Here is a 144,179-nt window from a genome sequence, read left to right as displayed (position 1 = left end):
GTCAGGCAGATGGACTGGATGATCAGCCAACTGAGATAGTGTATTTTATTCCCATATGCGCATGAAAGACGCAAATAAGAAACTGGAACATGATCAGATTTCACTGTGGAATCCTCTGTATCCTTCCCCCTCAGGGAAGTCCCCAGGGCATTGCCTTGGAAGAATTTACCATAGTTTCCCCCAGTTAGTCGGATAGAAAATACTTCCTCGTGGAGTCTTGCACAAGACCATGAAACACTCCAGTTCCTTTTCCCATATGTTCCAAATTCTAGTGGTTTTTCCTTTCCCTGTTTCCTCCTTGGTTGTGGTATCCCTGGTGGCCGGCCCCCTCTTCCCTGTAGGCCAATGGCCTTTGTCCTGATTCCCCTTCAGTGTGCCACAATAAACCTTTGCTGGAACAGGATTATACAAATGGCCCTTCTGCCTCTCTTCACTGAGCTAGCTGTGGTGAGTGTGGTATATGGACTTGACTGCTTTGCCTGAATGCTTACCCAAGCAGCTTTTCCACAGCAGATGCTTATTGGGGAATAAGTATAGGTAGCAGCATCCACCACCTAAATGCCATGCTGCTGCATTTCACCTTAGCAGGATTAAATATTGTCTTCTTGTTCCTCATAAAAATTGTGGCTAGAAGTGTTTTGATGCCCTCACCGTTCATTTTTGTACACATTTTTGTTGAAGTGACATTTTCTCATTCAGAGCATTTCCCATCATGATGTGAAGAATTTTCCCCTTCACTTTGCTACAGAAATGAGAACTGAAAGATACAAGATCTTTCAGTTCTCATTTGAGTTTCACTATAAGCAATGATCCAAGATGAACTTCACTTCCACCTGTTGATGAGCCTAAAATATAGCATGTAGCTGGTTACTGAGTTGCTGTATATTTTAGGAGTTAGTGTTGTTTTAATACAACAACTATTGTGCTCACAATCCAGTAAGTTGTTATATTTTTCTTAGCCTAACTAACCAATAAAAAAACAGTCAACCCTTCCTTCCACGCCGATCCCCCCAGACCCTAAATCCTAGTGAAACATCCAGTCTATCTTGTAAAGTACTTTGCCACCAATGTACTGTTAAAATGGGCTAAACCCTGTTTGCCACAGGTAAATGATACAGATGCTATTTGCCACTGAAAACTCGAGTTTCTTTACAGTGAAGCCATCAGTACTGCGGAGCCTCTTGGACTTCTCTGAAGAGTTGGCCTTCAGTGGTTGGTTGTGGTTTTTTTAAGGCTTCAAGACCTGGAATCAAGTTAGTGGCTTCCTTTTTTTCCTTATTCAAAAGACAGGTCATAGCTTTCCAATTTTCAGTGAAAAGCCTCAGTATTTGAATCTTGATAATAATTTATAAATGCTGCACATGCCATGAAACTGTGAATTTCAAAAAACTATTTAGGAAAAACAATATCTGCTGCTACATATTCTTTCCAAGTCTAATTGTTACAGGCACAGAAAAATGAGGTCTTTATTAAGATATGAGATTATATCAAAGTCTGGATATGTATTATGATGAAATGTGTCATGCATAGCTGTGTATCTTAATGTTTAAAAACAGAAAACAAATCTTGGAATACTTATACGTTTTGGATAGTTTGGATGAATACAATATCTGAGTCACTCTGGGATCTACGTGTGACAATGTGTGTTTCTGAGATCATCTGGGGACTGTTGGCTCTGGCCTTGGACATTTGTTAGCATTTACTTTTGAATTCTAGCAGTCATGTTTGCTATTTAGGCAAAGACCCTGCAAGGACTAGAGGAGGCAGCAAAGGTGAGGGGAAGCTGGACAGGCGTCTCTCAACAGCAAGAATCATGCAAACACTTGACCAATGCAGGCATACTGCATGCTGGGCAACCACAGAGTGGGTAGCAGTCCCCAAAGCATAACCTTGCATCATAAGCACTTCAGTCCTTTTTTGAAGGCAAAGATATCCAGGAAGACAGGAGAGTAAAAAAAAATAAGGCAACTGCAGAGTTGAGGAATACTCCTGGTGCAAGGCAGCTCAATGAGCAGCTGCAGTGCAAACTGTGGCTTGTACCATTGGTGGGGGGAAATGGACCCTGGCCACCAGCTCTAACCTGGCAGTGGCTGTTTGCCTCACAAAGGGCATGGAGACCTGTGGCACTAGGCAGAGGAGAGGTGTATGGTGTTTGTGGTGGTCACTAAGGGACTCTGTAGAACCCAAACAAACAAAAAGGGAACTCCAGATCAATTATTATGGCCAAGAGGCACATGTAAGGGGCATGAAGTGTGTGTGAGGAACATGTCCACAGACCATATGGATACAGATGCCCAAAGATCCCTTTGTTTGGGGTCCCTCCCCAGAGCCATCAGCTTGAGCTGTTGTGTTGCTGCTGCACCTCAACTAAATGCCTTAAAGGAACCAGACTTCTGGGACTCTACTCCAGGCAACCTAGGGCTTAAGTGGTGAGGGAAACCTGTCTGACTGTGTGAGAGAGGTGTGTATAGGGAGTCAAGTAGAACACCTTTTGACTTGCTGAAACCATCTGCTGCAAAGGAGCTTCAGTCCCAGTAGTTAAAATCTGGGGTGGTGCAAGTGTGACTGCTAGAGTGACATCAGATTGGTCAGACATGAATGTCTCAACTTATCCAATTCCCTGCAAAAAAAAAAGGAAAGAGAGTAAATGAAGGAATTAATGTATGGTTTTCATTTTTTCCCCCCATCCTAAGAAGCTTGCATTAGCTTGTTATGGCACTCAGGAGGCTATGTGAACCGGGAAAAAGATTACTTTTGAATGATATGCAGTTTAGAAAAACATAAAAATTAAGAAGCGGTTCACAAAACTGTATGGTTCTTGTTTGTGTCTGGAGATTTGCTGCATAATGTGAACTCTGGTCCTGAAGCTAGATCCTGTAGGATTTCTGTAGTTGTGGATGAGATGGTGGTGCTTTAGGCATCAGTAGGCTGGCACAGACACATGGCTAATTTTTTCTTCCTGTGTTTTTCTTATTCACGTCTAAGAAGGGAGTAAACCAGAACAACCTTCCCAGGGATGTGGTAGAGAGTTTTAAGATGGATTGAACAGGATTCTAGATAATCTCATCATAGCTCTTTCCCATGAAAAAAGTTGGGCCAGATGACCTTCCAGCCTGGTCTGTTCTAAGATTCCATATTTTAAAACTCTAAAGCCCACTTGTGTCTTCCTTGCAGGGCTGAATTGGCCTAAGCAAAGGTGTGATCTTAAATACTTCCGTAGGTTTGTAGTAATCTCTGTGATGCTTTTATTGTGGAGCAAGAAAGCTGACACACATATATATACAAACCAGGAAATAGAATGTAGAATGCTTTTAATTGCTATTATTAAATCTGATTATGTCTACTTGTCTGATTGCCAGCTATTTGAAGGCATGATGCAGTCATCTTTGGTGCCATCCTCAGTATCTGTTCTTGCCAATTCAATGTTCCCTGCATGAGGCATGCACATAACCCTAAAAGGAGCATTTGTGCAGTAAGATATGACTGTTGGCTTAACTGATGACTTGCTTGAATATATCAGGGAAAGTTATCTGAACAGCTTTAATACACATGCAGATACATGTCTTATTTATATGTACATGTGTATGTATGTATGTATATTTGTATATATATTTTATATAAATTTCACTATGCCAAATATAACTCATTTTAATATATTATTTTGCTGCCATATCAATATACATGCATATATTATTATGTAATTTATATACATATGTCTGTATGTGTACCTTTTCAGTTTACTGGACTGTGTATGTGACACATATTTCTGCTGTGGGCATAGATTACAATATCTCATTAAAAACTACGCTCAAAACTTAAAGACCTCTTTGCTGTAATTAGCAGCTGATTATACTTTAGACACTCCATCAGCGTCATGCTCATCAATACTTAATGATGTGACACTGACAACACAACTATTGTGTGACAGCTGTAAGTTGCCTAGAGGAATGGAGAATTTTTTTTCCAGCTTGGACAGTTTGTTTGTAGAAAAAAGGTGAGAACAGAGAGGGGCTACTGTATCAGGGACTTGTGATGTAGACAGAAAACTTTTTTGTAAAGAAGAGGTGTTAGACAACATGATTAACTTGTTCTCCTGCATTCTCACAGACAAGAAGAACACATCTGTATTTGATAATCCAGCTCAGTTTATGAAGTTTTACATACTCTTTCTTTTTCTTAGAATTGATCATAAGGGGGATCTCTGAGAAGGATATCTGCTCTTACAGAAATCATACTAACTCACAGGAACTCTGAATTTCAGAAGTAGTGCATTTTAAAGCAAGCAAAATATGGATTTAAGTGCTGGATGCTGGTCTGGTCAGTGGTAGTCTGGGTAAAGTGTCAACAGCCAGGTGGTTCAGGAGAATAGAAAGACAATGGGTGCTCTTACCTCCTGCTGGTTTCTTAATGACTGACATGATGAGTTCTAAACATGGGTAAAATCTTGGCAGCATTTAATTAGATCTGTGAGGAGAGTGGAAGTAATTTTCCCTAGCTTTTATACAGAATTAAATTTTCCTTATGTAACCAAAATACTAACCAAAGATTTCCAGAATCAAAGCTATCATGAATGGGTTTACTGTGTTATGTTTTTATATACTCATATATGTGTACTGTATAGGCTGAAATGGAGGACAGTGAAAGCCTGGAAAATTTAAGAAGTCTGGCAATGCAAGGTGATGACAGAAGCAAAAGCAAAGTTAATTTCAGAACTCTTGACAGTCCCAATTGCCATAATATTACCACTGTGCTCAAGTTTATTTTGGCTCATTTCCTTGGGAGCATCTGCCTTTATTATTGTTTAGAGAACAGAGTTGGGAGAGTGGTTGGGATTGAAATTGAGCTCTTTCTTGGGATTTTTTTTTTTTAATTTAATTTACTATTTATGCTCGACAGTGCTTGGAATTGTGCTTAATAGTTTTAAAGACATTGCTTCTTGCTTAAAGGCCTTTGGAATTGAACCGCCATGAAGAAATTCTCCATGGTGGAGTCAGGCTGATTAACTGGTATTCCCTTACCTCCCAGCCCTTTCAACTCTTTTTAAGCAGTGGTAGTTGAATGTTTCCCAAAATGCCCAGGTTCCTCTGATGTTTTTGCTGATAGCTGAAAATTTCTGCCCAGCAGATGGCGCATTTGTACAGTGCCTGAGACCTGCTTGAGCATATAAAACTAATTCTCTGATTTTGAACATTCCTTCATGCTGTTAAGATTACACAGAGTGCTTGCACAGTGATATGTACACTTTTTGCTCCTCAGAAAAGAAGGACCATATTGTGTCCGTCAGTATCCTTGGAGAAGACGGTTCTTTTGAACAGTGTAAATTGTAGGTTGTTCATCTTTGTTTTCTTCTAAAGTTGAAGCCATTCTGTTTAAACTGAATGGTGCTACTTTGTTTCTAAAATGCAGGAAATTATAGAGGTAATTTTGGTGAATGTGGGCAATGAAGAGTATCTGAACAGGGTGTAGAAACCTACCAGGGAGAATGCTGACCTCTTGGTGCTCCTCTCTTGGGAATTGTACCACCACATCCCTACCACGGCCCCAGTGATAGCTCACTATACCTCTTTCCTGCTACTCAGCATTAAACTTAGAAGTCTCCAGAGGGAAACATGAAGAATTGTGAGTGAGACAGTATATCACCCTTTCCTGCTGTATCACTAATCTCTATCCTGTACTAATCAGCATACCCTGACACAGACATTTCTTTCCTTTAAAACATCAGTATAGCTCATTCATGAATAAATTTTACAGTTATCTAAAATAACACATTGTTAATGAATTGCTAGCAAAATTTATACATAATGTCATTGTAAAATGATTGTATTCTTTTGTGCAATTAGAAACCAATGATGAACTTGCATATTCCTTGCCTAGTTAGCGTTGCAAAAGCATGATGTGGTTCTAGTGTCTTAAGGCTTAGATGAAATCAACTCAAATCTCCTGCTAATGGGTGTTCCCTAGACAAGCTTTTTTGCTTTGTCTGGTAAGGATTTTGTGGTGCACTTGTTTGGGTTACTTTGCATGTTTTGTGGGTTGGGATGTTTGGGTGGGTTTAAGTGTTTGTGGTTTTTTTTTTTTTTTTGGCTGGGTGTTGTGGTTTTTTGTTTTGTTTTGTTTTGTTTTGTTTGTTTGTTTTTTCCTATGAGAATATCCAGAAATGATAATGGATTTGGATTATAAAGAGAAATCTTCATAAGTATCTTAGTACAGTGATGCTGAAATGAAGAAATTCAACACCTGCTCCCAATTGTACCTTTATAACCACATCTTTGAATTCTCATGTAGTAAGAACAGTCTCTTCTTAAACTTGAGATTGGGAAGTTTGAATATCCTTACATAAGGCTTGTTTTTTTTTATAATTTACATTTCTAATGACTTTACAGTAATGGTATCTAAATGACAATTATGGAAATCTGCGGGAAAATTGAAATGCTGATATTTAGTCAAAGGTTTTTTAGGTTGGATTGCTCCCTACTAATGTTTATATTTGCCATCTATACGGTTCAGAGTAAATATTTTGATTTGACTTTGCAAATATTTTGAGGTGCTTTGTATTAAGTATGTCATTACAAATATAAAAAATTGCTCATGGTTAGCATAGATATTTTTCTTCCTTACCTGTGCCCTATTGGTTCTCTTGAAAGGAATAGAGAAATAGTGAGCTTTCTAAACAGTGAACTGAAATAATTGAAATTACTGTTCACTGACTCCTCTCATCCGTGAAGATAGATACAGGGTGTAAATGCAGATGCATGAGTGGAACTTTTCCAGCTTTCTCACATCTAAAAAACTGTAGCGGAGAACTGTAATCTGAGCTACATCCCTACAATTTCTATGGCTCTCTCACAGAAGATGTCTGTAATCTGTGGTTAAATTAAGAAGAAAAATGGTGCAGTTACTACATAATGTTTCTTACTGAGCCTTTCAAGGAGTGCTTGCGCTGATGCTGCAAGTCCATGATGAAGCCCAGAAGATAATCGGATTTCATAGTCAGAATGATTAGTAACACTGAAAAAATGATCAAATATCCTGGTTACAGGCACGTCTTTAATTTTGTCTGTACTCATACGCTGTGGACCAGTGTGTGTTAGATGCATAGTCATTATTCCACTTCACCCAAACAGCAATAGTAGAGAGTTGCCTCAGGGGAGAATTTACTCTGCTTAGTGAAAATATAACTGCACTGTGCACATCAAAAAATTACCCTTGCTTGCAGCTGTCTAACAGTGCATCATAAGCTGGCTTCATTTATATACATCTACATTGCCATACACATGTTTTACGTTAATGTAGCTCAGCATCTATTAATCTTTGTAGTGGACACCAAGGCTGCCTAATCTTGTTCTCCTTTGTGGTAGATAGGGAAAAGGAGCCCGAGGAAAAGGCAGAGCAGCCCGGAAGCATCTAGTTACTCGACTTCCGGCTCAGCCTCGGACTCAAGCTCTGAGCCCGAGACAGGGTCGGAGGATTCCGACTCAGATTCTAGCTTTAACAGAGAGAGAGCAGCGGCACGTAAGGTCACTAGCCACAGTGCTCCCGCATGGGTGAAGGGGTTACCAGAGAAAAACCGAACCCCGCTTACAAACTGGTGGAAAATAAAAATGGCTTGCGCGGAATGGGCTCCGTCTGCCACTCTGGTGTTCCTGGTTCGTGTGGGGGGGGCAGGCAGAAACCAAAGGACTTATTCACCAGTCAATCCGAAAGGTGTGCAGGCAATTGTTAAAGCGATTGCGGATAAGGGAATTAATTCTGCCATGGTTTGCACACTCATTGACGGCCTTTTTGATGGGGACGATATGCTTCCCTTTGATATTAAGCAGACGTGTAGAATGATATTTGATGGTGCAGGGATGATCGTTTTTAAAGAATGGGAGGATAATTGCATCAAACAGCTAGCCTTGGTAACAGGGGCAGACCATCCACTGCACGGCTCCAGCATACAGAGGCTAGCTAATGGGCACAGACCCCACTATGATCACCCCCCAGCAACAGGCTGAGGGCTTGCGTGCCCATGAGGTTATGACAACAACTCGTGCTGCCCGAGAAGCCATCCGTGACGCTTCTAAAGTGGTAGCCAAACCATCTCCATGGTCTTCCATAAAACAGGGTGAGAGCGAGAGCTTCACTCAGTTTGTGGACAAACTTCAGGCCGCATTAGATTCCTCTGCGTTACCCTCAGAGGCGAAGGGTCCCGTGCTGGCAGAGTGCCTACGCCAGCAATGCAACTCAGCCACCAAGGACATTTTAAGGTCACTGCCACAGGGGTCTAATATAGCTGCCATGATCAGACACGTTGCAATGGAGGAACAATCTAGCTCCCATTCAAGCAGCAGTTCACACTGCAATAACCAGTGTGATGGCATGCTTCAAGTGTGGCCAGGCGAGCCACTTGGCAGTAAACTGCCCCCAGCCAAGGCGCCTATCAGCAGCTGCTCCACCACGCCAAGGGGGAGGTAGGGGGCCGTGCTGGGCGTGTGGAAGGAAGGGGCATTTAGCTAAGGAATGCAGATCCAGGCCCCAGGGAAACGGGAGAGGGAGGGGGCACCTGGGCCGCAGCCAGCCCCCTCCCACCTGGAATATGCAGCGGCCCAGCTACAGCAACCCCCAGTGGGGCAGGGGACCCTCATACCCTATGCCCCCACAGGGAGCAGTCACCTTTGCATCCCCCCCAGCAATACAATGGCAGAGTTGTGCAGCACCCTCAATACCTTCGCACCCCCCACCGCCACAAGCCGCGCTGGAGTCACAGGAACAGCAGGGGACGCCCCAGAGTGGGATCCCTGGGTGGCCTTGGTCATGAAAATAGGGAAGGAGCCCCTGATGGTATGGGGGACATGCCGCCTTTACGGCAGCCAGGATCCCCACGTCACAGGGTTTCAGTTTTGGGCGGACACGGGATCAGACTGCACGATTTTTCCCCAAGCACATTGGCCCGGACATTGGCAATTCAAAGAAGTCCCTCCAGTGAACGAAGTGGGGGGGCAGTCCCGGGCATGGAAAAGCACCCAGCTGGTGGCTATAATACTTCACACGAAAATGGGACCAGAACAGACAGTAGCAATCTACCCCTACATTTTGCAAAATTCTCTACCCCTGTTAGGAAGGGACGTCCTTTCCATGCTCGGATTTTGGATTACAAATTTATCCTGAGGGCCACTGCCGTACACCCTCCGCTGCCAATCAAATTGACTTGGAAGTCATCAGACCCTGTGTGGGTTGAGCAGTGGCCCCTGACAGAGCCTCGAATGGCAGCCTTGCTGGAACTGGTCGACCGCGAACTGCAAAAGGGTCACATAGAACCCTCCACCAGCCCATGGAACACCCCTGTATTCGTGATCCCCAAAAGGTCCGGACAAGGCTATCGTCTCGTCCACGACCTGAGAGAAGTGAACAAGACGATCCGACCCATGGGTCCAGTCCAGACACTGCTACCCGCGGACTCAGCCATCCCCGCAGGGCAGTGCTGGACATCAAGGACTGTTTCTTTTCAATACCCCTGCACCCTGAGGACAGAGAATGATTCGCCTTTTCCGTGGCGTTTTGGAACGGCGAGCGGCCCAACCTTCGCTTCCAATGGAGAGTGCTTCCACGAGGCCTGGTCGACAGCCTGACCATATGCCAAATCACCGTGGACAAAGCACTGATGCCAGTCCGACACTCCAATCCCACCACAACCATCATCCAGTACATGGACGACATCCTGGTCGCAGCACCATCAGCAAGCCAAGTAGATCACCTGGTGTCCACAATCACAGAGACCCTTCAGGCCAACGGCTTCGAGATCGCGAGCGCAAAGATCAAGAGAGGACCCTGTGTGACCTTCCTGGGAGTAGGAATTACAAGCTCCTACGTGACACCCCCCGAAATGAAGGTCAACCGAGACGTCAAGACGCTCCACGACGTGCAATGCCTGGTGGGATCGCTGCAGTGGCTTCGCAACATCGTCCTGATTCCTCCCGAGGTCATGGACCCTCTGTACGACCTCCTGAAAGGAAAGAACCCCTGGGAACTCAAGGAGCTGACGCCGCAAGCAACGAGCTCCCTCAACTTCATCGAAAACCAGATGTCCACTGGCACGCTTGCCAGGTGGAACCCAGCCATGCCACTGGACTTGTACGTCCACTTTACACCGAAGGGGGGAGTGGGAGCACTGGCCCAAGGACCTGCTGAAAAGGCCCGACTGATCCAATGGGTGGTCCTCGGAAGACCCGCTAGTGCATTTTCCCCAGGAATCGAATGCATCGCCAGCCTCATCATGAAAGGCAGGAGACTCGCCTTGAAACACCTAGGGACCAAGCCGACAAGCATCCACCTTCCGTTTCGCAAGCAGCCGACCTCGGAGTCAGCCACAATATCGGAGTACCTGGCCCTTGCTCTCTCCGGCTTTGGAGGAGAAGTCTCCTACTCCTCCAAGCCACCCTGGACGAAGCTGCTGACCGTAGTCGACATGGACATGCCACCGAAGGTCAAGGACAGACCGCAGCCGGGACCAATGGTCTTCACAGACGCTTCCTCCAAGACTTCAACCGCAGCAGCAGTGTGACAGGCAGGAGAGCAATGGCACTGCATCAAAGCGTGTGACCCCACACTGTCAGTGCAACAACTGGAGGCAGCAGCAGTGGTTTTGGCGTGCGGACTCTTCCAAGACGAACACCTCAACATCGTAACGGACTCCATATTCGTGGCAAGGCTCTGCCTAGCCATGGCAGGACCAGGAGTGTCAACATCAGCAGCAGCCCTAATGCTGGAAGAAGCACTCTCCTCGCGACAGGGCACCGTGTCAGTCATCCCCATCAACAGCCATGACCCAGTCAAAGGTTACTTTCAGATCGGCAACGACAAAGCGGACGCCGCAGCAAAAGGCGTTTGGACCTTGCAAAGAGCTCATCAACTGCACGAGTCGCTCCACATCGGAGTCAAAGCACTGGCGAAGAGATGCGGAATCCGGACGGCGGACGTGAAACATGTGGTAGCCACCTGCCCTTATTGCCAGAAGTCACCCCTTTGGACCTACGGGGTCAACCCGAGAGGTCTCAAGCCCTCAGAAATCTGGCAGTCGGACTTCACCTGGTGCGAACTGCTGAAGCCCCAAGCATGGCTTACAGTGACAGTGGACACTTATAGCGGAACGCTCATAGCCACACAGCACCCCAAAACTAACTCCAAAACCACAATTCAGCACTGGCTGACAGCCATGGCTTGACTTGGTATCCCCAAGCAGATCAAAACGGACAATGGCTCCAATTTCACCTCCAAACCAGTACAGGAATTCGCCTCGAAATGGGGCATCACGTTAGTGCAAGGCATCCCATATAACAGTACCGGACAGGCCATAGTTGAGAGAGCGAACCAGACCCTGAAAACCAAGATAGAAGTGTTGGCAAAAGCAGAGGGCTTTGCCAATGCCATTCCCCCAGGAGATCAGGCACGTATGCTGGCAACCGCTTTGCTGGCACTGAATCAATTCCCTAAGGGAGATGAAACAAACAGTCCCATCCAAAAACACTGGGCCACTCAAACGCTAGAAGAGGGCCCACAGGTGGTAATTAGAAACGAGCCAGGCGAACGGGGTTGGAGGCTGATGCTCACGGGGCGAGGGTACACAGCTGTCAAAAAGGACGGCAAAATCAGGTGGTGTCCACTTAAGTCGATTAAACCGGACCTTCATAGCGAGCAGAATGAGACTGACGAGAATTGCGAGTCTTTGTTTACAGGACCTGCTCGTGGGACGTCCTCGTGACGCGTACATCCCGGTTCCAGATGAAAGTGACAGACCACCAAGCCGTCAGGCAGCACCCGAGAGACCCGCACGGGTGAGACCCAAGCACCAAGGGTGTTTCTGTGTGATTTTGCTGTTGGGGCTTGTCGCCAGAGGGCAAGCCAGCCCAGATCACTACCCCCATTGGCCATTCAGGTGGGTCATGCGACACCTTAGTAGTGGCAAAGTACTCAGAGAAATCACCACACCAAACACCCCATCCTTTGTGCTCCGCATCACCGACCTGTTTCCAGGACAGCCAAGGGTAAATCCCTATTCTCCACACACCACACACTTGTACCTATCCTACTGGTGCCCAGCTTCAAACCCTGGGAAAAGCTACTGCAATCACCCAGGGTGGGGATATTGTGGGCACTGGGGCTGCGAAACCATAGTTACAGATGCCAGACCGTTGGGGCCTGGGTGGGATCCACAAGAGCCAGACAAATTCTTACAGTTCACCTGGGCACCCATCAGCTGCAAAACACCCTTCTTCTCTCATGGAAACTTCCATCGAAATCAACATAAAATCCCTAGATTTCGGGCATGCACTGATTACAACATGACGGTCTTGCAGCCACATCACCCTAGCTGGGCCACAGGCAAGACGTGGACAGTGGTCCTTCAAGGGTCAAAAGAGAGGGTGAACGTGCAAATTATCAGGCTCCAACCGTCGGCACCCTGAGCGGTCGGACCCAACAAAGCAATTAAAAGCATGCTGAAAGGGAGAAACGTAACCTACCCCAAAACCTTACCCACAGGGGTCAGCAATGTCCTGACCGGTCAAGCGGAAACCTTTCAGATGAGCCGCTTAACCGAGTCAGACTCAGACCCAATCCTTCGTATGTTAGAAGCTACCTTTGTATCCCTGAACAAATCCAACCCTAATCTAACTGAATCCTGCTGGCTTTGTTACGATGTCAAACCCCCCTTTTACGAAGGAGTCGCTTTAAACACTCCCTTCAGTTATTCCTCAGCTGATGCCCCTCACCAGTGCAGATGGGATACCCCTCGCAAAGGAATCACCCTGAGTCAAGTCACAGGCCGAGGCAGATGCTTTGGCAATGCCACCCTAGCTAGGCAGAAAGGCAATGTCTGCACCAAAATTGTCAAGCCTAACAGGAAAAACAATAAGTGGGCAGTCCCATCCGCATCTGGGATGTGGGTTTGCCAGAGATCCGGAGTGAGTCCTTGTGTGTTCCTTCCCAAATTCAATGACTCTAACGACTTCTGTGTCCAAGTTCTGATTGTTCCTAGGGTCCTGTACCACTCAGACAAAGAGATGTACCATCTTCTTGAGGGACCCAGCTGGATCCACAAAAGAGAAATAATGACAGGTATAACTATTGCAATGCTGCTCGGCCTGGGAGCAGCCGGAACGGCCACGGGTGTCTCAGCCCTAGTGACCCAGCACCAAGGACTGTCACAGCTGCAGGCAACGATTGACGAGGACCTGCAAAGGATTGAGAAATCCATCTCCTTTCTAGAGAAGTCAGTCTCCTCACTCTCAGAAGTGGTCTTGCAGAACAGGCGAGGCCTGGACCTCCTGTTCATGCAGCAAGGGGGCCTGTGTGCCGCCTTGAAAGAGGAGTGTTGTTTCTATGCAGACCACACGGGGGTCGTGAGAGACTCCATGGCAGAACTCCGGAACTGACTGGCTCAGAGACAGAAAGACAGGGAAGCCCAACAGGGCTGGTACGAGTCCTGGTTCAATCAATCACCTTGGCTAACCACTCTGATTTCTGCCCTGATAGGTCCATTGGCGATGCTGTTTCTAACAGTTACCTTCGGACCACGCCTGGTCTCGTTCGTTCAGAGCCGCCTGGAACGGACCAACATCCTGTTTGTAGGCCGACGACAATTGCTGTGAATTCAACCAGGGAACACTGCCAGTCACAAGATTTTCTGAACTTGTCTGGCAAAAGCTTACTCAGGTTTCCCAAAACCCCTTTCCCTTGTCAAGTTACAACCTTATACCTCATTTTAGTACCTATGTATATGACTACCTCATTCATTTGTGAAAAGGGTGGGGGAGATGTGGTAGATAGGGAAAAGGCGCTGCGGAAGATCACGCGATGTCACGGAAAGCCAGGACCCTTTGTTCCTCTAAGATAAGAGATTACCCTAGGAATGTGGCCCCACTAACAGTAGGAATGTTGCCCCACTAACAGTAATGCCAGTAACTTTCCATTCCTTACCCAGTACTTTTCCATACCTTACTAACCATAGATAAGAAGGACAAACCCCCTTTTGACGTAGAGACCCCTTAGACTATAAGACCCCATGAGAAGAAGTAATAAACGCCTTTTGACCGTCCACCATATTGGTGTCTGTGTGTGTCATTGGCCCGAACGGCCCTGGAGAGTGGGCCGTCGTGCTGTACCTCAGAACCAGGTCGCCTGCCTTGCTCCAGAAGGCAACACTCCTTTTCTGTTAAATCCATGGCAATGTCTTTGGTAGATATTTTCCTAATCCTCTCCTGGACTTTAAGTTCGTTTTCTTTGTACTGTATTGAGTTCCAAATTGGAGGAGAATTACGGTTGTTTGCTTGATGAGTTACTCATCTGCCAGGAATCTCCATGAAGTCAGATCACTTTCTCCTATAGTTGCATCATTCAGCCATGCACAGAAGCCGAGTCATGACATCAACATCTACAAAGAATTAGAATAGTATTTTGTAAAACTTTTAGAATACTTTAATAAATAATTTTCAAAACTGGACGAGCCAAATTACTATTAGTAGAAGTCTATGCCAAGAAAGCTTTATTTAAAAACCACAGAGCTATAGATGGTCATCCAGTTGTTCAGATGAGATATTATAGCTGGTGTTCCTACGAGGTAACTTTGACTGACTTGGATTTGTTCTAAAATGGAGATCAGTAGAGCTTAAAACCCAATAGGTGTCGTCTTCTGGTCTGCAGCTACTCAACTGATTGGTGGAAGTCTGCTGATGCTATGCTTTCAACCTCTTGCTTGAAATGCTTTTCCTCTGCAGTTCAGCCTTACAGACCAGGAAAGGATATTTACCTACCAATGGACAATTTTGCAGATATTTATACTCTTGAGGATCAAATGCACAATTCTAATGTTTGCTCTAGATAGTGAATTGAAGCGTCTTTGTATTCCACGCAGGTCCACCTCTAAATGCCTTGCTTTTTCTTCCAGAGGAAACACAGGAACAAGTGTTAGTCAAAACACCTTACCTTAAAAAGGTAATTTGGCAAGCTGCCAGCTTAGAGATTTTTATCCCTTCTCATCTAGCTATGTCTGCAGAAGTACTCTTAATTGAATAGCACTCTTGTTTCTGTCCCTATAAACTTGCCTGGTAGTGGTAAAATTAGTGGATGTTTCTTTGGCAACCAGGCTGCAAGCTACTGCTCCTGGGACTCTTTCAGGTTTTTCCATTGAGTGTGGCTGCAGGTGCTTTTCCCAATCTGCCTTGCAGTTATAAGTGCAGAGGAAGTATTTCCACTCTCTCCATAAAAGAATGAATGAGACCTTAATGAATAATGAAAAGGCTACAGCAAAAGATCTTTTTTTCATTTGCATTTGCATGAAAGTTTCAATATGAAAGGTTTCTAACATTGTTACTGAGATTTACTCTTCTCTCAGGTGCATTGAGCAAATTCTTTTATGTGGCTTGCTTCTCTATAAGGTAGTGGTGTGACACCTGTCTATCTAATGTGCCACCTTTTGGGACATGTATATTTACAGTCTCTTTTGAAGATGAAGAAAACTATGCACTAAGTTAGACATAATAGTTCTTTTTCTTGATAACTAAGGAAATAAGTTTTTAAAAAATATGTCTTTAAAGTTATTAAACAACTGTTTTTCCAGAAATATGGGGATTTCTTTGTGAAGACTTGACATAAAAATTACAAGCTGCATCAAGCAGCCTGAACTGGTCCTTACAGGTAATAGAATGATTTTCTTTCTATTCTGCCTAAAATTCAAAATTTAATAATCTCAAAACAAACTGTTTATTTCAGCTTAAAAGAGATATCAATTTGTGAGTATAATTTTATTAAACTCTTTATCTTAAAAGGGAAGACAAACATATTGAAAGTCACATGAAAATGTATTACTTCATTTGTACAAAAAATTTGGAAAATATTAAGGATTTAGGTAAATACTCTTCATTTGGTAAAATTAGTTAAAACCCACCAGCAAAGAAAATCGCTGAAAATTATCATATTTACTTTTCATATATGTCTAATGGAAGAATGGTGCTATAGCCATTAGACTACAGTATTTTGTCCAGTCATACTTTAAATTCAGTGAAGTTGTTATAACCTCCAGAGGAAGGTTTCAACTCTCCACTTTTGGATAGCTGTAAATGTTATCTGACTGCTCTCCATTGTGGGATGCTGTAGGTAGGTTAGTGGAAAGGGCTGGTCAATGTGCAAGAGCAATCAGAAATGACAGTTTGCAGAGAAGTGCAATGAATGAAGGAATTATAGATCCCTTATGGAATTAGAGAGTTGGCTATTCCATCCTAAATGCAGAACTGGACATTTTATTTTCAAAGGGATATAGCAGAAGCGAAGGAATTTCAATAAAAAAGCAGTGAGATGACAATGGGCATCAAAATCTTGCCCTTGCTTTTATTTTCCAAAGAAATGACTGAGGTGTAAGAGAAGAAAAGCTCTAAACAAGAGGACAGCTAGTGTAATTCAAAATGATACTTTGATAATAAGTGGGTTTATATTATAAAATATTGCACAAGTGATACTTTATAATTTTTTGCTTTTATGCTTAAATATCCCCTTTTATATAAAGGAAAGAACTCTATGAAAAAGTGCAGCATCTAAAGGACAAAAAATTTACTGTGAGAAGATTCTTCAGTTATACAATAGTGAGTAGAATGCAATTGTGGGGGATAGCAGCATTAAGCTTTAAGTATAAATTGGGTCAGGGTTGTCTATGGCAATTATTATTGCAAAATGCTTCTTTATTGTAAGTAGCAGTTGGTCTCGCTGTTTACTTGTAAACAGAAGATATCATGCCTACTGACTTCTTAAAATTAATTCACTCACATCCTTTCTTTCCCCCAGAATAACTGTTTTACTACAAGTGATAGTTCTGTGCAAATGTGCTTTGCATTGGGATAAGAACACTGAATATGGTATTAATCAAACATTTAACTGGGTCAAATCCTCAGCTGAATATAAACTGACTAAGGTCCACTGAAGATCTGCCAGCATGCAGGTTTGACCCAGAGCATTTGGTGAAGCTAAAGGAATGCCAAATGTGTTCTTCAAAGAGTGCCCTTCCCCAGGATTGCATATTCGATGGAATTCATTAGAGATTAGAACAAATGAACTGATTACCATAAAAGCAAAGTACAAACAAGAAAACAATGACCCCAAATCAAATCACATCACATGTTTTCCCTATTATAATCCTTTTCAATGCCAATCCTCTCCACCGCTCTACTACTCTTGAGGCTGATTAAGTAGGCCATAATAAAATTTCATTATAATATTTTTTTTAAAGATGAATGTTGTTTTTGCAAGAATAATGTGCCCCAGATGCTATATGTATAGTGACAATAGGACTCTCCACCTCCTTCCAAGTTCATTTGAAAGCAACTGTAAGAACAGGGACTCTAATATATAAGTACCCCATTAGAAACAAATACAGTTCAGCTAGGGTGGAGACCAGCCCAAGACTACTGGTTTTACCACAGGGAAGTCAATAAAAGGAATTTAATTAAGTTGCCCTTATCTGACAAACTTTTAAAATGTATTCCCTGCCCCACCACCACCTTTCTTTCCAACACAGTCCAGGAGCAGGAATGTGGAGGAGTGAGTGCAGTTTCTGAAAACAAACTCCAAACTTCTTCTCTCCCCTCCCTTCACTCTCAGAACCAGTCTTAAAGGTGCAAAACTTATTATCCAGCATAAACAGAACAGATGATTGGGGATACAGCGTCATATAGCAAACCCAAGACATTTTTCCTATTTACAAGGTAACCGCTTCATCTTTTTGGAAGTACTATTCTCAGAATTCATTATTGTGATTAATTCTTTATCCATCTTCTTATTTGCATAAAGAATTGGACAGTATACATCAGCACAGGGATAGCATGTTGTAATTAAAGAAGAACTTGCATGTCATTGTAATAAATTAATTAGGCTTGCTAGGGAAAAAATGTCACTTTCATTGTTTCTTCTTCAATGGCCTGTGAAAGATAAAATTTATTCTTAGCTGTATGTTGAAAAATATTTGGTTTTAGCAGGGCCTGTTTGAATGACTATTTTAGAGATATATATTAAAGCAAGACAATAAAGCCAACAGTTTCTGAAACCTGTGTTCAAACTGCACAGTAAATATCAAGAAGGAGGTGAAGTAATTTATGGAGAGTTGACGTGAAAATCAGTTGAGATACCAGATCCAAATGACTGTGGTCTCATACAGGTCCTTCTGCTGATTCAGGATGTGTCATGCGCAAGTCTGGGATATGGATCACTTCCAAAAGGTAATGATTTTGGTTGAAAAATAGTCACCAGTTCCTCAGAGTTGGCTGCAGTCCTGGTGGAATTGATGTATTTACTTTTATATCAAAGGCTGAACAAGACCTCTCTTGTGATAAACCGATATGTGGTTGGGGCTGTGCCTTTGATTTCTACAAGAGCTTTAATTTCTGAAGCTTTGCTTCAATTTAGTGAGCCAAACTATATTTTATTTTTATGCATTGTTTTCTTAATATCAGCTTTTGTCCTCCATGCATGCCTCTAGCTTTCACCATTGTATTTACCACCCATTGCTACTGTATAATGGGAGAGATTTTCAGTTGCAGTGCTGAAGGTGAATCAAATCTTAGAGCCCTACAATTTCAATAGAAATAGAAATTTTCCTATTTGAGAGACCCATGTAGTCATGGACTTTTAAAAATCTCAGCCTTGTTAGTCTTTTTATGCTTTACGTATAAAAACTAAAGACCCACTAGTGTTTCTTGAGATAGGTAGTCCAGCTGAAACAAAATGGCATGAACTTCTTCTTCAACTTCTTCAAGTTTACATATACCCACATCTGATATGTGCTGAAAGTTGAACTGATGCGATAACAACAGTGAGTCTCCTTCCTAGTTGGCCTTGTTACTCCATGAGTAGAATGATATATATTTCTCTTTTGTGATGGAGAATGCTGGCTCCATTGTTAATGAAAATGCCTTCAGCCTAATCCCACCTGCCTATCCTTTCCTTGCCTCAGCTGACTGTGTCTTAGGGTAACTTTATGATGCTTGTATCAATTGTCGGTTCTGTTTACCCCAAAAATAAGTTCTGCACCTTTAAAATTAGATCTGAGAGTGAAGGGAGGGGGAAGTGGTGGCAGGCAGTTTGTGTGTGCAGAAGCTTCATTTTCACTCCCCTGGCATTCCTTTTCTCTTGGTGCATGTTGTCTGCAGCATGGACAGGGAATGAAAGAACTCTCTTTTGCTTTTAGTGGTTTTTTTTTGGTTTGTTTTTTTTTTTTTTTTTAATCTAGCTGAGGCAGAGGAGTTCTCCAGACTGTGGCTTTTCTTTTTCCTGGAACTGATTAGCCCTGCTTTGGACTAAAACCCATTAATAGCCTTCTTTCAGCTGTCAAGCACGTTCCTCTTTGATGTAGTTGATGTAGTTATGATCGCAGCCAGCAGTGTTGCTGGTGACTCCTGGCTGGGCAGAGCAGGTGTGATGATTCACCCGCGACTGCCACGAGCACTGTGGTGCGAGCTCAGCTGCGTCTCCACTGGTTAATGGCAGCTCAGCTAGTGGGAGAGATAGAAAGGGGCTTCGTTCGTGAACTCACAGGAAACAACCAGTCTCAGTGCTCCTCCAGATTGTGAAATGGGTTGTAGAATGCTGGAACAGCAGTAGTGAGCACATCTGGAATCGAAAAAAGTGCAGCAAAAACTCTGAAGCTGTGCCAGGAGCTGTGACGGGACATTGGATGTTGGGTTAAATTATAGCAAAAAAGCCTGAAGCAGTGGCTGAAAACAGCAAGGCAGGGCAGTGGTGGCCCAGCTCCCACAGGCAGACAAGAGACTTTCCCTCTGGAGGGGGTCAGGGGTCAGGGACCTGGGTTTTGCCATGAGGCACCTGAGTAGATGGTGAGGGTCCTTTCCAGTGAGATCGGGTTTTGAACAGGTCCCAGTTCAATGGCCACTCTTAGGAGCAAGGGCTCACCCATGGTACAGAGGGCTCGAGAGCTCTGTGCAGGACAAAAACTCCACATTGGCAGCAAATTCTCTGGGCAGCACCAAAATCCTCTGGTCCAGCACCAAAACCCCACCTGCCCAGTCCCATCCCAAGAGCAAGAGAGCAAGTGAGGGTCAAGCCCAGCCCCTCACCCTGCAGCTAAAATCTTGTGGTATCTTTGCACTTCCCAAGAGAAAGCTGCCTAGTTAAGACATGGTAGCAAACAGCACCCTTCCTCCCTTCCCCTCCGTCTCCTCGCTGCCACATCTTGTCTCTTAAGTGTTGCAGTTTTCATCTCTTTCATGGGAGAAAATGCCCTGAGGAAAGGAAAAAAAAGAAAAAATCCTGACCTCCAACACACAGAGAAGAGATCTTTCCCAGACATTACAAATGGATCAGATAATGAAAAGTAGCACTGACTACTTTCCCAGAAGTTAAAAAGTGAACTAAACTAGGGAAAAAAATTAAAGTTTTAATGAAGGTATTTTTTTCCATGAAACATATTTTGGCCAGCTGAACTCCTCCCATTCCACCTCCACATTTTTGGCAGTCAGCAGTCTGAAGCACTTAGAAAGCAGCAGAAATTTTTTTTTACAAGCAATTTCCTAGCAAGTTACCATTATAAAAATATTTTGAAGTCAACAAAGAACATTGTAAATTAACCCAAGCAAGCAACCCTCTTCCCACAACCCCATGCCTTTCTTAATACCTGCTTCCATGAATTTGATACCATCAGAATTTGTGATTAAAAGAACAGCTAATCAAAGCCATGGTGGTAGATGAAAGACAGGAGAGCTTTTGAGTCCTGAAGAATTCTTGCACCTGAGCAATTGTCTGTCATGTTATTCCTATGACAGCCTTTGTGTGGAATTTGATCACAAGGGAAAGGCAGTTTTGAAATGAGGACTTTTACTTGTATTATCAGAAAACTTTCTCATAGTTCACTTCTTCTTTCCAAATTTATTCATATAACGTGGGGGCAAGGTCCCAGTTTCAGAGAGAGAAGTAACATTTTTTATTCCTTGGGTGTCATTTATCATCATTTATAGAAATATTCTTAAAGTGATGAAAAGTAGAAAACTCCAGGTATTTGTCAGTTAGGTTCTCTCAATCTACCATATGGCAATGCATAGTTTTGACTCCCACGTGATCTTGTTCACTGTTCTTGGTGCAGATTGCTACACAGCTGTGCTTTACTTGTATAAATTTCAGTCCTGAATCACTTGTCCTTTTTGTCTTATTTTCTTTAGTAAATACTACTCCATTCTTTTTCTTTTTTTTTTCTTTTTTTTTTTTCTTTTTTTTTTTGCCTATTCAAACCTCAGGTAGCTGTAAAGAACTGGATGCTGCTACTTTAAATTAGTGTTTGAAAAATGCTCTACCACAGGAATTATCTACAACTGTGTGTGAATAAATGAGCAAGACAGGAAAAGAACCATGTCAATTTTTTAAAAATAAATCTCTAATTGCACAATTTTGCATCAGAGCAAAAGTGTATCTGATGGGTACACATAACCTTTTGCTTCTTCAAAAATGTGAGGGGAGGAGTTTATTTGCCAAAGCCAATTAGAGTAGATGTAGTCAGAAACATGGTCATTTATGCTTAAGAATTCCTTAATTTGATTTAGTCTGAAGGAAACATTTTGTCCCTGTTTGTGTGGTCACGGCAGCATGGAGGAAGTGGGGGTAGAGCTGTGGCTGGGCTCAAACTCAACTATTATAAATGCTAAGTATGTTAATAGACTAAATTTTTGACTATAAATGGGAAGTTGAAATGATGTCTGTGATGTTCAGGCTCAATACAGTGGCTTGGCAGAAAACTGGGTTTAAGCTTTTAAGTCTACCATAAAGTTCCTGAATGAAACAGTGTTTCCTTTGGGTTTCTTTCCCCTTACCTTGTATGTAAGAAATAATCAGATTTTGTTTCTTTTAAAAGAGTATTATGAAAAGAAGACCACTGCTTTATTCAAAGGACTTTGTTATTAGATACAGTAACATCAGACACCACATAACTTTGAAATGGTAGTCACAAAGCTCAGCCTAAGTGAGATAAAATTGATCCCATATTATTTAGCTCTTGAAAAAACCTACACATATCATACAGATGTTACCAGAATATAAGGCATAGTTGGGAGGAGCAAGGTTTACAAACTAGAAAGAATTGATTCTAGCTGCCCTCATCTTTGGGATTGGATTAATTTTGAATTAATCCATTAAGTATTTGACACTGTTGCATGGTAACACTGTTGATTTATGAGTTAATTGTTTTTCAGACACGGATTTTGTGACACTAAGCATGTGCTTTATGTTTTGTCTATTTCTGTCTTTTTTTTAATCACTGAACCACCATTCTTTTCTTCCCATAGAAATTTGGTTAAATGCCTTAAACTTTTGTTAGCAGTACTGGTTGGCATAATGGATGTCACAGAAAGCAAACTGCTTATAGGTCTGGTTAATTTCAGACATGAAACAAATGTAGGACACTGGCTTTTCAAGGAGTAGTTATGCCAGACACAAAACAGAAAATATTACTCAGTAAGTGAATAAACTGGCTGGATCTAATAATGCACAGCTTGAGGTACTGTGATCCATGCTGCAAACATATGTGAACAAACACAGCATCCAGTGGCCATTGCTTCAGAATGGTGTACACCAGGAATACTATTCCTGGAATAAGTGACTAAAGTTCTTAGAAATCTGTGGTTCTGGACATATTTTGCCTTGTGTTACACATGATGTGATATCCAACATCTGGTAGCAGACAGGTTGCTACTTGAGTTTTGTGTCCCAAAACACATAGATCTGGGAAAGAAGAGATAATGACTGCTTCAGAAACCTCTGTGGGAAAACACACTTCCAGAAAAACATAAACAAAATGAAAACAAAGTTTACAGACATCTAAGAAACATTTGGTACATAAAAAGGAAAAACAAACAAACAAATCATCATCAGCTGATAAATGAGTCAGAAGTCCATGACCTCCCATTGCAAAAATAAGGGTCAGACTAGGCCAGCACCGGCTTGTTTTTGATTCACGAGTCTGAGACTTGGCCTTGCATTGAAGGGTGAGTAGCTGCACATATACAGGCTAATGTTCTCTGTGATTGAACCCTTGCAACCTCATTTATATGGTGATTAAAACAGCAAGTGCTGACACATCATTGAGAGTGATCAGAAAAACTGAAGAAATTTCTGCCGTTTTTCAAAGCAGGGGGAAAACTTTAAACTATGAAGAAAGTAATGTGTTTTCCATCTTTAATTTGTTGTACAATTACTTACAGTAAAATAGTAAACTAAAAATCACTAGTAGAAGAGAAAAAATATATAATTAGTGGACATAATTTCCACTCTAAATAAGTGAAAATATGCAATACAGTTAGTATAAATTGCTATATGACTTCACATCTATCCTGTTGCCAGTGAAGAATGATGTTTTTAAATAGTATATGAAATGTCTTGCTGTAAATCTCAAGCAAGGGAATGTTTATTGTTTCCTTCCCAAACACTAGGAAGTGAAAGAGTTTTAGCTATTGAGTTTTACTCTCCCTTTCCAATTGTTCCACAAATTACATTTTTAGATGAAATATACGAGACACTCTGCTGTCTTGTTCTATGACCTGAAGTAGAGTGGGCATCCCCAAAATGGAGACTTTCTTTATTGCAAGGGCTTCACATCTTCTCTACCAAATACATCTAACACACCTGCTTTTATGCCAAACACTTGTTTTATGCCAAACACTTGTTTTACCCTTGTTTTCCCAAATTGCCTTTCTTTGTTTAAGGCAATTGCAAACTTTCTGAGTCTGGGATTTGTGCGTCTCTACTGATCTGCATAATGCCTAGGACGGTCCATTTGCCACTTTTGACCAGACACTTATGCACAGCAGCTTCATTTAAGAATATAATAGTTAATTCTTCATCCTGTTTGTTACAGAAAAAGAGCTATAAGGATGTCTAGCAGCTAATTGTATAATGTACTTCTTTCTACACATTGGGAGCTTTCTTGTCTTTCCTTCAATTAATTTATGGTGTGTTCGATACTTAGTAGTTAGAGCCATGCCAATCTGAATTTGTTATGCAAGTTACACAGTGTAAGCTTGCCTCAGATACTTAATTTTAAGAGAAAATCAGCCATTCTTTGATATATTACCTTTTTTCTCTAATCTTACAGATCTATACTTGCTGATCATTGTTCTTGAAGTATGGACCTAGTAACTGTGTTGTCAGAAACCTGGAAGACATTAGCATCACATGAGACATTCTTCTTTTGTTCTGACTAAGCATGAATATAATTGCATACGTGGCTCTGCAGAGCATGAGTACAAAATAATGGCTTTCCTCTCCAGTATCAATTCTCCAGTTAGGCTTATGGTTTGATAATTGTTGACGTCAGTCCTCCTCTTAATTTAAAATCTGGTAGAGTGTTTCCCTTTCCTTTTACTTCAATACTTTCATCCTTTTCCTATTCTTTGAGTATTGAATTTTCTTTTCCCCCTAAATTAAAAACAAAATTGTTATTTTAGCAACCCTGGCAAATACCTGTTGATCTGTGTCTATGTGTACATGTATTGTAGCACTGGCTTTTTTATAAAGAATCATTTTGTTAGATAATCAAGCCTTCCAACAGATATGTTTTTTTTGCCTGGCGGCCAAATCCTCACCCAGCTATTCTTTTTTGTGCATCTTCTTCAACTGGACAGGGGGTCAAAATGACAAAAAAAATATTGCAGGTCAAGGCAAAGATAAGAAGGTCACATTCTAATTACCATCACAGGCAAAACAGACTTGACTTGGGGAAATTTAATTCAACCTGTGTCTTCCTTCTTCCCTCACTACCCCCCTGCCCCCCCGCTGGGGCAGTGCTCTGCCCATTCTCAGTTGTGCTTCTCCTGTGGAGCTCAAGGCTAGAGAGCTGAGAGGCATTGGGGCTGCTGGAGCTATCTGGAACCAGTTGTGTTTGGCCTGGGGTAGCCTCTCCTCTTCCAGTCAGCATGCCTGGGCACTTGCACATGGTAAATACCACCAGCAGATTTGTGTGTCTGTTTCCTCTTAAACAGTACAAAGTGGAACTGAGTATATATTTGTAATGTAAATGACAGCTTAGCATGGATATTATCTGACTTAGCTCAATCCGGGCTAACTCTAAATGTTAAGAAAAGCCTGACTGTGGAAAATTAACTTATATGTGATGTGAGTTAGCACTGATAGTCATGCTAACTTCTCTAAAGTGAGGTGAATTAGCATTGGTATTCATGATGACTTCTCTAAAGTTGCACTGGTTACTTCATATTGTCCTCAGTACAGACCTATTTTTGACTCACGGAGACAGTGAGTACAGAATCACATAATAAGTATTGTGTCTGATTATTTTCTTTCTTACTGTGAAATCTTGACAGGATGCTAAAATAAGAGACATGCAGTAATAGTATAGACAAAGATGTTAAAGGAAGCTGGGCCTTAGAGCTCCATCTTGACTTGAAGAGGAGCTAGACATCAGGCTGCATTTGAAGGCCAGGTTAAGTAGATTGAAGTACTTATTCCTTCATGAAGCCACAGATTAATGAAGTACATGTTTCTTGCTTGCTATTGAAAAGATTTTCTATGTTATTTTTAGTTTCCTTTTACCCATGGATAAATATCTGTTTTATAATAAACAGACTCATAGCACATGGCTTCAGTAATGCCAAAGAACTACTTAAGTTCCTACTTACAGTAGATAGATATCCACTGTGTTTCCCTGGGGCATGCTGATGACTCTGACTGCAAAAACTATGGATGTCTGGAGAAAAAAGAATATTTCCCCATGATTGCAGCTTTATAGACACAACAATGTCACATATTTAAAACTTGTTCTGCAGCAACACACTCTTCACTGCAAAGTTATGAAAGCCCAGCTCTACCTGACAGAAGAAAGCAACATTGTCATTAACAGGCTTTGAAGGTCAGGGAAAATGCTGAAATGTAGATTAATATCGTTGTTAGATTTAGTCTGCAATTCTTTTATTTTTTCTGTAAGTCTCTGTGAAATGTTGTACACTTTGTGCCCTGGAGTTCAAGTGCAATACTAAGCATGACTAGAGGCACTTATGGAACCTGGAGATACTTCCATCTTTTGCTGGTAATCTGATGAGGAGCAGGCAGTGGGGAGTTTGCAAAGCAAGGTAACTATGGCTGAAAAAGAAAAACATTTTGGTCACATCAGAAGAGAGTTGGCATGTAGCCATTGAGATAAATCTAGTACATGAGAATCTCATTCAAGCTATCAGGTCCTGTCTCTTGCATTTCAAATCTTAGTTGAAACCTATATTGGAATGTACAAAATAAAATTAGAAAGCCAAGGTGGAAAAAAGAAAAAAGTTTCCTAAAACTGCATGGTCATTTTGCAGGTGCTTGCTTCAACAGATGTTCTACTACAAAGCAACTATTATTATAGTGGTAATGATCAATTAATCTTATAGTATCGTGGAAGTTAATAATTGCATACTAGCGTAAGGCATTCAGAAAAATAAGTTTTGGACCTCTGTTTCTGTTCTGTGTGTATTCCTCTGTTCTGTGCATATGTATTCCTTTCTTCAAAGAAGCAACACTATTCAGTAGAATTGCAAGTCATGAGGCAGATAGTGGAACATTAATCCTGCTGAAAGGAGATGGAAAAATTCACCCATCATTTCTATACAGGTCTGGATTGACTTTCTAGCCAATGAAAAAATCTCTGTGCCTCCATTGCTTTTCTTCTGCTCTTCTTCACAAGTTGGTTACTTTTACACAGCCACTAGTGGACTTCCAACAAAAATCTATTTTCACATAGTTATTTTATTGACATTGGCACAATTTTGCTTGGCACAAGATGTTTTTCATATTTAAAATGAGACATGATGAGGTCCAGGATTATGACCTTTGATGTGACTCAAATTCTTGGACTGGGTCAAGATTCTGAGAGATATACAATCAAGAAATATTAGACTAAAATGAATGATTTTTCAGAACACTGGAAAAAATATTTATGTTTTCCAGTGAGTACATGTTGATATAAAGTTGTTTTTATTATTATGAGCTACTAGAAATGCTATTAGATCTCAAGACTTAATCTTTTATCAAATCCCACCTCATGACAATTAGTATAGTTTTTAAAGGGTTCAGTGCAGGTTACAGTGTGGATAGGAGTCTGATTTTTATTTCTGGCAACGTTGTTGATCTTTTTTATAACTTCAGTCATTTGACTTCTCATTCTTTACTGTCCTTATATATTCAAATAATAAATCCACCAAATTGTCTATCATTTTTTACCTTGTCTATCCTAATGGCACGTGCATAATGGATTGGAGGCTTTGGGTATTCATATACCTTATAATAGTATTTCTACAAGAATAACATTTAGAACTTGTGTTCCAGTTTAAATTGAGTCTTTTATTTTAGGTACTTTTGCAGCTGTATGTTCTGTAAGCCTGTTTATGTAAAGAGATACACAGAGGTATCAATAACACTACTAGTTGAGATAAAGATGGGCCTGAGTAAACGCTTCCCAGTTAGCACTTGATTGTACTCACATAGTCAAACTCTGACATTAAGATTCAACATGATTAAGCAATCAAAATGTGTTGAAGACATGAAGAGCTGCCATTTATATTCTATAGTTATTATAAACACTTACTAGCCAGGAGACCAGATTTTACATAATCTGAAAAAATTGTCATAAAATTAAGTATTTTGTAAGAAATGAGAATATTGATGCACAGTAAGACCAGGAAATATTATTTTCTTTGTGTTGGGGTAGTGAAAAAAAGGACAGAAAGACATTTCCTGGGAATAACTGTGAGAAAGCTATGCCTAGTGTTGCCATCTGTACTTGGCAACAGTTAAAATGAAGCAGCAAAGAAATCACTGTGTGTTGGGAGCAATTTACTCATGATTGTTAAATAATTGTTTTATATGTTTCCAGTCTTTCTGGCTTATGCATATTTATATAATTCCTTTGGCTTATTCTCTTTGTGGACTGTACTACAAGAATTAATACTAGACCAGGTGACTTTTGATAGCAACCTTCCCACTTGTTAAAATTTGAAGTCTAGAACTGGAAAGTTTTTGTACTCCATAAGAATTAAAATTGGTACCGGTTTAGCAAATCATGCTTAGATGTAACAGACTTTTAGGGAGCCATGTGAAAAGTAAAACAAACAGAAGTATTTTTTCCCTCAGTGAATACCTCTTTTTAAGCCAGTGTTAGAGCTAAAAGGACAGAAGTCTACAATTTTGCTGAGGCCACTATTGGTGAAATGAGGATTAATCTAGTTAAATTTGTAATTAAAAACCTGTAACAAAAATCTAACCCTCAGAGCTACTACAAGTAACCACAGAAAATATTCATCCCTACCCCCCACAGAAAAATTAAAAATCTCTTTATAATTAAGGCATCATTCCTATCTCTTGGCTTTGGTTTATTTTTGCTTTGACCTCCCATGTTTCAAGAAGGCTGTAGCCTTACCCTGTTTGTAACATTTCTGAGAAGACCAAGACCACAGGTTTATTCAGGCATTCACAGAAGGAGTGAAAAATAACTTTAATATATACCAAGACTTTGTGCAAAGAGAAGGAAATTTTAACACCCTGGTGAATTGGAACTACCTCTAAAAGAATATAATTACAGTAAGGAAGATTCAATTAAGTATCTGGGAAAACTTGAAAATGGAAATGACAGTTGAGCAGTAAACTGCACTAAGATTTATAATGTAACATAAAATTCCATTATTTCTTTTCTCAAAATATCTGCAAGAAGCTCAGGTTGAAAAATTTGCTCTTGATATGCCTTTCCATTACTGCTGAAGCACAATTGCTAGGTATTCTCCTCTGTCTTCTAAGTGGGGATAACCACCAGTCTTTATTGCCTTACGGTTTCCTTTCTATTTTTAGTTCTCTATTCATTTCCCTCCTTTCTATTTTTAGCTTTTTTTTATTTGCCAATAAATAAAGGGAAAAGTACCTTTAGAATAAGACATCTCTACTTTCTTCTACAGTACATCCTCCCTATTCCATGTCTCTTCCGCTGTAAGAACACCAGAAATATTTATAAACTTATGGAAATAATTTCTGAAATATAGTCAAATCCCATCCTCTACACATGCATATTTTTCAAATAGAAGGACAGGTAATCTAATTTTAAAGAACTGGGAATAATATATATGTAATTGCTTTAAGTAATTTTCCTTTTCAAGCACTTGCCTCTTCAGACTCCCTTGCACTTTTTGTCAACTAAAGAGCAATTGCACTTTTTTTCTGAATGGTTTTTCCCTCCAGGTCCTGACACCTGTATAATTTCCCTGTCTCCAGACTTATACAGACATTATATAAGATATAATTCTTATATAAAAGAATTATACCTCTCTCTTTCTTCCTCACCAATTTCCTTATAATCTTATATTTTTCCTCTACTTGTGCTTCTGCTGCAGCAGGAACACATCTGGCAGGAACAACCTGCTACAGGACCTAATGGCAGAGCCAGTCTGTGGATTGTACCTTGGATTTCTGTAATAGCAACAGCCTAGTTTTGAAAAAGATTGAAGTTATAGCATTTTTGCAGGAGCTTGTTCTGCCTATGTCCATGGAAGTTGTAGTTTTATCTTTCCTTCCACTGTCTCTGGAAATCTTGCCCATCTTTAACCCATACAGCCTTTATCTACAGCTATGTGTTACATTTCTGTGATTGGTATGATAGTGAAGGTGCCAAAACCCCTGATATGTCTGGTACAGTGCACAGTGCAAGGAAAAGATAGCAACTTGACTTAAGTAGCTAAATAAACATGTCAACATGATATATTATTGGGCTTATTAGCCTTGATTTTAATGATGAACTTAATTGTCATTAACTTGGAAATTCCAGAATGGTGTAATGTTCTCTCCTACATTTTTTAAGACTTAATATCTTTGCAGCTGTGTTGCTACAGAGAAGAGACGTTGTACAATAGCAAGGAATTGGGATATTTTGCTGCACTTAAAAATACTTTATCATAATGGGTATTATTTGTCAAATCATTTTGTATGATAAGAGGCTACTGGGAATGCCATGCATCAGAACAGACTCTAGGCAAGGGGTTGAATCACCATCCCTGGGGATATTTATAAGATGAGTAGATATGACACTTAGGGAATAGTTTAGTGATGTATTTGGCAGTGGTAGGTTAAAGATGGACTTGATGATTTTATGGGTCTTTTCTGACCTAAATATTTCTAAGAGTCTATATATGACTGCACAATTTTTGAGAAGCATGCCACTTTCTGCAGAGGAAAGAGGACCGAGAATTTTGGTTACTTCAAGCTTAATTTTTTTTCTATTTCTGAGAGCAAATATGTCTACATAGTGTAACAGTATCTTCAAAAGAGAATAATCTCCAATTGAATAATTTTTTCCTCTATCTCCTCTGGCTCATTTATTAGTTGATGGAAGTGTTTACAAAAGTCTTGGCATCAAATTACAGTATCACAAATGGGGCCAAATGACTGGGTCAAATCAAAGGTCATGGAATGAGATTTACATGTCTACAATTAAATGTTTTCACAAATAATTGTAAAATTGTGAAGGCAGTATCACACAAGTGTGAGAATCCTATTTATCTAGGAAGTGGAAAAAGTTGCTATCATTGTACAAAACTACACAGCAGCAGAGACGATGTCTTTGCACTGTAAAAATACAGTCACCATGGGACACAATAACTATCATAATTTGTAAGTATACTTGTATTCTTTCTCATACATATTTTCAGGTTGTTTGGATACAGAAGAAGGAAGAAAACCATGGTTACTTTACCTTAGTTAATGATGTGTCACATTAGATGCCTATTAAAAATGTCTGCAAATATACTGAAAAATCAAATCCCACTGAACATTGATGGTATTAAAAGCAATAATCCAGGTGAGTTTCCACCCTTCAAGGTTGATCCTGACTGGATACTAGGCATCCATCAAAGCTGCACTATCACTTCCCTCCACAACTAGACAGGCGAGAGAAAATAGTGCAGAAGGTTCATGTGTTGAGATAAGGACAGGGAGAGATCACTCACCAAGTACCATGGGCAAAAGAGACAATGTGAGAATACTGATTGAATTTATTCCCAACAAAATCAGAGCAGATAATGAGAAGTAAAATAAATCTTAAAACTACCTTTCCCCTATCCCTCCCTCCTTAACAGACTCTCCCTCCTCCTCCTGCCTCCTCCTCCTTGGTGGCATAGGAAGATGGAAAATTGAGATTATTCTCATCTCATCACAGTTGTTTCTGCTGCTACTCAGGGAAAAGAGCATGCTCTAGCATGGGATCCCTTTCACAGGAGACAGTTCTCCTTGAACTTCTCCAATGTGAATCCATCGCATGGGCAGCAGTGCTTCACGAACTGCTCCAGCATGGGTCACTTTTCCATGAGGTCCTTCAGGCACAGCCTGCTCTAGCATGAGGCCCCCACAGGGTCACAGGTTTTACCAGGAAACCTGCTCTAGTGTGAGCTGTAGTGTGAGCTCCTCTCTCCACAGGTCTGCAGGTCCCTGCCAGGAGCCTGCTCTAGCACAGGACTCCCATGGGTTCACACCCTCTTTTGATCATCTACCTGCTCCAGCATGGGTCTCCTCCATGGGCTGCAGGTGGATCCCTGCACTCCCATTGATCTCCATGGGCTGCAGAGCACAGCTGCTTCACCATGGTCTTTACCATGGGCTGCAGAGGAATCTCAATTCCAGCACTTGAAGCACTTCCTCCCCCTCCTTCTCCAAGGACCTGGGTGTCTCTAGAGTTGTCCCTCATATATTCTCACTCTTCTCTTATCTGTCTTCAATTATACCCCCACAATAATTTTTTTCTTCTTCCTTATTGTTATGTTTGCCCAAATATCTCATCATCAAAAAAAACCAACAAAACAATATTTAAGGTAGCAGTAATTTTAATTGAATAGTTTAGAAAATATATAAATAAGGGATAATTTGGTTCAAATAATAGCTCATAAGCAAGAGATACCGCGGGGTACGGAGTGCAGAGTTCAATGACCCTTGCCACTGCACGTACAAGCTTGCCAAGTGAAAATCATCCCTTATATGCCATGTCTCAATGCCATCTCCTCCTATTTTTGGTTCGTCACATTTCTGTCTCCACCTTCATTACCACCCTTATCACGCATGCGCCACCACTCACTTTGGTGGTCGCACAAGTCTTTGGGGGTCGTCACTGATGAAGGCCCTGTAGTCTTCTTCCTTGTCCTTTAATTCACCTTTGGGTTACACATGCGCATCAAGCCAGTACAATGTAAGCCAAGACTAACATGTCACTGCATCTACATACCAAAGCAATAAATCCCTTATTATTAGCATTTTCTTGGGACCCAACCGGGTTCTGGCTCATGTTTAGCAACTGTATCTTCAGCTTCTTTCCTGTGGTCCTTGAGAACATCTGCTGAGAAGGGGGGAGGGGGGGTGGGGGGTTGGAGCCCGTCCTCTCCCTCTCCTCCTTGGCAGTACAACTTTTAACTATTAACTATTTTATTATTCTCAAATATTAATTACTGTATCAATATTGATTACTGTTTCAATTTTTATCAGCATGAATCATACCTATTTATCACACTTATTATGCTACAACAGAGGCATTGCTACCATTTCTGATTGGCCCAGCTTTGGCCCCTGGTGGGTGTGTTTTGCAGCCAGCTGGCATTGGATGTGCTGGACATGGAGGAAACTTCTAGCAACTTCTCACAGCAGCCACCTCTGGAGCCCCACCCCTGCTACTAAAACATGGCCATGCAACCCCTATCCTTAGTGTCGGGCCCAGAATTCTTGCAATGTGTATATTAATAGCTTTTTTCTCACTCCCAGGGAGATATTAAAATGATTTATCCAGAACCAGTGCTGGAGCTATAGCCAAGCAGTTATCCCATTTATATTCTGGGCATTTCTTTTTTCCCAGCATCAAGTAGTATCTTCTGAAATAAACATTTCTCTTTGTAAATAACATTCAGGGTGCCTGTTAGTATTTCAGTTGCTACCTGCTGACTGACTGTTGAAAGACTTCATCTAGTTGAAAAGCCCCTGCATTGTGGCAAGTCAATAATATTTCTACGCTTGCTAATTGTGTTCTCATTTTTGTGTCTAGAACTACATGGGCTTTTTCCCTGCTTTCTTTTCTTCTGTTATCTAAACTTTTTTTCACGGCTTTTAATTTTCCTTACCACAAGTAAAATAGGTCCATATTATTCTACATTTTAAATTAAACCAAAGGCTGTGCACACATCTCATAAAGAGTCAAGATAGACTAAATACCTGTTTGTTTGTGTCTTGGGATGATTTTATGATGATACTCCATCCCCTAATCTTCTGCTTTATGCCCAGAAATGGTTGCTGTAGTTTTGAGGTGGGTCCTGGAGAGGTGTGGGAGCCTTGGGTGCTCTTGCCCAGGCTTTGTTCCAAGCCTCACTCTCGGACATGCTTGGTGCCATTTGGACTGGCATTACTTTGTTGCTTAGGTAGCTTGGTTTTTGTTAGCTTAAGCAAGAAGTTTCTTCCCCTTTTTCCTGGCCTTGGAGACTACAATGCTTTGTCAGCTTTTGTTTTTTTCTTGAACTGTTTGGCTTGATTTTAGTCCAAGATCAGAGAGGTGATCAGCCAGGGATCTGCGGAGAGCTGTGAGGAGCTGCTCTGTCCTAGCCCCAGACCTCGGAAAAAGCCAATGCAGCAAAAAGAAAGGACCCTGAATCCACTAACTTTGTCTTCTGAGAGGAGGAGACCAACACTGGAGATTCAGCAGGTTCCCATCTTTCTTTTCTTTTTTATGGAGCTGCTGCATGAACTTTCCTGCTGGTGCCATTTTGTTCCTTCCTGCTAGGTGGCCAGCCAGTTTTTCTTCCCCTGGCATTTTGGTTCTTTTTTTAGGTTGTTTCTCTGTGTGTGTTGGGGGAATAAGGTTATGACATTTAATATCTAGCATTTATTCTTCTTTTTTGTGCGCCATTATTGTTTATCAATAAACAATTGTGGGTATTTTCACTTTCACACACTAATACTCATTTCTTATCAGCAGAAGGGATTGCCGAAACTCTTTTCTTTAGAGTAAACACTAATTCCAGAGTGTTTTCTCCAAAACTTATCTCTAAACCAAGACAGTTTGCTTAGTTCCTAAATAGTTACTGTTTTCCCTAAAATATTTTCTGTATGAGTATTTGCATTTCACAGATAAATCTATTTCTCTGAATTTTAAATACAGTTCTTACCAACTGACCAATACAGGAAAATTCTAGTTGTTTATAAATATAAGGAAACAACTGTTCCTTTTTTTTTTAACCAGAAAACATTCACCGTGTAAGGAGTAGGATTTCTTTGTTATAGTTATGTTAAATATAGGAAAACAATTGTATACATTTTGTTACAACATGAGAGGTCTAAGACAAAGATAAGAAACACAATTACTGCCTTGAATACTTCATTGTGAAACAAACATCATTTGGGAATCTCTGACATGGATTTTACTCAGTTCCTAAATGGGGTTTTTATAATTGTGTTCCCTGCAATACCTGACTATAAAATGTTCTTTCTTATGAAATAAGACACAGAAGCCTGCAATGGCATTCTGATATTTCAGTTGTCTAGCCATTTGGATCATGAAGCATGGTAAAATGTAGTTCTGTGAACTGTACATCTGTACATTCTCTTTCCTTGGCTTTTTTTTTTTTTTTTTTTGGACTGTACTACTGTGGAAGAAAGAGGTTAGGTGGACCTTCCTGGAGGAAAAGGTTGATCATTAATCTGCCTTGGGAGAATGTACTGTAAGAGGAATGTGAAAGGAAGCTCACAAACCTGCACAATATAGGGTGCTTAAGGTTTACAGGAGCACAAAACCCCCTTACATATGCAGAAGCATGGGCAGTGTGCTGGGAAGCACAGAGAATGAAAAGTCAGGACTTGTACCTAGAAGTACCTTTCTAGGGGTCAGATTGTACTGTGCTTAGGAAGCTATGTTTAAAACTTTCATACATCTTATTATTGTAACCACTGTGTTTTTCTTCTTCCTCATTTGGACCAAAAGAATATATTTGATATCCAAATGATGTATAAATTTCTTGGTATTTTACAGTGTCTTTTTTTATTATTATTATTTTTTAAGCCTGGGCAGAATTGCCTTGAAGGTCTAGCTGATTTGGAGGTCTATCACATGTTACTGGTGTCATTAATAAGGTAGTCATTGCGCAGATGAGCGCTGTATCTCTGGCTTTTTTTCTCTTTTTAGTAAGGAGAAGAGCAAATCTCAAAACTTCTATATGCCGTGCTTGCCTAGTACATTATACAATAATATCTGTTAGCGTCTATCCCCTATGTGGAAGAATGGAAAGGAGGATCCCTGTGGGGTATCACAGAGAAGTGATGAATATTGGGGTATGGAGTGCTATATGAATGTCAAGATTGCCAGGAGTTTTGTGGAGAGCAAGCTTCTTTTTGAGTTCTGAAACTGAAATTCAAGCTGAATTTGAGCTACCTTGTGCTACTATGTAGCTATAATTCACATTCATGCTGTTTAAAAATGTATGAAGAAACTTGATGTAGTAACTTTGTCAAACCGTAATGCTTGGCCAAAATTATTCCTTAGTAAAAGCATTTAAAAGATTTTTAGACAAGCAAACACAAATCTGTTTCCCTCTTATTCAAACATGTGTATCTAATGGACTGAGCTAATGTTGCAGTAGAGATGGACATGACACAACAAGGTTCAAGTAGCAATAATGATCTATATTGTTCACAGCTCATATTTATATGGTTTTCAAAAACGGCATGCTCAATCCCCATTGGCTAGTAACTTGTTGCCACCCAATTCATGGACCAATAGTTGCCTGCGTGCATGCTTGCCAAAGATTGGCCAGAATCTGTTCCTTGCAGTTAAGTCCTTCTGCTTTTCAGTGCTTTCATCCTTAAAGATGTTTATTCCTTTTCTCATGGGTACAGGCTGATCAAGTCAAGGTCAAGATTACTTGTGTCTGTGACGTCTTCAGGCCAGCTGTTAGCCATCACAGTTCTCGCTTTTTGTTTTCTGACTACAAAGGCAATTTTTATCATCCTCGCAGGACCCTTTGCAGACAGGATAACAAACACAATAAGTGAAATAATTATGATAATACAAAAAATTATAAACCCAGTTTGAACAAGATGCTTCATCCAGATTGAGTTAACTTCTGCAAGGAAATTAACTCCAGAAGCAAAAGCCACACTCGAAACAATAGAGTGGGCCGTAGCAAACAGACAAATTTACTGACTATGCCCCTACTTTGTGGGGTTTCACCAGACATTCCCCATTTTGTTTTTCTAGGATGAGCTTCAAAGTGCCATGGGCGTGCTCAACAGTGGCTTGGCCTATAGGGGAATGAGGAACGGAAAGAATTAGGGGTGTGAGATGTGACACACCCCATAATTGCAAGAATTGATGAGTTTTCTGTGACATATAGGCAAGGCCATTATCAGATTTAATGGTGTGGAGAATGCCTAGGACAACAAAGGTTAGCTGCTAATGTGCAATATCATCATGGCTTTTTTTTCCAGCATCAACTGAAGCCCATATAGTGGATGAAGAGATGCCTACTGAAACATGTGCATACTTCAGCTGCACAAAATCAGAAATATGTGCAGTCTCGCTTACGCGGCCACTGGAGCTGGCGGGTCCAGCTAGCCATTCCCGGAGTGACCAATGGAGACTACGAATTCCGCCACTCCCAGGTTCTCAGTGAGAACCCCTGAGTAGTGGCTCTGTCTGCTGTGTGGTGATGCAGGCGAGAGCAGGACTGCGAAGTGCCGAGGCAAAGGAAGGAAGGAGTGGACACGTGTTTGGATGCCAAGGCGCTTTATTTGACCCAGGCCGGGCCAGTGACGGTGTCAGGTAAAAACTGTTAGGGAGGCACTGATAAAGGGGAAAGGTGTAACGGACAGGGACACGAGGGACCAATGAACAAAACCTGGGGGAGGGGGGGGATGAGGGACGCACTGAACCAATTGGAAGGGCCCAGGGGAGGGAAAAGGCTCAGGGGACAAATCATATGTTAGGTAAGGGAAGACTGACACAGAAATTTCTCTAAATGAAAGGGGGGCAGTTACAATGTTTGACAGGTAACTGGTTGGAGGAACAAACCATTAAGAGGGAGAACATGGGGGGAACGGAGGGTCAAACCAAATTCTTAACTTATAAAATTAACCAACTTTACAATAAACCCATATATAAAACATACAATGCTACAAATATGTGTAACATCTGTCTGCGAAATTTGTAAGTCTCACAAACTACAGGGGTGTGCACTGATGCAGTGTGGCCTTGATGATCAGCACAGGTATTAACAACATTGCGGGCCTCGATATTTGTTAACAAAAACTGTTTTTGTAAGGCCTAACACCTTGGTGAAAAAAGGCATGTGATGCTCTCGCTTGTTTCAGCATGTCTGTCTGTGGTGCTGTCCAGGCAGGGCTGACTAACCAATCAGCTTGTACATTACCTTCTACTATAAAGCCAGGAAAATTTGTATGATTCCAAACATGCAACACATAACAGGAACAAGTTCTGCCTTGCATTGCATGCCACAAAGTTTTTAACAATTCAAATAATGCAGCATTATCAATTTCTTTTAACAGTGATCAGTTCAATCATTGTGTGATGTCTGCAACATAAACAGAATCAGTTACAAAGTTTAAGGGAACATGAGGGAAACATAGAAAAGCCATGGCTACAGCACATAATTGTAGAGGAATTCCTCATTGATCAGGGATATGGGTTGTCCGTAGAGGCATTGGACAACCCAGCCTTAACCTAACAAGGGAGTGATGTCCTTGGGGTCACCTTGAAGGCCCAGAGAGAGGAAATGTTGTGATGTTGCAAGAGCTAAGATGGATGTTAGACCAGATGCTTTAACCACAAAAATGGCCGTACCAAATCATCTGATGCCTTGACGCTTACCAATGAAATAGAGTAGAAATGATTGAGGTTGTGCTACCAATCGTAGATAGTTGGCTGCTGCATGCACAAGGGAAATGTGTATAAAAAGAGCATTGTTCAGGCAATAAAGGGAGAACGATATGTAACTGTATCAGTGTAATTGTTACTTGGCTGGCTCTCTGCCGGACCCTCTTCACATAATTCCACTAACTGAGGTGATTTGCTATCGTGATCCTCTACTGTTTGCCATTCATTGTCATCTTTCCTGGTCACAATGGCTTTTCCTGTTTTCCCACACTTATCAGTAAAAACAGTGAGACCCTTCAAGGGTGTGCAATTGTTTATCAGTTTCAAAGACAACACAGTGTTTTCTGGTACCGCTCAGTTGCAATGGTTTGTGACTGGATAGGTGTTGCGATCCGTCCCAGTGAACGGGTGACACGGTGATTTTAAGGTGCAAAATAACCAACAAAGGCACAGGAGATTTGCAGTAACAAATCAACAAATGCAGTTTTATTGAAATAACCACAACAGAAATGCATTGGTGAGGGGAATTGGGGAAAAAAATGAGAAGATAAGGAAAAGGGGAAGGAGAAGAGGGGGGATGGATATAGCTACCGAAACGTGATGCTGCTTTTATCCTTCAAGGTCCAGCCATTGAAAGCTCACCAGGCCATGTCTGGGGACATCTCAAAATCTCTAGCTAACTCAGAGGTTTTTATTATTGAAAATTGTGAGGGAGGTGGGGGTGGTGGGACAGATACAATAGGGAATAGATGTAACAGGTAGTCTATGTTCTCAGCAGTAAACGAGAGCCATTGTTTTCATGGTTCAGTGGTCACAACTGCAGGCAAACATCTCGCTTTGGTCAGCTTGCCTCCCCCACACACCTCCCCCAGCTTGGAAGTTTCAGTCCCAGTCCTTGGAAGGAGGTGAGGGGCCTTTTCACATCATGTCTCAGTCCTTGATGGAGAGGCTTCTTACATCTCAGTCTGTCTGTCATGGTGGTTGTAAAACAGGTGAGGGTCTTCTGTGGGAGACCACCTGAAACTCAGGAGAAGTCCAGCCAGGCCGAGAGGTGGGCCAGCTTCCAAAAGCCATTGTTGCAAAAAGGGCCCAGTGCCCCTTCTTCTTCTCAGTGTAGCATACAGCAAACACACCTGTGGAAACAAATAACACTGTGCTTTCAGGTCTCAGGACCTGTGGCGTGTGACTTTCTCCTTCAGAGCCAGAGATTCTAGACAGGGGGGGTCTTCTCTTCAGTGGTCCCCCAATGACAATCGTGAGGCAGATGAGGGAAAATTTGGAAAGACTCTCACAGTAGGTGATAGGTAATTAAAAGACCCATTTCCAAAATGTGTAGTGGGTAAGACCACTGAGTGTCCCATTGACTAATAATACCTGTAGCATGTAAAACAGTAATAACAATGACTATTGTAATAGAAACCTCAGGGCATAGTCAGTAAACTTGTCTGTTTGCTATGGCCCAGTCTATTGTTTCGAGTGTGGTTTTTGCTTCTGGAGTTAATTTTCTTGCAGAAGTTAACTCAGGGTAGCCTTAAGAATATTAAACAAGAGTGATAATTATGGGGTAATCAAACCAAAATGGGGTCGTACCCAGTTGATGACACCCAAAATTTTTTGTGCATCATTTAATGTTTGTGTCTTGGCTGAAAATTGAATTGTTTGTGGTTGTATTGTTTGGTCTGATATTTTAACTCCTAAGTATTTAAATTGGAGTTGTTGTTGCACCTTTTCTGGTGCAATTTGCAACCCTAACTCTTGCAGTGCTTGCATCAATTTTGGCTGAATCTGTAAAAGGCCTTCTTTGGTTGAAGTTGCTATTAAAATGTCATCCATGTAATGATAACAATAAGCTCCCAGGACTTGTACTCTTACTGTCAATAATGCCTGTGCAACATACTACTGGCCAATTGTTGGACTATTTTTCATACCATATGCAGCACTTTTCACTTTATCGTTTGTGTGGTGCTGCATGATTGATAGAGGGCACTGTAAATGCAAACATTGGGATGTCATCAGGATTTAAAAGAGTAGTAAAGAAACAGCCTTTTAAATCGACAATCAAAATGTCCCAAGTAGCAGGTATCATAGCTGGGGATAGCATCACAGGCTGTAAAGCACCCATACTTTCCATAACTGCATTAATTTTTCTAAAGTCATGGAGTAAACACCATTTACCTGATTTCTTTTTAATCACAAACACAGGAGTGTTCCATGGACTCATGGATGTCTCAATATGCCCTTGATTTAATTATTCTAGAACTAACAATTTAAGGGTGTTTAGTTCTTCTTTTTCAAGAGGCACATAAGTCATTAAGTAAGCCACTTTAAGGCTAATGTAGGATGCTTTGCGCCCTTCAGCACAGTGGCCCCTGTTAAAAATCTGTTCCCAGCCGAATCCCCTATGCTGACAAGACATTTCTTCCCCGTAGGCTGAGTGGTGCAACAGTAACATAGGGATGGATTATGGCTGTCTGTCCTACTGGATTTTTAACTGACACAGGCTTACTACTCAAGTAACTTTGTGGTACCTCCAAGGCCAGCAACAACAGATCCTACAGCTGTGGTGGGCCATGATTGAGGCCATGTGTTAGCAGATATGATACTAACATCTGCTCCAGTATCTATCAACCCACTAACCTTGATGTGGGATGGATTTGTAAGAATACAAACAATGTTTAGTCTTTGATCTGATACAACCTGAGTCCAGTATAATTGAGGTTCCCCCGTCAACCTGAAGCCTCAGTTTCCTCGCAGCTTTGAGTCTGTTGTAGGAACAAAAGATTTGAAAGGTACAGGTTGAGCAATATGACTTTTAGCTGGAATATTTACAGGAGGAGTAGGTATTGATACTACAGCACATATTTGTCCAGTATAGTCTGCAGCTGTAACTCCAGAGTGGACAAAAATGTCCTGTAACATTGCACTTGATAGTCCTGATAGTAATGTACTTTATCCTTTCCCAGTAGGCCCATGGACCTCAAGGAGGATTTTATGTACCTTTAATGAGTCTATAGTTATTGTGTGAGCAGTAGAAACATGCATGCCAGCTGATCCTCTTGTTTTCCCTGTGAACCAGTTGCCTAGGCCTGCACAAAGGGGATGGGAAGGTGCTTGTTTCTGTGTGCAATTCCCTTCGCGCTCTTGTTCTCGTTTCTCTGTCCACTAAGAGATTGTCTGTTAGCATGACTTGCATTGCTTGGCAAAATGCATTGGGTTTTCTGCATTGGTAACAGTTTCCCACTATAGGCACAGCTCTCTGTTTCCAATGTGTCCCCAGTGAGTTGGACTTATGGGGACAATTTGCTTTCATATTGCCTTGTTGCCTGCATCCATAGCATTGGCATGACAATCTCACAGCAGCTGCAAAGGAATTAGCTAACAAAGCCAAAGTTATAGGATTCAGTTCCAAATTTAGCACATGCATAATTCATTTAATCTAAGAATGGATTTTCTCTTGGTAATAGGTCCATAGTTTTCTTGCAGTCTTCATTTGCATTGTCTCGTGCCAATTGCAATATCAGCTGATTTTTTGCATTGTTATTTGCTATTTGCATCTTGTTATCATTCTGTGAATTGCATATAAGGCTCTTTGGGGCCCTGCCTAATTGTTGCATATCTCTGAGTTGGTGTTGCCATGTTTGTAGCTTTCATCAGGGCTTGCATTCCTAAGTCTCTTGCCTGTGCCAATATCAAGGGATTTAGGCATGCTTGCAACTGGGTTATCTATGGGAGGCAATCCCAGAAGTTGAGGTACCCCTATTTAAACACGTGGATTTTGCTGTGACACCTCTAAATTATGCAGCCCTTGCTATTCCGCAAATTGCTGTCAGGTGGACTCAAACATCATGTATTGAATCAGGGTACAGAGCAACTTGGCTATTTGCTTGATATCAAAGGGTGTAATTTCATTGGTCACTAGAACTTGTAACATGTTTGCTACAGCTGGAGACCCTAGTCCATATTTGGCGGCTATCTGGCATAACTTGGAGAGAATTTGCCATTTAAACAGGACATGTATATCGTGTGCAGTCCTGTTGTTTTGCAGCACTGGAAATTCCCCAGTCATCCCACTTGCAGGCTCTTGGCCACCCAGGGACAGTGGGGGCATAGGTACAGAAATTCCTTCAGTGCCTTCAAGATCTCCACTAGCAACTGCCATTAATTTCATATGTTTCCAAAAGCTAACCTCATTGTATGCTGAGACAGTAATTGATACCAATTGCATGGTAAAAACATCCTCTTGAGGGCCAGCACGGGGGCGACAACTTGGGCCCCTCTGTTAGGATCCCATAAATCTGTTAATAGAGGTGATTTCCTTGTGGGATTCACATTCTCTGAACCTGAGATAAGCAGTGAGAGAAGCAGAGAAATGAATGATCAAAACAATTCTTCTCTCATTTACTGCTCCTGTGTTGTTCACAAGAGGAACGCATTGTGGAAGGTTGTTTACCTGAAGGAAATTGGTAATTGGATTCTGGTGAGAGTGTTTTGATTCACTGATCAATTGAATCCATGTGTGTGTGTTGGGACTGTCGGCTGATAGTTATGAGATTCTGTGCAGTTGAGTTGAGTTGGATGCTTGTGCAGATTCAATTTAGATATAGTGTAATATAGTATAGAATAATATATTATAACAAAGTAATTAATTAGCCTTCTGATTCCATGGAGTCCTCCTCATCATTTCTCCCTGCCACAGGGGTCACGTTGAATCCTGTATTTCCTTGCACCTCTCAGGCTTTGGCTGTGGATGTGGTGGGATGTGGTGCATTGCGATCCCAGGTGCTCGCAGCTCCACACCAGAACCCTCAGCACTGAATGCTGCTTGGCTCCTGGCTTCCATTTCCGTGCCGAGGCTGTGAATAGGCATATCAAGCAGTGATGGGGCTGTTGGCATGAGTTTGCCATCAGTCATCTGCAGACAGAGGAGGATAGAATGGGTTTGTGGAAACTGAGGGTATAGGACAAGGTGTGGTGCAAGTGGTGTTGCAGGGATAGGAGATAGGAGGGATAGGAGACTTGGATAAATGCAACTCTCCTTCTAGTTTCACATCCATCCTTTTCACCTATGAACTTGATGTGGCACCTACTCCCCCAACCACTCCCTCTTGTGCTCCATTGTCACTGGGTGTTCTGGTGGGTCATGCCTGTGGTGCCTTAGCTGCTTTTGCATTTTGCCCACCTATTGTTGAGCAGTACTTGCATAGCATCGAGGCCTTTCTTTTGGATTTGATCATCCAACCAATTCCTCATTCACTAGAGTCCACCCATTAAGTCCATCTCTCAGCAATTTAGAAAGAAAAATGTTGTAGAGAACCATATCAAAGGCCTTAAAGAAGGCTATTATTTAAGTATCTCCTTTGCTTTTTATAAAATCAGAGTATTGGACGCTCTCTCATTATAAGTTAAAACCACTATTTTCTTCTATAAGAAAAAGAAACAAACACTGTAACTGATAGCATTTCTAAATGTCTGTATAAGCTGGCTTAAGGTACGAATAAGACTGAGTTGATCCTCTTTAGAAGAAAACTGTTCCATGATTGTACATGAATATAGTTCCAGCACAGCTTTCTACTGAGAAATGCAAAGTACTGAGAAAGAAAACCTTATATAGCTTTACATTTTAAATTAATAAGAGAATAATTTTCTTTTTTTTTAGAATTACAATCAGCATCTTCAATATAATTTGCTGTTTGTCTCTTAATGAGAACTGCATCCCTGTACAGTACTTTGCTAGATATGCTCCCAGCTGTAAAGGTAAAGCTAGTAGTTAGATTACTGCCACATTATATATAATTTCAGGAACAGACTTCCCAAGTGCACCAATATGGGAGATGGATCAATCAAAATAGATGCTGCCACTTAGTAGCAAAGTTTTTCCAGATGTTCCCCTTTTGTATCTTAGTTATTTACTTTGGACCTGAATACAAAAATATTGCAAGTTTGTTTCTTTCTCTCTCTGCATTGTATGATGAATATATTCTCACTCATAGCGTAGATGGTCTTGAAAGGGCATGTTGGCTTATGCCTCATAAGTTCTTGCCTTCATGTAATATGTGGTGCGTGAGGGGTTTACTTGCTTGGATTTTTGACGGAATTCAGTCCAGTTGGTTGGCAAAGAAATACTCATGGCTATAGACCAGTACATCTAGGAAAGGGTTTGTTGTCTGTTATATGAACAATTGCTTTGTGACTGGGCTTGTGGTTTTTAACTGTTGCACTGCATTTAACTGCAGTGATAGGAAATAAACACAACTTCTCATTACAGGTTTGTCTTTTCACATGTATTGACACATATGGGTGTTGGGCAGTGACATACTCTATTCCCAGAATCTTTAACAAAATGCTAGTTAAAGATTTTCTGAAGAATGATTGAAATATATTTTTTGTCTTATTTAAGGAGGTCTAAGTTCACTAAAGAAGCTAGGACAGCAAAACATGCTTTATAAGAACAGCAATTGTGTCACTATGATGATATAAAATGAACAAGGGTCAGGTGACGCCATAAAAGCGGGAGTCGGGGATATTATAAATGATAAATCGTGAGCCAAATTACCAAAAATTTCAAAAAGATCTATTAATCTTTCTGCGCGACCAAATTTCGGTCTCTGAAACCACCGCAGCCAAAGAGGCAGCGTCAAGCCCGGGATCGGCGCTGGGTGAACCTGGACCCGACCCCTAGAGTGCCAGAGTCTCCCTGTTCACGAATGCTGCTTCTTGCAGTGAGGTTTTATACAGTTTATTGTGCCCGAGGCAAAGGTGTCCCAATTTCTTTTGTAATTCTTCACATTCATCGTTGTTCTCTTCAATGTGCAGAGCTGGACAAAGATCGGCTCTAGGTGTGTAGTCAGCGCTGATGGGCTCTGGGGAACCCATGTATTCAGATGTATAAGTTTGGCGTCGTCGCTGACTGTCTTGATGGATGCAATCGGCAAGGCGATGATCGCTCTTAGGCAGTTTTCCACAACTCGAGATACAGGTTATCATCGCCCTGGAAGCATCTACTCTTAGGCTAAAGCATCGATCATTATCTTAGCTGTGTCTGGGAATTCGTTTTAATCTGAATAGACATCTGCTCTCGGGCTGGGGTGGTCAGAGACATGTGTTTGAATTTTTACAATCTTTTATAACATACATTGTTTATTAGCATGAATTATTCCTACCATATATTACAAGAAGGATTCTTTTGATAGATTTCTTGGATGAAAATAAAGCGCAAACGCAGAAATACTTTATCTGAGAACCGTTTATTAATAAAACAAAAGGGTAAGTGTTCCTATCAAAGAGGGATAGGAAAAGGAGCAGAGAGAGTGGGGGAAAGAAATAGAAGACAGAACTGCATTACCACAAGAACCTCAGCTCTTTGTCGGCTTAGCAGGCAGAGCGTGTGTGCTGTGAACCACAGTGCATTTGCGTAACTCCCATGGCAGGGTGCGATTTCCAAACAGTAGCAGGCTGCATGTTCCTTCCGTTGGCGGGGAACAGGCTGCCGTGGCTGCAGGCGCAGTCCTGGAGCAGCTGCAGGATCCTATGGTTGAGGCGCGGCGACTGCAGGCACGATCGAGTACAGGTGGCGGCGTCAGGCTGCTCGCTGTGGGCTATTGCTACAGTAGGTTGGTGCGGCGGGCAGCGCACTAAACACAGCAATGGCAGCAGCAGTTGCATTGTGGGTGGCAAGTGGACCTGGCTGCGTGCAGGCTGGCAGTGGCAGCTGTGCCTGGGAAGTACTGCGGGGGCAGGGGGCTGCAGTGACACCCGCTCCATCGGGGAGGCAGCGAAGCATGAGGTTGTCACGATGATAAGTTGGTTTACAGGAAGGATGAAGCAGGACCACAGGGAGGAAAATGCAAGGTGAGGGTGGTGGGGAGGCCAAGCAGACCCTACAAGCGAGCCCCCTTCGCTCAAAGACACCCAAAGCAAAACCACTTCCGTTGTGTCGTATTTAGCTGCTTTTATGTGCTAATGTTCTCCACAGCTTGGTTTCCCAGGCATCCCATCATTCTTTGCAGGCATCCAGGTATTTGCCCCATCGTGGAGGCTTTCTCTGCCCTGATTGGTTGCCAGGTGAAGCCTCTCCAGGGACAGGGATACTGGCACAGTCTTACAAGAATCTTTCACCGTTATGTGTCATATATGTTGAGGCATAAATAAGAAACAGCTCAGTTCATCTCAATAAGGATACTACTTATGTGTAGTCGAGGCAGGTAAGACAGATTTCAGTTTGTTCAATAAAGGAGGCTGCAAAATCTTTTGTCTAGGATGGAATAACCCTATGCACTACTACAGGCCAGACTGCTGGAAAGAGGCTTTGCAGAATCGGGAGTACTGATGGAACACATACTGAACATAAGTCAGTAATGTGTTCTTGATTGAGGGAAGTGGTTTTGCCTCTCTGTGATATTTGTGAGATTGTATGTGGAGTGCTGTGCACAAAAACAGGTCAAACGACAGGGAAAAACTGGAGCAAATGGAAGTGGATGCCTGCCAGCATATGGTAAAGGGGTCCAAGATGAGAGCTCAAGATATCAGAATCCCTTCAGCCTTAGGAAGAGAAGGCTAAAGACATGTCTTATTGGTGTTTATCGTGTCTATACCTACCTGCAAAAAAGATAAAAAGGCTGATTATTCTTAGGGTGTTGATAGTACAAGAAGCAGTAGATGCATGTTGCAACATGGAAAATTCCAGTTAGAGAGAAAAAAAATCGCCATGATGGTTGTCAAACACCACAGTAGTTTGCTCAGTTAGGTTGTAGTAATCATAAATCATTAGAACAGGGCCCTGAGCAACCTGCTTTGAGCAGGACGTGAATTTGACTAGATGACCTCCAGATATGCCTTCCAACCTTGTGTAAGAGCCTGGAAAGATCGATGTCTTGGGACATTTTGGCATTCATATGTGTGGAGGGGAAGGGGCAGGTCAGGCCTTGCACTCATGAGGCAGCTATCTGCCCTCTACACCCCCACCCCTAGAGCCTATATCCCAGCCTGGCAGTGGCTGCCAATCATAGAACACCAGAGACTATGGCCCACACTCTCCTAACCCAGTTTCTAAGTGGCTAAATGACCAGAATTCCCACCTGGGGGAAGGGCCCAGGAAGGCGAAGGGGTATTTAAGGCCAAACATGAGACCATCACTTTGTCTAGACCCTATCTCATTTTGGAGTTTCTATCATTATGGGAAAACAGGAGGTGGTAGCTATATGTGTGCTTTTCTGTATATTTTCTGTCCTCTCTTTCTTTTTCTTCTTCTTCAATTCCCTCTTTTTGGAATTCTTGATTAAATTGTAATTGAACAGGCTTAAATTTGCTAGCTTAAATGGGCTAAATTAACACTTTGAGAGGTCTTTTAAATAGATTGAATATTGCACTAAACCTTTTGTCAAAGTTTCCTTGATTTTCTAAAGTTGCTGATAAAGTTCTTTTTTGTTGCTTTGAACTCGTGAGAATATCTTGTCAGTATTTCTACCAGGCATCTAACACAGAGTGCATGAATAACTGTAAGCCCTGTTAAAAATCTTGTCAACTAAGTTTTACAACTTGATGAGGCTTTACAACCCCATACCAACATGAACCCTGGAGATGAAGCTCCTTTCTGTTTCAGAGAGAGCTTTGAATACAGTAAATCTAAAAACGAAATTAAATTGTATTTGAATACTTTGAACACCTCCATGAAAAGTAATTCCTGTCTTTGCTCAATTCTCTGTTGACTACTTCAGACAGGAAAATGAGATTAATTTTCTGATAGCTTACTTGTTTCCAGTACAAACTTCTCTTTGATTAAACTGAGGACTTAGAAGGCAAAAACAATGTCTCACTTGCCTTTTTTCCCCGCCCTTCTTTTAAACAAAGCTGTGGTTGATTTATGTTCAGTTTTCTGGAGTATAAAGGTTATGGAACTCCAGAGAAATGTGAATTTTTTTATGGTGTATTTTGTCCAGTAGGTGTCCCTCATTCATAAAGAATCTTAAAAGGATTTTTCCACTGCCAGACTGTAGATAAATGAAGAGAAAAGCTTCAAAACCAGTTACCTGCCTTATAATTTGCCCATTTAAAATAAGGTACAAATTACAATACTGTATATTACTGGACTTTGAAATTAAGGAATTTTTGCAAGAAGCAGCTCCTATTCTGACTCTAGTTCAGTCTGAACAAAAACAGTGGGAAGCATTGTAGCAAGAAAAGGCAGGGGAACTGGCGTGGTGATTCACAGCTGTTAGGTAATTCTGATGCAGTTTGAGCAAAGCTTCTCTGATGAGTGATCACCTGGCAACAGCTTTAGAAGTAAGTTTTTACATGAGCAACTGTAAGCCCTGTTTTTCAAACAAAGCCTTATTTCTCAGTGTCTTATTGAAGGACTATTATTTCTTTTTTACCTCAGCCAGCTTTAACATTTCCAAGTAGTGCTGGAGAAATTAGGCAAAGGCTTGATGGTGTAAGAAACAGAGGCACTATATCTTTGGCTCACTATTGGCAGCTGTGTTTCTGGCAAAATCTAATGTTTTTAGGATGGAAGAAGTAATTGCGCTTGCTAAAGGGAACCCAGCTGCCTTCACAACTGTTTTTTTCCTTTATAAAATTAAAACTTAAAAGCTATGCATTTTAACTATAAGTGCAGGGATCAGGAAAAAGAACTGCAACAGCATGAATGAACTGTAAATGCCATGATTACTGGATTGAGCTAGGAAGGGTCTAGGATATGTGGGAAGCTATGGTTTGTAGGAATACTTTTAGAAGAATAGGAATGTTTGAATAATATATTTTAATTGTAGTTAAAGAATATTAATTGTCTTGAGCTACATCTGCTTGATTCAAATAACCTCAAATCAATAACAGGTCTTAATTAACCACATGGACAACAAACTGCAATGATACTTCAGCATTTGCTTCTGGGTATCTAGATGTAGCTAACTTGTTATGGACAGGGAACCCTATTAGAAAGTAATCAAGAGATCTGCTCAGGTTTTACTTTAATCCATGCATTGGGGAAAAGAATATGTGGCAAAAATGGAATAAATAGTGACAGTGTTCTGGAGGCTGACACACAAGTCTGTATTTCTAACACAGAAAGTGAAGAAGGAGGTCTTTTTGCTCTGGTCTGGAAACTGCACCATGTGCACCTCCTTTCCCCATTCAGTAATAACCAGGAAATTAGGAAAAGTGACTGTACTTCATATATTGGCAAGCCACACTACAGCAGCTAGGCACAACAGAAAAAACAATCAGTGAGTTTGGACACCAAAGAAAATGGTCTTTGAGAAGTTCTGTCTCTTGTAGCCTTATTGAGCAGCTCATTACAAAGGCCTCATAAAACCATTGGGGTAACCATCTGTTCTCCCTTTAGCTATTTTTATAGCACAGCAATCCAAGTCAATGTCTTAGTGATCTGGGGAAGGCAAAATAACTAGAACAACAGAAAACACCTGAAATTCCTTATCTAGCATTGAAAAATGTCCTCAAAAAATTGCTGTTCTGAATGGCAGATCACAGTTGTGTACTATATGCTTCAGATTTTACTTTTCTACTACCCCTTTTATTGGAAAAGAAGCCATCAATATTTTAGTTACATTTTCCTCATAATTTCAGGAAGCCATCCTGAATCATGGCCTAAATGCTTATTTTGTTGTTATTTTTTTGACTCTGCCATTCTTTTCATGCTTTTAGTTAGTTTTAAAGGTTTAAGAGTTGCTTTGTGGCTTCATATTTTAATTCCACAGGTAGCTGTCCTGTCCTTTCTTCTCTCCTTCTCCTCCTCCTTCTCATTCTTGTTGATGTTGTTCTTTCACTGTTCTTATCTCAACCCATGAAGTTTACATTTCTTTTCCCTTGGATTCTCTTTCCAAGGGGGAGTGTGAGCAGCTGCATGGTGCACAGTTTCTAGCTGGGATTAAACCACAACAGCAATATAAACCCTCAATTCTTCAGTGATCTTTATATTCTAGGTAATAGTGCATGAGTGCTTAGAGAGATGAGTGTTCATGGCTGACACCTTGGTTGAACTGCTGGGAACTGTGACTGCTGGAGCAAAAAGTGCTGGGAACTGGGATTGCAAGGATCATGTTTACCTCACTGCTGTAAGACAAGGCATAGAGGGTTTGTAAAGAACTCATTAGAATCAGGTCCTAACACTTTCCAAGTGTACCCTTACCTAACCAAACATCAAGGAGCATTGCCAACAGTAATAGCTTGTTGTTCAGAGGGTTGAGTCACACATTTGTATGAGTCATTTTGGAGGACAAAATGTAGGTGTGGTACCACCACCACTGTCTTACTGAATTTGTAGTTGCCATCGCCATCTTGTTTTCTAGTCAAAGGCCAGAGGAGGAAAAAAAAGAAAGGATCACAGTTCCCCTACCCTCATCTTTTCTTTTCTACTACTAGTTCCTAAAGAAGGTGTTAGAATATTTTTCTTAGTGTTTTCCCAACATGATGATATTTTTATCTTGTATTTATGTCTCACAGTTGCCAAGTTAGCTGACCCAGGAACACATCTGGTCTACTCCCTGGACAGATCACACTGCTATCTCTGCCAGTCAGGAAGTGGTGAATGCACATGAGGATTAGGGTAGGACCACTAGTAAACATTAATAGCATTTTTGTTAATCAACAGGAAATTGCCAGTATGATATATAGCTGGAATGAAATATGGCCTATCTGGGTTTTGAGCTCTGAGAGGTTAAGAAAACACAACAAGTAATATGAAAAGGACATTGATTTTCTGCCATGACTTCTAACAGAGACCTACCTAGTCACAGCAAAAAAGAGTCCTTGTACAGCTAATCCCTAGGAATGTACCCTGAAGCCTCAGACTCTGGAGGGGGGCCAGCTATAAAGCTCTCCTCAAGTTAAGACTTGAGTCCATTCACTTGGACACAGAGCCATTTACAGATGCTAAATATTGCTTGGTGGCGATGCTGCAAAAGCCAAAAATAAACCAATTTGTTTTTTCAACTTCATAAATGTAGTTCACATTTGTTTAAATCTATGGTTTCTAGGCCTGCCAGTGATTCCAAGGTAAGATATTTTTGAAAATAGAATAATTACCTTAGCAGGCTTTTGTGTAACATATCTGTTGACATACAAATGATGGATACTATAGTATATGTTGGTGTACAATGACTATACTAATCTTCTGTGACCAATGAAGTGGTAACCTTTTAAGAAAGAAGAAATAGCCATGGTCCTAAGTGTCTACTTTGAGTTCAGAATGTCCATTATTTCATCTTGCTGCACAATATAAGTATTTATTTGTTCTTTGCCTGAAAGACTGTGGTTAGTTGGAAAATATTTGATGAAATCAGTAGTACCAGGTTATAGGAGGAATAAGCCATCCAGAAACTTATATGTCTGTTAAGGTATAAAACAATTATTTAAATAATCGGCATTATATTGTAGTAATTTCTTCAATTTCCTATTGTAGAAAAATAGTTCTTTTTTGACATCATGTCATATACCTATTTCATTAGGAAGCTTGGGATGAGGGATCCAATCTACCAACTATACTGGGCTTTGTGACTTTAAGCATCAAATATTAGATGGCATACAGAATAAAAGGGAAAGGATTTTTTACCATGCCTTATCTGACATACTTAATAAAGTAAACTTTGGTGAAATTGCATATGAAGAAATAGAAATGAAACAACATTCTTATTTTGCTACAGATATTTTTTTCTTGAAATTCTTTTCTTTTTCTTGGAATAACTAACACACATAGTAGTGTTTAAGGCTGAATCAAAAATGCACTTTATCTCCCAACTGCTACCACATAAAATATTTTGGTTCGTATCCTGAAACAGTCTTGGAGTGCAGGAACTATTTCTTTCTCTTTCCTCCCTCCCTCCTGCTCCATCCCCCTGCCCCCTCAAGCTATATCAGAAGATGTGCTCCAAAAGTACACCTAATGCACTTTAATCACTAACAGGTGCTCAGTCTAGGTGGTCAGAATAAAGCTACTCCAAAACAGAGCCCCAACTGCATGTGTTGTGAACATTAAGTCCTCAGCGCTAGGTGCTGTACAAAGCTGTGTTTATTGTGCTGTACTTCTTCCTAAATGCAAAGACTGTGATGCCATGAAAAGAATTAAGAACAAAAAAGAGTAGAATTGCAGAGTGTATTTGGGTAAAATAATTTTAGAAGTTTTACACATCTTAGTGGGGAAGGTATTAGATTTTAAGCTGATGAACTGAGAGGAGGAAAAACATCTTTCTGTGGTTTTAGCTAGCAGTTCTTATGTCTAAGATTGTGACCCATTGTATCTGCATAGAGTTGAGGACTATACCCAGTGCAAGCAGCTCAGTGAACAGCTGCAGTGAAAGTTGCAGGTTGTACCCTAGATGGAGGTAAATGGCTGGAGCCCCAGCAATGAGCCATGTCCTGTCACCAACCCTTTGCGCAGCTGAAGGTATGGGAACTTTGGAGGCAGGCTGGTCTGTCATTCAGGGACTCTGTGGCAACAAATGAAAAACAAGAAGACTCCAGACCCAAAATCACCACTGGAACAGGTACACAGACTGTAAGGAAACAAAAGCCCAGGGATTTCTTTGTTTGGGGTCCCTCCTGGGCAGCACCAGCACAAGCTGTTGTTGTGCTGCTGCACCACGATAAAAGGCTTGATCATAACTTATGGGAACCAGACATCTGTGACTGCTACATGGAACCTGAGGCTGAGCCAGTAAAGGAAACCTGTCTGTATGTGCGAGTGGAATGTGTAGGGAATGTGCAAGAGCACCCATTGACTCAGTGGAGCCATGTGTTGCGATGGGGCTTTGGTCCCAGTGGTAACAGTCTTAGGTGATGTAAGTGTGACTGCCAGAGTGACTCCTGGATGGTCAGACAAAAAAGTTTCTTCAACATTAGCATCATCCAGTGCATACAAAGGAACCTCAAGTTCAGGCTGGGTAGAATGTGATATTGTTGAAAATCAGGAAATAAACTCTCTAACTAGTTTGTTAGGGTAGAAAGTCAATTTTATTCAGTGTTGAGCTATATGGGGATCCCTCCACAAATTACGTACATCAGTTACCAAAGCTTTTAACTATTTATAGATTTTAGCAAACAAAGGAATTAGTGTTCATTGGCGAACAAGTTATGTGATGTGAGAAATGGACTTGTAAGGAATTCTCAGAACCTATCAGAAAGTTCACATAGTCTTGTACGCCTGTACGCAAACACTGCAATAAGGTGTGCTGACTTAGGAAGACCATGGAATAGAGATGACATTGTTGAGGGAGAGATTGAACTAGAAACAAGTTTCAGCAAGTTTCAAAATATGGCCGTGCAAAAAGACCAGATATTTTAGAGAATTAGAACTGTGAAAAATGCATTGTAGCAGGACCACGTGGGGTGAAAATACAGGTGATTTGTGTTTTTCCTATTTCCCATCCCAGGTCTGAGAGCACCGAAGCATGACAGACCCTAAACATTTTTTCTAACACATGGATATCACCCAGAGTTTTCTTGTTAACTGCTATCTGTTTCATGGAATTAATCACCCTTCTTTGTTTAATTCCAAACATTTTTCCCAGGGGCCCTTTTTATAGAAATATGAATTTTTGGTAACAGTATGTTTATTTATTTAGTTATTATATTTCAGAGGAGTGACTATAGTGATAACAAGGACTGAAGTTTTAATCTACAGAGTAGCCCAGTATGATTTCCTCTTATTAAGAGCAGAAAAAATATTTTGCAAACATCTAAGTGAAGCAAAACATTCTTATGACTTCATATTGTGGCTTAGCCTCAGCTAATGGGCAAAATTCTAGCCAGCTGTTTGCTGATCCCCTGTCTCTTCCCCAGGATGGGGCAGAAAATAAAAAAAGCAGATATAAGAAAACTTGAGGGCATGTATAAAGACAGAGAGATTGCTTACCAGTCAGTTATGTGGGCAAAAAAGACTTATTGTGAGTAAAATAACTTAATGAATTGCCAATTAAAATAAAAACATAATCACTAGTTGGAGTAATGGGAAATAAGGACAAACTTTAAAATAACACCTTTTCTTACCCCCCTTCTTCACTCTAGTTTTATGCTAGACCACTTGCCCCTCTTCAAGTGGTGCAGGCAGATGAGAAATGGTGTGCTGCAGTCTTACTCCTTCCTCCTTACACTTTACCCCTGCAACACTGAGAGGGTTCCTTTAGGCTGCAGTTCCTGTCAAGAAAATATGCTGTGATATGAGTTCTGTGCTGGCTGTAGTTCCTGCAGTAATATCCATTTGCTCCAGCAGGATGTTGTCCATGGATGGCAGTGACTATCTGCACCAGTGCAGGTCTTCATGCCATGGACTGTAGGGAATAGTTACTCTGTTGCCTGAAGCATCTCTTCCACCCTCTCCTCTTTCTCTGACCCTGATATTCTCTCTTGTTTCTCTTTTTTTTTTTTTGTTTTTGGGTCCCCTCTTCCTCTTTCTCTCCCTCTGATGTTTTCTGTCTTTTCTTACATACATTTTCACAAATGCATCTCAAATGTTACGGGTAGAATCTTCGCTGGTCTGTGATGGGTCTCACTGAAGCTTGCTGTAACTTGCCCAAGCCAGCACAGTACCTCTCCGCCGTTGCAGTTCTCCTGTAACCAACATCTTGCACCTACTCCAAAGACAGTTTTGTCTATTTGAAAGCCTGTAGAGTGACTGACAAGGCAAAATTGACAAAATTGATAAATCTTGACTGACTTGTTTATTCTGACCCACAGAATAGGAGTGTGGTGCCTATCAGCCAGTAGGTAGGAAGGAAGCATAAAAAGATTATTGTATTGAATTACTGTATACAGATTTCTTTAAAAATTATAAAGATAGAATAGAATAAAAAAAAATTATGCAGTATCTTTACTGAACTCTGTTTCTGCTTTGCCTGCCTTTGGATATTTCACTTATATTAGGATGAGGTGAGAAGTTATGTTAATGGCATGTGACCATAAGAACCTTAGACAATATGAAATTTCTTAGAAAGTGAGCAGGAAATTTTGACCAGGAAACAAGAATGCTTCTTTATGCTGAACCATTATTGGAGTCTAAATTTGAGATTAAAATACCATTATATTATATTATATTATATTATATTATATTATATTATATTATATTATATTATATTATATTATATTATATTATATTATATTATATTATATTATATTATATTATATTATATTATATTATATTATATTTTTATACAATTCTATATATTAGGACTTGTTTTACAGCACAAAATGCACAAAAATGAAATGCACTAAAATGATGCCTTAAGTCATACATGGAAAGGCTTGGTCTGTGTTGTAATTTTACAGAATGTCATCACTGCCAAGGGACTTCTCACACAGACCATGTATACTGTATATTTGGGAGGGGAATAATTTACTGTGAGACTATTTAAATTTGAGGTATCTGGTAGGAAGTATGACTTAGCATTCCTGCAGAATAACTAACAGAAGGAGAAGAAAGAGTTTATCCTTATCTTTTTAACTTACAGTTATTCTCTTTGGTAGTTTGTCATTAATGTTTATGTACTGGTTCCACACAGTATTCTCTGCTTTGAATATTTGAGAAGAATAGAAACAAAGAAAGATGATCTATTCACAGTTTTATTTTTAGGGAGGTCAGTGACCATGAAAGCTGATTTATAGCTGATTATAGCTGTAAAAATAAAAATCTGTCTCTACTACCATACAGTAAAAGAAATAGTATAAATTTTAAACTATTTTTCCCCAGCATACCTCAGTTGAGCCTTTTTTGACATCATTGACAGCTCATGATTCTCCAGGCCCAGATCCAAACCTTTCAAATGAGGGTTAAGCCTGAAAATAAAGCATCAAGATGTGTTATGCACGTGAGACTGAACAAATCTACATCTTCATGATTTTATTTCTTCTCATAAAGCACATTTAGATTTATGGAAGGTAGTGTAGTCCAAAGTAGAGACAATGTAAATTGTTTAAGGACTGCAACATACATTTATCTAGGAGCACCACATTGCTAGCCCAGCTGTTATGGGTTAACTCTGACACACAGTTGAGCCCCATACAGACACTCACTCACTCCCCCACAGTGAGAGTATAAAAGTAGGAAAGCTCATGGCTTGATATTGGATGTTTTAATAGGTAAAGCAAAAGCTGTGTGCTAAAGCAGAACAAAAAATTTAGTTCCGTGCTTCCCATCAACAGACATACATTTAGCCTTTGCTTGCAAATTAAGACTTCATCACGCATAGCAGTTACTTGGGAAGACAAAGTCCATAACTCCCAGTATCTTCCATCCTTTTTTCCCCCTCCAGCTTTGAATGCAGAGCGTGACTGGATATCTGGTTACTCTTCCAATCTGTTGCCCTTTTGCCTTCTTAGCTCATTGAGGAACGCTTTGTTAGTGATACATAACATAAGAAAATTACAGGAATTAAAGAAATGTATGCTAAGTGCTATAAATAGGCAATACTATCAGCCCTGTGAGAAACAAAGCTCACTCTTTAGAATTTTTAAGTTTAACAAAGGATAAAAGAAACAGTATCCAGCACTGTGGTGCCTGGCAAACTGCCAGAAGCATACCATTAACTACAACAACTCTTCATATATGCTTTCTTATTGCATGGGTCAAATGTGTATTAATGAAGATTATACATATTCAGACATTCCTTTGAGTTTACATGTTCTGAGAATTTTTATCTTCATTAGACCCCCCTGACTTCATCTTAGAATATGTGCCACAATGCAGATGTGATTCTGAGAGTCTTGTATTTTATTTCCTCACAAGGGCCCCTGGTCTGTGGTTTGACAGTTATTGATAGCCGAAGGGTCAGTAGTAGATTCTTTCTTGTGCTTTCAATGTTATTTCTCTGGTTCTTTTCAATGTTATCTTATCATACAGATGTTCTAGCCATTTTTACAAGTACTTTCAATCAACATTAGCTATTTCACTATTGTCAGATGGTTACAAAAATAAAGGCATTAGTTATTATTCCACAACTGCCATTACTTCTGTAAAAGTCAATGTTATAGTAGACAGTACACATCCTCTATTTTAATATTTTGTGAAAGCCTAAACTATAATATATATTTATGACACTAAGATATACAATCTACACAGGGATTAGGGTATTAACCATAAGAGGCTGACAAATGATACTATATCAAAAGAGATTACAAACTGTACTACATCAAAATAATTTACCAAAGCAAAAGACAATCGTATGGATTTTATTAAATATGGTAGAGAGAGTGAGAGAGAAAGAAAGAGAAAATAGGTGTGGGGGGGGGTAGACAGAAAGAGAGTAACAGGGACAGAATAAGGACAATGGATCTACTCCATGGATCCCAATGATGTTCCATTGATCCTCTCCAGCTGATCTTCTTGGTGGTGAAGGTCACCTTGAAAAGCATAGAATCTGATGGGTTAATATATGCTCAGGTCAGGTAGGAAAATCCAGGCACCTCTGCTTCTATCTTTACCTATAATAAAAAATTCTTGTACTTTCATGATATTCCAGTAACTCCTGTGGGAATTACCACATAACTTTCATTCATAAAGCATGGTAATTTGAGGAAGCAGCTGATGATTGTTTCTTACAACAGATTCTGGGTTAGTTGCATCATGTGCAGTCCTGTGGTGCAAGGTTTTAGGAATGACTCTGGGGAGCACTTTGGGGCACCTTTGATGGATTAAGGCACCCACTCAGCTGCCTCTCACCTGAATGTCATGTGGATGTGGCCTTCCTGGTATTGGGGGTCCCACAGCCAGTTATTTTAGGGAGGGATGGCTTCACAGGTTACAATGCTGCAAAATTTCCTCCCCCCACCTCAGCTGGGGGAGAAATCTGCAAACTTGCTCCCAGCAAATGGGTCTGTGACCTATGGCCCCCCCCACACCAAAGCGAGCTAAATATTCTTAGCAGGGCTGCTGGGTTTGGCCCATGCTTTTCCTTATTTACTTGTTTGTTTCAGGTGACTGAATAATGGGTTTTCCCTTTATCTAATTTGACTTGCAGTCCAAAGTTCCAGTCAGGCATCTTCAGGGACTCTTCTGTAGTTGTAGCTTCTTTATAGAGTTTTTGTTATAATGAGCAAAACTTTATATCAGTGCTTGAGGCATGAACTATTTCAGTCTCTGACATGTGCCCCCCACCTCCCTCCCTCCCTCCCTTTGCCTCTTTTGCTATGAAATACATCAATTTTTTGGCACCAACATCTAACCTCGTTTGGTTTGAATCTCATTTTTGGGTATATTTTGAACCTTCAAAGTTCTTACCATTTTATACACAGAGACTTAATTTTCTTTACTCTTCTGGGCTTAAACCAGATCATGACACCTTGGTAAATATTTAAAGAAAGAGGAAACAGCACATTAGTTTGAAGACTTCCCAAAGTTTGTTATTGGGAATAAGACAGAATGCTAACTTCTGAAATCTTTGTATTAAAAAAAAAAAGTATCTGTGTGACGGCAATGTCCAACAATGATGTGTGGGAAGTTAATTACCTGGTAATGAGAATATGAAGTTTACCTTGTGAACTCTGGTTTATTTGAATTGTCTGGAGGTTTGTGGATGCCTTTAGAGTTAGGTTATTCATTCCAAGTTATAGCAAACTCAATAGAATTTCGTTGATATGGAAATTGGGTAAGAAATTTATCAAGAAAAAGGTATGTCATGAGCTTGTCAGTATCCCCTAGATTTGATTGAGTTGGGAACTTACACAAGGATAGCCTTTTTTGTAGTATTAAGGCATTGTTTTCTGTCTGAAATAGAAAATCTAAAATATGCTATTTGAAATTAAAAAAAATAAAACCAAACCGAATCAAACAACAACAACAACAAAAAAACCTACAAAACTCTAAGAAATTTTGAAACTCTGAACTGAAAAAGTTTTTTGTAGGGTAACTCCAGTTTCATTGTCCTCAGCTTCTAGTTGATTTTTTTAATGATTTGGGAGAAAGGGGAAGGTTCAAGACTATTCCATTTGATCTCAAAAGAAAATTCAAGAGACATCATGTGAACTTCCCAATACTTCATATGGTATCTGTGACAGAAGCCTGGAATTCCTGAGATTTAAGTCAATGCTTTAAGAACATGGCTGTTTTTTATATCTAATGCCCATCTGCTGCCTCCCCAAGTAATATCTTGTGATTTTGAGCCACTTTCAACCTATGGCAATGTCTGCTCTCACTTGTCTAAGTATAGACATACGCAAAGGTGTAAATTACCAGTTGAATATATCTTGATTAGAAAATTGGCCAAATTTGTGGTGGTGATTAACTTCTACATTCACCTATAATCAGGTATTCGTAATAAGAGAAATCAAGTTAAAATAATAAGAAAGAAAAAATAGCATTTAGCACCAATAAGTGAATGGAAAGCTTGAAAAGACTGGTGGATTTAGTCTGCATTTACATTTGCTGCTGAAGACAGACACACCTTAAAAATACGTAATTTTTAACTTGCTGAAAGCTTGCATCAAGTGACATGAAAATTATGATAGCAGCTTCTGTAGGTGGTAGACATCTCATCCCATAGTACTGTTTCTTACAGAAGAATTACTAGTACTTATTTTTTTCTTGTGTGTGTGTCATTCATATATCTACTGTGATGGAAAAGTGATATGTTTAAAAATAAATTTATGTGGAAGGCACTCACAGCTGTTCTCTGAGTCAGAAAGAGTTAGTGAAAGAGAGGAGCTGATAAGAGTCACCTTTGCTCCTGAAAGGAGCTTTACCAAGGCTGTCAGCATGGAAATGAAGGAGAGAGAGATAAACAAGGGGCAAGCCACCTTGCTCCAATGAATACTATGCTGATTTACTCTGACCAATGAATAATTATAAACTTTATGAAAGAGTATAAAAAGACAATATGCTGTAAAATAAATATAAAGAAGCCTTCTCAAATACAGTTTGTTCTTCAGTTTGTTATGACTGTCTTGACAGCGATAAATTTATATACCTATATATTAAAGAAAACTCTTTAAAGTGATGGAATAAAGTAAAAGCTTTGGCATTCATTTGTATTAGAATGTCTGCCACTAATTGCAGTGTTGTGGTGTGCTGTAATGTCCCATTTTGGCCTTCCAGGTCATTCCCCCAGGTGTGCCTATGCCTCTCTCCCTTCCCCCTTGCCCCCATGCTGAGTGAGTCCTGTCAATCAGGCTTAACATTCCAGCAAGGCGTCGTGTGGTTGGTCAAGTTCAAAGGATGCCCCTATGCCCAGAGGTCATTGGCCTTTCTGGGTGTCATCTTCCCCTGAGACCCTGCCCCTCTCACCTGGTTGGTGGCTCACCTGTACCTCCCCTCCCCCTGTCCCTGAGCTTAAAAAGGTGATCAGAGCATGCGGCTTTGTTCTGTTGGAGCAGTTGCTCACGTTCAGACCTCTGTAACCATGGAATAAACCTCTGGACATTAAACCCTCCAGCAGAATCCTCTCCTTTTTCTCTTCACCATCGCCTGAAGTTCTCCTCCTGAGGTAAACGGGGTTCCTAACAAGCCTGGACTTGTTCAGTGCCCAGCTGCAACTACCAGCAAGCCAAGGTATCTCTGGGGTGATACACCGCAGTTGCTGCCTTTGGCCCAGCAGCAAGGGTCAGCCTGGCCCAGGCACAATCTAACTGGTAATATTGGAACCAGTATTCCAATATTTGGCGTCCCTGGGTGGGCCAAGCGACTCTGCAGCCTGAGACGGACCTGCAGTACCTCGGAGAAGCTTCTGGCAGCCGTGCATCCAGCTGAAAAGGGCTTTGGTTGCATCGCCCTCGGCTAGAGACTTTGGGAATATTCCCAGAAGAAGTTTCGTGGACTGTTCGGCAACTGTGGAAAGCCCAGCTCCTTTCTGGTGAGCATATTTTCCAGAGGGAGGACAGGGGAGCCTCTCTTGCCCACAGAGAGGTCCTGTTCTGGTGAAGAGACCTGCCTGTACCCAGCCAGCTACAGCTTCCATTTCGGGTGAGTATCTCTGCTCTCGGTAGAGCAGGAGCTCAAAAACAGACTCTGCCATGAGTTCTGGTCCTTTTTGCCTTTGCATTTTTGGCTGCGCAGCCCCACAGATGGGAATTCATTGCGTTCTAGCTTTTAGCTTTCTGCTGCGTGTGTTACTGTCTTTTGGAATTCGCGCGGGAGCTCTCTGCCCTTCCCCCTGGCTCTGCAGCGCAGCTTGCTCGGGTCTCTCCACGTGGTCGGGAGATCCTTCTCTCTCTCTCTCTCTGTGTGGGGAGGCTCTCGGCTCTCTTGCCGCGGGGGGCTCTCTTTCTCAGCTCTCTGTGGGGGAGGGGGGTTCTCTGCACACGCGGCGCGGGAGGGCCCCGGTTTCGGCTTGCCACGTGGCGTGGCTGCTCTCTCTGCTCCGCGGGGGGGGCTGCATTCCATGGCGGGGGAGGCTTTGTTTCTGCCTCAGCTGGGCAGGGCGTGCCCTGCTGCTGCTGCCTGGAATTTTAAAAGCAGTATATACAGCTGCATTGTGAAGCTTTTGTCCGCTCGTTATCACTTTCCTGTCTGTGTTTTTTTTTTTAGAAATCGGTAGCTGATTTTAGCTTTGTTTTTGGTCAGGTGGGATCTAGTACTTTGCTTTTTACATCTAACATGGGTTTGAAACTCAGCATTGTACAAAAAGGAGTGTGTTATAATATTGTTAGCATTTTAGACAGTGGTAATGTGAAGTTCTTAAAGGGAAAATTGAAACAGTTTATAAGATGGCTTTTCCTCCACTTCCCACAAATCTCCCCTGAAGAAATCCACAATATTCAATTCTGGGATAAAGTTGGGAATGAATTGATAACCTTAGGACAATCTGGCAATGCACCCTCAGCTAAATCTCTGTTTTGGAGTTTACAAATTCAAACAGCATTGCTCAAACAAAAGGAAATGGAGAAAAAGCCAAATTTAAAGCCATGTACCTCTGCTCTCCCTGTTTCTCGCTCTCCTAGCTCTAAAACCCCTAAACCTCTTTCCCCAAAACTTGGTATTTTAAACAGCACAAACTCATTGGGAAGTCGACTCCCAGAGTCTGCTAAAATGCCTGAGTTGCCCTGTCCACAAGGCCCTGGCCAGGCTGCGTGGAACCTTTCCCAATCCCCTGTGTCCCATCCTCTGAGACCTACAGCACGTGTCAGCTTTCCAGAGAGCAGTGATGCCCAAAATGGCCCCCAGTCCCTAGGGGGTCCACAAGATGGTGGATGCCACGTGGCATCTTCCCAAACCTGGTCTTCTTCTTCCCAAAATCCTCTTAAGCATCCCGAAACTCCAGCCCCATCCCCCTCTCCTCCTGTTCCTCGTGATACCTTTCCCCCTCCCCCTCCCTTTCCTGCAATACCCTCAGCTCCACCCCTCTACTCCTCCCAGGGGGCATCTGCTGACGTGATGTCACCAGGCATCCCCGCCCCTTGTTCACACGGTGTCCCCGCCCCCTGCTTGCCCCCCGACCCCGCCCCCTGTTCCCACGGTTTCCCCGCCCCTTGCCGGCCCCCTGTCCCCACCCTCTGTACCCGTTGCGTCCCCGCCCCCTCCCCGGGTTCCCACGGCGGGGACACACCCACAGTCTGTCCTCAAACCTGTATCTGTGATCCCAGTGCTTCCAATTCAAGGGATACAGAGCAGGGAACAGCAGATTCAATGCATAGTCCCATGTTGTCACTGGCTCCTGTTACCTTTCAGCCCGCAGCTCAGGGGGGAGCAGCCCCAACTGCTAATTGGAGTTCTTTTGGACGACAATTGATTAAAGAGATCTGTAAATCTCATAAAGAATATGGTCCACACAGTCCATATTTCCGTGGCCTTTTAAATTCTGAACTGAGTAGGACTGTGGTGATTCCACATGATTTAAAACAGCTTTTTTCCTGTCTCATGACCTCCACGGAATTCAAATTATGGGAAATAGCATGGAAACAAATGCTAAAAGATGCTCTCCCAGGCTTGCATGCTGATCCAAACACAGCCAAAGACAACAGTGGTAACCCTATCACCATTGAGCACCTCTGTGGTGAGGGCCAATGGTCTTCTCCCTCAATCCAAGCTACTGCAATTCCTGCAGAAACACTCAAGAAAGTAAAAGAAGCAGCTGAAAAGGCGTTCTTTTCCCTACAAGCTGAGGGGCCTTTTGAACCCTATAGTAAAATTAAACAGCTATCATCAGAGCCTTTCTTGAAATTTGTAGAAAGGTTAACTAGAGCCATTGAAATACAAGTTAAAAAAGAGAATGCTAGGGAAGCAATTTTAGAGGAAATGGCATTTACAAATGCAAATGAACAGTGTCAAGCGGCAATCCTCAGCCTTCCTATAGAACCTTCTCCAACCATAAAAGACATGCTTCCAGTCTGTAACAGGAAAGTGCCTCTGATGAGTGTGGCTGAAGACACCAGACCAAGGCTGCTGCCAAGACCACCTCAGCGTGTCGCCGTTGCCAGCCCTGCGCCTTTCCCCTCAGCACATCAGTACTCTGGGCAGCAGCGGAGACCAGCAATGGCTGAGCCCACAAAGCCATGCCTGCTTTGTAACAACCTAGGGCACTGGAGTAACCAGTGCCCCCTGAAAAGGGAATTTGATGAATTTAGAAATGGCAGGGGAGGAGAACTACAAGCCCTCCCTGGGGGTCAACAACAACAAAAAAACTGAAAAGGGAGCGCCGGCCTGCCAGGCGTGCAGACACAAAAAGAGCAGGCCAAGGGAATAAAGGTAGCAAAACAAATCAAGCGCGCGATAATATTAATATTTATGTAAGTGAAGCAGGTGCTTCAAAGACTGTGTTTGATTTAAGTGATCCTGTGTTAACCATGTCTTCTGTCAATGAGCCTTACAGGTTGCAGCTGACTGAGTCACTCCATCTGGAGGACACTGATTGGCATTTTGTGTCTGTAAATCCTGAACAGAAAGGTACTTGGAACCGGATTCGTTGTAAGTACATCGTCATTGGGGACACCAAACACACACCACAAGAGATCGAAATTGCTCCAGGAATGACAACATCAGATCCTGAGCAATTTGTTCTCGGCCTGCATTGTTTCCACCCACCCCTGTTTCTTCTCAAGGGACAAATTGTTGCACAAGCTATCCCTGTGCCATCATTACCTGAAAGTACTGAAAAACAAGGGCCCACAGTCGCCCGGGTCCAAGTTATTGGGAAAGACAAACCCAAATTATGGTGTAATGTCAGTGGGGGTGGGGAGTCTAAACGCATTGAGATGCTTGTAGACACAGGTACAGACTGCACAGTGATTCCAGTACAAGACTGGCCATCACATTGGCCTTTGCAAGATGTTGCCGGTCACCTTCAAGGTGTAGGAGGTCTGCAATTGGCAAGACAATCCAAAAGCATTATTCAATTTGAGGGACCAAATGGACAATTGGCAAATATCCATCCATTCATGTTGGATTATTCAGAACCTTTGTTAGGGAGAGATTTGATGGCCCAGTGGGGTGTCACAATTGATATTCCAGACTCTCCACAGCATATTTGTACAGCAGTCATTGAACAACAGCGCCCCACCCAAAAACTGAAGTGGATAACAGACAAACCAGTTCAGGTGAAACAGTGGCCGCTCAGTAAACAAAAAATAAAGGTGCTTGAAGAACCAGTAGAAGAGCAACTAAAAAAGGGTCACATTGTGGAGACCATGTCCCCATGGAACTCTCCAGTGTTTGTCATCCAAAAAGCTGACAAAAAGAGATGGCGGCTCCTCTGCGACCTCCGACAAATTAATAATGTAATTGAAGATATGGGTTCTCCCCAACCTGGTATGCCATCCCCAACAATGCTTCCCCAAGATTAGAAATTAGCTGTTATTGATATTAAAGATTGTTTTTTCTAAATCCCCTTGCACCCTGATGATGCACCGCGTTTTGCATTCTCAGTTCCTTCTATTAATATGGAATCCCCTATGAAAAGGTACCATTGGACCGTTCTTCCTCAGGGATTAAAGGTATCTCCAGCTATCTGCCAGTGGTATGTCTCTTCCCTGCTTTCCCCAGTACGTGCAGCCGCAGAGAAGGCCATCATCTATCATTATATGGATGATATCCTTGTGTGTGCCCCCAATGATGATTTACTCACGCATGCGCTTGACCTAACGATCGATGCATTGATTGTTGCAGGGTTTGAGCTCCAGGAAAAGAAAATTCAAAAGATGCCACCTTTGAAGTATTTGGGCTTAGAAATTGGAAATAGGACCATTGTTCCTCAAAAATTAGAAATCAATCCAAGGATCAAGACCCTTGTGGATGTCCACAAGTTGTGTGGGTCTTTGAATTGGGTAAGACCATGGCTCGGTCTGACTAACGAAGACCTTGCCCCTCTTTTCAATTTATTGAAAGGGGGAGAGGACCCAGGTGCTCCTAGGTCTATTACCCCAGAGGCACGGAAAGCTCTAGAAAAGGTTCAGATTGCAATGTCCACAAGACAGGCCAATCGATGCCGGCCTGACCTGCTATTCAAATTTATCATCCTAGGTAAGTTGCCACACCTCCATGGAATTATTTTCCAGTGGGAGGAAAAACAAACACCTAAGGCAAAGAACACACCAAAAAAGGACCGGGACCAGAGGGACCCTCTCTTGATCATAGAATGGGTTTTCCTCAGTCACTAAAGGTCCAAGAGACTGACAAAGCCTCAGGAGCTGGTAGCAGAACTGATCCGAAAAGCAAGGACCCGGATCAGGGAGTTAGCAGGATGTGATTTTAAGTGCATTCACGTTGCAGTTGAGTTAAAATCAGGTCAAAATACTATGAAACTGGTAAAGTTAATCACTCACCGAGAGCAACCATTTTATGTGATGCATGTCAGGTCACACACTGACTTGCCAGGGTTTATTGCTGAAGGCAACAGAAGGGCAGATGCTCTTGCTGCACCTGCAGTGATGGCCACTCTCCCAAATGTTTTTGAACAGGCAAAAATCAGCCACCAGATTTTCCACCAAAATGCACCTGGCCTGGTTTGTCAGTTTAACATCACTCGAGAACAGGCCAAAGCGATTGTGGCCACATGCCCAAATTGCCAACAACATGCACTCCCTACAGTGAGTACGGGAGTAAACCCAAGGGGACTGAACAGTTGTGAACTGTGGCAAACAGATGTAACACATACAGTCTTTTGGACGGCAGAAATGTGTTCATGTTAGTGTAGATACCTTTTTGGAGCGGTCTATGCTTCTGCCCACACAGGAGAATCATCTATTGATGCTATTAAGCACCTCTTACATGCTTTTTCTTTCATGGGCATCCCCAAGGAGCTGAAAACTGATAATGGGCCTGCTTACAAATCCAAGGAATTCGGGAGCTTCCTGCAGCAATGGGGAGTAGAGCACAAAACTGGCATCCCCTACTCCCCTACAGGTCAAGCCATTGTAGAAAGAACTCACCGTGATATTAAAAGGGTCCTGGACCAGCAACAACAGGTTCTGAAGGTGGAACCTCCCCACATCCGGTTATCCAGGGCGCTATTCACAATCAATTTTCTGAATTGTTCTTTTGACAGCCTGAACCCACCCATCCTACACCACTTTGGGGGGAGCAATCATAGGTTAATGAAAAAAAAACCTCCAGTTTTAGTAAAGGACCCTGAGACTTGGAAAATGGTGGGACCCTACAAATTGGTTACTTGGGGATGTGGATATGCCTGTGTGTCCACCCCCTCTGGTTTAAGGTGGGTTCCTTCCAAATGGGTAAAGCCCTATGTTCCCAAGGTCTCAGAGAAATCTACAGAAGCACCCCAGGTTGCTCATGCTGCCTGGAGAAGAAAACGCCGCACGCGTTCTCTGGAGGAATTTCCACTTAAACCTCCTATCTGGAATAGTTTATAATATATGTTTGTTTCAAGTTTTTGTACCAGTTTAGATCCCACTGTTCGTGTGTAGCCTCAAGACGCCATGAGACCGAGCCTGCTTCTCGTCCTACTCGTGATCATCCCACCTGTGACCTCCTGCATAGTGCCGCAGCCCAAACCACATATGGACTACCTTGGCAAAAGCTCTTGGACATCAACAGAGAAACTGACAACTGGCTGAATGGACTGTTCAAAGGCTGGGGACTCTCGGGCTGGTTGGGATCTATTTTGAAAACTGTGTTTTTAGTGCTGTTTATTTTAGTTATTGTAGTTTTTAGCATTGTTTTTGGACTAATCAAATGCATGGTGCTCAAGTTAATTTCAAGCTCATCTCCCCCTCCTGAAGTCTACCATTTAGAAGCCCTTAGTGCTCCAATGGATGACCTGGAAGCCTCAGTGGAAAACACTGACCCTCCTGTAGAGGAAGAACTGATTTACCAACCATGGTTTGGCAATCATTCTGCACCACAAACACAGTCCTCTTCTTTTTAAACAAAACTAGGGGGAGATGTTGTGGTGTGCCATTTTGGCCTTCCAGGTCATTCCCCCAGGTGTGCCTATGCCTCTCTCCCTTCCCCCTTGCCCCCATGCTGAGTGAGTCCTGTCAATCAGGCTTAACATTCCAGCAAGGCGTCGTGTGGTTAGTCAAGTTCAAAGGATGCCCCTATGCCCAGAGGTCACTGGCCTTTCTGGGTGTCATCTTCCCCTGAGACCCTGCCCCTCTCACCTGGTTGGTGGCTCACCTGTACCTCCCCTCCCCCTGTCCCTGAGCTTAAAAAGGTGATCAGAGCATGCGGCTTTGTTCTGTTGGAGCAGTTGCTCACGTTCAGACCTCTGTAACCATGGAATAAACCTCTGGACATTAAACCCTCCAGCAGAATCCTCTCCTTTTTCTCTTCACCATCGCCTGAAGCTATTCCTCCTGAGGAAAACGGGGTTCCCAACAAGCCTGGACTTGTTCAGTGCCCAGCTGCAACCACCAGCAAGCCAAGGTATCTCTGGGGTGATACACCGCAGTTGCTGCCTTTGGCCCAGAAGCAAGGGTCAGCCTGGCCCAGGCACAATCTAACTGGTAATATTGAGAGCCATATTCCAATATTGCAGTACATCAGATGTAAATTCATTTTAGCTTTGGTGGAAAGATAGTTTTGGCTTTGTTAGAGGTACTAAGGGAAGGGAGGACAGAAGAAACAAGAGTATGGTGACTTGTAGGTATGGATTTCAAAAGCATCTAAGGGATTTCAGTAAATAACTTTCAAGTGTCAAAATCAATTGAAATTGTTCTGGCACATTTTTTAAAAAACGATGCCTTACTTTACTGAAGATCTAGCAAAGCAAAGATGGTTTATTAAAGTTAAGTGTTTATAGTATTGATTTTTGGTCCTAATACTACTACTACTACTACTACTTCCCTTTCCTCAAGGAAATTTCACTTACTGAAGACTTATATTTATTATCTTCATATTTTTTGACTAGTGTTTGTGTGTGTGATTTCTTTAGACACTGAGAATTTTCCTATCCAGTATTCACTGTGAAATCAGAAATGTATGTGACTTTGCAGTCCTGTTGAATATCTTCCAGTCCTGTTCAATATTGATGATCTATTGAACAGATCAATAGATTCCCCCCCCACCCCCAACAATAAGGGGACTGAGTAAATTTGCAGATGACACCAAACTGGATGAGAGTGTTGATCTGCTGTAGGAAGGTTCTGCAGAGGCATCTGGACAGGCTGGATTAAAGGGCTGAGACCAATGATGTGAAGTTTAACAAGACAAGTGCTAGGTCCTACACTTTATCCACAACAACTTCATGAGTGTTACCGGCTTAGGGAAGATTAGCTGGAAAGATGTCTATCATAAAAGGATATGGGGGTTCTGGTTGGCAGCCAGCTGAATGTGAGCCAGTGTGTGCCCAGGTGGCTGAGAATATTGATGACATCCTGACCTGTGTCAGCAAGTCCAAAGAAGTGATTCTTCTGTATTCAGACTGGTTAGGCAGCACCTTGAGTACTCTGTCCAGTTTTGGGTGCATATTGCAAAAAGCACACTGAGGTGCTGGAGTGTTTCCAGAGAAGGGCAGTGGAGCTGATAGCTGGTCTAGAATGTAAAGCCTATGAAGAAAAGCTAAAACCTTTCCTCACCCCCTCCTTTGGTGTAGGGGTCTGTTCAAGTCTGGCAGCTGATAGCCCTGGGGCTGTGTTCTCCACCTTGAGGGTGCCAAGCTTGATCCCTCTTTCCCCATCCCAGACCTGAGTCACTTTATCTTAATCAATGAACAGTGTAAGGCCCTACTCAGGGATTAGTGGTATTCAGCTTCTGTTATACAGTTTTGCTATAATAGGCAAAAGTCCTTCATGAAGATATTTAAGTCATAAATCACAACATTTCAATCTCCAACCCTGCATGCCAATCAGGCTAGATCAAGAAAAGGCCAAGTGGAAAAAGTATATCCCTTATTTGCTGGTATTTGTCTGATTCCAGAGGCCACACTTACCTGTTTTGATTGAAAATAAAGCTTTATATTTTTGAATGTGTTTGGACTATGAACCAACCAGAAATTTACAGAAACTAAATCTACACAAGATATTATAGAAAATTCTCACAAAAATATTTTTAAAAATTTGTGGGATGCTTAGATTCATGTCACGAGGTGGCTTTGGTTTTTTTTCTTCCTAGCATGAGAAGGCAGATGTAGTATGTGCTTTTTGAAGTTTATTTAATTTCCCTTAGCAAACTTCAGAATTATATTTTAATTACTAATCGGCAAGAAAAAACCCAGCTAGATTATTATACAATGTGTACAGATAGTAAGGACACTCTTAATTTTATAGTTCAGAGTGCCTCTGAGCGATTTAGAATACCACCTTCTGTAATGGGGGGTCTTACTTCATGTTTGCCCTGTGGGTCATGCTGACCCATGTAAAGTAGGAAAGGAAAGGGCTGCAGCCATTTTCTTAGTGTATTGGAGACAATATGATGCTAGACCATCCTGAGATTTGTGATATATTTTAATTGCTGAACAGCATTAAATGTAGTACATATTCTAATTAATATTGCTAAAAATATTAAAAATATTCCTACTCTTTCAGAGAAAGTCAAAGTAAATAATTTTTAGACATTAAAACTTTCTTTGTTTGATAGAACCACTGCAACTTCTAATTTCAAGAAAAACTGATCTATACTTCAAAACTGCTAAATTAAAACTGCAAATCTGAAAGTAAATCCATTTAAGGTTCTCTGGAATCTGTAAGAATTATAGCTTCTAAAGCAATGACTTAAAATATGGATTAAATACCATTCTAACTCCTTCCTTACCCCTAGTAAAGGATTAGGTTCCTTTTAGCCTTTAACCCCAATAAGAAGGCAAAGGAGGATACAGAACTTTTAAGTTCTACTCTACCATTTTCTTAACACAGTTCCTATTTGTGAGAAATTTGCTGTCTGACTATAAGTTATTTTTAGGTGACTTACTCTCCCCCCTCCAATGACTGAATGGCCTAAACACCGAAATGGCCTATTGGGCATTTGTGCATTTTTGCTCAACAGCTGCTTAGATTTTGGCTAAACTAGCTCTTGCCCAGTGGATACCAGGAACAGTGCCACTAGGTCAAAGTAGGAGCAGGACAGATGGCCAGAAAGAGTTACAAGGCTGTTATGCAGCAATTGTCTCCTGCAAGATTGTTGTCTCCTCTGGAATTTATGTTTTCCCTGAGAGTGTCATCACAATCCACTAACTTATGGAAATGGTAGATACCAGTCCTCTAAACTGGAAGGTGTAAAATGCCAGCTAGCCCAGAAAGCTTTTGAAATGGATCTAACAGCAGCTAGACTACTAAGGCTTTTGTGCTTCCTGGTGTCATCCAGAGGACATCTGCATTGTGATGAGGATGGAAGGATGAACATTCTCACCCTTCTCTCATGAACACCCTTCATGTTCAGATACATGAACATTTTCACAGCTAGGTAAATCATGCCTTTTTTTTTTTTCCACATGATCTTAAGGGTTATGGGTTATAAGTTATGAAACCCTATGACTTGAAATGGTGAATAAGTGAATTCATGTGATATACTGCTCTGAGAAAAGGAAATTGAGCCACTGTTTATCATGTTTAGTTCCTGTGTTTCTTAAAGACTTCATGAAATACAGTTTAAATCACAGAGTACACATATGCACAGAGTATAAATTGGAGAGGTCCAAATGGACCATGACTGCACTTTCAAACAAAACATTAACATCATAACCTTAAAAGAAGCCACTTCCCATAAGATATGTTCATATCTACTCACTGTTCAATAAACAGTCCATGAATAAGAATAATTACTCTGGTACTAATTGAAATTGAATTTGGGGTAAATTTAACACAATTTGAGATTTGAGTAATAATTAGCTTAATGGCCCTGAAAAAATAGTAAAGAAGTGCTTAGTCTTAATTGCATATCTTTCCAAACCAAATACTGATTAAAAGAATTTAAAAGTAGAATTTCAGAGTGTTTCTTTTGCATAACAAGAAAATTAAAGCTAATGAGAAAGCCAGTATAAAATATTTTTCCTATCTGTTGAGGAAGATGAAAGTTTGATAAGAAAGTTTCACAGATATGTATGCTTGGCAGAAAGCTCTCTGAATATAAAACCTGAGAATGAAATAGAGATGGAAGCAAGTTTGGATATTGAAGAATAATAGATGTGCAAATTGAGGATTTCTGAACCAGTCTTACTGGACAACTAAGAAAGCAAAGGTTATGTTGAGTTGGAAAGAGATTTTATGACCTTAGAGCAAAGGATAAGCTTACCAAAAAAAAAAAAGGATGTTTTTACCAAGCAGAAAGATACCACAGGGAATCAAGACATGTTGATGTGGCAAGTAGAAAAAAGGTTTTAAGAATTTTCCACTGCAACAAAACTGAACAACTTTAAGCATAAAGTGTAACATACTAACTCATGTGATTGGATAGTATTGACCATAATATGGTAACAATAATAGTTTATGATAGGCTGTAGGTAATAGTAAAGGTATTGATTGCCTGATTATGTATTAAGATGCTCAGCAAAGAAAAATATACAATGCACTGTAACCAAAATTAAAGGGTCTTCAGGCTTGTCTACAGCTAGAGCTGGCAGCTGTAGGTGTGGCTCTGTCACCCAGGACCCTGGACTGCTGTAACATCTTGGATACAATAAGCTGCATTTTGAAGAGCTGCCTGGAGTCCCACATCTCTCGTCTCAGGCTCTTACTGCTATCATTCAAGGAAAAATGTTTGAACAGTTTTCTCCTGGAAAAAAAATTGCATGTACCCTAAAAAAAGACATGTGAAGTAAGTACCATAATCATTGCAAAGGTGCCAGAAATTCGTTAAGTAAGCTTTTCTTCTTGTGCATTCTTCCAATTTGAAGCTGGAAATGTAGAATACTAAAGACACTTGGATTTGTTGTACTTTTTTGAAGCAAAGGCTAAGTAGAGGATTAATTAAGTAGGTGTTGACTTAACGAGTCAAAGGGGTATTCAAACTATTCTCCATGCTCATATTTTTGAAAGTGGTATGCACTAGATAATCAAGTATGGGATTCAGAAATACCAAACAAGGTTAGGAATTCAATTCACTTAATTTCAGTGGAAATGATATACATAATCTGTTGAAGGACATTTGAAAATATCTTATAGAAGCATGTGCATTTTTATATTATTAACTCAGTTTAGATTTCTTGCCCAAGGTAATTTGCAAGCACAAATCTATTAAGTAATAGCAGATTAGTTTCTATGTTGTTTTAGTTTCCTGTTACTCCACTCTGTACCTTCAGTTATATTCACTGCATTCTTGTGTTTACTACTGGAAATAACTGCATCTTTTAATTTCAACAGAATGTTTGCTAGTGGTAGAGGTTTAGAAGGGTCCTCCCTGTCACAAAGACTAAAATTTCAAATTGCATATGCCAGAAAGAGAAGAATTTAAGGGCAACAGGAAAACATTTGTAACTTTTCCTGCTCCTGAGGCTCTGTATACAAGATGTGGTTGGTTGAAGCTCCTCAACTAGGCAACAAACTACAGCCAAGATAGTGCATGAGGAGACTCAAGGTATCACAATGGAGATGCAGCAGTAGCTGCTGAAGTGACTGAAAGGCAGAACTCAGATACATGAATTGATCTTCTTTGGGAATACTTGACAAAGTTCCATTACAATTGAATTTAGGACTCTTCTGTGCTTAGTTCATTGTAAATTATCAGAAAAACTCCTGATGTATATTCTGCTTGCTAACAGGTAGATAGTGCATGTCCTACTGCAAAAGTAGTCACATACAAGCTCTCATGCTACCTGACTATGAATGATAGAATTATTTCTTGACATTTTTTCCCCATATGAAGTCTAGGAGCTTTATGAGGACATGTTACTATTTGAGCTCATAGATACCTTTGGGGATAAAAACCTGCATTTTATTCAGGAAACTATTGCGAGTAAATTGTGTAGCCTTGCTACTTTTCAGTAGGAATACTTTATTTCTTAGTTGCAATTAAATTAATATAAAATAGTTCTTACAAAATGTAAGGATGCTACATTTGAGTTAATTTTTCTTTATTCTAAGTAAATCTTATTAAATTATGAAATAATGTATTTTCCTAAATTATTTGGTAGTCCTTATACATCTTTGCCTTATGTGGGGCAATCTCTGTCTTTCCTTAGATGTACATTGAAATAAATAGAAAATTATTGGAGAATCTCCCAGGGTATCAGTAATTTTTCACTGAAACCTGCGAAAACTTAGTTATGTAAAAAAGTACCAGGTGTGACTGTGTTTATTTCAAGTTGAAATGACAAATAATTTTTTGTGAAATACTATTTCTATTGCTTTATGTATTTGTATTTTAAAATGATGTGTGCACATGCAAGTTGATCATCAGGACTGAATAGTTCTTATTCTTTGTTTTAAGAGGATATTTTTACACGTTGGGGTTAAATCATAGTATATTCCAACACTAAAAGAAAGGAAGTTTTTTTTTAAGACTTGAGGAGGTAACTGCAAATTCAATTGACATTTTTGACCTGTTCAATAACCCAAATTTACTCATTGATTCACTCTGTGAGAATCATAGGTGCCTGTGAGACCAGAGTCTTACAAATGTAAATATTCGTGACATTAATGATAAAATGACAATGTCTTCATTTGGATAATGTATAAATTGTGCATATGTGGAATTAAATGGATTATTTATTTCCTCTATTAGTTACAGTTCCCTGAAGAAACCCCAAGAGGTGAATTTTATGATTGAGATAGTGAAGTTCTGCCCTGCTCCTTGCTTCTTCGTGAAGAAAAATGATTGGGATTTTTTTATCTTACTGCAAATACCGATTCATATTGAGCCAATAAAACATTTCTAGCAAAATAAACTTTAATCAAAGAATGATATTTTGTCATAACAAAAACACTTTGATACATTTAAGAGATACATTTATCTCTTGTGAAAGTACACTAAAGTTTCTTTTTTTCTGCTTTAGTAGAGAAGACAATTCAAAACTCTTTTTCTGAAAAAAAAAAAAAAAAAAAAAAGAATCAGCTCTGCTCAGCAGCCTCTGCTGTTGTGCTGCTTTTCTGTTTGTCATTTTTCTTAGAACATTTACTGCCCATTTTGGGTTGAGGAGGGATGAAGAGAATATGGGGCTTTTTCTACCAACATATAAAAATTGTCTGGTGCCTTCCTAGCACTTAATCTTCAGGCATTGACATTTCATTGCAGAATTACTGCTTTCAGAGGAATAATAATCATGATTTTTTTTCTTTTTAAGACTGATTTAGTAAAATCAGAAGGAGAAATCAGCTGCCTTGAGTTCAATTGGCTGGAAGAACGTCTTAAAATTTTGATATTCTTCCTGGATTTAAAAAAGCTGTTTGATGGAAACTTTGTGTAGGGCAGAGTGGGGTTCATGTCTGTTTCTGGAAGAAAAGTTTGAGAGGAGTCATATGGAGAATTTACTAGTTAGGCTATTGGAAATCATGATATAGTCTGTATTATGAATACTGTCTGTAGTGGAAACTTAGAATGACATATCGAATAATAAAATATATAGTAGAACCCACATGTCTGTATAAAGTTTCCTTCCAAGCTTTGTCTTTTCAATAGAAAATAATTTATTTGCATTTTGAGCCTTAAATTTAACCATTTGGTCTTGCTGAATGTCTTAAAATCTCAATCAGCTAACCTTCCTATTTCGTTCAGCTGTTTTGAACTTTTGTCTGCCCCTTGTGGCTGCTTGCAAGAACTTTCTGACCTCAAACTTTTTCTGGCTCTTAGTGGTTGAAAATCATCTGGAGTTGCTGTGATAGTGATTTAGGATGTTTTAGTTAATCTGAAAAGTGGTTTCATATTAAGTCACAGTTTTCTGGATAAAAGTAGTCTCAAATCCTTGGATGCAAATTAGAAAATGTGAAATTTGGGTGCAAATTTGTTGTGGTTTAACTTAGTTTGGTTTTTAGATAGGGAAAAAAAACCCCACCAGCTCTGGAAGTGATTCCACATAAGGTTCCTTCGGACCTGACAGAACCAATCAGCTGACTAGTTTTGAATATTGACACCCTGTTAAACCAGTTAGGAGAGGTGAATATGCCTCTGTGAAATCACATTTTAAGACAAACAAGCCCTGGGAAAGCTCTCTTGCTTCTGTCTTTTGGATAGGTACCTGCATGCTGGCTGGGCCAGGCCCCACTCCGCTGCCTGGCTGGATGGGCTGGGCCCCACTCTGCTGCAGTGCTGGCCGGACTGGCCCCCCACTCTGCCCCGTGGCCAGGCTGGGCTCCACTCCTCTACATGGCCACACCAAGCCCCACTCTGCTGCGTGGCCAGGTCAGCCTGCAGTGCAGCTCAGATGAGATTCTGCCACTGCCAACTTCCAACCATGGCTGGCGGGCCAGGCCAGTTCTGCTTGGCTTTGGGTGTAGCCCAGCTGGGCCCCACTCTGGCCATGGGCTGCCGAGCCATCCTGCTGGGGGAAAAACATGAGGCTAAAAACAGACGCGGCCCTGCAGCCCCATGCAGAAAGCAGCCCTGCTACTGGAATTGACTGTAGCAGTGGCCAGAAAACAGCCATGCAGCCAGACTGGCCACTGCCCGGCAGAGATCACATGACCATCTGCAGGCCTGGGCGAGATATTAACTTTCAGTGCACAGATGAAATTTGCAGGCATCAATCTTCTCTTGAGTAAGAGAAAAGCGAAGGGCACATAAAGACACTTAAAGAAGAAAAACATGGAGACACCAAGGTCAGTGAAGAAGGAGTAAAACCCTTGGATGGGAGATGGGAGAAGAATGAGGAGATGCCTTGGTCTTGGGCTGAAATTCTCTTGTAAGGCTATGGTGAAGATATAATTGATACATCAGACTCTTTTTCCCCGTAATTCATGGAATGCACTGGGAGGATGTTCTATCCACAGCCATGAGCAACACCCATGTTGAAGCAAGGTAATGTTGAAATAGCTGTGATCCAATGAGAAGCTTGAACAGAGAGAGATGAGAAAGATGAGAAACCTTACCCCAGGATGGAAGAAGAAAACCACTATTCACAGAAATAGAAGAACTTTTGTTTCTATACGAGAACAACTTGTCCCTAAAATTGCATCCCAATAAGCTGAAATGACCCACAGTAGTAGTTGTGGGAAAACTACCAAACCGTGGGAGAGACTTGATGATTGCAGATTTCTGGGCAGCTGCTATTCGTGAAAATTAAAACCACGAGAGGACTGTTTCTTGTGGAAAGGTCTCCATGGCATGACAGGAGAGACTCCTCTCCTGAAGTAAACTGGCATGACAGGAGAGACTCCTCTCCTGAAGTAAACTGAAGAAAGATTAATTTAGAAGTGGTAAATGGACTGAAAATACCAAATTTTGTCTCTTTACGTTGTCAGTGGGAAAAGAGAAAGGAGTTGGGGGAAGGAGAAGTGTTCTGACTTTTATTATTTTTCTTTTAGTTCTGTTATTAATGTTTTCTTTGTACTTTTTAAAGTTTTAAGCCTGCTTTCTCTCCTCCTCATCCTTATCTCACAGCAGAAAATGAGTAAATAATTCTAGTGCACTGGCATTTGGCCAGCACTACACCCATTACAAAATTCTATTATTTGGACTTGTACTTTTACAATATACAGGACTGAGCTGAAAGCTAAGTTGTATATAGTGTATGTAGTGTATAGTATATGAAGAAAGGTGTGACCTATGTATAAGAAAATATCCAGATCCTGAGCTTGGGTCACAACAAGACCTGTGCTTGGACACTACAGACTGGCAGGAAAACTGCATGTCAGAAAATGACTTGGGGGGCACTGGTTGACAGCAGCTGAACATGCAACAGAATATGCCCAGGTATCAAAGAAGGCCAATGGCAGCCTGGCCTATGTCAACAATTATGTGGCCAGCAGGACCAAGGCAGTGATTGTACCCCTGTACTTGAGGATGCACCTCGAATCTGGTGTTCATTTCTGGATCTACCACTACAAGAAATGGAGCTGGTGAAAGGTTTGGAGCACAAGTGTTATTAGGACTGGCTGAGGGAGCTTGGGGTTGTTAAGCCTGGAGAGGAGGAGTTTCAGGGCAGACTTTATTTCTCTCTACATCTGGCTGAAAGGAAGTTGTAGACAGGTGGTAGTCTGTGTCTTCTCCCAGGTATCAAGTGACAGGACAAAAGGAAATGACTTCAAGTTGCTCCAGGGGAATTTTAGAATATATATTATGAAAAATTTCTTCATATAACAGGTTATCAATCATTGGAACAAGTTGCTCAGGGAAGTGGTTGAGTCACCATTCCGAGAGGTAATAAAGAAAAGGGTAGATATGGTACTTAGGGACATGGTTTTGTGTTGACTTGGCAGTATTAAGTTAATGGTTGGTACTTGAGGTTTTTATATGTCTTATTCAAACCAAATGATTCTATGATTCTGTATAACCTCCCAAAGACACCTTTTTTATGTACGCTCCCTGTTCCTCTTCTAAAAGGCTTTTTAAATGAAAAGAAGTAAGTTGTGTTATATTAAGCAGACAATGCTGCAGAGCTGCTCACCAAGTGCTTTTTTTCTGTATTAGCATGACCATGGAGATGGGCATTTGCTACAGAGAAGCCTAACCTGGATACTAATTGTGTACAAGACAAAAATAAAATTGCCCTTCAATCCAGATTGGGTTGTTCAGTCATCAACATTTCAGAAACATTTGCCGGCTTCATAGGCTGTAAGGCCCTGAAAAACTCACTTGATGAGACTTTTAAAAGCACTTACAGTTCATGTACTCTGAGTTAGACCCACGAAAGAAACACAAGATATTCTCAAAAAGTCAAAACAACAAGAAAAACTTTAGCAGTAACTACAGAAAATCAAGGAAACTTTGGTAAAAGGTTTAGTGCAACATTCAACCACCATAAAACGCTTCTCAAAGTGTTAACTTTGCCCATTCCACATAGCAAATGCAAAGTCTGATTGGTTTTAAATTACTCAAAAATTCCAGGAAGAGGCAATTAAAAGAAGAAGGAAGACAAAAAGACAGAAAAATATAAAAACCCCCAAATACAGCTACTTATGGTTCCAGTGGTGTTCTGCCAATAGAAATTCTGAGAGGACATAGGGTCAAGATGTGCTAACCACATGTTCAGCCTTAAATACCCCTTGGCCTTCTTGGCCCCTTCCTCCAGGTGGGAATTCTGGTCATTTGGCCACTTAGAAGCTGGGTCAGGGGCACCACAGTCAGGTATGGACCCCTGGCACACCCTCCAGTGTGCCAGGGACTGGCAGCCACTGCCAGGCTGGGATATAAGGCTCTGGGGGTGGGGATGTAGGGGGCAGATAGCTGCCTCACAAGGGCAAGGCCTGACCTGCCCCTTCCCCCCCACACATGCATCTCAAAATGTTGTAAGTAAGAATATGCCTTAAGTAAGAAAGAAACTGTATTAAGATGGTGAAAGGTTTATAATGCAGGGGGGTAATTGTATAGAGTTAGCTGAAATTTTAGATGTTATGATACAAGGATACATGTGTACGTAGGATAGTAGCCCATTGGATAAAAATATCTGCATTGCAGCAGAAGTAAGTAAAGGTGATAGGTTAGAAAAGCAAAATAAATTTTATGGCAACTGTCCATTGGATTAGAAAGTTATATATTGTCTTGTAATGAAGAACTTGTCACCACTTTGAGCTATGGCCAACTGCTTGCTCTCGTAAATCTCATGGCCTTTGAGACTGATGTTTATTTGAGCAATAAATCATTTTTAGCCCCACTGTGGTCCCATCCCTTCAATTAAAGCAGTGATAATAATAGGCTCAGTACATTTATGGGACATTTAGATTTTCTAGTCTATATTTGTTCAGATTATTTTTTGGGGAGTGGAATGAGGACAGAAGAAAGGGAAGCCGGCATTTTTATTGATGCTTGGATTGGAAAAGACTCCTATGAGTGAAATGTATTCAGCCTGTTACTTTAATTGCCAGCCAGTTATGCTATGCTTGCTTGTGAGGCAATTGTTTTTGCAATACTTAGAAGGTACTGTTTTATCCTGTTGTAAACTATGTTTTGCATAAGTGAGGCAAAGAATTCAATAGATTAAGTCTATATGAAAGCCATGTCAGGACAAAGCACTCTACAGTAACAAACTGGAGCTGTGCTGCCACTAATTTGAAAAAGAAAGAATGAAACATGCAGGCTTTGAAAGGTTTTAGCAAATATCACTACTCTGGTAGGATGAAAGGTGACAGAGGAAGATTTGGGTCACTACTGTAATTTACTAGATAGTGTAAAATCAATATTGCTTGACCAGTGAGAGGCAGCATCTTTTGACATAAGTCTAAGAGACACAATAGTACCAGTTCACATTCTTCAGTTTTATAGATTTTCAAGACTTAATTCAAGTCTTAATTTCATTCCTCAATTCCTCTCTAATCATGCTAAACATGAAAGACTTTTTGCATTTCCTCTCCACACTTTTACTCTATTTTCTTCCTGTAGATTACAGATAACAGGTTACAGTGCAGTTTGTTCTTTAGCATTTTGATTTTAATTTAATTTGTAAATGAAAATGCTGCTGTGCATGACTGAGAAACCTCATAAACTCTAAATTTAATTGCTTTTCTATCACTAGAAAGTTGTTATGAATGAGTATTCTAAAATTTTGAAGTTTTTTTTGGAAAGCGTTATCAAAACTTAATGCTGTTTTTTGCATCCTGGCATACAATTAAAGCTTTCAGGCTTAATGAATTTCTTAATGCATGCTGTCAGCTGTGGCAACAGCACAGAATGGAAACTGTGTTTTTATTTCAGACATGATGTCTGCCTTGTCCAATTCTTCTGTAATTCTATCATGAATATGTCTTTTTGAGGGTGAGTAGGTGAGGCATACTCTTTTTGCAACTAAAACAAGTAATTGAATTGCTTTCTTACATGCAAAGTAGAGAAGTCTTTTCCTTCAATTGGGCCAATGCCTTTGTCATGAATGTTACATTCAGCAACCTTTGGTGGTGACTCTGCTGCATAGTCTTCACACTGATAATAAGACTTCAGGATTGTATTTGTTTCCAATTCTGTTCCCAGGGTTTTATCTAGAGGAACAATTGTGTGCAGGAGGGACATAGTATTTGCATGTTAATGTGAATTTAATGGAAAATTTCTCACAAGCATAAAAGGAAGCAGATGCCTTAGGTTTTAACTTTCATATGTCTCAGATTCTCCCTGGGTGTGCAGCTCTGAGCTTCATATTGAATGTCAGTAAGCTCTCTTCATGGGATAGTTAGACAAAACAATCCTTTTCCAGTTTGAGACCAAGGACAACCATTATGAGCTTCAGATCTAAAAGCATAAACAAGGAAGAACTGAGGGGAGCAAACAAGAAGGATGGGACTTCATAACCCAAATCTGTAATTGGACAATTAACTCCAATATGCAAATAGACCAAAACTTGCAAAAGTGTGAAACCTTGTGACTGGTGGTGCATTTTGTGACCATTTTGGGTCCATCTTTGATGTGGCCCTGGCTAGGCTCTTGTACTGCCCAAGGTGTGTCCTTTTAAGGCCTTTTAATAAGTACCTACTTTATTCTCTTAGCTCTGTCTAGTCTCTGTTTCAGGTTCTATCTCAAGGCATCAATACCACTAAATGCAGGACAAGGAAATGGAAATTTTGATATTACTCTTGGGGAGGATGATTATCCTTGGGGAAGATGGTGAGCAGTTTTAGAATTTATGGATTAGGATTAACTGGCAGACTAGCAAGGATGTCACTGTTGTGAGGCTGAGATACTGAACAGTTTCTTTGATTCAGTCTTCACTGCCAGGGCCAGCCCTTAAGAAACCCTGACCCAAAAGACTAGGGAGAAGGTCTAGAGGAAGGCAGACTTTCCCTTGGTTGAAGTCAATTGGGTTAGAAACCATTTACTCAAACTTGACATCCATAAGTCAATGGTCCTTGATGGCATACACCCACCAGTGTTGAGTGAACTTGTGGACATCATTGCTAGGCCACTCTCAATCAGCTTTGAAATGCCATGACAGTCTGAAGAGGTACCTGAGGACTTGAGGACAGCAAGTGTCACTCCAATGTTCAAAAATGGCAGGAAGGAGGACCCAGGGAACTACATTTAGTCAGTCTCACTTCAATCCCTGCATGTGGAAGACAAGAAGCTGATTAGTCAGAATGGATTCGCCAAAGGGAAGTAATGCCTAACCAACGTGATTGCTTACTACAATGGGACAAGTGGCTGGATAAATGAGGGAGAGCAGTGGTTGTTGTCTACCTGGATTTCAGCATGGCTATTGACTGTCTCTCAAGATCTCCTCAAGGGAAGTGGGTGCTACATGAACATACAGTGCACCAGGTAGAGAGCCTCCTAAGCAAATGTGCTGATGACAAAACTTGGAGGACTGGCCAATACCCAGAGCACTGGGCAGCCATTAAGAAGGACCTCAACATCATGGAGGGATGGGCATAGTGGAATTCTGAAATGCAGCAAAGGCCAGTGTGGTATCCCGCGTCTGGGAAAGAATAACCCCATGCACCAATACAGGTTGCAGGCTGACCTACTGGAAAGCAGCTTTGCAGAGAAGGACCTGTGGGTTCTAGTTGACAAGAGCCAGCTTGTACCCTTGTGGCCAAGAAGGCCAATGGTATCCTGGGGTGCATTGGAAAGAGCATTGACAGCAAGTCGAATGTGAGACCATATCTGGAGTGCTGTGTCTAGCTCCTCAGGGGTCCATTACTGGCTCCAGTGTTTAATTTATTCATCAAAGGCTTGATTGAAGAGGTAGAGAGCCTCCTCAGCAAATGTGCTGATGACAAAACTTGGAGGACTGGCCAATACCCAGAGCACTGGGCAGCCATTAAGAAGGACCTCAACATCATGGAGGGATGGGCATAGTGGAATTCTGAAATGCAGCAAAGGCCAGTGTGGTATCCCGCGTCTGGGAAAGAATAACCCCATGCACCAATACAGGTTGCAGGCTGACCTACTGGAAAGCAGCTTTGCAGAGAAGGACCTGTGGGTTCTAGTTGACAAGAGCCAGCTTGTACCCTTGTGGCCAAGAAGGCCAATGGTATCCTGGGGTGCATTGGAAAGAGCATTGACAGCAAGTCGAATGTGAGACCATATCTGGAGTGCTGTGTCTAGCTCCTCAGGGGTCCATTACTGGCTCCAGTGTTTAATTTATTCATCAAAGGCTTGATTGAAGAGGTAGAGAGCCTCCTCAGCAAATGTGCTGATGACAAAACTTGGAGGACTGGCCAATACCCAGAGCACTGGGCAGCCATTAAGAAGGACCTCAACATCATGGAGGGATGGGCATAGTGGAATTCTGAAATGCAGCAAAGGCCAGTGTGGTATCCCGCGTCTGGGAAAGAATAACCCCATGCACCAATACAGGTTGCAGGCTGACCTACTGGAAAGCAGCTTTGCAGAGAAGGACCTGTGGGTTCTGGTTGACAAGAGCCAGCTTGTACCCTTGTGGCCAAGAAGGCCAATGGTATCCTGGGGTGCATTGGAAAGAGCATTGACAGCAAGTCGAATGTGAGACCATATCTGGAGTGCTGTGTCTAGTTCTGGGCTTTTCAGTACAAGACAGACAATGAGATCCTGTGGCATCAGAGGAAGTCCGGGGGAAGTCAATGAAGAATATGAGGGCACTGGAACACCTCACTTATGAGGAAAGGCTGAAGGAACTGGGCCTGTTTAGCCTGGAGGATAGATGACTGAGAGGGAACCTTATCAGTATCTATAAGTATCTGAAATATTTGAACGGAGGGTGTCAAGAGGATGGAGCCAGGCAGTTCTCAGCAGTGCTGAGAAGGGTGAGAGACAATGGGCAGAAGCTGATGCACAGGAAGTTTTATCTGAACATGAGGAAGTCTTTACTGTGAGGGTGACCAAGCACTGGAACAGGTTGCCCAGAAAGGTTGTGAAGTCCATTTCCCTGAGGATATTCAAAAACCAGCTGGACACAATCTTGAATATCATGTTCGAGGGGACCCTACCAGAGCAGGGAAATTGGACTAGATGACCCACTGTGGTTCCTTCCTACCTTACCCATTCTGTGATTCTTTAATGATGACTCTGACAGTGATTAAACAGTCTGTTCCAGCTGTGGATTATAGGATATATATTTCAAAGCACAACTCTAAGCACATGTAAGATTAATGTACATGGACTTAGCCAAAGGACAACTTTAATTTTGGTGAATCCAATAACTGGATAAATGTTAATAACTTATTTTGAATGTGCACACTGCCTTCACAACAGAAACTGGACAATCATACTAGTTAGGTCCTTTCCAGCATCTGGCTAGTATTTGGCAGACTCACTACAGTGAATGTTGCTTTGGCATCTTGCTTTGACAGACTTGATGTTTCAGAGTTCATGTGCTGATGGAAGGAAACAGAACTGATTATACTCTACCAGATACCTGTTGCAAATGAGCCAAATGAGTCAGTTCTCTAGTCAGAAAAATCTAGGCAACAAAATACAGCCGGAAGATTTCTAACACCTGCCCCTCTGTTCTGGACCTAGGAGTAGGATTATGTGATGAAGCTGTTTTGTTTTTCTAGTAAATGCCAGCCTTTCATGGCTAACTGGCTGCAAGGTATTATTGTTCTGTCCCAATGAAAGCATGCTGGGTGGAATTAGGAATGTGGGGCTAACTGCCAAGGAAAACATTTCTGTGGCCTAAAAACCTGCCACCACTCACCATCTGTCTGGGCATGAATTGAACATTGTAGCACTTGATCCATCGCACTCAGACTGAGACATTTGTGAAAGTTTTAGCTGTGTTATTCTCAGTACTTGAACACCCTCCTGTGGAAAAAACATACGAAGCACATTAGATTAACCCCTTTTGTGGAAAGCATGCAGCTAAAAGTGAGGTTTGCTCACTTACTTTTCCACCTCTTGTTTGTGGAAAATGGGTGGAAGTAAAACACTTGCAAATCAATGCAAATTCCCGTTAGGTTAGAGGCACTGGGGGATGATGGAAACTGGGTAAATAGGGAACAAATGGGGGAGAGAGAGAGAAAGAGAGATGGATTTCAGCCTAGAAGTGCACATGGTATTCAGTTCAGGATAATACTTCAATTAGCATTTACTTCTTACAAAGAAATTCTATTTATGACTGCTCAGCTCTGGTAATTTGTGACAGAAGAATGATTTTGCACAGAGGGAGGACAAGGAGGCCCGGTTGCAAGGAGTTAAAGAGGCTGAAAGCAGGAATGCCAGAGACATAACAGACGCCTTGCAAGAGAGTGAGGTTGTCCTCCATGAATTGTCTTGTAGATCATCCTGGAATCTGAACATTCAGGGTCCAAGCAAACAGCAATAGAATTGGAGTGGGGAATTGTGATGGTGGTCACAGGGGTCTCAGGTTGAGGGAAGAGACGAGGATCTGACTCTGTGTTTCAGAAAGCTTGATTTATTATTTTATTATATATATTACATGAAAACTATACTAAAAGAATAGAAGAAAAGGTTTTATCTCAGAAGGCTAGCTAAGCTAAGAATAGAAAGGAATTAATAACAAAGGCAGCTCTCTCAGACTCTCTCTCTGAGCCAGCTGTGCCCTGATTGGCCATTAATTACAAACAAGCACATGAGACTAATCACAGACGCACTTGTTGCATTCCACAGCAGCAGATAATCATTGTTTACATTTGTTCTTGAGGCCTCAGCTTCTCAGGAGGAGAAAATCTTAAGGAAAGGATTTTCATAAAAAGATGTCTGTGACGAGGGATAAATCCAGGGCTGGGCTGACTTGTCCCATGCAACTGCGCTCTGGATTGGTGCTGGTACAAATGTGTATAGGAAATATACTTGTGACACATCTTTGGAGACTCTGTGTAGAACTGTGTATTGCAGTAGGACTATGCTCAATGCAATGTTCATTAAAATTGTATATTTCAGCACAAATGTGTGTGTAATTTTCTTCAAGGGGTACCAATAAATTTCCACAACAGTTTCCTATTTTGATTCTTTCTGGTAAGTTACTGAGCACTAGACATGAAACAATCACAGTAAATAATATGCAGGAAAATTCTAGAGTTGGAGACAGTGTAGTTTCACTTGTCTGATCATAATTGTAAGAATCCTAATGGACCTGAAATTATCTACATGTGTCAGACATTCCCCATGAAAGTCTGTATGAGAACTGCTTTAAAGAAAACAGTTAAGTAAAATAGAAAACAAATTATGTAAGTGCTAAGATAATGCTGGGTAGATTGCTTGCATTGCACACAAACCCTCATCCTTGCTCTCACCCCAAACATGATCAGAACTCTGAAATTTTAAAACTCAGTTTGACTGATACATATACGCATTCCTTTATACTTTTTATTTTCACTTCTTGAATGACTCTAAAAGCAGACCACAAGAAATAGAGAACAAGATATTTTTCTATATCTAAAGCAGCCCAAGACAGAATAGAAAAGAAATATGCAAAAAGCCTCATAAATTTTGAGATGAAATTGCACATTCACAAAAGATCTCTGGTCAGTTGTGTAACTTCAGAACTCAGTCTCCATATATTTGGGTCATATATGAGTCTGAATTTTAAAAACTAAACCTTTTATGAGTTTTTAGTGAACTTCTGAGCTCATCATTCTGGCTTAAGCTTGGCAGCCCAGTAGAACTTTCTATCTGTCTCAAGTTACACATGAACTTTCACTTTGCCTGTGGAGAAGCACTTGCTATTTCGCGGTGAATAAACTTAATATAATTAGCCTCTACAGGAAAAATGCAGGCTCTCTGAAACCATTTCCCCCTGCCTTATTTTTGTGTGGTTGCATCATTTGGAAGAGACTTTCTTGTTATCTACCTACTCAGTTTTCTGATAAGTGAAATGAAAAAAATTAACATGAAATAAACAGGGCCAGGAGACTTCTTCTCCCTTTTAATGCCTTTATTAAAAGTGATCAGCTCAGGATTGGGCGGCTTGACGGGTCTGCAGCGTCCCGTCATCTCTCAGGGTGACTCAGAGGAGGAGGATATGCACAGCTCTGTCCACCAGGGGCAGGGCTGGGGGAATCCAGTCCTCGTGGGAGCCTTTAGGGCGTGATGTCCCTGTCAGATGGTAGTTCGGTCCGAGTCTCGCTCCCCTCCCAGACCTGGCCCGGGGGATCTCGAAGACAGGGTGAGGAACGATGAAGGTTTCCAGCATCTCTGCAGGCCCAGCACTCCGCTCCTCACATCCAGACATCACTCCAGTCTCTCAACTCTTAAGTGGCTCGTTGTTTTTGGGGTTTCTCCGTGAGTTTGGAGTCGGGGGTCCCACAAAGCATTCTGGTCTTGGGAGTCACTTTGCATAACCCCCCCCACCTTCTCAGGTGTCTTCCCTCTTCTGAGAAAGGTAAAACTTAGCCTTGGGCAAGGCTCTGCTAATACAAAAGGAGCAATTAGCCACAACGACCCGTGATTACAATAACAAAACACGCAGAACTTGGGCAGGGCCAGTGATCTGGCTGCCTCTTTGTAACTTTTTCTCACAAAAAAATATTAACCAAATTTTTGTTCATAACAGTCCCCCCTCTTTTTCTTTGATCAAGCTTAAATTCTAAGCTCGCATCAACTCACAATTTTTTTGTTTTGAATCTACGATAAATCTCTTGTGCACTTTGGTAATCATGGTTACTTAACCTTGTTACTTTCCTTGGTTTCTTCAAGTTGGTCTGCACGGCAAGTACTATTCTACTAAAACAGATAAATAAGCATAGTAAAAAGAGCAATCCTCCAAGTATACACACACCGAGAAAAAGTACTTTTTCCCATACATCCTTTTTGAAAATCTCCAGGTTCCCCCACCCACTGGGATCAAGTGTAGGAGTTTGTTCTTCATTATTTACACATGCTAACCTTTTTATTTCGTTTGAAATGTTCCTAATAATTGAATTCTTTATTTTTAATACTGTCTGGAGCCAGACAACTTTGTTTAACATAGATATTGGGATCCGAATCTGGCTTTTACAATTTTGGATTTTCTCAATTTCTATTTCACTTTCCCGGTTCTGTTTATTTTCTCCCAAATCATTATATATAGGAACTCCCAAACTTGATCCAGTTTCTTTGGGTAATAAGAAAATTGGTTTTATCACTCTAGCGGTGCAGCTGCCAGACAAGATCAAACCTAGGGGTTGAGCTCCCCTGAAATGTGTTCTAAAGGGGTTTATCTCTTTTCCAGTACACTCATATAAATACTTGTAACAAACAACTTTTCTTACCATTTTCACCATTTCTTTGCTTTTTACTAGATCTGCTGAGCTTGATTCAGCAGCATCACATTCAAAGCACAACCAGGCTTCCCCTATAGGGCACTCTCCTAGGAGTGGCTGCCTAAAAGTGGCAGTGTTGTATGCTGCCCAATACACTCTCTTATTTTTTTGATAAAGGACCAATTGGGAGAGGTTAACACAATCAGGGTTAGAACTGATGTGGACTCTCGACAAGGAGCTCACTTCCTCCTCATAGAGGGGTTGGTAGCATTCATTGCACGGCTCAGCTGGGCTCCCCTGAGCACCACCAGCCATCAGAGCCATCAGCACTACCCTTCCCAAGAGTCCGGTATGGGTCATCTCACACAGCCTGCCCACCCGGCCTTGCCTCTTGGGGAATTTTACTGAGGAGAAGCTTCCAAGCTCTTTAGAGTCCCTTCTACCTGCTTCTCTGGTTAAACCTCTCTTGGTCTGTTCCCTACCAATTTTGGTTTCCCCCCAGGGGAGTGCTCTATAGAGGATTAACCTGGAGTCTTTAGAATTAAATTAAGGAACTTAACCAGAATGACTTATTTACAGTCTTAAACTTTTTACCAACATAGTTTACACATAACAGTTTTGAAACATTTTAAGCAATATTAGAACTCTTGATACCAATTTTTTTCCCACACAGTTCAGTCTTTTTGACTCTTCCTTCTGAGAGTCAACTTTAAATCCTTTGGTCCTTTTACCACAGTATACTCAGGTGAATTAACTTGTGATGTGGATGAATCCTTATCCAGTGCCCGGAGGTGAGAGTGGTGTGGACTCTGGCCCAATGCCAGAGGGAAAAACTGGGAGTCTGGCCCAATGCCAGAAGGAGAAAGGGGTGGAGTCCGGTCCAATGCCAGAGGAAGAATGAGGTGCAGTCCGGTCCAATGCCAGAATGCCAGAGGGAAAAAAAACCTGATGTTGAATCCTGGTCCAATGCCAGGGGGTGAAGAGTGATGTGAGTCCAACCTTTTTCTTTTGGTCTGCGCAGTTGAATTAGTAATGAAGAGTACCTGAAACGGGCTTTCAAACACAGGCATTAATGGTCTGCTATTTAATGATTTTATCAAAACTCAGTTTCTCTGTTTAATTTTATTGATTAATTTCTCTTTTTTCCATAGCTTTCATGTTTCTCTCATCAACTTCTACATACTCTGTATTTTGCAAGGAGTTGTATTTCTCAGCTAACTTCACTCCCAAAGTACTTTTATTCCCCTATTTTTCTGTGTATTTAATTCACTGGTTTTCTGTTCTATTTTTCAAGATCTTATCTATTTATCTCTTGCTTCTGTTTCTTACTTTCACTTACAGCTTAAATACTTCTTTCAAACCCTTACACTTAAATTTTTTTTTATTTTTTTTTTCTTACGCCATTCTTCTACACAATACACTTCCCTCTAAGGAGATGTGGTAAAACTTATAATGCACAATCTACATTACTTCTATTCTTATTTGTCTATATTCATTCTCACACATTCCTTCACACCCTCAAGACACAAATTGGATCATTATTGCTAGAAAATCACTGTGGCTCCCCTCACCTTGGGGTTGGCTCACAGGTCTGAGTATCCCTGGGCCTCTTGGAAGGGCCCTGGCTCTGGCTGCCTCTGGTGCACATCATGTCACTCACGCTCTCACAGCTACGGCTCCCTCACACATCTGGAGAGCACTAGTCTGGTTTGCAGGTCACACACATACACACACACACACACACACTCTTTGGTCACAGCCCCCACCCGCCTGGGGGACACAAGCCTGGTTTGCAGGTCACACATACACACACTTCCACTGCCCCCTTCCCACCTGCCCGGGAAGTTGAGGCTGACTTTGTGACTCACTCTCACACACACAACAAGACAACAATAAGGTACCTTTTACTTTCACATCACTTATTACAAGTTTAGTTTTACTGGCCAGTTTTGGTGCTATTGGATATCCTTTCTACCTAGCTGTTTTTGTCTAACTTCAGATGTTTTTCACTATACTATACTATACTATACTATACTATACTATACTATACTATACTATACTATACTATACTTAGTACTTTGTTGAGACAGGACTTATCTGCTCCTGTATCTACTCAAAAATTCTAATTCTTCATTTAAGGGTCCCACTTCAAAGTTTACCAAGGGCTCTCCTAGATGTTACATGGGGTTCCCTATAGTGTAAAGCCCCTGACCCTCTAATTGTCACCTTTAAGGATCTTCCCTAAATTATCTTGTTCCCTGGCTAATGCCGCATCAAGACGAAGCTTTCTACAAAACCTCCTGACGTGTCCTGCCTTTCCACAGTAATAGCAATGCCGTTCTCTCAGAGGGACTTGAAGTCTCTCCATCCCTCTTGTACCTGACAGTACTGGCCTATCCTTGCCTCCTCCTGGTGGTGGACCCACCCACTCTGCACTTTCTCTAGCTACAGCAACCATGACCTTAGCCTTGGCCTTTGCTTTTTCTTCCTCCCTCCTTAAATACACCTTCAATGCCTCTCTTAATAACTCATTAATGTCCTCTTGCCAATCTTCCATCTTTTCCAGTTTTCTCCGTATATCAGGCCAAGATTTGGTAACAAATTGGACTTTTAGCAGCATTTGACCTCCTGGGGTGTCTGAGTCTATTTTAGAGTACAACTGGAAATTCCACCTTAGGCGATTAAGCCAGGCAGCAGGAGCTTCATCTTTCTCCTGTGTACCCTCAAATGCCAATTGGGTGTTAGTTCCTTTGGGAACTGACTCTTTGATCCCCCATATTATCAAAGACCTATATTCCCTCATGGCCTTCCTCCCCTCCTCCTGATTAGGGTTCCAGTTGGGCTCCATTAGTGGCAATTTCTGTTCACCTGTTGGCACCTGGGGTCCTGGACTGTTATCTTTCTCCCAAATTTTTATGCCAGCCGCCCTTATCATCTGGACCTCTTCTGGAGAAAATAATATACTCAGGATGGAATTCATCTCCCCCCAAGTGTAGATATTTGGACCTAGAAATTGATCCACTTGGTTGGCTATGCCCACTGGGTCCTCAACTAAATGCCCCAACTCTTTCTTGACTCCTCTCACCTCAGAAGCAGTTAGGGGAGCATTCACAAAGCCAACACCTCCCGCTACTCCTCCCATAGGAACCTCTCTGAGGGGAAAGAGTCTCTCCGCCTTGGAGGTCTTGGATCTGGTGCTACAGTATGGCCCATCTTCAGATGCCAAACTACTTTGAGGGACATCTGGGTTACCCTGAACTTTCTGCCCATCAGCAGGTGTATTTGCTGATAGCTGTTTATCGGGCGAGGAGGCATTTGTGTCCCAACTAGGAGGAGGTAAAGGGACAGCAATAGGAGGGGGAGAAGAGCCTGAGTGGATATTAAGCGGAGCTGGAGAAGGGGTGGAGAATGCAGCAGGGGGAGTAGGCACTAGTGGTGATGCAGAAGGAACTGGAGGAGCTACTGGGTTTATCATAGTGGAAGCTGAAGAGGTAAAAGGAGAAATTTGAGCAGGTGGTAATGAGATGGCAGCCGGGGGAGGAACCGGACCTGCCATTTGAGGTGCTTGAAGAAGAGGATTATAAAGTGGAGGGGCAGAAGGAGGCAAATAATCTACGGGGTCCCATCTTTTACTAGTTCTATCATCCCCTCCTTCATTCCCCTCTTTCTTCCTCTGTACCTTACAAATTCGCACCCCTTCATCCTCAACAGTGCTCTTTACCCAGCAAGATACATAGAGTAATTGCTCAGGATCAGTATCGCCTCGAGCTGTCAAATAATTATTTAATTGTTGGCACATCCACTTATCCTTTGTCCCACACCAAGGCCATCCTCCTTGCAACTCTAATTCTGGCCACACTTCCATACAATAATGGATCATTTTCACTTTATCCAATCCCTCCGTGGCCTCTATAGAATCCCATTTTACTAACAGTTCTCCTAAGGAACTATTGGGATGTATATACCTCAGTCTCTTGCTGGTCTTTTTACTATTACAACATCCCATTTTTCAGGTCTCAATAAAAAAAAGACCCAAAGGTGCCTCTACTGACCGGGAATTTAAAAAAACCCCTTGTTTGAGGAGCTTCAGCCTCCTCCACTGAACTTCAAATTTCTGCCTGATGCTCAGGACTTTATACTGAAACAACTACCCAATTTCTTGATTGCCCAACTTCCCAACGTCAGGTCTTACATCTATCGGGACTTGAACACACGAAGCCTCGGCCTTAAGAAACTGGGTCGTGCCTGACTCCCTCAGTCAGGAAAAACAACTGCCTGATTTTTAGTTTGCCTAACCCGCCAATTTTTGGCTTCACCGTGTCAGGACTTAAAAGCAAACCACAGCCTCCTTCGCTGGGGTTTGTGCCTGACTCCCTCTGTCAGGACTTACTTTGCCTGCAGGGCTTGTGAAACACCTGAATCCTTCTTGGGACTGACAAATCTTACTCGAATCCTTCTCGAGACTTACAAAAGTGCCTGACCTCCCTCTGTCAGGACTTACTTTAGGTGCGTGCCATTCATACACAGTAATTCACTCTGCATGCCTGGAGGGGGGGGCCTTTTATTCCCCCTTGGGAGACGACTTCACTCACACTAATTCCACTCGCTTTCTCCTGTTTCCGGCCTGCCCCTTCGCAGGAGTCAGTAAACGCGGTACTGAGGGGTCCACTCTCACTCCGAAGGTCCGGCTGCCGGCCCGCGTCTCACTCACACACACATGCGCACGTCTCCCACTCCCACCACTGGATTTCTCACCAGTCCGGTGCTCCGGTGCTCCTCTGCGTCGCTGCTCCTGAGCCGATCTCTCTGGTCCTGGTAGCCAGCTGTCCTCTGAAGATCCAAGATGGCCAGTCCTGAGTCCTCTTGCGGCGTGGCTATTCCGGACGAGAGCCTCCAGCTGAAATAAACAGGGCCAGGAGACTTCTTCTCCCTTTTAATGCCTTTATTAAAAGTGATCAGCTCAGGATTGGGCGGCTTGACGGGTCTGCAGCGTCCCGTCATCTCTCAGGGTGACTCAGAGGAGGAGGATATGCACAGCTCTGTCCACCAGGGGCAGGGCTGGGGGAATCCAGTCCTCGTGGGAGCCTTTAGGGCGTGATGTCCCTGTCAGATGGTAGTTCGGTCCGAGTCTCGCTCCCCTCCCAGACCTGGCCCGGGGGATCTTGAAGACAGGGTGAGGAACGATGAAGGTTTCCAGCATCTCTGCAGGCCCAGCACTCCGCTCCTCACATCCAGACATCACTCCAGTCTCTCAACTCTTAAGTGGCTCGTTGTTTTTGGGGTTTCTCCGTGAGTTTGGAGTCGGGGGTCCCACAAAGCATTCTGGTCTTGGGAGTCACTTTGCATAACCCCCCCCACCTTCTCAGGTGTCTTCCCTCTTCTGAGAAAGGTAAAACTTAGCCTTGGGCAAGGCTCTGCTAATACAAAAGGAGCAATTAGCCACAACGACCCGTGATTACAATAACAAAACACGCAGAACTTGGGCAGGGCCAGTGATCTGGCTGCCTCTTTGTAACTTTTTCTCACAAAAAAAAATTAACCAAATTTTTGTTCATAACAAACAGACATCAGAGGAGTTAAAAACTACAGTATGTAGTCTAGACTAGTGTTTTCCTGCACATTATCATCATCCAAGACTAGATTCATATTTACATGTATTTTCTTTCTCTTGTAAGAGATTAGTATATCTAAAAATTATGACTAATTTTTTTTTTTCAGTTCATCTCAGCTACAGAAATACCAAAACCCCAAGGGAATAATTTCAATACAGTCAAGAAATTTGCCTTGTGATATTGTCTTGGTTTGAGACAATTTACAGAGAATATTCTGGAATGAGGTTATTTCCCTTTAAAGGTTCCAACAATCCATTTTTTCCAACAAGGAGTGAATACTAATAAATTAAAGTGGAAAAAAAATAACAGTTTATTAATAAACAGAATACCAACAGGCAGGGGGTAAAAAAGATAAATAACTGCTAGATACCAAACTGCTAAATTCCACAACCACACTGGAACAGAGACCTGAAACGCTAGAAATACCTCCCCCCAATACAAGGCCTGGTGGGATGGCCTTGGGTTGGCAGGATAAAGGGAGAAGATGGTGTCAGATCCTTTTTGGGAATGCTGGAGCCTCATAGAGTAGTTCCAGTAGTTCCCGAAGGCTCATCCGGAGTCAGCCTCCTCCCTACAGGAAGGCACAGTTAGGTAGGCAGGGCCAGGCGGAGCAGCTGAGCTGGAGACACTTCTTATCTCTTCTCGTCTGGGCACTACTGACAGCGACTGGGCCAGAGTTAGGCTGCTTTACTCCACTGTTGCCAGTACAATACCCATGCCTTTGGACAGGCAGCTGTGGAATTTGCCCTTAAGGCAGCTCAAACACCATTAAAACTTTCAGATCAAGGAAAAGGGGAAAAAGACCCCTTCAAAACTGAAAAGAAAAGCAATAAACAAAAACCCAAAAAGAACACTCGAACACTCCCCCCCTCCCAAAAAAAAAAACACCAAAAAAAAAAAAAACCAAAAAAAAAAACAACTCACAGAAGAAAAGACTTTGCCTGAACAAAGATTAAGCAGCCAATGAAACAAATACTATTCCACTGGGCGCAGATATTTTAAAAATCCCTGTGGATAGTAAGCCTCTGTTGCTTCAGGGTCTTAAAGATACAGCAACAATTTCTGCATGCAAAGCAATATGGAATACAATAACATTAATGAATCATCCCAGGACAGATATCCAGAGCCTCTGCATCAAAATTGCTCAATGGTAGGAACAAGCCACTGGTATTTAAGATCCTGTATCTGTATCCTGTGCTCTTATTGATCCTTTAAGTGAGGGCTTGATGAGACAACTAACAATGAATATGCTTCAATAATTGAGTCTGGATAAGTTTTAACATACTTACCCAAATCTTATTTTGAGTCTCAAAACTTGTGTTGTAAAGGGCATTATAAATTCTCAAGATATATACCAGGCTTTGTCCATCTGATTTTAGTGGAAATACTGTACCAGAAACCCAGTAACAGCCTTCTCTCTGCCGCATGCAATTTCCCCTTTGGTGTTTTATGGCCACAGATGCAGCGTGCTGGTGACTCCTGGTGGGTAGGGTGGGTGCGGTGATTCCCCTTCGGCTGCAGGGGGCACTCCAGTGCAAATTCAGGGATCACATGATAATGGCGGCTTGACTGGGACAGAAAGGGATGGAAAAAGGGCCTGATTTACAAACCCCGCAGACGCAGCCAATTCCAGTGCCCCAGCAGGACTCTTGGAAGCAGCAAGCTGGAAGGGCAGGACCTCCTGGAAGGCAAAGGGTGAAAAACTACAGAGTAGCAGAAACGTGGAGCTGTGGCAGAGGTACAGTGCGGGCTGGGCAGTAACAGTCCAGCTCCTGAACGCCGTAAAAGGCTCTTTGGGATGTTCTCACCGGTGCTGCCTCATTCTTCGGATCCTGGCTGTGTGGAGGGTGGGGGCAGCCGTCCAGCGGGAAACGAAGGTGGTCCCAGGTCCGGCAGAGCATGCACTGATTCTGGGCTTCCTGACATCAGAGCAGCAAAAGAAGCCCAGCGGGCAAGTTCAGTCACAGTGCCAAACAAAACCAAAGAGAAACAGGCAAAACCCACAGAATTAGCAGGATCCCTGGTTAGAGATACTGGCCATGCGTGTCCCATTGAACCACCCACCGGAAGAGAGCAGACTGTCGCTCAGCCTGCCCTCAACTCCCCACAGAAACCCCAGCTCAGCTTCCATTCACTGCGACAGCCCCAGAGCCAAGGAGGATGGGGGTGGGGCAGGGACAGCAACCACCCCAGGCACAAAACAAACCAAACCAGATCAAAGACCCCAGAAATGGGATGGGAACATAAACCATCCCCAAGACATTGCTTTGGAAATGCAACTGATACTGTTGTAAGTAAGTGCAGGTAAGCAGGATGTGAGAAATGAACTGCTCACTTTCAAAATTTCCAAGTTTTCTTAAACCTTAACAAAAATTACAACAAAGGAGTGAATAAGGAAAAAGTTTTCAGTGCTGGCAGCCCCCATGACTACTTGCCACCCATGTGCTCGTCTTCAAGATGGGTGCTCCCCCTTTTATATCTCTGGCCCCTCCTAGAGTCTTGTCAGCCAACTCCTTCCTTGCCATCCAGTGGTGGCGATCACTTTCTTACATCTTGATTGGAGGTCAGGTGTTACTATAGTAACAAGCCAACCCTCCCCAAATGCCTCAACTACCAAGGCCATCCCGTGATACGAATGGAGGGGGGAGAGGACATATTACAGCAACATAACTGTATGTCTACAAAACTTGCCTTGACGTACATATAATGTTCACCCCTTAATTGTGAGAGCCAAAAATCTCATTATTCATCTACAACAAATCCCCCTTTTAATTTTCATATGTTATTTGGCTTGAACTCTTATTTTTGATTCTGATAATTTACTTTTCTCAAAAAAAAATGTTTTGAATGAGTCATACTAGCATCTGTTGATGTCGGTGAGGACAGAGGGAACAGAAAAAAATCTTAGGATCTCCTTAGGCCCACTTATTGATGAATTGGTTGGACAGACAAGAAGGAATCACAGAGGTCCAGTATAATATTTTTCCCCCATCTACCATGCCTATGGGGTTGCTACCCATAGCAGGTGTATCTTAGTAGAGAGAGGGGCCAATTCAGTCTTGCCCTCTAGTCCTTGTTGTTAATTACACCTGTATTGGCTGTTGAAAGGAAAAGACAACTGAGGAATGATAGAGGTCCGTTATGGCCTTGTACCCCCGCCTTACCATGTCCACAGTATTGCTGTCTGCAGCAGGGCTATGGAATCTTCTCGGTGGAGAACACAAAGGCCAGCCCAGTCTTGCCCTCTATTTCTTGTCTTTCTAAGCAAACCACACCAGCACTTCTTAAGGTTCTCTGTGTACCTCACCTCAACAGACGCTTGCAATCTTTCTCTATTAAAGCACGACAACTACATCAATAGCAGGTACAGTTCAAACTCCTCATTCAAAATATTACTTAAAACAGTCCTCAAGCTGGCTGGTGGGAGCTTGACTTTCTTTTTTTCTTCTTCAGACTTCTTGGTGCTTCTCTGGTTATCTCTCTGTCTCTGCTTGAGTGTCACACAGCCAATTCAGTGGTTAGCAGTATGTGGAAGGGACCTCCCCACTGAGGGTTTGGAAGCTGGTCTTTCCATGATTTGATTAGCACTTAATCTCTAGGGTTAACATTATAAATTAATGCTTTAAACCCTTCGCCTTTTGCAGCCATTACCTGTATGGTATTTTGACCCTTCCCATGTACCTTTTCAATTCTATAAACACAAGTTGTTTGTTCTTAATTCCTGTGCTCAAAAAAAAAAAAAGTAAATTCTTCTTCTTGGGGACTTATTGTGTTAAGGGTTTCTGATCATATTTTATCCCCAGGAGGAAAAGCCCTTGGCATCTCTAATCTACTACCTCCCCTCTTTGCTGTTCTTAAAACCCTCCAGGTCCTTTTCCCTCTGGGGGAAATTTCTCTTGAAGTGTCCATTTTCCTTACAATAAAAACAAATGTGTCCTTCTCTAATGGTAGTTGACATTACTCTGGCCTTTTTCTTTGCTTTCTCTTCATCCCTTCTGATGTATACTTTCTGTGCTTCTCTTAAGAGATTCTCCAGTTGCCTTTCTTGCCAGTTGTCTAATTTCTCTAGTTTTCTCCATATTTTGTCACCCATGCATGGCTAGATATATGTTTTTAGCAAGATCTTTCCAGCTACTCTTTCAGGGTTGATACCTGAATATTGCCTCATATTTTTTCTCAATCTTTCTAGCCACTCTGTTGGGGTTTCCTCCCTCTTTTGTTGTTCATCAAATGCTTTGTGAGCATTTTGACCCTATGAGGCCACTTCTTTAATACCCCATATAATTAATGTTCTATACTCCTCAATGTTTTGCCTTCCCCCGGTGCTGTTGTGGTCCCAATCAGGGCACACCATGGGCATTTTTAGATCCCCAGGAGGTCCTTGCGTGTGTTCCTTTCCCATATCTGCATCCCAGGCACCCAGATCGTGTCTTTCCTCTGGTGTAAATAAAATGGTCATTATTGATTGCATTTCTTTCCATGTATAAATATGGGGGCCTAAAAATGGATCTAACTGTTCCGCTAATCCAATGGGATTCTCTAGTAATCCTTTTAATTCTCTCTTGAACATTCTCACATCAGAGAAATTGAGAGGTATGGTTACAAATCCAATTCCTCCCTGCACCCCACGCAGTGGTACTTCTCTCAGAGGATATAGTTCCACTGCTTGGCTTTCATCCCCTGATTTGCTTTCCTCTCATTGTGTCACTCTGTTCCTAGTCTTTTGGCTGGGCCCATCAGGAGGCAAGGGAGGTGCTGTTGGGGCTACTGGAGGTGGAGGGGGTAAGTGTTCTATGGAGTCCCATTCTTTATTTTTTGATACTTTAGAAATGCTCACCTTTGAGGGTAAAGTGTCTCCTTCCCAGCAGGCGGCATAGTTACTCTCTTTTTAGTTGAATGGTTTCTTGGCTCTTACATAGATTAATGCTTGACATAGGCATCCTTCATGTGATTCATATCTCAGCCAGTATACACGATTGCTCCTAATTTCCCTCCTGGTCCATTCTACCACGCAGTACTGAATCATTTTGAGCTTGTCCTTATCTCTGGTATTGGGGTCATATTTCCACCAGGCTAGTTTCCTTCCCAAACAACTATCTGGGGGTATGCCTATTGGTACCTCCTCAATTTCTACTTTTCCCCTTGGGAATTCCCTACTTGCCCATAGTCCCATCCTGACTGGCTGATCACAGGCCTTCCCCCAACAGACCTCATCTTTCCAACCACAGGCCCTCCTGACAGAACCCGCCTCTCCAATCAAGATTGGCTAACTACAGGCTCTCCCAACAGAGCCTGCCCTCCAACTGGCTAACCACAGACTTTCCTGACAGAGCCCACCTAACCCGATTGGTTAGAAAGAAAAAGAAAATAGAAAAAGAGAGAGAGAGGAAAAGAGAAAGAAGGAAAAAACCTTACTTTCTCCCTGGCAGGGTGGAACAAATAAAAAAACTCTGCCTGCAGTCCAGGAACTTTTGTGTGACTGGGTCAGCCCTTCTATTCTTTTGCTGTTGTGGTCTCGCACCCCAGTGCTTTTTGGCGTGCTAGGACAATTGCCGAAAGCTCCCGCCTAATGCAGGCTCCTGCGGCCCAGTGGCTTTTACGCCAGCAGATACTGCAGAAAAGTCTCCACAGTCCAGCTGCTTTGGTGCCCCTTGGTGCACTAGGACAATTGCCAAAAGACCCCCCCGCCACCATGTGGGCTCCTGTGGCCCCACTTTGCCGAGCCCGAGTTGCGACACACTCCTGGCGCCACTCCCAGTGCTGCCGCTGCTCCCGCACTCCCACCAACTACCACCCACATGGCCTCCTGCCATGGCCTCTGAGACCCTGCCACCCACATCAACGCAGTCAAACACCCTCAAACCCAATACCTCTCAACCTGGCTCCCCCAGGTGTTCTTGAGCATCCTCAAATCCAGTAGCTCTAACACAGACTCCAAGCACCCTCTCAGACTCTGACATGCACGCAAATACTCACAGGCTTCATGTTCTTCCTCTTCCCCCTCTTCTTTTTCGTTATCCAGTCCTTTGTTGTCTCCAGTGCTGACCTGCAATCACCAATGGTTGTAGGAGAACTTGATGGAGTTGCCAAACTTATGGCAGGGTGCGCTTCCCCTCTGAAATCTCCTACGGCCACAGAGATGAGGCTTTTAGGTTTTTGTCTGGGACGATTGCCCATTTGTGAGAAACGAGTGCTCACTTTCAAAATTTCCAAATTTTCTTAAACCTTAAAAAAATTACAACAAAGGAATGAATAAGGAAAAAGTTTATAGTGCTGGGAGCCCCCATGACTACTTGCCACTCATGTGCTCATCTTCAAGATGGGTGCCCCCCCTTTTATATCTCTGGCCCCTCCTAGAGTCTTGTCAGCCAACTCCTTCCTTGCCATCCAGTGGTGGCGATCACTTTCTTACATCTTGATTGGAGGTCAGGTGTTACTATAGTAACAAGCCAACCCTCCCCAAATGCCTCAACTACCAAGGCCATCCCGTGATACGAATGGAGGGGGGAGAGGACATATTACAGCAACATAACTGTATGTCTACAAAACTTGCCTTGACGTACATATAATGTTCACCCCTTAATTGTGAGAGCCAAAAATCTCATTATTCATATCCTCCTTTTTATAAACGGAGAATTCACATGGAGATATTCCAACAATTATCAAAATTTTTTCATGTATTATATGTTTCAGTTCTTGCACCATCAGATCCTTTGCCTGAGTAGTCATAGCATATGGTGATAGATGAAGCTTGGTAGGCTGGAAGTTCACTTTCTCAGTGGATCATAGGTGATGGATAATGACTAAAGTAAAGTTGGTAGTATAAGTTACACTGTAAATATCAGTTGGAATATCTGATCTGAAGAAGCTTTGTTGTATTCATGCAGTTCCCTCAAAAATATCCTTGTTGGGCTGCTTGGAGAAACAAATTAGCTAAAGGAAGCATAACATAACATCTGAGTGCTTAACAGTATTTTATATGGTCATTGCACGGTGCTTAAAATCCTATTTGTGGTACTCAAAGACAAAGTATTTATTTGCATGTCAGCATAATATCAAGCATAGAAAGAATTCCTCATTCTGTTATATGCATACATAAATTGACAGGGTGTCTTATTTGCATGTTGAGGAGTGGAGAAGAATAGAAAGAAGTGGGTTTTTACAGTGTGAAAATATAGATGAGTTGACACATTGCAACCTACAGTTTCAGGAATCTTGCTTCTTAATAAGGTATTTAACTGATACAGTCTTTTTCCCTTTTGTCTTCTGAAAGTAAAATAATTTTGTTTAGGGAACTTAGTCTGTCTACCTCTTCTTCTAAAAGTGTGTTTTGGCACTGGATACGCAATGTTATTTAGTATGAAAAAGGGATTATGTTGTACTCTAAATCTGCCCTGGGAGAAAATGGATATATTTTCATATATATATTGTTGTGATGTGCTGTAATGTCCCATTTTGGCCTTCCAGGTCATTCCCCCAAGTGTGCCTATACCTCTCTCCCTTCCCCCTTGCCCCCATGCTGAGTGAGTCCTGTCAATCAGGCTTAACATTCCAGCAAGGCGTCGTGTGGTTGGTCAAGTTCAAAGGATGCCCCTATGCCCAGAGGTCATTGGCCTTTCTGGGTGTCATCTTCCCCTGAGACCCTGCCCCTCTCACCTGGTTGGTGGCTCACCTGTACCTCCCCTCCCCCTGTCCCTGAGCTTAAAAAGGTGATCAGAGCATGCGGCTTTGTTCTGTTGGAGCAGTTGCTCATGTTCAGACCTCTGTAACCATGGAATAAACCTCTGGACATTAAACCCTCCAGCAGAATCCTCTCCTTTTTCTCTTCACCATTGCCTGAAGCTATTCCTCTTGAGGTAAACGAGGTTCCTAACAAGCCTGGACTTGTTCAGTGCCCAGCTGCAACCACCAGCAAGCCAAGGTATCTCTGGGGTGATACACCGCAGTTGCTGCCTTTGGCCCAGCAGCAAGGGTCAGACTGGCCCCGGCACAATCTAACTGGTAATATTGGGAGCCTTTTTCCAATAATATATAAATTTATATATAGTCTATTCCTCTAATTTGTAACCTTTTAGGAAAGAACCTACTTTTCTGTCAAAAGGAGTGTGAAGAGCAGATAGATTAAAAGAACCTTTGCTCACTTGTGGTAATTTTGTATAAGAGGGGAAAAGAGAATATAATTTTCTTGGAATAAGCTGGTTCCTGTCTGCTTGAATTTCCAGTCATTGGCATGTTTTCTGTCAGTGCATCATAATGCAGTGTTAATACAGGCAGTGTGTGCTATGCAATGTATATTCAGTAGTGCACAGAGGTAAATATTTCACTTGCAAGTTCTAAACCTTTATTTGTAGTCTACACAACGGTCAAACTATTGTTTGACTTCTTAAATATATTTTTTCAAATTAAAAAATACCAAATGCTGCAGTTCTTAAATATAATTTATTGCATGTTGGTGAAATAGAGATTGCATTGGTGCAATGTCTTTATGCTGTAGTATGTGTAGGACATGTATGTTGGCACACACAAGAAATATGCTCATAAAAAGAACTAAATTACACTTGTTCTTGTGATTACCGTTATTTGAAATTTTTTTCTAGTCACAAAGGAGTCCAAACCAACTAAAGTATTTCACATAGTAGAAAATGTGGTTCCACATATCACTAATTTAATTTAGAATCAGAAACAATCTAGGAGACTATCTTTTCTTGGAATAATTGCAGAAAAAAAAATGAAACCAGTGTAAAGCATTCAAGAGTACCATAATATACAGTCTTAAGAATGACTTGGTAGAAGTCTGTAGACTGCAGTAAGCAAAATGTTTATTATTATTTAAAGATTATTTTTGTATGAAAGTTGTGTTGTTTCAAAATTTGATTTTGTAATTCAAGTCCAATATAGACTTCCAGCTGTTTTTTATTAATTACTCTGCTAATTAGTGTGTTGGCTCCCAAGGGAAAATGAACATAATTATTATATAATTATATATAAAAAATAATATTATTATTATTTTAACTGAGATGTGGTGCATTTCAAGGTATTTGGCAGTACCTAAGAAAGGCATTATGAAAATAATTAAAATTAGGAGAGAGAATTGCAGATGTTTTATCAATCTTGAAATAAGCCTCTGCATTGAGATACAACTTCTAGAGTACCATGTTCCAGAAGCTGTCCTTTAAAAGGTTCTTCAGAGACTCCTGGCATTATTCAGAGGAAATAATCCTCCACATGCGAGTAAGGATTTGCATTAGAGTCTAGACTGTAATACTTTGAAATATTTTGAAACTATAAAGTGTTTAAAGGTCACTTTTAACAATTACCTTTTATACTTCTTACCTCTGGATAATGTTTTATTATTATGTGTAAACCTAAGGTTTTCAAAGTGATCACTCATGATTTTGCCAAGTTCAATTTCAGGTGCATTTAATCACATTATGTAGATTGGATATCTGATCTTTTTATGGAGGATAATTGCACCACCAGAAGCCAGTGCTATCACAAAAAAACTACCTGTTAACTGAGTGTAGCTCTCATTCCTGAGAGTGAAGGATAATGCATAGTCAGCCTGAGATCAACAAGACTCTATCTCTGCCAAGATGCTTTCCAGTGTTCAGTCTGTCCCAGCATGTGCTGGTGCCTGGGATTGTTCCTTCCCAGCTTCAAGATTGTGAAAAAAGAGTATGACCATAATCTTCTGTAAGTGGCATAAAAGGAAGAAAAAGAAGGGGTTACTTTGAGCGGCCAATCTAATTTTGATTTCTGTCTCAGCATTTTTTGTCAGATGAGGGGAGGGGTTATACATGTGCCACTTGCAGGAGTCAACTAGGAGAAGATGGAGAAAATCTTGTCTCTGGGGAAGAATTGCCTGGCAACCATTTTATATCTCACATGGAGCAGGCCTCAGCAGGGGAGCACCAAAGAAGCAGAGGCTTCTCCAATCAGATGGTGAAAGGTTTCTACCCACGGACTCCAGTGGAATGTTGGACTGGGCCAATGGTCTCCTGTCAGCAGGCAGAGTTTGGGAGCAGCCAGGGGGTATAAAAGTAACTGCATCACAAGACTTTGGTCTTTTTTTTTTGCCCTGGCTTAGCCTGCTTTTTGGTTCTTTTGCCCTCATTTTTGCCCTTGCTGGCCCTTGCTTCACTGTGTTGGATTATTGCAGGGTTTTGCAGATAAATGGACTTCAGGCTAATAGCATTAGGAAAAGATCTTGTTAATTGAGAGAAGTATGAAACTTTCATGCATACCAGTTGTTTCAGGGCTCACAATGCTGAAATTGAAGTGCTTCTCTGAGAAAGGGTGTGTTAGAATTCCCTGATGCACTTTCTGTGTTAGGCTTAGATTGCCATAATTGTGACAGATAAAAACCTAGGCTGTAAAGAAAACATTCAGTTCCCAAAACAATTTTCAAAATGTGAGTTGAAGAGCATACCGAAAACTACAATTTGTTAGCTCTGAAAATAGTCTACTGAGACTGATCACAATGCAAAATGCCCATCTTTATAGCAGTATGTTAAAATGCTTAAATCATCACCTGGAGGGACTGTTTAGTTCTTTGGTACAGTTAATACACATGCTAATTTTAGGGATGAGGGACCAGTCACATGAAAACTGCCCAAGACTGTAGATAGAATAACTAGACTTAAACATTACAATTTGGAACACTCAATAGAAGAGGAAGTGTGAATGATGTGCAAGAATAACCACAAATTCTGTAGAAAACATGATCCTATTTCTGGCCAGGGTTAGGGAAAGTGGAGACAGAAACTGGCACTTAGGAGTATGGGAATAAATATAGAAAACACACTGAACTTCAGCTTTTGATCTCAGCATATGAAAAGAATTCACCTTAGTGTATTACTATTTTTAAGGCCACATCAGAGTGATTCTTTAACATATTTTACAGAAGGAGCTCAGGTTGGCTTTGGGGATTTATTCAGTGGTACCTGGGAGCTGCAGATGTTCTGCCATTTGTATTGAGGCTTTTTTAGTTGGTAAAAGTACAACATTAGAAAGATTCTCCTTTGAAGCCAGCAGTCTTTAGAAAAACTCACACTTTATCATAGCAGAGTATTCTTAATGGTGTTACTTGTCAGGTTTGCAGTTGATGGATAACCCTACTGTATCAAATTCCTATAAAATAGACAAGTATTGACTCAGGTACTTAGCTGGTTAAAAGGACGTTGGCTACAACCAATTATGTGTTTTCATTTCAGCAAGGAATGGACTTTAACTTTTCCCAAAATACCCCTCAGACATTTTCAATTTGTCATTACATGAAACTGTCTGCAGTGGAAAATTCTGATACCTCTCTCAAACCTTCTGTCCTAGTTTTGGCCAGGTCATCAATGTTAGCTGATACCATCTCATGTCATTGCCAGTTGTGGGAGAAAAGGACTGTCTCTGGCTTCTGAGAAGAAGGATGTGGCTTCTAGTAGTTAAAACATGACAGCATGGTCTACCATTTTTTCATTGTCTTGTCCATGTTGAGCATTTTTGTATGTGAATCACTCCCACTTTTCTACACTTTTGGTATTAATTACCATAGATGAGTGACCCTCAGCGAGGGAATAATGTGCTCTGACTCCATGATTCAGAAGGCTGAACAATTGCCCTATTAAGCTACACTATATTACACTAATTCTATACTATGTTAAAGAGATACTATACTAAAGAGATACTCAAGAAAAAACCCATGGCTGTCTCCAACACTCACAACACAGCTTTGACCTAATTTGCCAATCAATCCAAACAACCATCAGCCGAATGCAATTAGCAAATCCCTGCTGTGGTAAACGATTTCCATAAGACATTCCACAGATGCCAAACAACAGGAGCAGCAAGTAGAGATAAGAATTGTTTTCATTCCCTTGTCTGAGCTTTCTCACTGCCTTGCCCAGGAAAAATCCTGGGAGAGAGAATTATGCCTCTCTCTGTTCTAAGAGAGAGACATAATTCTCTAAGCCTAGGCAAATTTCTTAACTAGGGTAAAGGCTAGGGTTATGCCTAGGGTTAGGGTTTTCTAAACCAGGAAGCCTAGAGCTCCAGACACACTGCAGCTGCAAAAGACATCCCAAGAGGAGCAAAAAATTGTCACAACATGGCTGCCTCCACAGCTTTTCCCTTGGCACCCTCTCTATCCCTAGGCTGATTTACCTGACTAGGGGTAGAGTTAGGGTTACACCTAGGGTTAGAGTTTTTAAAACTAGGAAGCCCAGAGCTCCAGCCACACTGCAGCTGGAAAAGGCATCCCAAATGGAGCACAAAAGTGCCACAACATGGCTGCCATCACAGATTATTCCTTGGAGCTAGCCATAGCCCATGTCTTTATTACATAGGATTTAGGTTAGGGTTGTGACTAGGGTTATGGTTTTGAAAAGTGGGAAGCCTGGAGGTCCAAAAGACATCCCAAGGGAAGCAAACAACTATCACAACATGGCTGCCTCCGCAGATTTTTCCTTGGGACCATCCCTAACCCTAGGATGATTTACCTGACTAGGGTTGCGATCAGGATTATGCCTAGGGTTAGGATCTCTTAAACCCGGAAACCCTGAGCTCCAGACACATTGTGGCTACAAAAGACATCCCAAGGGGAGCACAAAACTGCCACAAAATGGCTGCCACCACAGATTTTTCCTTGGAGCTAGCAATACCAAATTCTTTCTTTATTATATAGGGTTTTGCTTAGGGTTGCAACTAGGGTTACTGTTTTGAAAACTCTGAAGCCCAGTGCTCCAGGCACAGTGTGGCTGCAAAAGGCATCCCAAGGAGAGCACAAAACTGCAAAAATATGGCTGCCTCCACAGCTTTTCCCTTTGGACTCCCTCTAACACTAGGCTAATTAACCTGACTAGGGTTAGGGTTAGGGTCATGCCTAGGGTTAGGGTTTTTTAAACCAGGAAACCCCGAGCTCCAGGCACAGTGTGGTTGCAAAGGACATCCCAAGGGGAGCGGAAAAGTGCCAAAACATGACTGCCCCACAGATTTTTCCTTGGTGCTAAGCATAACCAAGTCTTCCTTTATTGTATAGGGTTTTGGTTAGGGTTGCAACTAGGGTTACTGTTTTGAAAACAGGAAAGCCCAGAGCTCCAAGCACACTGCAGCAGCAATTGACATCTGAAGGACAGCACAAAACTGCCACAATAGTGCTGCTTCTTTGCCTCAGGGAGCCGGGGAGAGTGGCAGCGTCGGAAAAGTGAAGAAGGAAGCTGCACAACACTGTGATTGTGGGTGCAGCTTGCAAACTGATAGAAAACAGTGCCTTACCACTCTCCTGCCTTTTCCAATCACATGAACATTTGATTAGAAGGTGTTTTGGACAACTTTGTTTTTCTTCTTGCTAAACACTCTGCAGACCTCCGTGCAACTTCTAGAAGATGATAGGAGATGTTTTCTGTGCTGGCACAGTTTCTCCTTGCCTCAGCCATTTACCCTGGCAAAAAAACTTACCTGCTTTGGTTGTAGATGGCAGATGGTATTGCCAAACCAGCCCGACTTGGCACTGGTGCCAGCTAGAGTCTGGGAAACATCCCGAGTATCACAGAATTTCAGGAGATAGTCGGACACTCCCAGCCACAGACTCCCGAAAACAAACTTCAGCCCTTTTCCCTGGCAAACAAAACTCACCTGCCCCACTTCTGGATGGCAGATTGCAGGAGCCAATCTGAATTGTCAAAGCTTCCTGACTTTGCACTGGTGCGAGGTTAGGACTGGGAACCATTCTGCGTATCGTGCAATTTCAGGAGCCAGCCGGCAACTCCAGGCTACAGGGCAGCCAACAGAAACCTCGGCCCTTTTCCCTGGCAAACACAACTCACCTGCCCTGCTTCTGGATGGCAGATTTCAGAAGCCACTTGGCACTGTCAAACCAGCCTGCCTTGGTACGGGTGCCAGCTTGGGTCTGGGAGCCATCCTGCGTATCGTGCAATTTCAGTAGCCAGCCGGCCACTCCTAGCCACGGTCTCCCGAACACAAACCTCGGGCATTGACCCAGGCAAAAAAAACTCACCTGCCCTTCTTCTGGATGGCGGATAACAGGAGCCACTTGGCACAGTCATGCCAGCCGGCCTTGGCACTGGGGCCAGCTTGGGTCTGCGAACCATCCTGCCTATCGACGAATTTCAGGAGCCAGCCGGCCACTCCCGGACTCAGGGCACTGAACACAAACATCGGCCCTTTGCCCTGGCAAAGAAAACTCACCTGCCCCACTTCTGTGTGGCAGATTGCAAGAGCTACTTGGCACTATCAAACCAGCCTGAGATGGCATTGTTGCCAGCTTGGGTCTGGGAACCATCCTGCGTATCGTGGAATTTCAGGAGCCAGCCACCGCGGCTAGATACAGGCTCCCGAACACAAACCTTGGCTATTTTCCCTGGCGAACAAAACTCACTTGTCCAGCTTCTGGATGGCAGATTGCAGGAGCCACTTGGCACTGTCAAACTAGCCTGACTTGGCACTGGTGCCAGCTTGGGTCTGGGAAGAATCCTACGTATCGTGGAGTTTCGGGAGCCAGGCTGCCACTCCAGGCTACAGTCCCCCATGCAAAACCTGTGCCCTTTTCCCTGGTAGAAAAACCACACTTGCCTGGAATCTGGAAGGCAGATTGTAGGAGACACTTGGCACTATCAAACCAGCGTGACTTGGCACTGGTGCCAGATTGGGTCTGTGAATCATCCTGTGTTATGTGGAATTTCAGGGGCCAGCCGGCCACTCCTAGCCACACGCTCCCATACACAATCCTTGGCAGTTTTCCCTGGCAAAAAAACCTCACCTGCCCCACTTCTGGATGGCAGATTCCAGAAGTCACTTGGCACTGTAAAACGAGCCTGCCTTGGCACTGGTGCGAGATTGGCTCTGGGAACTATCCTGCGTATCGTGGAATTTCACAAGCCAGCGGGCACTCCTCGCCACAGGCCCCCAAGCAAAACCTTTGCCCTTTTCCCTGGTAAAGAAAACTCACTTGCCTCGCATCTGGATGGCAGATTGTAGGATCCACTTGGTACTCTCGAAACAGACGGACTGGGCACTTGTGCCAGCTGGGGTCTGGGAAGCATCCTGCATATCGTACAAATTCAGTAGAACGCCGGCTACTCCAGGCTACAGGCCAGCCAACACAAACCTCGGCCCTTTTCCCTGGCAAACAAAACTCACCTGCCCCACTTCTGGATGGCAGATTGCAGGAGCCAATCTGAATTGTCAAAGCTTCCTGACTTTGCACTGGTGCGAGGTTAGGACTGGGAACCATTCTGCGTATCGTGCAATTTCAGGAGCCAGCCGGCAACTCCAGGCTACAGGGCAGCCAACAGAAACCTCGGCCCTTTTCCCTGGCAAACACAACTCACCTGCCCTGCTTCTGGATGGCAGATTGCAGAAGCCAATTGGCACTGTCAAACTAGCCTTGTTTGCCACTGGTGCCAGCTTGGGTCTGGGAACCATCCAGCGTATCGTGGAATTTCAGGAGCCATCTGGCCACTCCACGGGCCCCAGAACACAAACCTCAGCCCTTTACCCTGTCAAACACAACTCACCTGCCCTGCTTCTGGATGGCAGATTGCAGGAGCCACTTGGCACTGTCAAACCAGCAAGACTTTGCACTGTTGCAAGCTGGGGTCTGGGAAGCATCCTGCGTATTGTGGAATTTCAGGAGCCAGCTGGCAACTCCCCGACACAGGCCCTCAAACTCTAACCGCGGCCACTATCCCTGGCAAAAAAAACTCTCCTGCCCCACTTCTGGATGGCAGATTGTGGGAATAACTTGGCAATGTCAAACCAGCCCGACCTGGCACTGGTGCCAGCTTTGGTCTGGGAACACTGCAGTGTGATGTGGAATTTCAGGAGCCAGCTGGCCCCTCCTAGTCACAAGCCCCCAAACAAAAACCTATGCACTTTTCCCTTGCAAACAAACCGCACCTGACCCGCTTCTGGATGGCGGAATGCAGAAGCAAATTTCACAGTCAATGCAGCCCGACGTGGTACGGGTGCCAGCTTGGGTCTGGGAACCCTCCTGTGTATCGTGGAATTTCAGGAGCCGGCTGGCAACTCCTCGCCACAGGCCCCCGAACACAAATCTCGGCCCTTTACCCTGGCAAACAAAACTCAGCTATTTTGGTTCTGGATGGCAGATTGCAGGAGACACCTGGTATTGTCAAACCAGCCCGACTTGGCACTTGTGCAGGCTGGGATCTTGGAACCATCCTGGCTATCATGGAATTTAAAGAGCCAGGCAGCCACTCTCAGCCCAAGGCTCCCGAACACAGACCTCGGCATATTTTCCTGGGGAACAAAAGTCACCCGCCCCACTTCTGGATGGCAGATTGCAGGAGCCACTTGTCATTCTCCAACCAGCCCGACTTGGCACTGCTGCGAGCTTGGGTCCTGGAACCATCCTGCGTATCGTGGAATTTCAGGAGCCAGCCGGCAACTCCAGGCCACAGGCCAGCCAAAACAAACCTCAGCCCTTTTCCCTGGCAAACAAAACTCACCTGACCCGCTTCTGAATGGCAGATTGCGGGAGCCACTTGGCAATGTCAAAGCAGCCCGACTTGGCACTGGTTCCAACCTGGGTCTGGGAACCATCCTGTGTATCTTGGAATGTCAGGGGCCAGCCGACCGCACCTAGCTACAGGCAGCCAAGAACAAACCTCGGCCCTTTCCCCTGGCAAACAAAACTCACCTGCCCCGCTTATGGATGGCAGATTGCAGGAGCCACCTGGTATTGTCAAACCAGCCGGACTTGGCACTGGTGCCAGCTTGGGTCCGGGAACCATCCTGCGTATCTTGGAATATCAGGAGCCAGCCGGCCACTCCCGGACTCAGGCCACTGAACACAAACCTCGGCCCTTTACCCTGGCTAACAAAACTCACCTGCTTTGGTTGTAAATGGCAGATTGCAGGAGCCACGTGGTATTGTCAAACCAGCCCGACTTGGCACGGATGCCAGCTGGGGTCTGGGGACCATCCCGAGTATCACGGAATTTCAGGAGCCAGCCGGACACTCCCGGCCACAGACTCCCAAAAACAAACTTCAGCCCTTTTCCCTGGCAAACAAAACTCACCTGCCCCACTTCTGGATGGCAGATTGCAGGAGGCACTCTGAATTGTCAAAGCATCCTGACTTTGCACTGGTGCGAGGTTAGGACTGGGAACCATTCTGCATATCGTGCAATTTCAGGAGCCAGCCGGCAACTCCAGGCTACAGGGCAGCCAACAGAAACCTCGGCCCTTTTCCCTGGCAAACACAACTCACCTGCCCTGCTTCTGGATGGCAGATTTCAGAAGCCACTTGGCACTGTCAAACCAGCCTGCCTTGGTACGGGTGCCAGCTTGGGTCTGGGAGCCATCCTGCGTATCGTGCAATTTCAGGAGCCAGCCGGCCACTCCTAGTCACAGTCTCCCGAACACAAACCTCGGGCATTGACCCTGGCAAAAAAAACTCACCTGCCCTTCTTCTGGATGGCGGATAGCAGGAGCCACTTGGCACAGTCAGCTGGCCTTGGCACTGGTGCCAGCTTGGGTCTGGGAGCCATCCTGCCTATCATGGAGTTTCAGGAGCCAGACGGCCACTCCTAGCCACAGGCCCCCGAACACAAACATCGGCCCTTTTCCCTAGCAAACACAATTCACCTGCCCCACTTCTGTGTGGCAGATTGCAGGAGCCACTTTGCATGGTCAAACCAGCCTGACTTGGCACTGTTGCCTGCTTGGGTCTTGGAAGAATTCTGTGTATCATGGAGTTTCGGGATTCAACCAGCCACTCCTAGCTACAGGCTCCCCATCAAAAACCTCAGTCTATTTCCGGGGTAAAAATATCCTAACTGGCCGCTTCTGGATGGTAGATTGCAGGAGCCACTTGGCACTGTCAAACCAGCCTGACGTGGCACTGGTGCCAGCTTGGGGCCTGGAACCATCCTGCGTATGGTGGAATTTTAGGAGCCAGCCCGCCACTCCTGGCGACAGGCTCCCGAGCAAATACCTCGGCCATTTACCCTGGCAAACATAACTCAGCTGCTCCACTTCTGGATGGCAGATTGCAGAAGCCACTTGGCACAGTCCATGCAGCCCAACGTGGCACTGGTGCCAGCTTGGCTCTGGGAACCATCCTGAGTATCGTGGAATTTCAGGAGTCAGTTGCCTACTCCAGGTCACAGGCCAGCCAACACAAACCTTGGCCCTTTCCCCTAGCAAACACAACTCAGCTGCCCTGCTCCTGGATCTCAGATTTCCCAAGCCACTTGGCACTGTCAAACCAGCCTGCCTTGGTACGGTGCCAGCTTGGGTCTGGGAACCATCCTGCGTATCGTGCAATTTCAGGAGCCACCCGGCCACTCCCATTCGCAGGCCCCCGAATACAAACCTCGTAACTTTTCCCTGGGAAACAAAACTCACCTGCCCTGCTTCTGGATGGCAGATTGCAGGAGCCACTTGGCACTGTCAAACCAGCCAGACTTTGCACTGCTGCCAGCTGTGGTCTGGGAACCATCCTGCGTATCGTGCAATTTCAGGAGCCAGCCGGCCACTCCTAGCCACAGTCTCCCGAACACAAACCTCGGGCATTGACCCTGGCAAAAAAAACTCACCTGCCCTTCTTCTGGATGGCGGATAGCAGGAGCCACTTGGCACAGTCAAGCCAGTCGGCCTTGGCACTGGTGCCAGCTTGACTCTGCGAACCATCCTGCCTATCGACGAATTTCAGGAGCCAGCCGGCCACTCCCGGACTCAGGGCACCGAACGCAAACATCAGCCCTTTGCCCTGGCAAAGAAAACTCACCTGCCCCACTTCTGTGTGGCAGATTGCAGGAGCTACTTGGCACTATCAAACCAGCCTGAGATGGCATTGTTGCCAGCTTGGGTCTGGGAACCATCCTGCGTATCGTGGAACTTCTGGAGCCAGCCGACAACTACCCGTCACAGGCCCTCAAACACTAACTGCGGAAACTATCCCTGTCAAACAAAACTCACTTGCCTCGCATCTGGATGGCAGATTGCAGAAGCCACTTGGCACTGTCAAACCAGCCCGAATTTGCACTGCTGCCAGCTGGGGTCTGGGAACCATCCTGCGTATCGTGCAATTTCAGGATCCAGCCGGCAACTCCAGGCTACAGGCCCCGCAACGTAAACCTCAGCCCTATTCCCTGGGAAACAAAACTCACCTGCCCCGCTTCTGGATGGCAGATTGCAGGAGCCACTTGTCACTGTCAAACCAGCGTGACTTGGCGCAGGTGCAAGATTGGGTCTGTGAAACATCCTGTGTTATGTGGAATTTCAGGAGACAGCTGGCAATCCCGGCCTCAAGCCTCCAAGAACTACCCTATCCCCTTTCCCCTGGAAAAAAAAACTCACTTGTCCAGCTTCTGGATGGCAGATTTCAGAAGCCACTTGGCACTGTCAATGCAGCCCGACTGGGCACTGGTGCCACCTTGTGTCTGGGAACCATCCTGCGTATCGTGGAATTTCAGGAGCCAGCCAGCCACTCCCGTTCACAGGCCCTCGAATACAAACCTCGTAACTTTTCCCTGGGAAACAAAACTCACCTGCCCTCCTTCTGGATAGCAGATTGCAGGAGCCACTTGGCATTGTGAAACCAGCCCGACTTGGCACTGCTGTGAGCTTGGGTCCTGGAACCATCCTGCGTATCGTGGAATATCAGGAGCCAGCTGGCGCCTCCCCGACACAGGCCCTCGAACTCTCACCGTGGCCACTATCCCTGGCAAACAAAACTCACCTGCCCCGCTTCTGGATGGCGATTGCGGGAATAACTTGGCAATGTCAAACCAGCCCGACCTGGCACTGGTGCCAGCTTGGGTCTGGGAACCCTCCGGCGTGATGTGGAATTTCAGGAGCCAGCCGGCCCCTCCTAGACACAAGCCCCCAAACAAAAACATATGCACTTTTCCCTAGCAAACAAACCGCACCTGACCCGCTTCTGGATGGCGGATTGCAGAAGGAAATTTCACAGTCAGTGCAGCCCGACGTGGTACGGGTGCCAGCTTGGGTCTGTGAACCATGTGTGTATCGTGGAATTTCAGGAGCCGGCTGGCAACTCCTTGCCACAGGCCCCCGAAAACAAACCTCGGCCCATTTCCCTGTCATAAAAAACTCAGCTATTTCAGTTCTGTGTGCAGATTGCAGGAGCTACTTGGCACTATCAAACCAGCCTGAGATGGCATTGTTGCCAGCTTGGGTCTGGGAACCATCCTGCGTATCGTGGAACTTCTGGAGCCAGCCGACAACTACCCGCCACAGGCCCTCGAACACTAACTGCGGAAACTATCCCTGTCAAACAAAACTCACTTGCCTCGCATCTGGATGGCAGATTGCAGAAGCCACTTGGCACTGTCAAACCAGCCCGAATTTGCACTGCTGCCAGCTGGGGTCTGGGAACCATCCTGCGTATCGTGCAATTTCAGGATCCAGCCGGCAACTCCAGGCTACAGGCCCCGCAACGTAAACCTCAGCCTTTTACTTGGTCAAAAAAACTCACCTGCCCTGCTTCTGGATGGCAGATTGCAGGAGCCACTTGGCACAGTCAAGACAGCCGGCCTTGGCACTGGTGCCTGCTTGGGTCTGGGAACCATCCTGCCTATCGTGGAGTTTCTGGAGCCACTGGCCACTCCTAGCCATAGGCCCCCGAAAGAAAACCACAGCCATTTTCCCTGGCAAACAAAATTCACCTGCCCCACTTCTGTGTGGCAGATTGCAGGAGCCACTTGGCATTGTGAAACCAGCCCGACTTGGCACTGCTGTGATCTTGGGTCCTGGAACCATCCTGCGTATCGTGGAATTTCAGGAGCCAGCCGGCAACTCCAGGCCACAGTCCAGCCAACACAAACCTCAGCCCTTTTCCCTGGCAAACAAAACTCACCTGCCCCGCTTCTGAATGGCAGATTGCAGGAGCCACTTGGCACTGTCAAACCAGCCTGACTTGGCACTGGTGCCAACTGTCTCTATCCAGGTGTCACTTGTCCCCTGGGACTTCCCCCCTCCCACCGGTGGTTGGCATACCTCCCCTTCCTTCCCCCTCTCTCTGGGCTTAAAAGACACAGTGACCATGCAGTTCTTTGTTCTGTTGGAGCTGTTGCAACATTCAGAGGTCTGAGACCTAGAATAAAGCTCTGGATCAAACCCTCCAGCAGGATGTGTCTCCTTTTTCCTTCACCATCACCTAAAGCCTTTCCACCAGAGGTAAACCTGAGTTCCTGCTTGCCTGGACTAGTCCCAAGCACCAGCTGCATCACCCAGCTAGCCAGGGGTGTCTCTTGGGTGAGACCACTACAGCTGCCACCTCTGGTCCAGCAGCAAGGCCAGACGAGCCCAGGCACATTCCCTTAGGCAATATTGGGATCATAACTCCAATAGTTGGGTTCTTGGATTATTCCATCTGATTTAATTTCACCCAAAGGAATTCTTTTTACATGCTATGAAACTGCTTTGTGATGAAAAACTGGAGCAAGAGGGGACTGCTAAGGAGATTAGCTTCAGAAAAGCACTCCTGATCCAAACTAAATTTGCAGGTTTGCAAACGCAACAAAATAAATTAATGGAATCAGAATTTAGTAACCTATAAGTTTGGGTAAGAGAGCTGTACATGCTGATAATCACATTTAATAGTGATCAATGTGATGTCTTTGTTGAAGACATGAAACTATGAAGAAGTTAAGTTCTTTTCCAGGATTTGCGTTACAGCAAAGTAGTTCTGTTCCATTTGAAGTTTACAGGATTGGAATCAAGGTCTGACAGATTATTGCCCCTGTTTTGTAACAGGACATAGCATGCTTAAATGTCTTTGAAGCTTTTGTGCAGTGTCCTTTGCAGGACTGGAGCATATAGGGAGATGTAAAATTATATTGTTCATGAGTTAGACACTTTTTTTTTCCAGTAAAAATGCCCATACCGGTATGACTCATAGTTTGGCTGAATTGTAATTTGATCATAAATAGTATTTACTGTAAGAACAGGAATGGATGAATTATCAAGAAAAAAATAGTAACGATTCATAATACAGTCTTAGTCTACAGATTTACAGATGGATCTGTGTTGAAATAAGTCATAAAAAGAAGAAAAAGATTGCTTAGCCTTGCAAGTCACAACATGAGGCATTGCAAATACTAAGTTAAAACAGTTCATGATCTGATACTTCTGCTATTTGAGGCATAAACTTGCTTCTTTAATGTTAAAATACATAATAAAGTGGGGAAAGAAAAGTGTGTGAATTTACCAGACAGTGAACTAGTCACAGAATCACAAAATAGTTGGTGTTAGAAGAGGTCTCTAGAGATCACCTAGACTAGCCCTTGTACTAAAGCAGTCTCACTTCCTCCAACATTAAGTGTGTTTTGGTCTATTAAGAAAAGCTGCCATCTGTAATACTGGGCGTGTCTTCCACTTATCCTGTCCTTAAAATCAGATATTCACAGATATGCTTCTAGTTTACATTTGTCTGCTTTTCCCTCCTGACTTTCCAGAATGATCTCACTGTGGGTGGGTTCATCAACTCAAAGCAATTGTTAAAGGGGAAAGGAAAAATATCCATACAAATTACCCTGGTTTGTGGATATTTATTCAAGCTTTTATGTTAGATTATTAGCTGTCTTGAGCAGTTCCTGTCCAAGCCCACAAAAATGTGTTTGTTGACCATTTTGTTGACCAAAAATAAGCCTGCTTTCTTCTGAAATTTGCAATGTAATACTATTACGGTGATTTCTTTAGGGGTTTGAGCTGCAGTGTTTAAAGTAGGTATACATTTAAAGATTAATTAGTTCTTTTCCATTACCTTTGGAAAGGAATATATGGTAATGATTTAACTGATTTTTAAATTAAAAGTAGCAGTGAGCATCTCCAAGGAAATATATCTGTCTATTTACCATGGAAGTCAGATCCTTTATTCATGGAAATCAGCAGTGAAATGCTGCATATTTACACCCTCTAAGAACATGTATTCCTACTTTCTGTAGACTAAATAATGACTTAATAGTTAAATTAAGCCACTCAGTTTACAGAATATAGACTTTGTACTATATTCACCATGATCTTAAGTCCTGTTTCCACTGTGTTAAATGTATGAACAAAAATTCGGTTAATTTTTTTTTGTGAGAAAAAGTTACAAAAAGGCAGCCAGATCACTGTCAATGCCGAAGTTTTGCATGCTTTGTTATTGTAATCACGGGTCGTTGTGGCTAATTGCTCCTTTTGTATCAGCAGAGCCTTGCCCGAGGCTAAGTTGTACTTTTCCCAGAATAGTGAAGACACCTGAGAGGGTGGGGGGGGCTGATAGTGGAACCCTGGAAAAAGTTAAAGATAGAATCTAAAATGTTAGGCTTTGTGCTTTCCCAGACCAACTGCACCTGCGTAAGCAGTATGATAAATTATATAATTGTTAGATGTGATGATTGTTTAGTAATTAAATGTAATTATTATATAGCCATAAGAAGAATAGTGAGAAACTATGTTGGAAATTCAGAGAGGGGCTAAATTTATGTATACAATAGAACAATATAAGTTTAATAATTAACATGAAAGTTATGTAATGATAGAGTATAAAACATGATCATTTCGGATGTATGGTCGGAGTCAGATTTGGGTTGAATATACCCCGATTCCCAGAGCTTTTAATAAAAAGCACCGCATATAATCGCTCCGTGATTATGTGTTTTTGAACGCTAACATTTTGGCGACCCAGATGGGACCCTTGTGAGTGCTGCTGAGCGAGTTCGCGACTCAATCACGCTCCAGCTGGCACCGAGGGATTCTCGGGGAGCCCATTGGCCGTGTCCGCTTCCGCCGCTCACAAACGTCCCTGGGAGAAAGGTAAGGTGCTTTTTACTTTGGTTTGGATGCCTGCCAATAAGACGCAGCGAAAGCTACGCTTGGTTGGACTAAAGGAATTCCTGTTGGTGTAAGCCTAGGCGCCGTTCCGTAAGACAAGCGCGAAAGTGTTGCGGGTTCGGCATTTGTGGTATTTTTGAAATGGAGAAACTTAAAGGGATTTTGGGCAGTAACACCCCTATCCCGCAAAATTCTCCTTTGGGGTGCTTATTAGCACATTGGAAACAAGGTAACTTTGAGGAAGGATTACGTAAAATTAGGTTGATTGATTATTGTAATTCATGGTGGCCAGAATATGCCTTGGAGAATGGTGAAAAATGGCCAAAATACTGTACTCTGCAATATAACACTATTTCGCAGTTAATGTCGTTTTGTAAACAAGAAGGAAAATGGGATGAAGTCCCATATGTTGATCTGTTTTTCTACTTACGGGGAAAGCCAGAATGGCAGAATGAATGTGGATTATTAATGGTTAAAACATCTGCAAAGTGTGGGGTTTGTGAGGAACGCTGTTTAGAACACTTGGCGTTAAAAGAAAGCTTGAGTAGGGAAAATTATACAGATATTGATTTACAAGTAGCTCTAATAGGAACAAGAGAACCTAACCCTATCCCACCTGTTTCATCTGTCCCTATCCCACTACCTGCTCCTCGCCCACCTACCCCTGAACCTGTCTCATCTAGTACACCTTTCTCTCTTTATCCTCCTCTCCCATCATCACCCGATCCCTCTTCCTTGGAAGATGAGCAAAACCTAACTGTGATAGAAAGGGGAAAGAGGTATGCAAGTGAAAAAGATATAAATGGTAATGAATCAGTGACCCCAATAGCCCATAGAACCCAGGGTCGGGCAAAGCTTGCTCCAATTGTGCATAGAGATGGCATAAGGAAACAAAAACGGACTGTGATTGCCCCCTTGCGACAATGTCGGAATGGAAGGGCCAGTATTTGTAAAAGTGCCTTTTTCCCAGGCAGACTTAGTCATTTGGAAACAGTCAGCCAGAACTTACAGAGAAAATCCTGATAAAGTGGCACGTGTAGTAAAAATGGTTATGAAAACTCAAAATCCTGACTGGGATGACATACAAGTAATATTAGATACTCTGATGGATTCTACTGAAAAAAAAAAATGGTACTTAAGGCAGCCAAAGAGAGGGCAAGAGAAGATATTAGAAATGGGCTGGTAACAGGGAATTTAGATGTGAATTTCCCAATTGAGGATCCAAATTGGGACCCTAATTCATTGTGCGATATGAGGAGATTACGGAAATACCAAGAGTGGATCCAAATAGGAGTTCAGAATGCTGTGCCCAAAACTATAAATTGGTCCAAACTATATGAGGTTCGACAGGAAAAGAAGGAATCTCCCACTGCATTTTTGGAGAGGCTTAAGGAGGTAGCAAGGAAATACACCTTCAAATGGATACAGATCAAGCAAAGGTTCAGCTCGCTCTCATATTCTTGGGTCAATCACAGGATGACATTCATAGAAAATTGCAAAAATTAGAAGGGGAAGAATTAGGAATTTGGATAAATTACTCGAGGTCGCTTGGAAGGTATACAACAATCAGGAAAAAGAAGCTAGTAAAAGGCAGCAGCAGAATCTTTTGGCAGTAATACAGGGGAGAGGGAACCCAAATTTCAGGGGGTGTAACAGGAATGGTCGGGGTAGGAGACCAGTTACCCAAGGGTTAAGCCTGAATCAGTGTGCATATTGTAAGCAGGAGGGGCATTGGAAGTGAAATTGCCCAAGTTTGAATAACCATTTTGACCAGGGCAATCAGTTCCAGCAGGCTACCAAGGAGATGGTCCTGGGGGAGTATACCAGCTGACTAGACGTAGAACCGGGAGAACAAGTTAAGGAACCTGTTGTAAATATACAGTTAGGGCATAAAGAGGTCAGATTTCTAATAGATATGAGAGCTACTTTTTCTGTATTGAATGATTTGCAAGGACAAATTGGGGACAAGGAAACGACAATCGTCGGCGCTACAGGGAAAGAGGAAAAACAGCCTTTCCTGCAACCCCTAGATTTGTGTTTTGGAAACAAGGTTATAACACACGAATTTTGATAAGAAAGATCAGATAGAACCTTGGGACAGTGCGTGGTCTGTGAGTATTCTTCAAAGATTCCAATATATGGCAAACATCCCTTGGTGTATTAAGTGGGAAGGCCCCGAGAATGAAACAGATCCAGCAATAATGAACGCTGACACTAGTAGCAGAACGAGAGCAGACAAAGTAAGTTGGTGGGCATGTAATAAAACTTACGACTGCACTTCAGATGATGAAGAGATAAAACAGATGCCACCCCTGGCAATAGCCTTACAAATTGGTTGTGCTTGCAGAGGGATCAAACATAAACAAGGCAGAGTGAATTATAAAGTAATTATAGGGTGTATCAGGATTACAATCTGAGGTCCAGGGCAATTTGTATGGGCATCAAGTGATGGTACCTGGACAATACATCTGCCTGTAGACGGGAAAGTAAAGGAGATTACTTTAGGCCTCCCAACCTTATGTCCAATTTGGAAAAAGTCCCCATTTAATGGAAAACATGAACTTCTGCAGATAAGAGCAAGACGAGAAGTTCTAGACAATGAAAATCCAGATGACACTTGGCAAGAACCCTCTAGTGGAGTGAAATTTGGATGGGCCCTAGAGTCATTGCTCGGTCCTACAGCAAATTGTAAGAGCAGAGAGATGCTGTACAAACTTACAGGTCAGGTAGGTAGACTGGCAAGAGTCACCCGGGAAGGATTTAAAGAATTAAATATACAATTACAAGCCACCACAAAAATGACTTTACAAAATCGATTGGCCCTAGATATGTTACTCCTGAAAGAGCATGGAGTATGTGGATTTTTAAAGGGACAAGTTGATCATTGCTGCGTTCATATCCCAAATGTAACTGCAGATGTAGAATATGACATCAATCGGTTGAAACAAAGAGATCATGAAGCACAAGAAGAGCAAAAGGATTTGGCTACAAGCTGGTTAGGAAAAATCTTTAAAGGATTAGGGTGGAATGTGAGTTCATGGATTAAATCTATCATTGAGAGTGTGATAATCTTACTAATTGTATTCTTAGCAATTTGGTTAGTTTACAGCATCTTAAAGGGAGAGATACAGAAGCAAACATCCTGGAACCAGAGGATAATAAAGGCACTAACACGAGATCCACGCCCACCATCTTCTGGTTCTCCAGTTCGTAACAGCATCCACAACAACGTTTACATCAACCCTGGATTTGAAGAACCAAGTATGAACTGAGGAATAAAGGACTGTATAAAGTGAAAACATTTACACCTATAGTGAAGTGAAAATGCTTTCAAAGGGGGGAGAATGATAGTGGAACCCTGGAAAAAGTTAAAGATAGAATCTAAAATGTTAGGCTTTGTGCTTTCCCAGATCAACTGCACCTGCGTAAGCAGTATGATAAATTATATAATTGTTAGATGTGATGATTGTTTAGTAATTAAATGTAATTATTATATAGCCATAAGAAGAATAGTGAGAAACTATGTTGGAAATTCAGAGAGGGGCTAAATTTATGTATACAATAGAACAATATAAGTTTAATAATTAACATGAAAGTTATGTAACGATAGAGTATAAAACATGATCATTTCGGATGTATGGTCAGAGTCAGATTTGGGTTGAATATACCCCAATTCCCAGAGCTCTTAATAAAAAGCACCGCATATAATCGCTCCGTGATTATGTTTTTTTGAATGCTAACAGAGCTATGCAAAGTGACTCCAAGACCAGCATGCTGTGTGGGACCCCTACTCCAAACGTGCAGGAAGAACCCCAAAAACAATGAGCCACCTAAGAGTTGAGAGACTGGAGTGATGTCTGGACGTTGAGGAGCCTGCAGAGATGCTGAACACCTTCGGAGCCCCTCTCACCCTGAGCATGGGAGTCGTCCCGAAACCGGGAGCGGGCAGGAGGGAACAGAGGGAACTAACATCGGACGCGAACACCACGCCCTAAAGGCTCCCACGAGGACGTGACTCCCCAGCTCTGCCCCTAGTGGACAGAGCTGTGCTTATCCTCCTCCTCTGAGTTGCCCTGGGAGAGACGACCGGGAGGCTGCAGCCCCGCCAAGCTGCCCAATCCTGAGCTGATCACTTTTAATAAAGGCATTAAGAAGGAGAAGAAGTCTCCTGGCCCTGTTTATTTCATTAAATACTTTCCGTATATTGTTACTTAATAAAACCTGCCAAACTTTACTAAAAAAACCCCATTTCTTAAGATCCTCAAATACAGCTAATTTTGACAACAAAATGGAGAAATAAATTTCTTATTATCTCATAATGTTTTTTGCTACAAGATTCCTATTTATAGGCATAATGCACTGTTTTTCTAATTAACAGATAACTTATTTTAATTACTGAATTAATTTTTAAATCTGATTACAGACATTCTTTAACCTGTATCTCAAGTTTTGATATTCTTTCAATTTTGAAAAACATAATCTTGCAACAATATGTTTTTTTCCATGTGAAAGCTTATATACATAAACTGAAGAATTTTCACAAAGAAATAATAATATTTTTCTACTTATATCCATTATGTATCTAATTGTAATCAAGGCTATATTGTACCATATACGACTACTGTAAGTACCTTTGAGACTCTTTGCACAAGAAAACATTAGACATCATCTCTAGCCTTGTAAAAGCAAAAAAAAAAAAAAAAGGAAAAGGAATAGTGAGTCTGAACTTTGGCAAACCATGCAAGTAGAGGTTGTGAAGGGACTGGAGGAAGTCTGAGCTAGCAGACATGCCAAACTGCTCAAATCTCTTTGGTTAAAAAGCAGAATACTTGAGTGTGTTGTTAAAATGATGGAAATGTTTAATTTATGGAAGATTGTTTGCCATCAAAGACAAACTACCCACATATGTTGCAAGTTATGCCTTAAAAATACTTTCAATATGTTGAAAACAATTTCTAATCTTACTTGCTATGTAAGGTTATCAAGAAGCCAACGTGAAAAGCTATTTTCTTCCTACAGTAACTCTAATGCCTTTTTACTTTGTTTCAGACTTGTTCATAATGTGGGAGGCAGCAGCCACTGAGCTGATGGACAACAAGCTGCTGACAGAGTGCAAATAAGGATATTAATACTGTTACATCTATCTGTAAACACTCTTTGGTCAAAGGCACTGCTGCCTTTGACTTTATTGACTGTGATTCTGTTCAGACTTCAAAGTAAAGCCAATAGCTTAATATTTGCATAGCTAAAGACAGCTTACATTAAATAAACTCTCTTTTGACGGTACTTTGAGAATAAATAGATGTTTTTACAAATTTACCCTGAAGCTACGGTTGTACTTTTTGTATCAATGGTATTATCAGAACAAATAAATATTTATTTCAGAAGTATCCTATTGGTTTTAGAACAAAAAGCAGTATTTAGTTCACTTTGAAATATGCATCCAGATGACAGAGAGATCCAATTGCTGTTATGACATGAATATAGTGTTTTTAATGTGACCAAAGATATTGTTTCAAGTAAGAGGAGACACAAGCCAAAATTTCTATGAACATTAACAAATTTGTTTTCTGACCACCAAAAACTTTCACATTTGTAATTTTTTCAGTGCCATTGCACAGAAAGTGTGTGAAGAAAGCAAAAATATTAATGTTTCACTTGTGTGTTATCCACAAGTTAATTTTTTTTAATCACTTTTTTCTAGTTTTTGTAGAAAGTCAGTTGGGACAAATTCTGACCATTGAACTACTGAAGTACTTAAAAATCAGAATAGTTATAGCATCATAGAATCCTATGTATTGAAAAAGACCTCTAATATAATGTGAAACCTGGAAAAATTAATGTATTTATGACATTTTGGGATACATATGTTGAGAGAGGAGGAGCCAGGTTGGGCCTTGTTCTGATGAGGCAATGCACTGCCCTGTACACCCCCTCCCCTACAGCCTGTATCCCAGCCTGGCAGTGGCTATCAATCCCTGGCACACCAGAGGCAATGCTCCACACCTACCTCTGGAGTCCCAGCCTAGCTCCTGAGAGGCTGGATGATTGGAAGTCCCACCTGGGGGAACACCACAGGAAGGCCAAGGAGTATTTAAGGCTGAATATGAGACAAGTGTGTGTCTTGACCCTTCAAGGGAAATTTCCCTTGAAATTTCTATCTGAACCCTGCTGGAATCCTGAAGTTGGCAGCTATACATGTGCTTTCCTATATCTTTTCTGTCTCTTTCTCCTTCTTTTAATTCCCTCTTCTTGGAATTTTTGAGTAACTTAAAATCAAATCTAGTTTGCTTAGTTGAATGGGCCAGGTTAATCCTAAGAAAAGTGTTTTATGTTGATTGAATGTTGCACTAAACCTTTTCCAAAGTTCTGTGATTTTCTAAAGTGGCCAGTTTGTTCTGTTTGTTCTGATCTCTTAAGAATATCTTGTCAGTATTTCTCCCATGTATCTAACTCAGAGTACATGAACAACTGTAAGCCCTTTTAAAAGTCTCATTGAGTGAGTTGTTAGGGGCCTTTCATATCATCAGGCCTACCCATTGATATAACACTGTCAATCGCACCATTAACCCATGTCCCTAAGCACTGTATCCACATGTCTTTTAAATATTGCCAGGGGTGGTGACTCAACCACTTCCCTGGGTGGTCCTATGCTGCCTACTCCTATGCTTGATAGGAGTTTTGTGAAGAGATTGTACTCATATCCAGTCTAAAGCTTTCCCTGATGCAACTGGTGGCTATTTTCTCTTGTTCTATGCATGTTATTGGGAGAAGAGACTGACATTCTTCCTACTATAACCTCCTTTCAAGTAGTTGTATAGATTGATAAGGTCCCCCTGAGGCTCCTTTTCTCCAGGACAAATACTCCCAGCTCCCTCAGCTGCTCCTCATAACACCTATGCTCCAGATACTTCACCAGCTTTGTTGACACACTCCATCACCTCAGTGTCATTTTTGAAGGGCAGGGCTAAAAACTGAGCACAGGATTTGTGGTACAGCCTGGTGCAACTAGTGCTGAGTACAGGTCACACACTTGCCTAGTCCTGCTGGCCACACTATTTCTGATACAGGCCAGGATGCCATTGGTCTTCTTGGATATGTGGGCGTGGCTGGCTCATGTTCAGCCAGCTGCCAACCAACATGCTCAGTTCCTTTAATGCTGGGTAGCTTTCTAGCCACTCTGCCCCCAGCCTGTTGCACTGTGTGAGAAATGACTTCTCACTTTTAAAAATGTTAATATTTATTAAACCTTAACAAAATACAACAAATTACTGAATAAGGAAAAAGGACAGCATATTGGGAGTTTGTGATTGGCTGCTATGAGCTCACCACAAATGGCTGCTCTGCCTTCTATACCCCTGGTGTTGCATCAGGCAACCTTAACCTCCCAAAGTTCGTCAACAAACTCTTCTTTGCCATCCATTGGTGGAGACTACTTACTTGCAAATTTATTGGAGGTCAGGTGTTGTCATGGCTTGCCTCCCTAGCAACAAGCCTCCCCCATTCACAAAAGCTCCATACAAGGTACACACCCTCCCCTCACATGCCTTGGATGGCCTAGGCTGACCAGTAGCAACAATACAGAGGGGGGAAAAGGGGACTATGGAAAGAACAGAGGATGTACAAACAACAGAGCACAGCAACATAACCATGCATAAATAAAACTTCTCTTAACATACACACAATATTCAGCTCCTAATTGTGAGAGCCAACCATCATGTTACCCATCTGTAACACAATGTATGGGGTTTTTGGGACCCAAATGGAAGGTCTGGCACCTGTCTTGTTGACCCTCATACAACTGGCCTTGGTGCATGGATCCAGCCTGTCTGGATCCCCCTGTAGAGCCTTCCTACCCTCAAACATATCAACAGCTGTGCCCAACTTGGTGTTGTCTGCAAAGTAAGTGAGGTTGTACTTGATTCCCTCATCCAGATCATCAATAAGACATCTAAATGGGCCTGACCCCAATACTGAGGGAAAACCACTGGCTGCCAGCTGGATGTAATTCCATTCACCACCATCCTCTGGGCCCTGTCATCTATCCAGTTTTTCCCCAGTGAGCAGTCTACCTATTAAACTCACGAACAGCCAGTTTCTCCAGGAGAATGCTGTGGGAAAACAGTGTGAAAGGCTTTACTGAAGTCTGGATAGGCAACATCCACAGACTTTCCCTCATCCATAAGTGAGTTACTTTGTCATAGAAGAAAATCAGGTTGGCCAAGCAGGACCTGCCTTTCACAAGCTCCTGCTGTCCCGGTCTTATGTCTTGGCTATTCTGTACATGTCATGTGATGGCATTCTAGATGAGCTGATACACAACCTTCCCAGGCACCAAGGTCAGGCTGCAGTTCCCTGGATCATCCTTCTGACCCTTCTTGTAGATGGGCATCACACTAGGTAACCTTCGGTAAATGGGGACTTCCCATTGTAATATATAAAATTAGCACCATTGTTTGCAGAATTTATACCGTGAATGGCTTACTACGCCATTTCTAAAAAAGAAATCTGCCTATTGTATTTTATCACCAGATGACAGAGTAAAAGAAAGAACTACATATTTCCACTTTGGATATGTAACTTCAGTTTTCTTATATAGGCTGATGTGTCCAGAAAGAGTTAATTGATCTTCTACTAATGAAAGTTACATTATAAATGTTCTAAGTTGAGCAGAAGGATGTTAAGAAAATACATGCTATTAATCAGCTTTAAAAATCCTGATCTAAATAATTTGTTTGATGATCCAGGATTTGGGGTTTTTTTGTTTTTATTTTCATCATAGTAATGAAAAAATTCCTCCATAACATAAGGAAAAAAACTAGTAAGCCATGTAAATCACATGCAAACAAGTAGACAGTTAGACAAAATACAATCTTCGGAACTTTAAATGAAAAAAAAAAAAGTTTAAAAAAAATAATTCCCAGAGAGATTAGATAACCCAGTAAACTAGACCCACATGTGCATTTGAATCAAAGAGAGAACTTTCAAGGCTGGGTGAGTGAGAAGTTTCGGTGTTAATGAGAAGAAAGGAAAGTAATGCTAAAAAATTCAGGAGAAATTTCTTATGAAATCCTGATGAATGTCTGGAGTTCAGAAAAATAATGTGTCGAGTAGTAGAAAGCAAGTAGGCAGTAGATGCAACATGTTCATGCTTGAGGGGAGAAGTCTGAGGATAATACATAGAAGAATATAACATAAACAAACATAATATTCCTTCCTTAGAAGGTTAACACAAAATGATGCTGAAATGTATAAAAATTAGGATTTCAAATTTGGGTGCTTATAGAGCATATATACTGTAGTGCAAGTAAATGATTGTCAAGTGAACAGGTGTCGCAGACATCTTTTATGAAAAATCCTTTCCTTAGGATTTTTCCTCCTGAGAAGCTGAGAGGCCTCAGGAACAAAATGTAAACAATGGTTATCTGCTGCTGCGGAATGCAACAGGTGGATCTGTGATTGGCCCATGTTGGTTGTTTCTAATTAATGGCCAATCACAGTCAACTGGCTCGGACTCTCTGCCCGAGACAGAAACCTTTGTTATCATTCTTTCCTATTCTATTCTTAGCTAGCCTTCTGATGAAATTCTTTCATCTGTTCTTTTAGTATAGTTTTACTATAATATATATAATAAAATAATAAATCAAGCCTTCTGAAACATGGAGCAAATCCTCACCTCTTCCCTCAGCCTGACACCCCTGTGAACACCGTCACAAATAGGTAGATGTGAAAAAGTTTGAAAATAGTTAGCTGAACTGACATATTAGGACACTGCATTCCTATGTAGCTACAAGGCTAAATTTTGACCTTTGGACAGATTCTAGTGTTGCTGGAAGGCTTGCCTGGTGCCACCTATATAATCTGAATTGTACTTCTGATTTAGCAAAAGATACCACTCTTGTTTGTAACTTAGGCCATGACATACTGACATCAGGGTGACAAATGTCTAAACTGGAGCCACGATCTATATTTCCTTTTTGTAATATGACAGAGGATTTTGGTTTTTTTTCATTTATTCTGAAGTGTAAGAGAAATACCATTAACCTCAAATTGATTCAATTATCATTTTTTGTGATCTCAAACCGTGAAATGCTATATAAATATTAAGTAAATTTAATTACAATGAGATGTTTCATTGCATTTTCCCTATTCCTTTTCATTTGCATGTGTTTTATGTTTCCATTAACTCTATTGCTGCTTCAAAAATATGGCAGAGTAAATAACAAGCAAAAGTGTTCAAAGAATTCATACTGGATTCTAAGTGGTTTTGCAGTTTGGCTGTGCTTGGGGCTTTTCCCCAATAAACCTAGATAGTCTAAAGAAGATCTTTAGGACCAACTCTAGGCTCTGCTTTTTGAAAATTACAGGCATAGCTTCTAGTAATTCAAATGGTGTTCTTATTTCTGCTACTAATAAATAGATGCTCCAAAATAGCTGGTTAGATAACTCATGAAACTGACTGATTGCTGCAGAGAAAAAATGTTACGCAATTCCGGGCTTTACAAGTAGTGTCAATAATTATTGTTGCTTTGCTAATGAGTAATCTGTTGAATTAAACTTCACTAAACTATAATTCTGATAATCAGCCTGGATTCCTGGTCAGGTTTATGTCTGAAATCTTGGTGTTTGGGAAATTTTACTGAAATTATTTATGCTAATTTAGCTTTGATGTTGGAATTTCATATACTATGAACTAATATTTCTAGGAGAGATTGGCATGTAGTATCCAGAAAATATAATTTTCCTTGTCTGTCTAAACATGAGTCATTGGTAAACCTCATTAGGTGAACTGTCAATAGATGATGTGATTTATTAAAGCAACAATCCAGCCTAATCTCTTTTGTATGTTAACCCATCTCAGCGCTTCTTTTCTGTGCAGACATTGAGCATGACAGAGGGAGAATAATGAAGCCTTACCCCTGTATCAGCTGTATCAGCTAGTAGATGAAAGAAATATGTTAGTGAAGTGTGATTCATGATGTCTTATGTAAGCTGTCTTACAACCAAGGAAGCCAGCACTTAGTTCCTAACTGTCTTGATTTTGATTTCAGAAGGCTATGAAAAGGGAAAGCGAGTGAAAGATGACACTGAGGTTAGAACTCTATGAAAGATCCCTATTGAAAATAGCAGAAAATTCATCTCTCTTTGAATTTAAAGATAATTCTAGTTTTTGTTTTGCAGATGCATACCAGCCCTACATGCAAAATACTGAAAAACTGGAACTTTTTGCAGTGCACTTGCTCAGTGGAGTATGACTATGTCCAATGTGTAAAATCAGTGTCCAGGATCATATTTGCACTTTGGTAGTAAGGATGTAAAGAGTGCAGGTAAGTGGTTCCTCTACTGCTGCATAGTTAGAGACAAAAAAATGTGGCAGATACAGACTTTGTTACAGTTTATTCTCATTTTGGGGACTAGGCCATATCCGCACGTGTCCCTTCTATATTTTCCAGAGACAGTATTACAATATAAACTAATCATGTATATCAGCAATAGGCTTGCTCCTGAAAAAAATTGGTAGGCTAATGGAAACGACACTCAAGTTATTTAAAAATATATTCCTTTTGGTGGATGCTGCTGAAGGGATAGACAGCCCTTGCTAGTTCTGAAAGTTAAACAAGGGTAGATAATATATAAATAATTTTAAAAAAGCACACTGGTCAGAAAGAAGCATACAATTATAATAATACCATTTTGAAAAGTTGGTTTTGGGTAAACAGAGAACTCTAGAATCAGTTCATATTTTCAAGGAAGAAATTTTTCTAGAACAGGAGATACCTGAGAATGTAACTTAAAATCTATTAATCGTGACTTCCTATTTTCATACTATACTTACTTTAGATATTCTGAGGCCTCTGATTCATGTCATAGCATCAGTAAGTCATCTTTCTTCCTTTATATCTTGACCTGCTCCATTTAGAAAATAATTTTCTGGGTCTGCTTTGAAAATGGACTAAGAATCTTCAGGGCCTCTAATGGTCAGCAACTTGTAGGAAGGTATAAGAATCTTATACCATTTTCCACAGTTCAGATTTTGCCTTTATAAACAGTACTCAGTACATTTTGTACCATCTAAGGAGTAGTCTGACACAGCTGATGAAAAGGTTCTTGGTTTCTTCATTGGCCTTGAGCTAGATGTCAGCATAATCAGGAGCAGATTGGCATCCCATTCTTAAACTGGCTGAGCTCTTTTGAAACAATTGGATTGCGAACAACTTTCCTACTGAAATCATTGACCAATTGACAGCTCAAGCCACTTGAATTGTGAGCCATAACTGTGTTGAAAGGGAGAATTAAAACCAAATGAAATGAAATTTTCCTGTATATTTGAACATGTTTATACATGTTTATACATAGACTGATTTAAAAACAATTAAAACATCAAGGAAACTTTATCAAATCTCCACAGTTTGGATTAGGTGCATATGATCTATAGAGTAAGGCACTCTCTCAATATATTTTGTAAGATAGGTAATGCTGTGAATCATCTATGTTACCAGCAGCCTGAACTTTGTATAATGTATGGGACATTGTTCTTGACAAAGTTAAAAGGAAATTGTCTTGACTAAAAATAGTGCTGTGTATCCTGGTTTGGCTTACATTTTATTCTTAACTGTAATTTTCTCTATGAACACTAGATGAAGCCCTGATGCTTCCACACAATAGGAAAAAAAGAACTCAATGAGATTGGTTGTGTCTATTGAAGTCCTGACTTCTGCTAAGCCAAAACAAGCGGAGATTTTTTTTTTCTGGTCTGCTCTCCTGTTGCACAGATGACTTCCTCTGAGCTCAAAATGTTCCCAGTCAGGGTAACTAAATAACTAAATAAAGTAAAAGAGGCATTATGCTTCCTTTTATTTTTGAAATATCTTTTAATTCTATTTCCTTTCTCTCCTTAGGCTTGTCTTTTTGAAAAGTTTAAAAAAAGTGGTATAAATATATTTAACAATCTAACTCTAAAATGGTGTTTAAATTTCTGTTCTGAAAAAGCAACAGTTGGTTTACTGACCGTTGTGTCTCCAAGACCTGTTTGATTTCAGTGTCTGAAAACAATTAAGAAGCGGAATGGTATTTTCTCCTCTTCTGCTGCATTCCAGCATAAGTAATATCAAATCAAAAAGAAGGTATGAAAAAGACAGGGGACAGTAATGGAAAGCCAGAGGCAGAACCCACACTCTAGTCTCACAGATAAGGAAAAAGAATCAAAATTATGAGGCTCTAGGAAATTCTTGTTGGTTTTTTCTTTAATAAAGCTTTACCACCTGTACTGTGATAATCTAAGGAGCTCTAAGAGAATAAAGCGGTTTGGTCAGCTTTTTGCCTCTAAGAAATCTCCATGCATAGAGGAGTAATTTCCATGAAAGGAACTTGTTCTCATTTGATTGCATACATTGTAGAGAGCACAAGCAAATGAATAACTAATTCATTTAATTGAATTTTCCTTGTAATTGAAATTTCCTTGTTGGCTATAGCTTATATCTAAGTAACATGTAAGTGTTTCTCTTCTTCGCAGTTCATATTTCTTTCCAGGTACTTAAGTTCTTATGCAGCTGATAATCCAAGGAGAAAGGTAACAAATGTCTCCTAGTCTTTTCTGAAGCTGTGTTGCGGGACAAAGGAACAGCACTGAAATAGTAAAATATAGCCTCAAAGAACTTTGAACACAAATACCTCAAAATAGCCATTCTGCAGCATGTGTAAATTTTCCTTATTTTGAAGAATTCAAACATAAAAATTACTGGATCTATCTCAGGTTGAGAAATTCAGGAGTTGAGAGAAGCCTGTGTGTCCACAGCATCTGATCTACTTTTTAAGCACCAAAACATCAGTTCTCTTTTGACGCATTTTCTCACCTATCTGCAGCAGCTTGAAACTGGACACCAGCATGCACTCTGAATTCACAGAGCCACTGCTTGAAAATGGCTTCCACCAAGAGAAAACTGCAGTTGTGTAGTAAACGAATGGATTTTAAAGATCTAATGAGAGGCCCATGTTGATATTTGATCAGTTCAAACTGCCGCCCATCTGATGTTTCTGACTGATTTCAGAAGACTGAAGTTCCTGTATGGCAGAATCAAGTGGTATTTTTCTAACATTAGGAGAAATGCCATATCAAGGAATAAATTATTTGAATTAAATATTCACAGCCTTGTTATTTCTTATTTTTAAGTAGCAGATAATTTTATGCCATCAGTACTTCAGGATTTTCTATTACTTGTGAACATTTTGGATGCACCTTTCCTCAAAAAAATGGAGAGTGGAGTCATAAACAGCATAATCATCAAGTACTTAATATTATGCTCCAAAGAAGGATAAGATGCTAAAGAGAAAGCCTCCTAATGGCTAAAGAACTGAAACTAATCCTTTCCTTGTCATGGAAAGGGCTGTGAATCTATCAGTTCTCCCAGAGGTTATAAAATCTAACTCATGATTCCACTTATGATTCCACTTCTTTAGACAGCTAAGAAATGGGTTTTATAAAAACAAAGCAATTGAAATGGGCAATAGTAGTATAGCAGTAGTATAATAGTAGTATAGTAAACACATTGTACGTCTGTTGCATTGATAAAATTCATCTGTGGAGAATGCTGAAATTTAAGGATTAATATTATGCTATGAAAGGTTTTAAGGACTAAAGGTTATCACATCTAAATATCTTCCAAAATGAAGATATTTTTCTTTGAGTTTGTTTTCTATAACTAAAATAGCAACATGTATGTATAGTATGGTTTAGTACCAACTAAAACCGTGATAATGTTTAATTTCTACTTTTTCTTTATCCTTGGTTTGTTTAGCTATTGGAAGCCAAAATCTGCCGTATTTACACTAAAAAATGCTCTATGTGTGTATGCTATATCTATCTGTGTTTTCCTACCCTCTGTATTTTCTTGCCCCTGAAATACTTTATTTACTTCAATAGAAAGATTAGTTCAAAGCAAAAGCAGTAGAATCAACCACTGGAATAATCACATAGGGCCAACTATCTACTTTCCATAACAAAGTACTTAGTTACTGTTTTCCTGACCCACTGCCGTGATGCTAGCACCACTTACTATAATTAATGACATCATAGTTTGGTTATTAGCATCAGATTGCTCATGAATTTAAACAATTCACTCAGCTGTTTAGATCAGAGATTTTGCCGTATTTTTCTACATGGATTTGATTGACCACTACTAGTAAATTTAACCACCAGGTGACACTATTGCTGTAATATGCTATATAACTGGACATATTTTATCAGGCAGAAAATTAATGTTAACTTTCAGAAGCAGAAATTTTACAAAATCAAAAATTTAGATTTCCCACATTTGTTCTTTTTCAGTTTTTTTCCTAGTACCATCCTGAGGCTCAAGTAACTTGTTGCAGCAAAGTTTAGATATATAAATTTTTAGAATTGTATTACCTCATTTTAATTTCTAAAAACAACTGCCATCAACTTTCATCTCAGAAGGAATTTCCCCCAACAACATGCCTTTCAGTTTTATATTAGGCATGATCATAGAATCATAGAATCATAAAATATCTTCAGTTGGAAGGAACCCGTAAGAATCGTATAGTTTGACTCCTGGCCCTATGCAGGACACCCCAAAATCATACCATATGCTTGAGATCTTTTTTGTCTGATAAGAGTTTTCTAGTGGCATGCAATTTTAAATATGAATACTTGTTTTTTAAATGATGTCAATTTTCTGGATCAAGGGGATGGGGGAAGGTGAGCATGTAACTGACATGAAGAGATCTGTGTCATTCCCTCAAGCAAAGCAATGCAAACAACTGTGTGCCAGAAAAGGGGGGGGGGAAAAAAAAAGAAAGAAATTATGTGTAAATCTGACCTTTTCTCCACCATAAAAGCTTGCCTACAATAGATTCTATTGCAAATCATAGAATCATACATTTATAGAATATTTCGGGTTAGAATGGTCTTTGAGTCCAACACCGGCTCCTTATGAGACTACTTAAAACGAAACCATTTGAGTAAGAGTGTTGTCCAAATGCTCCTTGAATTCTGACAGGCTTGGTGTACATCATTGCTGGGGAAGGGGGAGGTGGGGATGGGAATTAAGGGATTCTTCCCTCCAAAAAGAAGGGGATGTGGCTTTGGTTGTGTCGTGGTTTGAGAGGAAGTGAGATTTTTGGAATGCTGTTGTCAAGCCAATAGGTGCCCAGATTTGAATATTGGCAGCTGGTGTGGCCACTGAGGACATGGATACACCTCTGAGAATACAGGGGTTAAAAGCAGAGAACTCCCAAGGGGAAGCTCTCCTGGGTTCCGGTGGGGAAAGAGTTCGGGCCTCCCCTGGCGCGGCTGGTGCTGCTGGGCGGGAGAGGGGAAGCCGTGCGGCCGGGTGAGGTAGGCCGGGTCTTGGACAGAGAGGGGAGGTGAAGAGGCCCTTGAGGATGGAAGGGTGGAGCAGCATCAAGAGGCATCGGGCAGCCTCCTTTTGGAACGGGACAAAGCATCCTTAAAAGGAAAACCCTACAAGCAGCTCTTGTCCATGTTCAGTGGTGAGAGCACTGGACATGGAAGGAAGATGTCACAATAGCAAATGATCTCTGGGTGGTGCCACGTGTGACAGGAAACACAAGAGGCCTCAACTGTGTTTCCAGGGGAAGCCTATGGCACAAGAGGGACTCCTCTCCTCTTCATGAACAGAGAATTGATTATCTAAAGGGTGGTGATGGACTGAGAGTTGGTGATCTGAGGGATGGATGTATTGGAAATTTGGTGGAGGGAGGAGGAAATGTTTTTGGAAGGTTTTCATTTTTCCTGTGTGTTTCTTTTTACATATAGTTGTACTTTAGTTAATAAAGTTCTCTTTTCTTTATTTCTAAGTGAGGGCCTGCTTTGCTTATTCCTGGTCACATCTCACAGCAGACACCAGGAAGCATATATTTTCATGGGGGCACTGGAATTGTGCCAGTGTCAAACCATGACAGGTTGGAAGAAAAAGGTGGTGCATGGAGGTTCCATCACCATTTTGTTGTTTGTTATCTTAACCTGTATTCTCTGCCTTTTGTCTCTCTCTCTTTCTCCTCTCTCTCATCAGAGAGAGTGCGTAAAGGGACCTGCTGTGTGGGGCTTAACTTCTAGCTGGGCTTAAACTGTGATAACATTTAATTGACAGCCAGTATGAAGCCACAAAGGGTTGAGGTGACAACAGATCTGCTCAGGGGGAGTTGGAAACAATTTTGATCTAAGCATTTGTGTATTGAGTGTGGAGCTCCCCCCCCTTGACCATACCCCTCCAGGTCACAATGTTGCTTGGTCTATTATGTGGGTGTGGTACCAAACCCTGTATATATTCTCACATGTGATCCTCCTAGTGTTCTTTTTCAGAGCAGGAAGAGGGATCAGTGTTACTTTGTTGACGTACTGTCTGATACCGGTTTATGACATGATAACATCAGGGGCAATGAAGGTCATTTTGGATGTATATTCAGTGTCATTCTCCTGTCCTGGGCTCAGGTGCTGCCTCTGGAAATTCATTAATAATCATACCTGGCCAGTGAGGGGAACAGTAGATGGTGATTTTCTCTACCTTTTCACCTCTTTTTACTCCTTCAGGCTTGTTATGACAGCTTTCAGTTATTTTGTATGTTTAGAAAAGCATACAATCATACATTCTTATTGCTATGTCTACCAGATGTCCTCAATCTACACCATGTTTAGAGTCACGAAGGAGATTTCTAGGAAGGTCATTCAGAGATCTGTTCCAAGGTTGTATAGTCATGAATGGTCTGAGATGTGGGAGAAAGTGAACCAGTATGAAGGGAAAGTCCCTGCCCCAATGGTTTGGGAGTTCAGGCCTGAACAACTGCCAGATCCTGATAAAGCAAGAGAGTATTTGCATGGAGAATGCTGCAGCAGTTCCAGAGATGAGCAACTTAGTGCAATGTGCTGGGCCCTGGCTACTCCTACTGGACACAGTCCAGTATTGGACAGCACTCTCAGGGGAAGAGGAGGAAAACAGACCAACAGGCACTGTGGCCACTCAAACTGCAGGCTGCACCAGAGGAACAAACCATGCCAATAGGAGTTGCCCCTTTATGGAAGAAGAAATGCAAGATAAATCACTTTGCTTAGTGAGGGATTAAGAGGAAGCAGGGCACTTAGAACAGGAAGAGACAGGGACAGAAATAATTACCTGATCCTTATTCCTGGATGAGCTGTGAGATATGTGAAAAGGTTTCAGCTGCCAGTTAAATGAGCCACTAGTGACCTGGCTGCTCTGATGCTGGGATATTGTCGCCCACGATATGAAAATAGAAGGTAGTGAAGCCAAGCAACTGGGATCCCTGTCTCAGAATGTGAACATGGACAAGGAGATTGGGAAGAGGACAGAAACTCTCAGCCTCTGAAGACAACTTCTATCAAGTGTGAAGGAAAGGCATTTTCTCAGGGGTGGTCTAGTAGTGCACCTAAGCAGGTAGAATGCTATGGAGAATGCTGAGAGAATTGGCTGGGCTGCAGGTACTCTATAGGGATTCAGATAATGAGCAGTCCCCTGTAGATCCAACTGAGGTCCAGTGTACCACACACAATTAATGTGGTGGAAGTTTATATGGAGTTTATATGCCATTTTTGTACACCAATTCATTAGCACTGATGTCAGTGAAAGGAGAATGGTTGGGTAGCTTTAGACTACTCAACTACAGCAATATGAAGACCATCTTTTTTCCTCTCTACTGACCTGCACCTCAACTAGGAAAGACTGTCCAAGACTGCAGACTGTTTTAAAGGACTGGAGCAAACTAGAGAGGAAATGTCCCATGGTCCATCAATATGGACCAGAGTCTCTGCTAATGGGATCAAGAGCCTCCCTGCATGAGAGATAAAGTACACACCATGAGGTAACCTGTGGTTTTACCTGTATTACCATAAAGAGGACATATGGAGGTGGGATAGAAAATCCACCTCTGTCCTAACAGCTCTGGTGTGTGAGTTGAGAGGGAGCACAACTACTGCAGGAAATTCTCCAAGGATAAATGGCACTCCAGTTTCTACTTGGCAAGTCCTCAGACAGAAGAGGAGGGCTGATGTTACTTCCAATGCTCTTGAAGGGACCTCTAGTTCATAATTACAAGAAATGGGCAATGACTTCCATGACCAGAACTAGAAGGGCCATGCCTGCAGGGAGATGTGAGAAGAGATAATTTGATCTATTGGACTGTTTGGATCCAGTGTCCTGGAACATCAGACCCCCGAAAGTATGAGGCCTTAGTTGACACTGGTGCACAATGTACCCTGATGCCATCAAGATATGTAGGGATAGAATCCAGGAGTGACAGGGAGATCCCAACAGCTGACTGTAATGGAAGCTGCAGTGAGCCTGACTGGGAATGAGTGGCAGAAACACCCAAATGTGATTTGTCCAGAGACCCTGTGCATCCTTGGCATAGATTACCTCAGGAGAGTGTATTTCAAGGACCCAAAAGGACATCATTGGGCTTTGGGTGTCTCCACAGCTGCTGTGGAGACAGAGGAAATTAGACAGCTGAACACCTTGCCTGATCTCTCAGAGGACCCTTCCACTGTGGGACTTCGGAGGGTGAGAAACAATAGATACTGATCACTACCACAACAACGTACCCTTGACAGTAACACAACAAACCACGACACCATGATTCCCCATGCATAAAATGATTCGTCCTCCAGAGAGCCAGGGAGTGGTCAGCAAGACTTGCTCACCCTTTATTAGTCCTGTATGGCCGGTGCATAAGTCCATTGGAGAGTGGAGACTGACAGTGGACTATCATGGCCTAAACAAAGTCACACCACCTCTCAGTGCTGCTGTGCTGGACCTGCTGGACTTCAGTACCAACTGGAATCCAAGGCAGCAAAATGGTGTCACCTTCAACATGACTAATGCATTTTTTTCTCCATTCCTTTAGTAAGAAACCAAGGCCACAGCTTGCTTTTACCAGGAGAAAAAGTACACCTGGAACTGACTGCCCCAGGGCTGGAAACACAGCCCCACTATTCGCTATGGACTGATCCAGACTGATCTGGAGAAGGCTGAGGCTCCAGAACACTTGCAGTACATTGGTGACATCATCATATGAGACAATTCAGCAGGGGATGTTTTTGAGAAAGGGAAGAAGATAATCCAGATAATCCTGAAGGTCAGTTTTGCCATAAAACAAAATGAAGTCAAGGGATCTGCTCAGGAAATTCAGATTAAGGAAAAAAATGGCAATATAGATGTCATCAAATTCCAATGAATATGATCAACAAAATAGCAGCTATACTCCCACTAACAAGCAAGAAGGAAACACAGGCTTTCCTAGGTGCTGTGAATTTTTGGAGTATGCATATTGCAGATTACGGTCAGATTGTAAACTGTCTCTATTATGTGACATTGAAAAAGAATGATTTCAAGTGTGCTTTTGAGCAACAACAAGCTTTTGAACAAATTAAACAGGAGATTGCTCATGCAATAGCCCATGAGCCAATCAGGATGGGACAAGAGATAAAAATGTGCTCTATACTGCAGCCAGGAAGAATTGTCCCTCCTGGAGTCTCTGGCAAAAAGTACCCAGGAACACTCAAGGACAATCCCTGGGGTTCTGGAGGCAGGGATACAAAGGATCTGAAGCCTGTTATACCCCTACTGAAAAAGAGATACTGACAGCTTATGAAGGGGTTTGAGCTGCTTCAGTAGTGATTGGCACTGAAGCACAATTTCTTCTGGTACTCAGAACTGCCAGTGCTTGAATGTTCAAAGGGAAAGTCCCTTCCACACACCATGCCATTGATGCTACGTGGAATATGTGGGTCATACTTATCACATAGTGATCTTGAATAGGAATCTGCAATTGCCCAGGGATCTTGGAAGTCATTGTGACCTGGCCCAAAGGTGAGAATTTCAGATTATCCCCAGAAGAGGAAGAGGCCCACCATAAAATCAGCTACCTGAAAATTAAAAGCTTTACTCTCTCTTCTTTGATGGTTCCTGCTATATTGTAAGGATACATTGAAAATGGAAAACAACTGTATGCAGTCCTATGCAACAAGTTGCAGAAGCTATTGAGGGACAAGGTGGATTAAGTCAGGTCACAGAGCTGAAGGGCATCCAGTTGCCTTTAGATATTACTGAATGAGAGAAATGGCCAGCACTCTACCATGGATGGTGCACACTGACTCATGGATGGTGGCAAGTGTTCTGTGGGGGTATCTGTATTGGTGGAAAAAGATTAATTGGTAGCACAGAAGTAAACCTATCTGGACTGTTGAATGATATCAAGACATTGCTGCCTGGATAGAGAAGTTGGCTGCAAAAGTACCTCATGGAGATGCAGACATACTGAAGAGTTAGGTTACTGAAGAATGTTGCAACAACAACGATCTTGGCTCAAGCTGCCAAGATTAAAGTGTCTCAGGTGGATCTGAACTGGGAACATAAGGGTGAATTACTTCTGGCTTGGTGGGCCCGTGATACCTCAGTATATGAGGGAAGAGATGCAACATACAGATGGGCTTGTGATTGAGGGGTGGATTTAACCATGGACTCTATCTCTCAGGTTATCTATAACAGTGAAATGTGCTGCAATCAAGCAGGACAAGCAGGTAAAGCCCCTGTGGTATGGGGGACAATGGTCATAATATAAATATGGGAAGGTCTGGCAGATTGTGCAAACCCACCGAGGCAAGCACTACAATGGTGGAAGCAACCACTGGATGTCTGGAATGTAACCTCTGCCTCACACTACTATCAGCAGCACCATCTTGGGCTTTGAAAAGCAAGTCCTGTGGAGACATGCCACCCCAGAAAGAAGTGGACTGAACAATGGGACTAATTTCAAAAAGTCTCATAGACAGCTGGGGCAGAGAGCACAGTATTGAGTGGGTGTCTTGTACTCCCTCTCATGCACCAGTCTCTGGGAAAATTGAACAGTACAACGGACTTCCAAAAACAGATTGAAAGCAATGGGTGGTGGGACCTTCAAACACTGGGGTCAACATTTCACAAATGCCACCAGGTTAGGTGTTCTAATGCTAGAGTTTCCATCAATCAAGCTGGCCCTGTCCAGTCAAGATCTCCGCCACAGAAGCGCATAAAGTCCCTATGATGCGTATAAGGAATGTGCTAGGTAAGACAGTCTGGGTTAGTCCTGCCTCAAGCAAAGGCAAACCCATCTATAGGATTTGTTTTTGCTCAAGGACCTGTGTACACTTGGTGGGTAAAGGAGGAGGATGGGGAAGCACAATGTGTACCTCAAGGGGATTTGATATTTGGGTGAGAGCAGTCTGTAATGTTGAATTGTATATTATATAATATTGATTGCTAAATGACACTGCCACTGTTATGGCATCCATAACTGCTACCGACAGTGAAGATGGATGGCTCCAGGTACACCAGGTGTGAGCTTCTGATGCAGCTGGCAGTCATCCAAGAGCATACCAGCCCTTCTGCTCTGGAAGATATCTAGGATGGACATATGTATATATTTGGAAGTTGTAGGATCTGGGCATGGCATAAATGCCATGGAATAAGGGGTAGATAATGTCCTAGTTTCGGCCAAGGTCAGGGTTAACTTTTTTACAGTAGTTGAGAGGGGGTGGAGCCTGGAGCCTGTGGGTATGTCTAGATTTTTATTCTATACCACTCATGTTACTGCTGGGGGACAGAAGTAAGGGCTTTTCACTTCTGAGAAGAAGGGGGAGTGGCTTTGGATGGAAGAAAAAAGGTGCCATGGAGAAGTTCTGCAACCATTTTGTCCTTTTCCATGACAGCAACCAACAGACAGGGTGGTGGAGTGGTGCTGAAAACCATGCCGTGTTTTTTCCTTGTTTCAGGCTTAGGGAAAAAAGCATGGTGGAGGGAACAATGGGGTGCTCCAGCTGATGTCACATCTAGTCAGACTTGGTGAGCATTTTGTATGTAATCACCCTCTTTTATACACTGTTATTATTAGTATTGTTGCTGCTTCTGTTAATTTTCTTGTCTCATTGCTGTTTCCAGTAAATTGTTACCTCGACCTGTAATCTCTGCTTTTTGTGTCTCTCTTTCATCAGAGGAGGGGTGGGGGAGGAGAGCAGTTGGATGGGGCTTAACTTCCAGAGGGGCTTAAAACATGATGTATCCTTAGAAGCACTGGCAATGCTTGTACCCTGAAAGAGTTCTTAGTGGTAAATCATATGTGATTTACAAGTAAAAGATTTACCAGATTTCATACAAATAATCTTTCTGCATATGCACAACCAAGAACAAGTTAAACTATGTAAGTCTTTGTTATTTCAAATTACAGAGTCAATCTAGTTGAAATGTTTGTCCTGAGGCAGGGAATTTTCAATTCAGGTGATAAATATTTGGCATAGTTACAAATAACTCAAATGTGATTAATGACAGAAATCATAATAGATGCTTCTACCTTTAATTACTGGTAAATATTAGACAATACTTGTCTGAAGAATTTTATTTAATAAATTCTCAGAAGTAATGAATTCATCCTTAAATGTGAGGTGTAAGGGTGTTTGTTTCATGTTGTTTATGGTTTTAACTGATTTTGAGGCAATTATTTTAGGTAATAGACTTAGGTAATAGAATTGCCTAAGACTCAGGAGACTCTTGTTTAAGTGAGCTAAATTCATACTTTGATGAAGGTTGAATGTATTTTTATGTAATGATATTGTTCTGAAAATGAGGAAATAAGAAGTTACTCCATAGGTTTTGGGGAGGGGCCAGTTTAATTATTTACCAAGTTCTATGAACTTGTCAAATGTATTCAGACACAACTATATCATTTAACTTATATTGGTTTAATTGTAATCATGTATTGCAGAATACATGGTAAGGCTTAAGCTGAAATATGTGCCAGTGGAGGAAAAATTTAATTAGGAAAGATTGAGATTGACTGGTAATTACAGATGTAACAGTTTATGCCTCTATATTTAAAGGTTGAGTCACGGTTACCATATAAACTGGGCTTCTTATTTGCAGCGATGACCACGGCCGCAGACCTTGTGACCTGGCTAGCTGAGAGGGTGGCCAACAGCCCCACTGCAGCGGGGGGTGTCAGCCCCGGTGGCAGGGCCCCAGGGCTGGCAGCTTCAGGCACCCCTCGGCGGTAGAAGCCTTGGGCTGTGCCTGCAGGACGAGGTCTCGCTGGAGAGCTGCTAGAAAGGGCGAAGCGGAATAAGACCCAGACACTTCCGGGGGTCAAATGGGTTTAACGTCCCGGGGGACGACCAGCAGGAAGCGACAGAAAAAAGAGGTTGGGCATGAGATTATAAAGGGAGGTGGTAACTGGGGGAGGGATTTACAGAAAACCAATCAGGGAGAGACAGGGGACGAGCTTAACATAATAGACTGTAAGGGAGAACCAATCGATACATTGTAAAGGAGGGGCCCCGGGACCTCAGCCAATCACTACTCCCACCGAGAGGAACATTCTGGAAGACTGGGAGTGGTGGGGAGTGATTGACTGGACCCAGGGAGGAGAGAAAACTACACATGTTTGGAGATATGAGGCGGGGAAATTACATAACATGGGGGCAACCATAGCAACTAAATAATAGACAGAAACTAGGGCGGGGAAAACTGGGAGGACAGAACCATCATAACAAAAGGGGGAGAAACAGAACATACCAACACACCGCAACACTTACTCACTTTTCAGAAACTGGGAGGTCATCTCTTAAGGGCAAATATTTTAATAAATTATAGGTAAATTCCAATTGTATCAATGAAAAGAAGTATTCTTTTAAGAAGCAGAAGTCAAATCTGTCAGAAACAAAAAGATTCCTTAACTGATTGATGTTATATTTTTGGACTTAAGTACAAAACCAATGTTGCATGAGGAAATCTTTGCAAAAATATTAAAGTATTCAATGTAAACCTGTTCTAGTGATATCCTATAATGTGTGTTATGCTGATTAGTTCCAGTTCACCCAACTGTACTGCATTACCTCTGATGTACTAATAGCTTTGTGGTAACTCCTGCTCTTAACTGGATTTGAGTAATTGATATGCTAAAGGTAATGCAGTTTGAAAATGTGTTCCTAACAGAGCAGAATGTTTTACAGTCAAGTGATTGCCTTGATGTTAGATTATTCCATGTTAAAGTTACCTCCATAAACTATACCTTCACTTATTTTTGTGTGTTTTAATATATGTATTAATTTTTAAGCCATGATTAGGAAAGCTGGAGTATTTGAAATCTTACTAAGGCTCAAAACAAGTCTGAAAGTTGGTATTTGTTTGCTTTGATTGTACTCTTCAAAGTGTCATTGGACTAAAAGCCTGACAGTACTGTGTTTTGTTTCGTACAGTGAAGATTCTTGGGCTGTAATAGCTGCAGTTAGAATCACGTATATTCAATATTCTTCAGTCCTAACAGCTTCCTATACTAATAGATTTTTTTTTTAACAAAAATGAAGCAGTATCTTCCATGTATATAAGACAAACAACTGGAAAAGACTATTTCAGATGGGATGGTGATAATAACATGAACAGATTAAGCTTAAAACTTTAGTTAATACATGAAAGTAGGATTTTTTTATTTGAAAGGTTCAAAGAATTTATGTTGAAGAATCAGGAAATTATTGAATTTTAAATTAATTCAAAACTTAATTAGAAAGATAATTACTAGAGCTATTTAGCCTTCACTGTTTTAAGGCATTTGTGTAATAATGAAATTATTAACATTTCCTGAAACTGTTGTAGTGCCTTTATGGGACAGGATTTCTGAGCAATCTGTTCTAGTGAAAGGTGTCCTTGCTCATGGCAGGGAGGTTGGAACTAGATAATCCTTAAGGTCTCTCCAACCCAGGCAATATTATGATTCTGTGATATTACCCATATCTCAAAGAGGTTACCTTTTAATTTTAGATAAGACTCAATGAATGAGGATAATAAACTGGTCAGAGAGGTTGAACATGAAAATAACAAGGCTTGCAGCAGTAAGCTGAGGCAATGACTTCATGTTGATATTTAGAGACATAATGACTTAATTTTATATCATTGGGGTGTTTATCCTTGAGTCATCTTGCACATTAGTTTAAGAAGGGAGGACTAGGAGATGTTTGAATGAAAAAATGGTGTCAGGACCCACGACATCCCTCTGGCTGTCCTGAGCAGCCAAGACCCCTGCCAGGGGTCTCAGAGACCCCTGCCAGGGGGCACAGAGCCCAAAATGCCTGTGGTTTTGATTATGACCCGTGGAGCAAGTTACCGACCTTAGATGAAGATCTGCAAGCCATGACAAATGAAGTAGAATGATAGTGAATTTGTCACAAAATGAAAAAGTAGATTTTGGGGTTTTTAGAATGGGATTCAGGGGGGCAAGATGGAGGGCTCTGGGCATGTCCTGCCTTTCACCTTCTTCTTGGCCTCCATCTTCTGCTGTGATGTTTGCACTTTTAGATTGGTTTAGAGTAGAAGCTCACTGTCTAACATAGGTGATAGGTACTGGAAAGTAATTGTAAACATTGTATACATAGTTTTTAGTGTAAAGACAAAACACCGCCCTGGGGGCACGGAGAATGCCTCTGACTGTCTTGCTGAGTGGATCTCAGCTGGACAGGAGAAAGAATTTTATAGATAAGATACAATAAACAACCTGGAGACTGAGAAATTAAGAGCTCTGACTCCTTCCTCAAGCGCTGGGCTGGGAAAAGAGACTTTCTAACTTTTCTCGGGGTCACTCTGACCAGCTAGAGACCCCAACAAAATGGGAGATTTTGCAAGCCAGAAATTCAAGTAAGCTGTTGCATCTGTATATCCACAGACACAGAGAGGCTGAGGGAGAAATGGGAGATCAAGACAGTGACATAATTGTCAGAATGGATGACTGACAAGACACTGAAATAGTTCTGGTTTTATGTTTATTATTATGTGTTAAGGACTCAAGCCTCTAAAATGCAGCTGATTTACCAGTGTAGTTAAGCATGTACTTTAGTAATACAGATGGGCAGTTATAGGTTATTGAGCCTATGTTTTCATTTTATAGCCTATGCATTTTAGGAACTATTAGCTCTTGGATTTTCTTCTAAGTTCTAAACATGTAGTTTATGTTTCATGTACTCTGGCTTTACCTCAGTTTCTCCTTTGTTATCTTGCGGCATTTATATTTTTCATTACTTTGAATTTTGTTCATAAATGAAGAATACACAAATTTTAGCAAATATGGTGCTTGCTGTTTCTATTTGTGTGTGTTCTTTATCTCTTTGAAGGGCTCTCCCCTCTGCATTATGAATGTACTTTTAGTTGTCAGTTCTTACCCTTTAATCAATTAACCAATTCTGACTTCCAATTGGGAATGCATTAATATAAACATACACATTCCCATAGTGTGGAAAATATTCCCTCAGTAAAGCAGAGGGGTGTGGAAAGGGGTATGGAAAGAATGATAATGCCCAAAGCTCTTATGGAACAGCTGGGAATGAATCAGATTGTACC

Source organism: Melospiza melodia, chromosome 1 (assembly GCF_035770615.1).
Source record: "Melospiza melodia melodia isolate bMelMel2 chromosome 1, bMelMel2.pri, whole genome shotgun sequence".
NCBI lineage: Eukaryota > Metazoa > Chordata > Aves > Passeriformes > Passerellidae > Melospiza > Melospiza melodia.
The sequence above is the reverse complement of the archived record's forward strand: the minus strand, read 5'-3'. Positions refer to the sequence as shown.